Source organism: Raphanus sativus, chromosome 9 (assembly GCF_000801105.2).
Source record: "Raphanus sativus cultivar WK10039 chromosome 9, ASM80110v3, whole genome shotgun sequence".
Taxonomy (NCBI): Eukaryota; Viridiplantae; Streptophyta; class Magnoliopsida; order Brassicales; family Brassicaceae; genus Raphanus; species Raphanus sativus.
Genome location: NC_079519.1, coordinates 9,089,141 through 9,222,150, shown reverse-complemented (window position 1 = coordinate 9,222,150; position 133,010 = coordinate 9,089,141). Strand labels below are relative to the sequence as shown.

At 34.1% G+C, this 133,010-nt stretch overlaps 12 protein-coding genes, 1 long non-coding RNA gene and 3 pseudogenes across 18 annotated transcripts; 10 read left to right on the top strand and 6 right to left on the bottom strand.

The window, feature by feature from the left end:
• Positions 1-11,186: 11,186 nt before the first annotated feature.
• LOC108824698 (glutathione S-transferase T3-like) lies at positions 11,187-12,209 on the top strand. Its single transcript, XM_056994719.1, has 2 exons — positions 11,187-11,853; positions 12,112-12,209. The coding sequence occupies exons 1-2, from the start codon at positions 11,187-11,189 to the stop codon at positions 12,207-12,209; spliced, it is 765 nt and encodes a 254-aa protein (XP_056850699.1).
• Positions 12,210-12,692: 483 nt separating this feature from the next.
• LOC130500030 (uncharacterized) lies at positions 12,693-13,376 on the top strand. The gene has a single exon (XM_056994718.1). It carries the CDS (start codon positions 12,693-12,695, stop codon positions 13,374-13,376), a length of 684 nt encoding a protein of 227 aa, XP_056850698.1.
• A 16,779-nt stretch (positions 13,377-30,155) lies between these two features.
• LOC108824709 (glutathione S-transferase T3-like) lies at positions 30,156-31,178 on the top strand. Its single transcript, XM_018598107.2, has 2 exons — positions 30,156-30,822; positions 31,081-31,178. Exons 1-2 carry the CDS (start codon positions 30,156-30,158, stop codon positions 31,176-31,178), a joined length of 765 nt encoding a protein of 254 aa, XP_018453609.2.
• Positions 31,179-31,661: 483 nt separating this feature from the next.
• Positions 31,662-32,345, top strand: LOC108824707 (uncharacterized). Its single transcript, XM_018598106.1, has one exon. The coding sequence runs from the start codon at positions 31,662-31,664 to the stop codon at positions 32,343-32,345; it is 684 nt and encodes a 227-aa protein (XP_018453608.1).
• A 39,881-nt stretch (positions 32,346-72,226) lies between these two features.
• On the top strand, positions 72,227-72,805 carry LOC108824701 (uncharacterized). Its single transcript, XM_018598101.1, has one exon. The coding sequence runs from the start codon at positions 72,227-72,229 to the stop codon at positions 72,803-72,805; it is 579 nt and encodes a 192-aa protein (XP_018453603.1).
• Positions 72,806-74,212: 1,407 nt separating this feature from the next.
• Positions 74,213-75,097, top strand: LOC130500029 (cytoplasmic 60S subunit biogenesis factor REI1 homolog 2-like; annotated as a pseudogene).
• A 3,655-nt stretch (positions 75,098-78,752) lies between these two features.
• LOC108826872 (21.7 kDa class VI heat shock protein) lies at positions 78,753-79,851 on the bottom strand. The gene is made up of 2 exons (XM_018600219.2): positions 79,292-79,851; positions 78,753-79,154 (listed from the first exon to the last, which is right to left on the bottom strand). The coding sequence occupies exons 1-2, from the start codon at positions 79,605-79,607 to the stop codon at positions 78,892-78,894; spliced, it is 579 nt and encodes a 192-aa protein (XP_018455721.1). The 5' UTR covers positions 79,608-79,851; the 3' UTR covers positions 78,753-78,891.
• Positions 79,852-80,634: 783 nt separating this feature from the next.
• Positions 80,635-81,427, bottom strand: LOC130499659 (uncharacterized). The gene is made up of 2 exons (XR_008938542.1): positions 81,037-81,427; positions 80,635-80,943 (listed from the first exon to the last, which is right to left on the bottom strand). It is a non-coding gene; the product is annotated as an uncharacterized LOC130499659 (long non-coding RNA).
• A 7,640-nt stretch (positions 81,428-89,067) lies between these two features.
• LOC108833565 (formin-like protein 5) lies at positions 89,068-93,433 on the top strand. Its single transcript, XM_056994345.1, has 6 exons — positions 89,068-89,685; positions 90,183-90,792; positions 90,875-91,571; positions 91,654-91,850; positions 91,924-92,159; positions 92,236-93,433. The coding sequence occupies exons 1-6, from the start codon at positions 89,512-89,514 to the stop codon at positions 93,085-93,087; spliced, it is 2,766 nt and encodes a 921-aa protein (XP_056850325.1). The 5' UTR covers positions 89,068-89,511; the 3' UTR covers positions 93,088-93,433.
• Positions 93,434-93,484: 51 nt separating this feature from the next.
• On the bottom strand, positions 93,485-95,114 carry LOC130499880 (histone H2A.6). Of its 2 annotated transcripts, XM_056994346.1 has the most exons (3): positions 94,430-95,114; positions 94,085-94,266; positions 93,485-93,840 (listed from the first exon to the last, which is right to left on the bottom strand). In XM_056994346.1, exons 1-3 carry the CDS (start codon positions 94,692-94,694, stop codon positions 93,637-93,639), a joined length of 651 nt encoding a protein of 216 aa, XP_056850326.1. In that variant the 5' UTR covers positions 94,695-95,114; the 3' UTR covers positions 93,485-93,636. The 2 variants fall into 2 exon arrangements, with proteins under 2 accessions (XP_056850326.1, XP_056850327.1); XM_056994347.1 differs by lacking the exon at positions 94,430-95,114 and having other exon boundaries at positions 93,497-93,840; positions 94,085-94,341.
• Positions 95,115-95,222: 108 nt separating this feature from the next.
• On the bottom strand, positions 95,223-96,410 carry LOC108826672 (serpin-Z1-like; annotated as a pseudogene).
• Positions 96,411-98,804: 2,394 nt separating this feature from the next.
• LOC108834133 (dynamin-related protein 5A-like) lies at positions 98,805-108,672 on the top strand (annotated as a pseudogene).
• A 596-nt stretch (positions 108,673-109,268) lies between these two features.
• Positions 109,269-111,980, top strand: LOC108834134 (ankyrin repeat-containing protein BDA1). 3 transcript variants are annotated; one of them, XM_056994253.1, is made up of 4 exons: positions 109,269-109,421; positions 109,752-110,080; positions 110,389-110,676; positions 111,143-111,980. In XM_056994253.1, the coding sequence occupies exons 2-4, from the start codon at positions 109,768-109,770 to the stop codon at positions 111,844-111,846; spliced, it is 1,305 nt and encodes a 434-aa protein (XP_056850233.1). In that variant the 5' UTR covers positions 109,269-109,421; positions 109,752-109,767; the 3' UTR covers positions 111,847-111,980. The 3 variants fall into 3 exon arrangements, with proteins under 3 accessions (XP_056850233.1, XP_056850234.1, XP_056850232.1); XM_056994254.1 differs by having other exon boundaries at positions 109,269-109,438; positions 109,790-110,080; XM_056994252.1 differs by having other exon boundaries at positions 109,269-109,438.
• Positions 111,981-118,415: 6,435 nt separating this feature from the next.
• Positions 118,416-120,715, top strand: LOC108825796 (ankyrin repeat-containing protein BDA1-like). The gene is made up of 3 exons (XM_018599147.2): positions 118,416-118,784; positions 118,909-119,192; positions 119,879-120,715. Exons 1-3 carry the CDS (start codon positions 118,472-118,474, stop codon positions 120,560-120,562), a joined length of 1,281 nt encoding a protein of 426 aa, XP_018454649.2. The 5' UTR covers positions 118,416-118,471; the 3' UTR covers positions 120,563-120,715.
• A 3,632-nt stretch (positions 120,716-124,347) lies between these two features.
• On the bottom strand, positions 124,348-125,605 carry LOC108824017 (50S ribosomal protein L24, chloroplastic). The gene is made up of 4 exons (XM_018597346.2): positions 125,332-125,605; positions 125,100-125,138; positions 124,775-125,005; positions 124,348-124,672 (listed from the first exon to the last, which is right to left on the bottom strand). The coding sequence occupies exons 1-4, from the start codon at positions 125,443-125,445 to the stop codon at positions 124,460-124,462; spliced, it is 597 nt and encodes a 198-aa protein (XP_018452848.2). The 5' UTR covers positions 125,446-125,605; the 3' UTR covers positions 124,348-124,459.
• Positions 125,606-126,111: 506 nt separating this feature from the next.
• LOC108828633 (calcium/calmodulin-regulated receptor-like kinase 1) lies at positions 126,112-128,972 on the bottom strand. 3 transcript variants are annotated; one of them, XM_056995134.1, is made up of 9 exons: positions 128,759-128,972; positions 128,508-128,644; positions 127,961-128,348; positions 127,711-127,864; positions 127,425-127,551; positions 127,173-127,258; positions 127,002-127,073; positions 126,722-126,925; positions 126,112-126,623 (listed from the first exon to the last, which is right to left on the bottom strand). In XM_056995134.1, exons 3-9 carry the CDS (start codon positions 128,284-128,286, stop codon positions 126,288-126,290), a joined length of 1,305 nt encoding a protein of 434 aa, XP_056851114.1. In that variant the 5' UTR covers positions 128,287-128,348; positions 128,508-128,644; positions 128,759-128,972; the 3' UTR covers positions 126,112-126,287. The 3 variants fall into 3 exon arrangements, with proteins under 3 accessions (XP_056851114.1, XP_056851113.1, XP_056851115.1); XM_056995133.1 differs by lacking the exon at positions 128,508-128,644; XM_056995135.1 differs by lacking the exon at positions 128,508-128,644 and having other exon boundaries at positions 127,961-128,345.
• Positions 128,973-133,010: the final 4,038 nt, after the last annotated feature.

The following is a 133,010-nucleotide window of genomic DNA, read 5'->3' as shown; positions in this document are numbered from 1 at the left end:
GGTAGAATCATTTTGATCTGGAAAAACCCCCTCTCTGTTCAAGTGATCTCTCAGTCCCGCCAGTCTTTAACCTGTATCCTAACCATTCCCTCCCATGAGCCGATCTACTACACTGCAGTGTACGCCTCAAATCTCTGTGCTGAAAGAAATGATATGTGGGCTGAGCTGATGCATCTCCATGGTACGCTAGATCTTGATAATAAAAACTGGATGATAGGAGGAGACTTCAATCAGATTATGTACCCTTCGGAACACTCCTCTCCTGCAGTGGTTGTTCCTGACAACCAAATGTATCAGCTCCAAGACTGTTTCCTACAAATGGGCATGTTCGATCTACGTTATAATGGTCCTTCTCACTCATGGACAAATAAACAGCCTTCTGGTCCCATTGGAAAAAAACTAGATCGTTTCCTAACCAACTACAAAACCATCTCTGCCTACCCTCATGTCGATGCCATATTTTCGCCCAACCTTTTTTCTGACCACTGTCCCTGCCTAATAGACCTATCCTTTACCCTACCTACTGCTGGAACCCACCCTTATAAATTCCCAAATTACTTAACCAAGCACCCTAGCTTCCTGAGGACAGTTCATGACGCATGGGTTCAGGCCGGAAGCACTTGTTTGACTCTTTCACAGCTCTGTTGGAAACTAAAACTCATAAAGGGAGAACTAAAGAGACTAAACAAAGAAAATTTCTCAAATATTCAAGAGAGAGTGAGTGATACTTACCATTTGCTTCAATTTGCGCAGGTTCAGGCACTTAATGATCCAACAACTGCGACCTTCCAGGCAGAGAGAGATCTCCACGACAAGTGGACATTCCTGAGGCATATAGAGGAGAGCTATTACAGACAAAAATCTCGCATTAATTGGCTCGGTGAAGGGGACTTCAATACTACCTTCTTTCACCGTATGTGTCAAGTCCGAGCAAGCTATAATGCCATCAGATCCTTCCTCTCGGTTGCTGGAGTGATGGTCACTGACCCATTGGAGATGAGTGAACTAGCGGTGGGACATTTTAAATCAATACTTGGACCTGTCAACTACTCTCCACCAGTGTTGCTTTCCTCTCCATCCTGGTTTGATGAGTTAATAGGATTCGAATGTAACCTGCACCAAACCCAACAAATGCTCTCAGTACCGACGGCGGAAGAGATTCGGAGGATGTTTTTCAAGTTAAACCCTAACAAAGCCCCTGGCCCCGATGGCCTCACCTCTGGTTTCTTCAAAGAAGCTTGGAAAACAGTGGGTGAAGAAGTGGTATCCTCGATCACTCATTTCTTTACGGTGGCTTTCCTCCCTGCCTCAGCAAACTCAACGATTCTCACACTGGTTCCAAAGTTCCCGGGAGCGACGAAGATAACTGACTTTCGTCCAATTGCTTGCCTCAACACTGTGTACAAGGTAATCTCCAGACTCCTAGTGGCGCGGCTCAAGCCAATTCTTCAAGATGTAATCCTTTCATGTCAGACAGCTTTCGTGAAGGACCGCCTACTAGTGGAGAATATTGTGTTAGCAAGTGAGTTAGTACACGAGTATCACAAAAACAAGGGGGTGAAGAGGATTACCATCAAGGTCGACATCGCAAAGGCATTTGATACACTCTCTTGGGAGTTCCTCTTTGGTTGCTTGCAAAGCTTTCACATCCCTCACCACTTCATTTCCCTGCTAAAGGCCTGCGTGTGTACAACAAGATTCATGGTGGGTTACAATGGCACGGTTAATGGCTACTTTAAAGGGAAGAGAGGTCTAAGGCAGGGTGATCCACTATCACCCTACCAATTCGTTATAGCCATGAACTGCCTCTCGCACATGCTGAAAAGAGCTGCAGCTCAGGAAGGTCTACAATACCATCATAACTGTGAAAAAATAAAGCTTACTCACCTTTCTTTTGCAGATGACCTTCTCATATTTATAGATGGCTCCCTCGACTCTGTGCAACATGTCCTAAAAATACTTCACGAGTTTGAACTGAGGTCGGGGCTAAAGGTCAGCATGCAAAAGACAAGCTTCTATGCCTCGGGGCTATCTGATGCAGAAATAGATACAATTCAGGCATCGACAGGAATGGTGTGTGGAGTACTGCCTATTCGTTACCTTGGTGTTCCTCTCAACTCCAAGAAGTTGAATATAGTCAGCTGTGAGCCTCTCCTCCATCAGATTAAGAAGCACCTCTCCTCCTGGACAGTAAAAACCCTTTCATTTGCTGGCAGGTTGCTTCTTATAAAAACTGTCATCTCCGGCATCAATACTTTTTGGTGTTCTGCATTCATACTGCCTAAAGCCTGCATAAAAAGAATAAACTCGCTCTGTAGTGTGTTCTTATGGAAAGGAGAAGTGGAGAGTAACAACACAGCCAGAGTAGCATGGGAAAAATGTGTACTTACAAAGGAGCAGGGCGGGCTAGGTATCAAAGATCTCCAAACCTGGAACTTGGCGTGTTGTATAAGACTAATTTGGATGCTGTTCTTCAAGGCAGGCTCGGTGTGGGTTGCTTGGTTCCGAGACAAAGTTCTTAAAGGTTCAATCCACAACTACTGGACCACAAAACCAAGCTCTTCTTACTCTTGGTTAGCCAACAAGCTTCTTAAGCTTAAAACGCTGGTCTTCCCGTTGATCAAGTTACGCTTGGAGGATGGAAAGACAGCTAGGTTCTGGCATGATAATTGGTCACCCTTTGGAAGCTTGGCATCTGCGTTGAACAGCTCTGTATCGAGGCTAGGAATTGCAGATAAGGCGACGGTTGCATCACTGCAGCGGAGAGGGGCCTGGCGTCTCCCACCTGCTCGATCCGAACCCCAGTTACTTCTACAGGCTTTCCTGACAACTATAACCCTCTCAGATAAGCCGGACTACTATGAATGGGAAATTTCAGGTAAAGTAAGTTTGAAATACTCTACTGGTCAAACTTATGCTTACCTGCGGGGAAATATTGAAGAGGTATCGTGGGCTCCTGCGATCTGGTTCTCTTATGGAATCCCGAGACAGCAATTCCATGCTTGGCTCGTGGTGCTTGATAGATGTCCGACGAGGGATAGACTGTTATCGTGGGGGCTTCAAGTCTCTCCTCTATGCCTCTTATGCAACACTGATCATGAGTCAAGAGATCACATCTACTTCACCTGCTCCTTCACTTTTGATCTGTGGGAAATTACTGCCAGGAGATGCTCATTACTACCATTGAGAAGCTGGAGCCAAACGATGCAACAAATGCAAGCGCTCCCGTCCAGTAAATCTCACAGATCGCAACGACTCCTTTGTCTACTAGCTTGGCAATGCAACCTCTACTGGATTTGGAATGAGCGTAACTCAAGGCTCCACACTAATTCCTTCAGGTCAATTGATTCTCTCTTCACAATTATCGATCGCCAGATACGGAATCGAATCCAGAGCTTCAGACCTTCGAACCCGAAACTCGCCTCTCATGTTGCAATCTTGGTTCGGACATGCATAAGGTTCCTCAACAACTGATCGCTCTCTGTTCTTCTTCTCCGTCGACTGAGTTTCTTCTCTCACCAATCGCTTCTCTCTGTGATTGGAAATTAAGGAATTGGAACTGGACTGGGCTTTACTAAGAAAATTTCTAAATTATGAGTTTTTACTAATGGGTATTGTAAAACTAAGGCCTATGGACCTGTTAACATTTTGTTTTTCTCTTTTGCTCTTAAATTTGAAAGCCATTTTCAAAAAAAAAAAAAAAAAAACTCTAACCGCACGTGCGATGGATTCTAGTCTTTGAAATTTCAACTTTTTTTTGTTTTTAAACATTTTCGCGTTTGGATTAATTCGCCGTCTTTAATTTATATCAAAAATGTTCCAAAAAGAAATTTCAACTTTTTTTTTACTGTCTTTGAAATTTCAACTTGATCATTACCAATGGCATAGAATGGTGTGTAAAATGTTTGATCAGAAAAAAAAATTGAACAGAAAACAGATTATATACATTATCATATGAATCTACCTAGTATTTAAGAAAAAATGTTAAAAGAAAAAAATAGTATTTAATATTATTAAATATTTTTGCATGCTTACTTTTAATTTCTTAGTTATCGCTGTGTTCTTCGGACCAAAGTCCAAAAGTAATATCGTAAACCTTATATACTCTTGACCGTATTATGAATTGATGATATATGAACGAGTTGTGATTTTGTTTCGGTACAGTTGAGCTAACGCTTGAAAACGTTATTCACACTAGGGCTGGGCATTTTATCCGTTAAATTTGATTCGATTCGTTATCCGTTGCTATTCGATTCGAAAATTCCGAATATCCGTAAGCTTTCGAAGCAAAGCAAATACTAAAATTCAATATCCGTCAAAATCGAAGCAAATCACAAATATTAAAATTTTGGGAAGCGAATATCCGATCCGATCCGTCAATATATAAATACATGTATATTTTGATTATATTTAAAGTTTTAAATGTATAAAATTATATAATTATTATTCTAATATATTATTTGATAGATTCTATTCATATTATTACTTATATAAAAGTATTACATAAAAGGAAGAGAAAATATTTACGATAATTATAATTTTTTTTTAAGTTTTGTGTTATTATAATTTTAACTAAGTTTAAAAATTTACAAAATATGAAGATTCATTGCTTTTTTTAATTTTTATCTTTTATATCAGGCAAAAAATATATTTTACAAAACAAATTTGTATCAAATTTTTAAGATTATTTGTATTAATCAAAACAAATGAGAGATCCGTAAGTATCCGCGAATATCCGCAAATATCTATTTATTTTCCGGATATCCGTTTTTCCGAATATCCGTATTTTTCCGAAGCAAAGCAAATCGAAAAATCAGATATCCGTAACATTCGAAGCAAATCACAAATACCTTCAAAAACCCGAATATCCGATCCGTGCCCAGGCCTACACAAATGCTTGGATCGGGACAACTAATTGTTGACTTCAGTAAACGTGCAGTGTGGTCCAGACATATCCCAGGTGGAATCACGTGGCTGTAATTGAGAAACTGATTCTTCCACGTAAGACATGTTCGAATCTTGGTCTCATCTAGGGATGTTAACATGGGTGATTGCCCATGGGTTTACCCAAACCCACTAATATTAGGTTGGGTTTTTACCTATCTAAAATTAATTGGGTCAATCATGGGTATAAATTTTAAAACTCATATTCATAGTGAATAAAACAAAAGGATAATGGGTACCCATGAGTTTTTATATATATAAAACAAAAAGGATTATATTTTCCACTATTTTAATTAAATAAGAAAATTTGCAAAAACCTTTTTCTGTCAAAAACAAAAAAAAGTTTCCGACAAATTAAAACACATGTTTTTCAACCAAAATCGGAAAATCGAATTTTCTCACCAAAATTCGAAAATCGAGTTTTCCCGCCAAAAACGGAAAACCGAGTTTTCCCGCCAAAACTAAAAAATCAAGTTTTTCCGTCAAAATCGAAAATCTGGATTTTTCCGTCGAAATCCGAAAACCAAGTTTTCTGCCAAAACCGGAAACCGAATTTTCCTGCCAAAACCGGAAACGCCAAAATCCGAAAACCGGGCTTTCCTGCCAAAATCGGAAAACCGGGGTTTCACGCCAAAACCGGAAACCAGATTTTCCCGCCAAAATCGGAAATCTGGGGTTTCTCGCCAAAACCCGAAATCCGGGTTTTCCGGCCAAAACCGGAAAAACAAGTTCCCGCCAAAACCAGAAACCCGAGGTTTCCCGCCAAAATCAGAAATCCGGATTTTTCCGCAAAACTCGTTTTTCTGGCCAAAACTTTTTCTGGCCAAAACCGGAGAATCAAGTTTTCTCGCCAAAACCGGAAAACTAAGTTTTTCCGCCAAAATCCGAAAACTGAGTTTTCCCGCCAAAACCCGAAAACCGAATTTTTCTACCAAAACCAGAAAACCGAGTTTTCCGCCAAAACCCGAGTTTTCCGCCAAAACCGGAAAACCGAGTTTTCCCACCAAAACTGGAAAACCGAGTTTTCCCGCCAAAATCGAAAAAATATCTCACACTAATGATATTAATATTTTACATGATTTTTTAAAACAAATAAAGTAGTAATTTGAGTATCCATGGGTAAACCTATACACATTTGGATTATTTTTGTGGGCTAAATTTTAACTTTGATGTTTCTGGATTTTCAAGAGTTGAGTATAAATTGGGTTGGATTATTTGTGGGTTGGCTGGACTGGGTTATTTTACCCACATTAACATCCCTAGTCTCATCCTTGTGAGGCTCATATATCGCCAAATTCGCCATCTCGGCGACTAAAAAACTACCGCGAGTAAATATTTGAACTGACCCACATATCATAGCCTGTGTTCTAAAACGCGCCGCGTTAGGGCGTTTACTCGGTGATTAAACGTTGGGCGGCTCTGAACCGTGGCGTTTTGCCCAAATCGTTCACAAAATCGGATTTAAAAAAAAAGGATCAACTTTTCGTAATTTCTATATTGAAAATCGTATGCTAGCTTTAGGATCTGTTATATTTGAGTGAAAAACCCCAAAAAAACAAGTAAAAATGACCATAGTCACGAAAAAAAATCAAGGGAGAAAAAATGAGTTTATAATCTCGACAGATCTAATGAAGAAGATGAGGACTGTTTGGTCTTTTAACCTTTATTAAAGAAAAAAAAGAAAAAAATAATAGAAAGTACATGTTTTGAGCTTCGAACCCACAACCACTAAGCATTTCAAAGTATGAGATAGCCACTACACTAAGTTGAATCTTTGTATTGTTCATCCATATAACGGTACATATAATAAACACTATATAATTAATCCCCGAGTAATCTCCGGTTAATCTCCAATTTTCTTTTAACTTGCTAGGCCCGGACCAGCCGCACGCGTTACGCCTAGCGAGATTTCGAACATGGATCATAGCTATAAGAAAAGTTATATGAAGTGACAATAACTTCAGCAGTGGAAATAACACTAAATGTCGAAGAGAATAATCTAAAACAATAAAATAATTAATTTTAGTATATTTACACCACAGTTAATAGTACTATTTTAAATCTAATTAATAAATTTGTAATATATAATTTAATTGAAGATAAAAACTAATTAATAAATTTGTAATATATAATTTAATTTAAGATAAAAATGTGTTTTTATTAAACCACAAATATGGTGTTTTCAAGTTATCCCTAAACAAAAAAACTATAAGGTGTGATTAAATATGTGTAATTAATGTTTATCGCTTATGAATTTGAAAATCTTTAATCTGTTAACGGCTTGATTGAAACTCAAATTTTGCATGCTTTTGGTGCAGAGTACTGCACTTGGTGTGCATGCTTTCAGTTTTATTATTACTCAGCTTTCGTTTTTTATCCAACCAAACCTCTTCATCGTTGTATCCCTGTTCAAAAACGCGGGCGCGTAGACGCTTAATCGGACGAGTAGGCGGTGGTCGGAGCATGACCGCGGCAATATGGAGCAAATCGGAAGACCTAGGCGGGAAGCCGAGTTTTCGACGCAGAGTCCGTTTAATGGTGAAACGCGGTGCCAATTTTCAACTCGTAAATGGAAAACGAGTTATTTCTATCCTAAATCTATGAATTATTAAGCAAAACGAATACAAAAATAGAGAAAAGAGTGAAAGATCTGAGAAAAAAATGGGGACTGCCATTTCTGATCAAGAAACTCGTAGGTCAAAGGAGAAGAAGACAGAGGAAATTACAAACTTATCCTTCATTAAAGAAAATAGGAAAAAATGAACAAAACACGCTGTGCACACGATTCGAACCCGGGTTATCGAAGCTATGGAACTACAACTTACCACATGAGCTATCGATTTATATTGCATTTTTACTGCATAACTAATATATATACATATATGAGCATAAAACTAATCCCCGCGTATATCCCGAGTAATCTCCGCGTATTCAATAATTCGCTAGGCCCATGCCGACCGCCCGACTAACGCCTAACGCGTTTTTGAACAGGGGTTGTATAACTAATGCCATTGTCCATAATTTGTTCAACGTTTAGGTCAATATTGTGTTTTTTTCTTCACTTGCAAAACAATGAACGCATGAGTGAACCACAATCCTAAAATGAACCGTGTTCGTTGAAAGAAGAATGAATCTTTCTTGTTGTGGACTCAGTTTATTCATAAATTCCAGTTAATAATTTATTTTGACGAACAAGATCCATTGAGATCAAGTTTCAAATTAATTACTAACAAATGCTTGTATTATTTATCTATCAATAATTACGTTAATTTTATTTATTTATTTATTTAGCTATTATGGTATTTGTTTAGGCTATTGAGCTAAACAATTAATGGTGTGATAGGTAAAATAGAGGAAAATATTATAACCGTTAGAATGATTACCAACCAAAACCAAAAATGCAAGAACATGTCGTTTTTAACATAAAAAAAAAAAGAACATGTCGTTTTATATAAGCCATCAAATAAGTATGTATGATATTGATTGGTGAAAGAGTACACAATGCATCGAATGTTGTAACGGAAACAGACAAATCAATTAGTAAAAAAAGGGAATCCTTAGAAATTCCACTCTCTCGGTACAGTACAGCGGTACTTCACCCCTCTGCAGAGTACTGCACATGGTGTACATGCTTTTATTTTTATTACTCACCTTTTGATTATTTCAATCAGACCCCTTCCTCGTTGTATAACTATGTCACTATCCATAATTTATTCAACGTTTAGTTCAATAGTGTGTTACTTCTTCACTTACAAAATAAAGAACGCATCACACATGAGTGAACCACAATCCTAAAATGAACCGAGTTCGTAGAAAGAATAGTGAATCTTTCTTGTTATCGACTCAGTTTATTCATAATTTCCAGTTAATTAATTTATTTTGACGAACAAGATCCACAGAGATCAAGTTTCAAATCAACTAACAAATCCTTATTATTTACCTATCAAAAATTACGTTGATTTTTTTTTTTTAGCTATAATGGTATCTGTTTAAGCTATTAAGCTAAAACAATTCATGGTGTGATAAGTAAAATAGGAGAAAATATTATAACCATTAGAATGATTACCAACCAAAACCAAAATAAGAACATGATGTTTTAAATAGTCCATCAAATAAGTATGTGTAATATTACATAACGTATCGAAAGTTGTAACGAAAACAACTTGACGAAAAAAAAACTGTAACGAAAACATTTAATGTTCGTGGAGACAAGCAATTAGAAAAAAAAGAGAATAAATTCTTAGAATTTCCAGTCTATTGGCACAATGGTACTCTTTTTTGAACAAATGGCACACAATGGTATTCTGACTCCGGTTTAAATGCTCTACTCTGGTTTTTTTAAACGGTGAACAAAAGAAGATATTTCAGCGGCTGAATCTCTACTTAATTCTGATTGGACCAAGCCTTCTTTCTAACAATACCATTGTTTGATAAGTTAATTTATTTCTTTCATGCTTAGTTTGCTTTCATGTTTAGAACAACCACTGTATTCGTTCTGTTTTTTAGAATGTTTTGTGCTATTAGTCTATCTTTAATTATGTTGATTTTATTTGTTTTAGTTACTATCTTTAGTACATTTATTTATAATGGGAGCATCTCCATTAGAGTTTTTAATACGGTTCATGGCTCAGGTTCTTAGACCCGAAAATTAAAAAAAAAAGAAATGGGTTAAAATCGGCGAGCTAGTCTCTTATGAGTGAGCCCGTATGAATCCGTCTCACTCCATGTGTCTTGCTGCCATTGGAGACGCGATCTTGCGTACATACTGAAGAAACACGGGATTGAAGAGAGAGGTTTCATTTTCTTTGCTCTCTTGAAAAACTAGGGTTTCGTGTGTCTCCTCGGCGATTTTGGCGATTCCTCCTGCGAAGCTCAAAATCCGGTCATCTTCTCCGATAAATCGACGACGTAGTGTCCCTTCGACGAGCTCAGGTAATCCTCGCGTAGATTCACCGGTTAAAATCCTTTTTTTCACATTGAAAGGGATCTCGTAAAGTTCAAATCGATTTGGGGATTTCGTGTTAGGGTTCTAATTCGAGTTGTGGCTTTCATTTTAAGGTTGTTAATCATCTATAGGGTCCGATTTAGGATTTTATTTCCAATTCGATTTAGGTTTTGATTTCCAAATCGTTTTAGGGTTCGATTTCAATTTCGATTAAAGGGCTTTCTTGTTTGGGTTCTACAAATCGTTGCGGATTCGTTTCTTTCTTGTTTGGGTTCTAATAATTAACATATAATGTGCAGATGGAACCCGCAGAAAATATAAGAGACAGAAAGATTCTAAAGGAGCACATCAACATGCTACAATTCGTTGCGGCTTCAGAATATGGCATTCCGAGAAGGTGTGCTTGTGGTGGGAGGATCATTGACGAGGTTCGAGGTAAGGAGGAGTTCGACTCTCTTCCGGAGAAGTGGTTCTTCAGCTGCTCAAAGTACCAGGCAAGTTGTCTCTGTTAATGTTTTGTATTTTTTTGTGTTTTAAAGTACCAGGCAAACGGTGTTGATATTTTTTTGTGGTTTAAACAAGGCTGATGGGCTCCATTATCGTCAGCCTTGAGTGGCAGGTGTCCAGGAGGAGATCGAACGCCTGACTAGGCGTGTGGAGGAGGCGGAGCAGGTGATGAAGGTGGTTCCGGATCTCAATAAACAGATTGAGCGACTGAAGGTATTTTCTTGAACAATTTAATTACTTTCTTGGTTAGGATAAATACACTTGCAGTTAGTTCTAAAAACATATGCAGTTTATATACAATTTATTGGGTTCAGTCTTGATGCTTTCTTTTTGTTGCGATTGATGCAGGCAGAGGTTTATAACCTCACAGTGCAGGTAGATCACCTGGAGAAGCTCTGCTTCGAATGAGGACCTCGAAAAGCATCAGGTCAGACTCGAACTGAATTTTTATGTTTTTATGGTAACCGAATGACGAACTAGAAGTAGAACTCGAACTAGAAGTAGAACTCGAACTACAACCACAACTCGAACTAGAACTAGACATAGTTGTTACTTAGCTTTAGTTAATAACTCATTAACTATGTGGTTGGTTGCTGTGATTTGATGCGTATTCAATGCTTTCTGTGAACTAGCTGTTAGCTTAGAAAAATAATCAATGTTTGGTAGTTGTAGTGTTAGTAAAATAATTAATGTTTCTTATATACTTTCATTGCTAAAACTAGTATAAAAACATAGTAAATTCTTGTTAGAAAACAGAAACGAACTTAAAAAACACCAAATCCAAACCAAAATGCAACCTTCTTCCCTAACCCCAGGCGGGTTTGTTAACCTATTAACATCCCAAACCGGTAAAAACACCCACGTAGAGTGTTCCCAGGTTCCTAAACCCTCGGAAAGGAGGAAGTGGTCACCAAAAGAAGATATTGTGCTGATCAGTGCTTGGTTGAACACCAGCAAGGATCCGATTGTCAGCACCGACCAGAAGGCAGGGGCATTTTGGAAGAGAATAGAAGAGTATTACAATGGTAGCCCTCAACTCTGTGGCTTTGCGCCTAGAGAGTTAAATCAGTGTAAGCAGAGGTGGGGCATATTGAACGAGTATGTCTGCAGGTTTGTGGGAAGCTATGAGGCCGCGTTGAAGGAGCAAGCAAGTGGCCAAAAAGAGAATGATGTCATGAAGGCTGCTCCTGACATCTACTTAAATGACTACGGGTCCAAGTTCGGACTTGAGCATGCGTGGAGGGAACTTCGGTATGATCAGAAGTGGAAATCAAACTCCAAAGATAGTGCAAAGGACAAAAGGAAGGAAGCTGCGGAGGTGGAACCTGAGTTCAAAGAGGTTAGGCATCCTGGTGTTAAAGCAGCCAAACGCAAGAAGCGTGGCAATGAAGCTTATGATCAGTTACAGACCATGCTAGGGGTGAAAGATGCCATTTCGAAAAGGAGACTCCTTGAGCGTCTCCTTACCCGAAAAGATCCACTTTCTGATACAGAAATGTCTCTCAAGGACAAACTCGTTTCTGAATTGGTTTGACTGCTTGGTTGGTTGGTTTCTGAAATTGGTTTTTTATTAATCTGATTGATTGCTTTCAATGCTTGCTTGCTTGGTTTCTGAATTGGTTTTTTATTAACTTGATTGATTGCTTTCAATGCTTGCTTGCTTGGTTTCTGAAATGTAAACTGGTTTACTAACTTTGTTCTGTTTTCTTTTGCAGGTCACGGGTTCTACTGGCTTCACGGGTTGTACTGGTTTGCTTACTCTACTGCTTTACTGCTTCACGGGATCTGTTCTGTGTTTCACGGGATGTTGTAGTGTACTTGTTTCAGTGTACTTGACTAATGCAGTATTTTGTTTGTCTCTGCACTTGTCAAATTTATTATATTTTCGAACTCACGGGTTATGTAACATTTCTCTTGTACTTGTCTATTTTCTCTCACGGGTTAGGATAACAAACTCTATAAATTAAGTCATTTTGCACTTGTTTCATCAGTCACTTGCAACTTCTCTTGCATCAAATTGTCTCAAATTCTTTCAACACTCAACCATATTTCTCTGTTTCTCTATTCTCTTTTTCTTTTAAAAACACTCAACCATATTTCTCTATTTCTCAATTCTCTATTTCTTTTATAAACACTTAATCTATTTGTTTTCAACTTGTCTCTCTTTTTCTTTTGAAATATACTTAATCAACAAATATTACTCTATTTCTCAATTCTCTATTTCTCTATTTTTCTATTTCTCAACTCTTTTTTTTTTATATTTCTCTATTTCTTTTCTAAACACTCAACCAAAAAAATGTCTTCCCCATCGTCTTATGAAGATGATGTCATAGATGATCAAATAGACGACACTTTTGAAGATATGTTCGACCAAAAATTTGGTCAAATGTACGACGCAATCGTTCATGGTGCAGCCAACAAGCAGAACAAACAAGCTTATATCGAAAGAGAGCGGGAACAAGGACACAATCAACTATGGAACGACTATTTCAGTGAACATCCTACATACCCACCAGAAATATTTAGGCGGTGTTTTCGAATGAACAAGCCATTGTTCCTTTCCATTGTCGATCGCATAAGTAATGAAGTTCCATACTTTGAGCAAAGACGAAATGCTCACGGGAGGTACGGGCTATCTGCACTTCAAATGTGTACTGGAGTTATATGTATGCTCGCATATGGTCAAGCATCAGATACGTATGACGAATATCTCCGACTTGGTGAGAGTACTGCATTTTTATGTTTGGAAAAATTCAACGAAGGGATAATACAATTGTTTGGAGATGAGTATCTACGAAAACCTACATCAGAGGATCTTCATCGATTACTCGATATTGGAGAGGTTCGCGGATTTTCAGGAATGATAGGCAGCATCGACTGTATGCATTTGGAGTGGAAAAACTGCCTAAGGTCTTGGAGAGGACAGTACACACGAGGTCACGGAAAGCCGACAATTGTCTTAGAGGCTGTGGCATCATAGGATCTTTGGATATGGCACGCATTTTTCGGTTTACCAGATACCCTTAACGATATTAATGTTCTCCAGCGTTCACAAGTTTTTTCTGACATTTTAGAAGGTCGAGCTCCTAAAGTTAATTTTACGGTCAACGGCCAAAATTATCGTATGGCGTACTACCTTACAGACGAAATCAATCCGAAATGGTCAACATTTATACAATCCATCTCACTACCTCAAGGTAGTAAAGCCAAGCTTTTTGCTGAACAACAAGAATTCGCCAGAAAAGATGTCGAACGTGCTTTCAGAGTTTTGCAATCGAGGTTTGCAATAGTAAAAAACCCGGCTCTACTATGGGACAACGAAAAGATTAGAAAGATTATGAGCACTTGTGTCATACTTTACAATATGATAGTAGAGAACGAACGAAACTCATATAATCTGTATGATACATCTGAGTTCGAAACTGGAGAGTCAAGCAGAAGTTCACAGGTTGAAGTCTCGCAACCTACGGCCACCCCTTCCAACTTCGTTAATAGGCATGGCATTCACAATCAAATTCGGAATCAACATATACATGATCGTTTGAAAGCCGATTTAGTTGAAAATATATGGCAAAGATTTGGTAATTTAGATGAATAATCTTTGTATGAATTCTCATTGTATTAAATAGAAACTTCTATTAAATAAGAGCTTTAAAAAAAATTTAAAATATATTATTTTATTCTTAAAAACCTCATATTCAGGTTTACTAATAGAACCGCAAAATAAATATAGGTTCATCACTATTCACGGTCCCACCAAAAAAATATTAAAAAATTCATGTGAATTCCAAGGGGGTTCACTAATGGAAATGCTCTGAGAAAATACATGATAGTGTTCAGGGGCGGACCCACGCAGGGACCACCTGTGGCACGTGCCCCATACTCCTTGATAATAATTATTATGTAACTATAATACAGAAAGAGCTACTTGGCTGGTTTGGTCATGAGCGATATATGTGCTCCACCCAGTCTAAGTTCGAACCCACTAATTGCATTTTTTTACTTTCAATTTTTCTACAAACTTTTAATTATTATTCCATCAAATATTTTCTTTTGATTTCACTACTGTAACTATTTTTAATAACTGTTTTATTTTCTGTTTTCAATAGAAAAATTCTAGTTTTATCACAAATTTGATATCACTTTTCAAATTTATATATAAAATGATTATTTAAAAAAATATTTTAAATTTGTGATAAAAATGGATAACTAACTCTCTTAAAACTATTTATAAAAATTTATAAATCTAACTTTATCTTTTAAATATTAAACCCTAAACAATAATCTACAAAACTCAAATGTTAAGGTATTTTTATTTATTTTCAAAGAAAGTCGGTATCCAATTTACAGTATTTCAATCACTTTTTAATATTACTTTTTTCAAAATAAAAAATTATAATATATTAATATTTAACTTTAACAATAATTTTATTAGGTTTATTTTTCAATAGTTAGAACAACATAAAAATTAAAAATAATATTTTTATAATGAAATTACTATGTGCATTATATAATTTTATGATATTAGTTGTGATTAAAAAATTCCGATTTATATATTCTGCCCTATATTAAATGATTTTCTGGATTCGTCCCTGATAGTGTTGATATTATCATTTTAGGGAGGCCATGACAAGTGTCCATGAAACAAAAAATGAAGGATAATCACAAATATCTTTACCACTTGTTTTGATGTTACTATCATTACAGCAATTGAGCCTGTATGAGTTAATTTTTCATCTCCGCTAAAGGTCTTGAATATAACGTTCATAGTGGATAATTATTATAATTTGTTTTGGGTGCACTTATATTTATAATTTTATATATTACCGTGTAAGTAGTGTTATAAAAATAAAATAAATAAATGATATAGGTAGGTAGCCAGATAGATGTGTGATGATGATCGAGGAGGAGGAGACAAAACTGACAAAAGTATTGAATGATCATATTTCTTAAAACGGCATCGTGGTGAGCCAAAAGGATGGATTAAAAGTTTAAAACTTTCAGAGACAGCCACGTGTTGAAGCTAGGTTACTCCCTCAGTAACATGTCGGACTAACGAGGTGTGGAGGAGAGAGAGATACAGAGAACAGGATTTGTCTTTTTTGGAGGTGGAGGAGAGAGTTGACACACTGTTATTTTTGTCCATTTCCCTTTCTTCCCTTATCAAAGAGGCTCAAAGGGCCAAATGTAAAATAGAAAATTACTTCTTATTCTGTAAAGCTTTTGCTGGCTATCGAATTAGACCCTTCGTGAAACCTTTAGCAGAAGAAAGAAACGTTTTAATCAAAAAGAAAAAATCTCAGAGCTCTATTTCTATCTAAAGATTGCTATGATCCACCATTTTCGCCTCTCTCCAAACCGGTGACTTATGACCAATTTGGATTCCGTGAACCGAAACGGTTTAGGACAGGAATTGGAGGGGGACTTGTGCTCCGGCGAGCTTTTGACGGAGGAGGAAGTGACTAAACGGTATCTTCATAGTGATTGTTCACGCCATATGAACCTTCTTCATCTTGCTATCTTTGACTGTAGTTTCCTTCTGTAAAGACTCTGATTTTCGCAAAGTGTATGAAGCTTTACATTGAAGATGATGAACCGTTCAACTGTTCAGCTTCAGAATTTGTGTTCATCGTATCTTTCTGTAGAAAGTTGGTTGTGAAGACTCAAGAAAATCAGAACCGGAGTTGCTATGATTGGAAATTGTAATTGCATTCCGGTTTAGGAGATTTAATTTTAAATGTAAAACGCCGTCGTATCATGTTGTCTTCTTTGCATCATCGAGAGTTTGTTACAGAGTGGGGTCCACTGCTGGAGGCCGTTTCTACGGTTATTATCTAGTTAGTGTGACGAGTTATTTGACTGTGTGAGTCATTCTGGGAAATACGGTGATAGAGAAAGATTGGATTCTACGGAAGTGAGTGATTTCTCTTGGGGTTTTTCCGGTGAGAATTGCGGTGGTGATACGGCGGCGTTGTATTTCATTATTCAGTAAAACGTATATGACAGGTACAGTGCCGTGCGAAGCTAGCCGGGGACCTAAAGCCGAGAAAGTATTTCATTATTCAGTAAAATTATATAAAACCTTGAAAATATGTATTAAACTATTCAAAAACAGAAGGTATACATTTTGATTACAAATAACAATTAGATTACTTATGATTATTTTGTATATAGTTATCTAATGAAGTACTGTATGTTGATTTAGAAATTTTAAAGGAAAAGTTAATAATATTAAGATAATATTGTAGATATATAGTTATATGTTTTCTTTCAAAAAAAAAGATATATAGTTATATGAATGAACAAGATTAATGATGCAAATTTTTAAAAGAACAAAGACAAAAATGTGTATGAGTGTCCTGTGTCCGTTGATCGTGAATCGCATCCCTCCTTTTCTCCAGCAAGCCACTCTGTTTCACTGATAAAATCTCTGTCAATATTTTTTTGGACTGGCTTTTTGTCAAAATTTGATTAAACTTTCTTGTAAATTCATGCATATTCTCGAGAAAATGCATGAGAAAAAGGAACCAAACCGTATTTATTTTACCAAGATAAACCGGAATTTCAAACCATTGTTGTATTGATTGTTCTTTTGTGTTGAATTTTTTTCTCTCCGAAACAGATTAATGCTACGCTTTTGATCTTCAGTTTATTGAGAAAACCGGAAAAAATTGAACTGAATGGTCTTGGACTCCCGTAAACCGAACATAACCGGTTTAGTTGTATCCTTTGATTTCACCGAACCAAAATGTAAAAACGTACCTTCGGTATTGGACGGGGATGACACTGGCTTTATATGTAGCGATGCGGAGAAAGATGGGCTCAGCCAAATCGAAGTGATGTTGGGGAGGATTGCACCAACCTGCGGCGTCGCTGGCTTGAGTAAAGTTTGGAGGACAAAAGTTTGTTCCTGTGACGGTGAATGTTCCCCGGAGACACCATTTTGGGTCATTGATACATTTGATCTGGAAATAAGCGCCGTAGCTTTAGCCGCCGTTTGATAGAGCCGTGCTTAGCGCCGCCGTGTTTCGTGTTCTATCCTTGACTGTATAAGTTACCGTACCCACACGCACCACCTGAACTCGCCCAAAGATATGAAATAAGCTCAGGAGTTGAGACATTAACAAATTTGTGATTACCAACAAAAAAACTAAGAAGCTGAAATTTATGCGAAAGTATGTAAAGGTCACCAATTTTTAAAACCAACTTTTAAATGAGTGATGAGAATGTGACTAATAGTCAATGTGATCACTTAAAATATTAAATGGTTATTTTTAAACTTAGAGAAATTTATCCAATATGTTTTAAAGTCACTTAATTATTATTTACATTCTATTATATTGAGGCTACTTAGAAAAGAAAGGATTCTTAAAAGGTTTAAAGTTGGAACTTTGAAGTAAGTTGGAGAGAGGAGTAAGTAAAAGTACTACCCATGGTGCTAGAAGCATCAGCACCTCCATAGAATGTGGCTCGAGCATTGAATAAACCGCTACTATAACCATCCAACACTCTTGCACATCACCATGACCATGAGACTCATCAACGATGTTATCATTTTCCAAAAATCTCCATATCTTTGCCTTTTTCTGCACAAGAAAAATGTTGAATAATAAACAGAAACATATATAAATATGTGTCGTGTCACGTGTACGCCAAGATGGAAGATAAGATAAGAGTGTGGAAGATTGGAGCTTACAATGGGTTGGAGAAGAAAAATGGGGAACCACGTCAAAAACAGTTGTAATTATGTTGAAGGAGATGAAAGGGATTTACATGTAGTAGGTTGTGAGTTGAGAGGAGATGTGATAGTTATATATTAGACATTTCTTTTTTTTTTATAAGAAAAAGGGTTAAATCCGGGTCAATGATGACATAAGTCTAACTCCCGGGTGGAGGTATAGCCCACGGATAAACCCTCTCCTATGTATTCAAATGAGTTGAAAGTAATAACTCATATCCGCAATAGCTCTCCTGGGCATTTCTGCGAACAAAAGTGATTTTACTTTTTTTTTTTGAAAAATTGATTATATTTTACTAGTTATTACTTGTGGTTTTGATTATTCTCAGCTAACTATTTAAATCATATATTGTTGCTTGTTTTTATGGATCCAATAAACCCATTTTAGCGACGGATGATATATAAATTATGATCTAAGTCAATCGAGGCTTCTAGTTCTAGTAGTAAAGGGCTCACAACTGTGAGTTCCGTTACCTAGGTTCGAATCTCAGCTACTGTGGAATTAACATTTCAGCATCATTAGAGACAGAGAACCGACACGTGGCAACACGTGAATAGTCTAAACCATTTATGTGGAGCCAGAATACTTCTGTATAATTAAAAAAAAACAAGTCTAATAAAATGAGACAAATTGATACCACAAGTTGAATTAAAATATTATATTCGAGAGTAAGTGTTTTTAGTATATTTTTTTATGTTTACCACAATATACCTTTTTGTTGTTTTAAAAAAGGGTATCAACATAATGTACTTTCTATACTTGTTTACAGCAATTTAATATATAGTTTATGTATCAATAGATCATTTCTAAAATAACATCCTACTATTCACCTATCTTTTTTGCTAGAGTACAGTTAGTTAATACTCCCCTATTTCATACTAATAATATCTTACTTCAATAAATATATTAAAATTTACTTTTTATCAAAATAATCACTAAAATATAATTTAAAAAACTAATATATTTAATTATAAATAGATATAATGGTTACACAAATTTGTACTTTAGTATCATTTTCTAGATTCACCATAACGTACTTTCACATTTGCTTACACAATTTAAAATAGAGTTTATATTACTACATTGTTTCTAAAATAACAACCTATAATTTAGACATTCTATACAACATCATCAATTTTTTTTTTTCATTTCAAATAATGTCCTAACAAAAAGTTATGAAACAACATTTCAGAATACTAACTTCCTTGTTACTTTATAGACAAAGACCTCAGATGATGGGGCTAAATTGACCACTTGACCTTCTATTTTTTTCTAATTCCAAAGTCAACATGACGAGTACAATAAAAATACAAAACACTATTTGTTTGATCGGAGATCTTAAACGGAAATCAAATCTAATTTGTAGATTCACAACAGTTTAGTATATTTATGTAGTCATCAAACGAAGATCGATCTGTTGTCTAGAGCAATTCAGTGATGACCATCGTTTTTAGAAAATATTATGTTTTTATCCGATCCTTTATTTAATTTTAACATTTAATTGAATGTGAGAATGCATTATATGTTTATAAAACTGATATCCAATAACTTCGATATATTAGCCTTTACATTTTTCTCAAACCCACGCCAAATACTGCCAACATAAGAAACGGATCCATATTTTTAGCGATGGACATTGGATTCTGAAATTAGGTCTACTTTCCAGTGTCATCAGTATGAAAGACTAACATATTTCTCAAAAGAATTTTCTTTGATCTTGAGAAAGGAGACATTTTGAGATTGAAAATTAAAATTTGTAGGTCTTATTAATGACCTCATACTGTGGAGATAAGGATATAGTAACATTTTTAACTGTTGTTATCAATCATACAAATGAAAAAACTTACTAGTACTTAAAACAGTATCATTTTAAGTGATATATATTTAAAATTCTGCGTATTCATTCGTTTACCAGTTTTCTATCAATCATTGTTCTAATATATTAGAAAATGCTTAGTCTTGATACTTTTATTTTGTAGTTTTATAATTTAGTTTTTTCCCGTCCTGTTAAAAAATGTTTACATATTAACCACTGAAACCAGCTTAAACTCAAATATTGATATGATAATTAAAGTAATGGCAGACTATTAATTGCAAAGTCTTTCTCTATAAGTGATTTACTAGTATAATATTTTTATCAGAGAGTGAAATCCTAAAGCAGAACGGTCAAATTGATAATAACAATCTTTATTTTTTGACCTCCAACATTTAACGGCTATATCGGAAAAAATAATCAGATTTATATATATTATATTTGGTCATACTATTGCGAAATGTAACCCGATTTCAACAGTCACAGTTTTAACCAACAAAAAGTTATGTTTCAATTGACAGTTTAACTTCAAGATTAATGATTTTGACTCGTTATAGGTGATAGGAAAATATATTAATCTTGTAATATAATGAGTTGCATGGAGCTTTCATTCTTTTCTTAAATACTTCTTGGATAGGATATATAGTTAATTGGTGATGAAATACTTCCTGGTGCATTTTTTTTACAAACACTTAAATTCATGTTCTCTATCAATATCTACCCAAAAGTAGTGTTGCAGATAATATAACTACTAAACTAGTCATATATAGTGAAGCAAGCTAATCATTCGACGGTTCTTCCCTTTACAACTAAAACCATCGCAAGTTCAATACTTTCCAGCTTCAGTATCACAACTTGATGACAACATCCAACACACGATAATTTTTATTATTCAGAAACCAAACAAACCGAAAACAAATATTTAAAAATTACCACGATCGTATTGGTTGTAATGATATATTGTATAATATCTAAAATTTTACAAAATAACTTAAATTAAATTATGAATAATTAACATAAAACATTTTAAAACTCTAAATTTTACATTTTAAAACTTCAAATTGCTTAAAAATGTTATAAATTAATAATAAATATTGTTAACAAAATATATTTCAACTAAATCATAAAATAATATATATAAAACAGAACATAAAAATCATAATTTTGGATATACAAGTTTTTAAGTCGGGTATAAATTGGTTCTTATCAGGTCGGTTATTTTCGAGTACGAATCTATTCGGGTTGGTTAATTTTGGGTCCGGATCTATTCGGGTAAAAGAAATAAAAGTACTTGTAAATTTCCGGTTCATTCGAGTTGGGTATTTTCTATCGGTTCCGGATCGAGTTTTCAGATCCAGGTTAAAATGTCCAGACCTAATAAAATCATTAATAGAACATGTGTGCTGCTTGGGATGTAATTTGGTGAAGGTGAATATTATTTTTTAATTTTTTTTAAGGTTTATTCTTACTATAACACTAAATTTAACAATAAAGTAACACCAATGTTACTTTTTGGTATTTACTTCTATTTTTCATCTCCAACTACAACACCTAATTCTACACCAAATATAATATTGTAGAAGTTTATTAATTTAATATATTCTTTATATATTTAATTGAGTAATTATAATTTTATTACATTTAAATTTTATGCTTAGCTGTTAAAATTTTTATTTATATTTTGATTGTTTATTTTCAAAACTTTAGTTTTATAATTATTTTAATATCAATTTATTTAATTTATGTAAAATCTTAGTTAAAATATAAATTTATACATAAGATGCAGAATAAATGATTTTCAATCTGTTAATTTGATGTAAAAATAAAAATAAAAATAGCATGATAAATTTAATTTAAATATAAATTAAACTAATTAATCATACCATGTAATTATAGCTAAATAAATAATAAAATAAAATATTTTCATATTTGTTCTGATGAATAATATTTCTTTCTATTTTTGAAAGAAGGATTTGCTAAACTTATTTGTCAACGCTAGACTCTTTTTATTCTTTAAAGATATATTTTTTAGATATTTTCCTAATTAATATGAATTAGTTATATATTTAAAACTTTAATTAATAATCTCGAATTTAGTATTTTTGAAGTTTGATTGGTTTTAATAAGCTCGAATTTAGTAACGAGCAAGACACGTCGATGATACCAACTTCCTCGTTACTTTATAGAAAGAGACCTCGTATGATGGGGCTAAATTGACCACTTCACCATCTATTTTTTTTTCTAATTCCAAACAACATGATGAGTACAATAGAAATATAAAATACTATTCATTTGACCGGAGATCTTAGACGGAAATCAAATCTATTTTGTGGATTCACAACAGTTTAGTATATTTATGAAGTCATCAAACGAAGATCGGTCTATTGTCTAGAGCAACTCAGTGATGACTATCCCTTTTAGAGAATAGTATGTTTTTATCCAAACCTTTAATTAATTTAAATATTTAATTTGAATGTAAGAATACATGTTTATAAAACTTATATCCAATAACTTTGATATATAGCCTCTACATTTTTCTCAAACCCATGCCAACTACTGCCGACATAAGAAAAAAATTATAAGTTGAAAACGGATCCACATTTTTAGAGATGGACATTTGATTATGAAATTAGGTCTACTTTTCAGTGACATCAGTATGAAAGAGTAACATATCTCTCAAAAGAATTTGCTTTGATCTTAATAAGGGAGAAATTTTTGAGATTCAAAATTAAGATTTGTAGGTCTATTAACGACCTCGTACTGTGGAGATAAGGATATATATAGTAACATTTTTGACTCTTGTTATCAATCATACATATGGAAAAACTTACTATTATTTAAAACAGTATCATTTTTAAGTGATATATATTTTAAATTCTACGTATTCATTTGTTTACCAGTTTTATATCAATCATTGTTCTAATATGATAGAAAATACTTTGTCTTGATTTTTTTATTTTGTAGTTTTATAATTTAGTTTTTTTTATTTTCCCCGTCCTGTTAAAAAATGTTTACATCTTAACCACTAAAACTAGATTAAAGTCAAATATTGGTATGACAATTAAACTAATGGCAAACTATGATTTGAAAACTCTTTCTCTGTAAGTTATTTACTAGTACATTTTTTTATCAGGGAGTAAAATCCTAAGGCAGAACGATCAAATTGATGATAACGATCTTTATTTTTTGACGTCCAACATCTAACGGTTATATAAAAGATCACATTTAAATATATAATATTTGGCCACACTATTGCGAAATGCAACCCGATTTTTAACAGTCACAGTTTTAACCAACAATTTTTCCATTGACAGTTTAACTTCGAGATTAATGATTTTGACTCGTTATAGGTGATAAGAAAAATATATTAATCTTGTAATATAATGAGTTGCATGGGACTTTCATTATTTTCATAAATACTTCTAGTATAAGATATATCGTTAATTGGTGATGAAATACTTCCTCGTGCAATTTTTTACAAACACTTCAATTCAAGTTCTCTGTCAATATCTACCCAAAAGTAGTATCACATATAACTACTAAACTAGTCATATATATAGTGAAGCAAGCTAATCCTTCGATGGTTCTTCCCTTTACAACTAAAACCATCGCAAGTTCAATATTTTATAGCTTCAGTATCACAACTTGATGAAAATATCCAATACGCGATAATTTTTATTATTCAGCAACAAAACAAACCAAAACTTACTAGTACTTAAAACAGTATCATTTTTAAGTGATATATATTTAAAATTCTGCGGAATTCATTTGTTTACCAGTTTTTCTATCAATCATTGTTCTAATATATTAGAAAATACTTAGTCTTGATACTTCTATTTTATAGTTTTATAATTTAGTTTTTTTCCTGTCCTGTTAAAAAATGTTTACATATTAACCACTGAAACCAGATTAAACTCAAATATTGGTATGATAATTAAACTAATGGCAAACTATTAATTGCAAACTCTTTCTCTGTAAGTGATTTACTAGTACATTTTTTTATCAGAGAGTAAAATTCTAAGGCAGAACGGTCAAATTGATAATAACAATCTTTATTTTTTGACGTTCAACATTTAACGGTTATATCAGAAAAAATAATCAGATTTATATATATTATATTTGGTCATACTATTGGGAAATGTAACCCGATTTCAACAGTCACAGTTTATACCAACAAAAAGTTATGTTTCAATTGAAAGTTTAACTTCAAGATTAATGATTTTGACTCGTTATAGAAGTTAGGAAAATATATTAATCTTGTAATATAATGAGTTGCATGGAGCTTTCATTCTTTTTCTTAAATACTTCTAGGATAGGATATATAGTTAATTGGTGATGAAACACTTCCTCGTGCATTTTTTACAAACACTTCAATTCATGTTCTCTGTCAATATCTACCCAAAAGTAGTGTTGCAGATAATATAACTACTAAACTAGTCATATATATAGTAAAACAAGCTAATCATTCGACGGTTCTTCCCTTTACAACTAAAACCATCGCAAGTTCAATACTTTTCAGCTCCAGTATCACAACTTGATGACAACATCCAACACACAATAATTTTTATTATTCAGCAACCAAACAAACCGAAAAAGAATTATTTAAAAATTACCACGATCGTATTGGTTGTAATGATATACTGTATAATATCTAATTTTTTTCAAAATAACTTAAATTAAATTATTAATAATTAACATAAAATATTTTTAAACTCTAAATTTTACATTTTAAAACTTCAAATTGCTTAAAATGTTACAAAGTAATAATAAAATTGTTAACAAAATATATTTCAACTAAATCATAAAAAAAAATATAAAACAGAATATAAAATCATAATTTTGGATATATATGTTTTTAAGTCGGGTATAAATCGGTTCTTATCGGGTCGGTTATTTTCGGGTACGAGTCTATTCGGGTTGGTTCATTTTGGTTCCGGGTCTATTTGAGTAAAAGAAATAAAAGTACTTGTAAATTTCCGGTTCAGATTCGAATTGAGTATTTTCTGTTGGTTCCAGATCGAATTTTCGGATCCAGATTAAAATGTCCATGCCTAATATAAGCTTCGAAACATCTTTATTGTATGAGCATTTTGATTAAGGAAACGTTCAACTTCAGCGCATGAAAATATAAAATAAGTATAACCGACTGATGGAACTACAGCCCATGAAAAATAAAAATATGCTAGGTTTATTATGCCACGATAGGACCCAAATATAGAAAAAACAACTTTTTAAATCAACTAGCATGCAAGTCATTTGGTTTTATGGTAAATAAAGAACCTTCGGGAACGAAATATAGAAAAAACTTATGTAAAACCAAATCCTAGAGTAAGCAGTAAATGAGAGAATAAAAATATGTGTGTTTAGGCATGTGATAAAAATCATTCCGTCAGAAGATAAACTAGTAAAAAAAGATAACTGATACAATCAAAGTAGATAAACTAGTGTTGATTAGTTTTCTGCCGGTTTTATAAACTTGTTCGAATTATATTAATAAGCGAACCGGGCGGTGTTTTGTTTGGTTTAGAAATACGATGTGGAGAACCACGAGGGACCAAGTAGATTAAAGTTATGAATGAAGAAATGGGAAGGAGAACCAAGACTACACTTACGAGGCTGGTCAGCACTAAAGTCAATTATAATTGATCTTGTGTATGACTGATGAATTGTAGCCTTTAAAAAAAAAGAAAAACAGAAAAAAAAATCTTTTAACAACAACGATATATACTTAATCGATTTTTTCTTTTTGATCAATACTTAATCGATTAAACAGTGTAAGGCCAATACAAGAGAAAGGAACCAACCAAATAGGTGGTGAATCAAAATAAATTGAATATTTGTTGAATTGGTAACACCTGTCTTGAAAAGAATAACAGCCGCCTTTGTTTGCACGAGATAAAACCTTATTCATTTTGCATCTCTATATAACGGTTTGTTTGTTTTTTATAACCTTTTGCCTCTTATTATATGTATTTGTTGTTCATTTCTTTTTTCTGGAATAAAAAAATTAAAATGAATTTATTTCTTTTAATATTTAGTTTGTTTAACAGTTGCGGTTAACAAAAAGGGTTTTGGGTGTGTTTGTCATCGGGATTGATGAATGAAAACCCACAAAAATTAAAGATCGACGCCATTAAAGGCCAGACCAAAAAGCTTAAAACGACGTCATAAAAACATAAAGGTTTTGGTTGTGTTTTGTGTTTGTCATCGGGATTTGATGAATCAAAAGCAACAATAACGACGAAGCTAAAGCATAGTTTTGATAAAAAAAAATAAAAACCCACGGATAGATCAAGTCATAACAATAAGTCTGGAGAAAAAGATGAACAGATCAAATGTCACTTTCTGTCATCATTATTTAAGGTAAAAAAGAGAGAGAAGGGACGAGATGAAACTCAATCACCTTACGCGGCGATTCCCATACCGGCACCTCCTGTACCCGGATCGTTGTTACCTCCGTCGCCACCTGCACCGGGATGGTTGCCTCCGTGGCCACCACCACCACGACAATACTTCTTCATCATCAGGAACTTGTTACGTTTGTTCCTCCGCCCTCCTCTACCCCTACGATTCTTCTGTTTCTTCCACAGCTTCATCAACTTCGAGCGCTGCATCCACTTCCTCTGACGTCCGGTCATCCACTTCCTCTGACGTCCGGTCATCCTCTTCCTCTGACGTCCGGTCTTCCTTCGCGCGGCCAGGAACGCAAACGCCATAGCCGCCTTCTTGCTGGTTTCATGTACAGGAATAAAATAAAAATATATAAATCAATGCAATCACTTTTACGAAGAAAGAGATCAGAACAGACAAAATAAACCATCACCCCCTTACTTGTTTTTCTTGGACGCCATTGTTTCCGTTCGAGAGTGAGCTAGAGAGAGAGAGATCTTTTGCTTTTCCTTTTTTTTTTCCTTTTAGAGAAATAGCAGCAACAATTTATAGATAGACATAGGTGAGAGATAGTACTGCTATAGGTACCGTCGATTTAATATTCAACGGCCAAGATATATTTTTGGGACCCACTCCCACTGCCTTCTCCTCCAAGTTTTTACCCTGGTTCGGTAATTCAATAATTACCACATTTTTTAACCAACCGCCCTCTTCTTTTTCTTTTACGTTCCACACACACACTCACAAAAAGTAGCTCTTTTCTTAGTTAACATTTTAATTTTTTTGCCTTATTTAGATTATTCTTTCCTTATGCAATTGTATTGTTAATTCTTTTTTTTCTTAATTATGTTATGAATTCAAAAATGTTTTATTTAATTAATGAGCTACAAGTTAACAAACTACTAATGAACTTTTATGAGTATTTACTTGTTCTTCTGTTGATCTCAACAAAATATTTTTGTTCATTTTGTATTTATGAACCTTTTGTCATTAACTTTTACCTCTTATTAACTTGTTTTTGTGGATAGCTTTTGATAAATTCAGATTATGCATTAGTTTGAATAAATTTGGATTATATATACATTATCATCATATATGAACATATATGTTGTCTTCAATTCATGTGTAAGATGATGATAGGGATACATACTATATAAACAAACCATATCACACAAAATCTTAAACAAACGCATCACTTAGGGTTTGATTGACAGAGCATTAGCATTAGCATTATGCTCCTTATTATCCAATCAACATTGATCATAAAAGCATTTAGAAAAGCATTTAAAAGATGCTAATGCTCTCCAAATGCTCTTTGCTCAATGCTCTCATATGAAGCTTTTGAAAGAGCATTTGCATTTTAAAAGAGCATTTGCATTTTGAATTTATATATATTCAAAAATAATTATATGTAATTAAATTATGTGTGTTTAATAATATAAAAAATATGCTTATAATCAAAAATAAATTTATATTTAAAAAAACTAAAATTTGTGATTAATTTTTTTTTTAATAACAATATTTCACATTTAAAATACAATAAATTTATATAATTACACATATCATTCATTATTTTTAATAAAATACATAAAATAATATATATTTATATATTATAAAATAAACACATTTATATTATTTATAAATAAATAAATTATATGTCATAGATTATTTTTTATGATAATATTATATATGGATCATTTATTTCTCAACCAATAAATAAATAATGATAATTTTTATATAAATTACTTTTTAAAATTTATTTATTTTATTTAATATTATCAAAATTTTTTTTTCCAAAAATAAATTTTATTTTTAAATAGTTTTTTTATTTTTTTAAATAATACTATTTCACATTTAAAAATTAATTTAATTTATAAAATTAAATAAGATTCATTATTTTTTAATAACAAATATATTATTAATATATATTATAATTTAATATATATTATTTTAAAATAAATATATTATATACTAACTTTTATGATAATTTTAAAATTATATAATGCTACTGCTCTACTGCTCTTTCATGCTTAGTTTGCTTTCATGTTTAGAACAACCACTGTATTCGTTCTGTTTTTTAGAATGTTTTGTGCTATTAGTCTATCTTTAATTATGTTGATTTTATTTGTTTTAGTTACTATCTTTAGTACATTTATTTATAATGGGAGCATCTCCATTAGAGTTTTTAATACGGTTCATGGCTCAGGTTCTTAGACCCGAAAATTAAAAAAAAAAGAAATGGGTTAAAATCGGCGAGCTAGTCTCTTATGAGTGAGCCCGTATGAATCCGTCTCACTCCATGTGTCTTGCTGCCATTGGAGACGCGATCTTGCGTACATACTGAAGAAACACGGGATTGAAGAGAGAGGTTTCATTTTCTTTGCTCTCTTGAAAAACTAGGGTTTCGTGTGTCTCCTCGGCGATTTTGGCGATTCCTCCTGCGAAGCTCAAAATCCGGTCATCTTCTCCGATAAATCGACGACGTAGTGTCCCTTCGACAAGCTCAGGTAATCCTCGCGTAGATTCACCGGTTAAAATCCTTTTTTTCACATTGAAAGGGATCTCGTAAAGTTCAAATCGATTTGGGGATTTCGTGTTAGGGTTCTAATTCGAGTTGTGGCTTTCATTTTAAGGTTGTTAATCATCTATAGGGTCCGATTTAGGATTTTATTTCCAATTCGATTTAGGTTTTGATTTCCAAATCGTTTTAGGGTTCGATTTCAATTTCGATTAAGGGGCTTTCTTGTTTGGGTTCTACAAATCGTTGCGGATTCGTTTCTTTCTTGTTTGGGTTCTAATAATTAACATATAATGTGCAGATGGAACCCGCAGAAAATATAAGAGACAGAAAGATTCTAAAGGAGCACATCAACATGCTACAATTCGTTGCGGCTTCAGAATATGGCATTCCGAGAAGGTGTGCTTGTGGTGGGAGGATCATTGACGAGGTTCGAGGTAAGGAGGAGTTCGACTCTCTTCCGGAGAAGTGGTTCTTCAGCTGCTCAAAGTACCAGGCAAGTTGTCTCTGTTAATGTTTTGTATTTTTTTGTGTTTTAAAGTACCAGGCAAACGGTGTTGATATTTTTTTGTGGTTTAAACAAGGCTGATGGGCTCCATTATCGTCAGCCTTGAGTGGCAGGTGTCCAGGAGGAGATCGAACGCCTGACTAGGCGTGTGGAGGAGGCGGAGCAGGTGATGAAGGTGGTTCCGGATCTCAATAAACAGATTGAGCGACTGAAGGTATTTTCTTGAACAATTTAATTACTTTCTTGGTTAGGATAAATACACTTGCAGTTAGTTCTAAAAACATATGCAGTTTATATACAATTTATTGGGTTCAGTCTTGATGCTTTCTTTTTGTTGCGATTGATGCAGGCAGAGGTTTATAACCTCACAGTGCAGGTAGATCACCTGGAGAAGCTCTGCTTCGAATGAGGACCTCGAAAAGCATCAGGTCAGACTCGAACTGAATTTTTATGTTTTTATGGTAACCGAATGACGAACTAGAAGTAGAACTCGAACTAGAAGTAGAACTCGAACTACAACCACAACTCGAACTAGAACTAGACATAGTTGTTACTTAGCTTTAGTTAATAACTCATTAACTATGTGGTTGGTTGCTGTGATTTGATGCGTATTCAATGCTTTCTGTGAACTAGCTGTTAGCTTAGAAAAATAATCAATGTTTGGTAGTTGTAGTGTTAGTAAAATAATTAATGTTTCTTATATACTTTCATTGCTAAAACTAGTATAAAAACATAGTAAATTCTTGTTAGAAAACAGAAACGAACTTAAAAAACACCAAATCCAAACCAAAATGCAACCTTCTTCCCTAACCCCAGCCTGGTTTGTTAACCTATTAACATCCCAAACCGGTAAAAACACCCACGTAGAGTGTTCCCAGGTTCCTAAACCCTCGGAAAGGAGGAAGTGGTCACCAAAAGAAGATATTGTGCTGATCAGTGCTTGGTTGAACACCAGCAAGGATCCGATTGTCAGCACCGACCAGAAGGCAGGGGCATTTTGGAAGAGAATAGAAGAGTATTACAATGGTAGCCCTCAACTCTGTGGCTTTGCGCCTAGAGAGTTAAATCAGTGTAAGCAGAGGTGGGGCATATTGAACGAGTATGTCTGCAGGTTTGTGGGAAGCTATGAGGCCGCGTTGAAGGAGCAAGCAAGTGGCCAAAAAGAGAATGATGTCATGAAGGCTGCTCCTGACATCTACTTAAATGACTACGGGTCCAAGTTCGGACTTGAGCATGCGTGGAGGGAACTTCGGTATGATCAGAAGTGGAAATCAAACTCCAAAGATAGTGCAAAGGACAAAAGGAAGGAAGCTGCGGAGGTGGAACCTGAGTTCAAAGAGGTTAGGCATCCTGGTGTTAAAGCAGCCAAACGCAAGAAGCGTGGCAATGAAGCTTATGATCAGTTACAGACCATGCTAGGGGTGAAAGATGCCATTTCGAAAAGGAGACTCCTTGAGCGTCTCCTTACCCGAAAAGATCCACTTTCTGATACAGAAATGTCTCTCAAGGACAAACTCGTTTCTGAATTGGTTTGACTGCTTGGTTGGTTGGTTTCTGAAATTGGTTTTTTATTAATCTGATTGATTGCTTTCAATGCTTGCTTGCTTGGTTTCTGAATTGGTTTTTTATTAACTTGATTGATTGCTTTCAATGCTTGCTTGCTTGGTTTCTGAAATGTAAACTGGTTTACTAACTTTGTTTTGTTTTCTTTTGCAGGTCACGGGTTCTACTGGCTTCACGGGTTGTACTGGTTTGCTTACTCTACTGCTTTACTGCTTCACGGGATCTGTTCTGTGTTTCACGGGATGTTGTAGTGTACTTGTTTCAGTGTACTTGACTAATGCAGTATTTTGTTTGTCTCTGCACTTGTCAAATTTATTATATTTTCGAACTCACGGGTTATGTAACATTTCTCTTGTACTTGTCTATTTTCTCTCACGGGTTAGGATAACAAACTCTATAAATTAAGTCATTTTGCACTTGTTTCATCAGTCACTTGCAACTTCTCTTGCATCAAATTGTCTCAAATTCTTTCAACACTCAACCATATTTCTCTGTTTCTCTATTCTCTTTTTCTTTTAAAAACACTCAACCATATTTCTCTATTTCTCAATTCTCTATTTCTTTTATAAACACTTAATCTATTTGTTTTCAACTTGTCTCTCTTTTTCTTTTGAAATATACTTAATCAACAAATATTACTCTATTTCTCAATTCTCTATTTCTCTATTTTTCTATTTCTCAACTCTTTTTCTTTTATATTTCTCTATTTCTTTTCTAAACACTCAACCAAAAAAATGTCTTCCCCATCGTCTTATGAAGATGATGTCATAGATGATCAAATAGACGACACTTTTGAAGATATGTTCGACCAAAAATTTGGTCAAATGTACGACGCAATCGTTCATGGTGCAGCCAACAAGCAGAACAAACAAGCTTATATCGAAAGAGAGCGGGAACAAGGACACAATCAACTATGGAACGACTATTTCAGTGAACATCCTACATACCCACCAGAAATATTTAGGCGGTGTTTTCGAATGAACAAGCCATTGTTCCTTTCCATTGTCGATCGCATAAGTAATGAAGTTCCATACTTTGAGCAAAGACGAAATGCTCACGGGAGGTACGGGCTATCTGCACTTCAAATGTGTACTGGAGTTATATGTATGCTCGCATATGGTCAAGCATCAGATACGTATGACGAATATCTCCGACTTGGTGAGAGTACTGCATTTTTATGTTTGGAAAAATTCAACGAAGGGATAATACAATTGTTTGGAGATGAGTATCTACGAAAACCTACATCAGAGGATCTTCATCGATTACTCGATATTGGAGAGGTTCGCGGATTTTCAGGAATGATAGGCAGCATCGACTGTATGCATTTGGAGTGGAAAAACTGCCTAAGGTCTTGGAGAGGACAGTACACACGAGGTCACGGAAAGCCGACAATTGTCTTAGAGGCTGTGGCATCATAGGATCTTTGGATATGGCACGCATTTTTCGGTTTACCAGATACCCTTAACGATATTAATGTTCTCCAGCGTTCACAAGTTTTTTCTGACATTTTAGAAGGTCGAGCTCCTAAAGTTAATTTTACGGTCAACGGCCAAAATTATCGTATGGCGTACTACCTTACAGACGAAATCAATCCGAAATGGTCAACATTTATACAATCCATCTCACTACCTCAAGGTAGTAAAGCCAAGCTTTTTGCTGAACAACAAGAATTCGCCAGAAAAGATGTCGAACGTGCTTTCAGAGTTTTGCAATCGAGGTTTGCAATAGTAAAAAACCCGGCTCTACTATGGGACAACGAAAAGATTAGAAAGATTATGAGCACTTGTGTCATACTTTACAATATGATAGTAGAGAACGAACGAAACTCATATAATCTGTATGATACATCTGAGTTCGAAACTGGAGAGTCAAGCAGAAGTTCACAGGTTGAAGTCTCGCAACCTACGGCCACCCCTTCCAACTTCGTTAATAGGCATGGCATTCACAATCAAATTCGGAATCAACATATACATGATCGTTTGAAAGCCGATTTAGTTGAAAATATATGGCAAAGATTTGGTAATTTAGATGAATAATCTTTGTATGAATTCTCATTGTATTAAATAGAAACTTCTATTAAATAAGAGCTTTAAAAAAAATTTTAAATATATTATTTTATTCTTAAAAACCTCATATTCAGGTTTACTAATAGAACCGCAAAATAAATATAGGTTCATCACTATTCACGGTCCCACCAAAAAAATATTAAAAAATTCATGTGAATTCCAAGGGGGTTCACTAATGGAAATGCTCTGAGAAAATACATGATAGTGTTCAGGGGCGGACCCACGCAGGGACCACCTGTGGCACGTGCCCCATACTCCTTGATAATAATTATTATGTAACTATAATACAGAAAGAGCTACTTGGCTGGTTTGGTCATGAGCGATATATGTGCTCCACCCAGTCTAAGTTCGAACCCACTAATTGCATTTTTTTACTTTCAATTTTTCTACAAACTTTTAATTATTATTCCATCAAATATTTTCTTTTGATTTCACTACTGTAACTATTTTTAATAACTGTTTTATTTTCTGTTTTCAATAGAAAAATTCTAGTTTTATCACAAATTTGATATCACTTTTCAAATTTATATATAAAATGATTATTTAAAAAAATATTTTAAATTTGTGATAAAAATGGATAACTAACTCTCTTAAAACTATTTATAAAAATTTATAAATCTAAATTTATCTTTTAAATATTAAACCCTAAACAATAATCTACAAAACTCAAATGTTAAGGTATTTTTATTTATTTTCAAAGAAAGTCGGTATCCAATTTACAGTATTTCAATCACTTTTTAATATTACTTTTTTCAAAATAAAAAATTATAATATATTAATATTTAACTTTAACAATAATTTTATTAGGTTTATTTTTCAATAGTTAGAACAACATAAAAATTAAAAATAATATTTTTATAATGAAATTACTATGTGCATTATATAATTTTATGATATTAGTTGTGATTAAAAAATTCCGATTTATATATTCTGCCCTATATTAAATGATTTTCTGGATTCGTCCCTGATAGTGTTGATATTATCATTTTAGGGAGGCCATGACAAGTGTCCATGAAACAAAAAATGAAGGATAATCACAAATATCTTTACCACTTGTTTTGATGTTACTATCATTACAGCAATTGAGCCTGTATGAGTTAATTTTTCATCTCCGCTAAAGGTCTTGAATATAACGTTCATAGTGGATAATTATTATAATTTGTTTTGGGTGCACTTATATTTATAATTTTATATATTACCGTGTAAGTAGTGTTATAAAAATAAAATAAATAAATGATATAGGTAGGTAGCCAGATAGATGTGTGATGATGATCGAGGAGGAGGAGACAAAACTGACAAAAGTATTGAATGATCATATTTCTTAAAACGGCATCGTGGTGAGCCAAAAGGATGGATTAAAAGTTTAAAACTTTCAGAGACAGCCACGTGTTGAAGCTAGGTTACTCCCTCAGTAACATGTCGAACTAACGAGGTGTGGAGGAGAGAGAGATACAGAGAACAGGATTTGTCTTTTTTGGAGGTGGAGGAGAGAGTTGACACACTGTTATTTTTGTCCATTTCCCTTTCTTCCCTTATCAAAGAGGCTCAAAGGGCCAAATGTAAAATAGAAAATTACTTCTTATTCTGTAAAGCTTTTGCTGGCTATCGAATTAGACCCTTCGTGAAACCTTTAGCAGAAGAAAGAAACGTTTTAATCAAAAAGAAAAAGTCTCAGAGCTCTATTTCTATCTAAAGATTGCTATGATCCACCATTTTCGCCTCTCTCCAAACCGGTGACTTATGACCAATTTGGATTCCGTGAACCGAAACGGTTTAGGACAGGAATTGGAGGGGGACTTGTGCTCCGGCGAGCTTTTGACGGAGGAGGAAGTGACTAAACGGTATCTTCATAGTGATTGTTCACGCCATATGAACCTTCTTCATCTTGCTATCTTTGACTGTAGTTTCCTTCTGTAAAGACTCTGATTTTCGCGAAGTGTATGAAGCTTTACATTGAAGATGATGAACCGTTCAACTGTTCAGCTTCAGAATTTGTGTTCATCGTATCTTTCTGTAGGAAGTTGGTTGTGAAGACTCAAGAAAATCAGAACCGGAGTTGCTCTGATTGGTAATTGTAATTGCATTCCCGTTTAGGAGATTTAATTTTAAATGTAAAACGCCGTCGTATCATGTTGTCTTTTTTGCGTTATCGAGAGTGTTACAGAGTGGGGTCCACTGCTGGAGGCCGTTTCTACGGTTATTATCTAGTTAGTGTGACGAGTTATTTGACTGTGTGAGTCATTCTGGGAAACACGGTGATAGAGAAAGATTGGATTCTACGGAAGTGACTGATTTCTCTTGGGGTTTTTCCGGTGAGAATTGCGGTGGTGATACGGCAGCGTTGTATTTCATTATTCAGTAAAACGTATATGACAGGTACAGTGCCGTGCGAAGCTAGCCGGGGACCTAAAGCCGAGAAAGTATTTCATTATTCAGTAAAATTATATAAAACCTTGAAAATATGTATTAAACTATTCAAAAACAGAAGGTATACATTTTGTCAAGAACCTTAGAGGTTGTAAATGGGATTGTTAGATTGATATTGTGCAGCGGTAAATGCCTATATACAAGAGTTTCACGTATACAACGGTATAACCTAGAAGTTATATTTATGGGCCTAAGGTCGAGGCCCAATACCCCCCCCCCCCCCCCCCCCAAGTTGGAGTGTGGAGGTTACAAACACCCAACTTGGACAAGAAACCTTCAAACTCCTTCCTCCCTAGAGCTTTTGTGAGAATATCTGCAAGCTGAGTCTTGGTGAAGACATGTTTTATGGCTATAGTACGTCGCAGTATCTCGTCATGGATGAAGTGACAGTCCATTCCAACATGCTTTGTGCGAGTATGAGTAACAGGGTTTGCAGCCAGATTTATTGCCGACAAGCTGTCTGAGTGGAGAACAATCGGTGCATCACAGTTGATGCCAAGACTAGGAAGAAGCTCACGCAGAGACAGTAACTCACTGACTGTGTCAGCCATTGCACGATATTCCGCTTCGGTAGAGGAGCGAGAGACGACGTCCTGCTTCTGTGTTTTCCAGGAGATGGGAGAGCCGCCAAGTTGAATGAACCAACCAGTTAACGATCTCCTTGTTGCAGGACATCCTCCCCAGTCTGAGTCACACCAGGCAGTGAGAGATAAATCTGTGTTCGCTTGGAGCAATATTCTTTGGCCAGGACTGTTTTTCAGATATCTGACGACTCGCAGAGCTGCCTCCCAATGTGCTGCTCTGGGTTTTTGCATGAACTGAGATAAGACATGAATCGCGTAGCTCATCTCGGGCCTGGTATTACTCAAGTAAATAAGCCTACCGATGAGGCGACGGTATCTGAATGGTTCGTCCATAAGTTCACCATCGTCGTGTAGGAGCTTGTGATTCTGTTCGAGAGGAAATGTAGCAGGCTTCACCCCGAGCAGTCCTGTGTCGGAGATAATGTCCAGCGAGTATTTCCGTTGACATAGATACATACCGGTCGGACTACGAGCGACCTCGATGCCCAAGAAGTATCGTAGGACTCCGAGATCCTTCATCTTGAAGCATGAGCTCAAGTAATCTTTGAACTTGTCGATCTCTGTTTTGGAATTGCCAGTAATGATAAGATCGTCAACGTAGACCAGCACGTGTATCCTGATGCCATCGCGATTCAGTGTAAACAGAGAGTGGTCTTTGCCATTCTTTTCGAACCCATACTCAAGTAGAGAAGTAGCGAGTTTAGCGAACCAGCATCGAGGAGACTGTTTTAAGCCATATAATGACTTCTTGAGACGACAGACCTTGGTTTTGTCATTTGTGCGAAAACCCGGAGGAAATTGCATATACACCTCCTCTTCAAGATCTCCATGGAGAAAGGCGTTGTGGACGTCCATTTGGTAAACCTCCCAGTCATTTGCGACGGCTTGCTTCAAAAAGGATCGTACTGTTACCATTTTCGCGACCGGTGCGAAAGTCTCAGTATAGTCAATACCTTCTTCTTGATTGTTGCCAAGGACCACTAGTCGTGCTTTGTATCTGCCGAGTGTACCGTCGGCGTTGAATTTAAGGCGAAAGACCCATTTGCAGCCTAGAGCTTTCTTGCCTGCTGGTAAAGTCACGACTGTCCAAGTATCTCTTTCATCAAGTGCTACGATTTCATCTTCTACAGCAAATCGCCAATTCTCATCTTCCACAGCATCTTTGTAGTGAAGAGGTTCGATGGCTGAGGTGATTGCATGAACATAGGCTTGGTACTGATCAGAGAAGCTGGAGCTGGAGAGATAGTTTGATATCGGGTAGGGTGTATCAGTTGGGTAAGGCTGATGTAGTAGCGTAGAGACGTAATCAGCAAGTTTGGTTGGTGGCTTCCTCTGTCGAAGACCACAACCTAGAGCAATAGGCTCTGTCGTAGGCACCGTCTGTATCTGTTCCGCTGGAGTAGTGTGCGAAACCTCAGGTGGAGGAGCAGTGTCAGTGTGAACATGAGACGGAGTCTGTTCGTCGTCTGCAGCAGTATCTGTGTGAATAGGAGACTGAGCTGGTTCGTCGTTTGCAGTAGTATCAGTGTGAACAGGAAGCGGAACCGGTTCGTCGTCTGCAGCAGTTGCAGCTTGATCTGTATTTCGAGGGAGATCAGCTGAGATGACGTTGTCAGTAGTGTTGTCCTCTGCAGGTGTCTGAACAGTGTCGTCCTGCTCTGGAGCAGAGTCCGGCAGGTCAAAGAAATCATCTTCGATGAACCCCGATGAAGTAGGCTGGATTGAAGACGGATTCGTGAACTGTTCAATCACTGAAGGATCTGTAAACGGATACTCTTGTTCACAGAAAATGACGTCGCGAGAGACAGAGACGATACCAGTCTCAAGATTGTAAACTCGCCAACTCTTTTTCCCAAATGGGTAACCGAGAAAGACAGACTTGTTGGTGCGAGATTCAAACTTGTCACCACCACGTTTTTGGTTATGAACATAGCAGAGACAGCCCATGACTTTCAGGTGATTGAGTGGTGGCTGTTTCTTGTAAAGCATCTCAAATGGTGTTTTGCCTTCAAGAACTGCAGTAGGAGTCCTATTGATCAGATATCCTGCAGTCAATATGCAGTAACTCCAAAATTCAACCGGAAGTGAAGATTGGAAACGAAGAGCTCGTGCTACATTGAGGAGATGGCGATGTTTTCTCTCGACGCGCCCGTTTTGCTGTGGAGTGCCAACACAAGAGGTTTCGTGTATGATACCTTTCTGTTCAAAGAAACCAGTGAGGCAAGTGAACTCTGTGCCGTTATCGCTTCTCAAGCGTTTAACCGGAGTTGAGAACTGTCGTTCTACAAGAGCTACAAAGTTCCGCAGATGTTGAGGTGCAGCCTGTTTATTTGGTAAGAGATATATCCAGACTGTACGAGTGTAATCATCTAAAATGGTCAGGAAGTAGTTGGAACCACAAATAGATGTTGTCCGATAAGGACCCCACAAGTCACAATGAATCAACTCAAAAGCCATTGTTGTCTTATTGCTACTCGAAGGAAAAGAGTCTCGAGTTTGTTTTGAACGAATACAAACTTCGCTAGTCTTAAAATCAAAAACAGAATTGCTTAGATCAGGAACTCTCAGCTGCTCCAACGCCTTTGAGGAAAGATGACCTAGCCGACTGTGCCAAAGCTCCAGAGTAGAGTGATTTGCGCACCGAGCGACTGCTGCTACATCCATTCCTCTAAAGAAGTAGAGTCCATTCAACTGCTCACTCACTCCAATCAGGGCTCGTGTGGTGCGATCATGAACAAGACAAAGCCGATCAGATATCTGAAATATGCACTGCCTATCCCTAGTCAGATGAGATACGGAGATCAAGTGGCAATGTAGACCATCAACATAGAAAACATTTTTCAGACTGAGAGAGGAACCCATAGCAACTGTTCCTTGTCTATAAGAAGTTGTAAATCTCCCATCCGGGAGTTTTATTAACATCGGAGCCATGTCACAGACATCAGTCAAGTAGTCAAGACTTCCCGTCATATGATTTGAAGCTCCAGTATCTATGATCCAAGATTCAAGAAAAAAGTTACCTGATCTGTGGTCATGAGGAGTCGAGTTTCGCTCGTTCAACATATTCACTAGCGTTTTCCACTGTTGATCATTGAGGCCACTGAACCCAACTCGGTCTGCAGGAGTGATGACTGAGTTGAGAGAAGCATAGGGGCCAACACTGGAGGAGCCGACATGACTAGCAGAAACATGATTCGCACGAGCGGGCTCTTGGGTTTTTCCTTTTGACTGAGATCCTGCAGCAGAGTGATGTTGAGTTGTGGAACCTGATTTGTTCCTAGTGCGTTCACCCCACCATGCTGGATAACCAATCTTCTTGAAACAGTTTTCAGCCAAGTGACCATGACGACCACACAGTGTACATGTCAGAGGCTGCTGATTTCGAGTTTGAGTCTGCACTGCAAAACTCACACCGCCTGTTTTGTCCTCGTGAAGCTTTGAGAGAGACTTTGATTCCTCATCTTGTACCAGGGTGTTGTAAGCTTCGTCAAGCGAGGGCAACGGAGTGCGAGACAGAAGAGACGACTTAACTGTGCCGTACAAGGAGTCATCGATACCCATAAGAAACTGGTGAAGTTTGTCTTCTTCGTGTTGCTTCTCCAGTTCTTCAATCGTTTTCGCCTGTTGATAATCAGCCAGGCTTGTCCACAACTTCGTGAGTTTCCCGTAGTACGCTTCGATCGCCGTGCCTTGTTGACGACAATTAGAAAGCTCTGTTTTGAGTCGCTGCACTCGCTGTCCGTTTTTCATGGCAAAACGTCTCTGAATTTGCGTCCAGAGATTAGAGGCGTCTTCACTGTGGGACAACGTAGAGCAGAGAGATTCTTCGATCGTCAGTTTGATCCAAGAAACGACCAATGCATTGTTTGCACACCAGTCTTCAAAATCTTCTGATTCTTCACTTGGTTTAGCAATGGATCCATCGGCAAAACCGAACTTCTTACGTGCTTTCAACGCCAAACGTATACTAGCAGACCTTTCGTCGTAGTTGGGCCCGCGCAACGGAGGTTTTGAAATGATCGTACCCGGATTGTCTCCGGCTGTGAGATCGTACGGAGAGATCGTTCTTCTTTTCACCTCCACTCGTGATCTCGTTTGAGACGAAGTTTCATCATGAGTTTCAGTCGCCATTGTTGATTGCTTGAAACCGTGCGTGTGGAACGTAAACCAGAAAACCTAGTAGTGATGATTTTTAGGTTTAGTGCTCTGATACCATGTCAAGAACCTTAGAGGTTGTAAATGGGATTCTTAGATTAATATTGTGCAGCGGCAAATGCCTATATACAAGAGTTTCACGTATACAACGGTATAATCTAGAAGTTACATTTATGGGCCTAAGGCCGAGGCCCAATACATTTTGATTACAAATAACAATTAGATTACTTATGATTATTTTGTATATAATTATCTAATGAAGTACTGTATGTTGATTTAGAAATTTTAAAGGAAAAGTTAATAATATTAAGATAATATTGTAGATATATAGTTATATGAATGAACAAGATTAATGATGCAAATTTTTAAAAGAACAAAGACAAAAATGTGTATGAGTGTCCTGTGTCCGTTGATCGTGAATCGCATCCCTCCTTTTCTCCAGCAAGCCACTCTGTTTCACTGATAAAATCTCTGTCAATATTTTTTTTGGACTGGCTTTTTGTCAAAATTTGATTAAACTTTCTTGTAAATTCATGCATATTCTCGAGAAAATGCATGAGAAAAAGGAACCAAACCGTATTTATTTTACCAAGATAAACCGGAATTTCAAACCATTGTTGTATTGATTGTTCTTTTGTGTTGAATTTTTCTCTCTCCGAAACAGATAAATGCTACGCTTTTGATCTTCAGTTTATTGAAAAAACCGGAGAAAATTGAACTGAATGGTCTTGGACTCCCATAAACCGAACATAACCGGCTTAGTTGTATCCTTTGATTTCACCGAACCAAAATGTAAAAACGTACCTTCGGTATTGGACGGGGATGACACTGGCTTTATATGTAGCGATGCGGAGAAAGATGGGCTCAGCCAAATCGAAGTGATGTTGGGGAGGATTGCACCAACCTGCGGCGTCGCTGGCTTGAGTAAAGTTTGGAGGACAAAAGTTTGTTCCTGTGACAGTGAATGTTCCTCGGAGACACCATTTTGGGTCATTGACACATTTGATCTGGAAATAAGCGCCGTAGTTTTAGCCGCCGTTTGATAGAGCCGTGCTTAGCGCCACCGTGTTTCGTGTTCTATCCTTGACTGTATAAGTTACCGTACCCACACGCACCACCTGAACTCGCCCAAGGATATGAAGTAAGCTCAGGAGTTGAGACATTAACAAATTTGTGATTACCAACAAAAAAACTAAGAAGCTGAAATTTATGTGAAAGTATATAAAGGTCACCAATTTTTAAAACCAACTTTTAAATGAGTGATGAGAATGTGACTAATAGTCAATGTGATCACTTAAAATATTAAATGGTTATTTTTAAACTTAGAGAAATTTATCCAATATGTTTTAAAGTCACTTAATTATTATTTACATTCTATTATATTGAGGCTACTTAGAAAAGAAAAGATTCTTAAAAGGTTTAAAGTTGGAACTTTGAAGTAAGTTGGAGAGAGGAGTGTGGGAACCGAAATTCGCACTGTCGATTTTAGTTAAGTTAAAACGTAGAAAAACTAAGTTGACCTAGTTTTCTCCGAGGATCTCGGCTATCTGCTGGGCCACGCACGACAAAGTTAATACAAGTCTAGTTTGAGAATAAATGCGTAAAATAAAGAGAGCAAAAAGAAAGAATTTTATTTCCGAATCTGCAGAGAGCGTTGGACAACAGGTCGAGATCTCGGCCACAAGAACTGTCGATCATCGCTAGTCTCGAAACCTAGATCTAACCTAGTTGAGTCGCAGCTCGCTAAAAAGGAAATAAGCGCCTAAGTTCTAAGTTGCTCTGGGGTGGTTTCTTTCTTCTGATTTCGGATCCCCCTTCCTCTGCTCCTAGCTTTGCTTATATACTCCCATATGACGGTCTATTCTTGATGGGCTGAGTCCGCCGCAGGCTGGACTTTTTCCATTTTCGTCGGCTTTCGCGTTTATCGGGAAAGTTGACATTTATCTTTTCGGAAAGTTGAAATTTATCTTTTCGGAAGTTTAACATTTATCTTGTTATGCGAAGATAATCGTAAACCGTCGTATCTATCCTTTTAGAAAATCGTAGACGGACTGTTCGATCGGGTTTTGGTCCCTTTCGGGCCGTCTTCCGGTCTTCCGCTGTTTTCTACGATTTTCTTTAAAAGAATGCTCCTACTTGGATGTCGAGTCTTTCGGAAGATCTTCGATCCATTGCTGAGGCACATGGCGTTTTAAGATAACCATCACCGTTTTATACGAAGTCTTCCTGTCCGTTGACGTCTTACGGGTTCTTTGGAATCTTGGAGCAGGAAAAGGAGTTTTGTTTGCGGGATCTCGGAAAGTCGCAAAACACGGATTTCTGGCGACCCGGAGGCCTAGGTCTTATGCATGAAGACTAGCCGTCCGATGTCCCGAGCCAGCATGGGGCTAGCCGCCCGGCGACCACGGCCAGCACGGGCGCTAGCCGCCGGCGGCCACGGCCAGCACGGGGCTAGCCGCCCGGCGGCCACGGCCAGCACGGGCGCTAGCCGCCGGCGGCCACGGCCAGCACGGGGCTAGCCGCCCGGCGGCCACGGCCAGCACGGGCGCTAGCCGCCGGCGGCCACGGCCAGCACGGGGCTAGCCGCCCGGCGGCCACGGCTAGCACGGGCGCTAGCCGCCGGCGGCCACGGCCAGCACGGGGCTAGCCGCCCGGCGGCCACGGCCATCACGGGCGCTAGCCGCCGGCGGCCACGGCCAGCACAGGGCTAGCCGCCCGGCGGCCACAGCCAGCACGGGCGCTAGCCGCCGGCGGCCACGGCCAGCACGGGGCTAGCCGCCCGGCGGCCACGGCCACGTCCGGAGTTGGCTGCTCGGTTCCTTCGGTGTGTGCGTGTTTTTTGCGTTTTCAGTTTTCCGTAGGTTTTTTGTGTAGAAAATGTTTCTAGCAGTTGATTTCGAGACGATTAATCTTGAACTTAACTTTTTCCGAGGTTTCTCGATTAACAATTAGTCTCTCGAAGTTGCTCTAACATTTTTCATGTTTTTTTCGAGATTTTCGGACATCGATTTCGTCTTGACCGATTTTGACCCCAACAAGGAGTAAGTAAAAGTACTACCCATGGTGCTAGAAGCATCAGCACCTCCATAGAATGTGGCTCGAGCATTGAATAAACCGCTACTATAACCATCCAACACTCTTGCACATCACCATGACCATGAGACTCATCAACGATGTTATCACTTTTCCAAAAATCTCCATATCTTTGCCTTTTTCTGCACAAGAAAAATGTTGAATAATAAACAGAAACATATATAAATATGTGTCGTGTCACGTGTACGCCAAGATGGAAGATAAGATAAGAGTGTGGAAGATTGGAGCTTACAATGGGTTGGAGAAGAAAAATGGGGAACCACGTCAAAAACAGTTGTAATTATGTTGAAGGAGATGAAAGGGGTTTCAATGTAGTAGGTTGTGAGTTGAGAGGAGATGTGATAGTTATATATTAGACATTTCTTTTTTTTTTTTGATAAGAAAAATGGTTAAATCCGGGTCAATGATGACACAAGTCTAACTTCCGGGTAGAGGTATAGCCCATGGATAATCCTCTCCTGTGTATTTAAATGAGTCGAAAGTAATAACTCATATCCACAATAGCTCTCCTGGTCATTTCTGCGAACAAAATTGATTTTACTTTTTTTTTTCTGAAAAAATGATTATATTTTACTAGTTATTACTTGTGGTTTTGATTATTCTCAGCTAACTATTTAAATCATATATTGTTGCTTGTTTTTATGGATCCAATAAACCCATTTTAACGACGGATGATATATAAATTATGATCCAAGTCAATCGAGGCTTCTAGTTCTAGTAGTAAAGGGCTCACAGTTGTGAGTTTTGCTACCTAGGTTCGAATCTCAGCCACTGTGGAATTAACATTTCGGCATCATTAGGGACAGAGAACCGACACGTGGCAACACGTGAATAGTCTGAACCACTTATGTGGAGCCAGAATACTTCTGTATAATTAAAAAAAAACAAGTCGAATAAAATGAGACAAATTGATACCACAAGTAGAATTAAAATATTATATTCGAGAGTAAGTGTTTTTAGTATATTTTTTTTATGTTTACCACAATATACTTTTTTGTTGTTTTAAAAAAGGGTATCAACATAATGTACTTTCTATACTTGTTTACAGCAATTTAATATATAGTTTATGTATCGATAGATCATTTCTAAAATAACATCCTACTATTCAGCTATTTTTTTTGCTAGAGTACAGTTAGTTAATACTCCCCTATTTCATACTAATAATATCTTACTTCAATAAATATATTAAAATTTACTTTTTATCAAAATAATCACTAAAATATAATTTAAAAAACTAATATATTTAATTATAAATAGATATAATAAAAATATAATGGTTACACAAATTTGTACTTTAGTATCATTTTCTAGATTCACCATAACGTACTTTCACATTTGCTTACACAATTTAAAATAGAGTTTATATTACTACATTGTTTCTAAAATAACAACCTATAATTTAGACATTCTACACAACATCATCAATTTTTTTTTTTCATTTCAAATAATGTCCTAACAAAAAGTTATGAAACAACATTTCAGAATACTAACTTCCTTGTTACTTTATAGACAAGACCTCAGATGATGGGGCTAAATTGACCACTTGACCTTCTATTTTTTCTAATTCCAAAGTCAACATGATGAGTACAATAAAAATATAAAATACTATTTGTTTGATCGGAGATCTTAAACGGAAATCAAATCTAATTTGTAGATTCACAACAGTTTAGTATATTTATGTAGTCATCAAACGAAGATCGATCTGTTGTCTAGAGCAACTCAGTGATGACCATCGTTTTTAGAAAATATTATGTTTTTATCCGATTCTTTATTTAATTTTAACATTTAATTTGAATGTGAGAATGCATTATATGTTTATAAAACTGATATCCAATAACTTCGATATATTAGCCTTTACATTTTTCTCAAACCCACGCCAACTACTGCCGACATAAGAAACGGATCCATATTTTTAGCGATGGACATTGGATTCTGAAATTAGGTCTACTTTCCAGTGTCATCAGTATGAAAGACTAACATATTTCTCAAAAGAATTTGCTTTAATCTTGAGAAAGGAGACATTTTGAGATTGAAAATTAAAATTTGTAGGTCTTATTAATGACCTCATACTGTGGAGATAAGGATATAGTAACATTTTTAACTGTTGTTATCAATCATACAAATGGAAAAACTTACTAGTACTTAAAACAGTATCATTTTAAGTGATATATATTTAAAATTCTGCGTATTTATTCGTTTACCAGTTTTCTATCAATCATTGTTCTAATATATTAGAAAATACTTAGTCTTGATACTTCTATTTTATAGTTTTATAATTTAGTTTTTTTCCTGTCCTGTTAAAAAATGTTTACATATTAACCACTGAAACCAGATTAAACTCAAATATTGGTATGATAATTAAACTAATGGCAAACTATTAATTGCAAACTCTTTCTCTGTAAGTGATTTACTAGTACATTTTTTTTATCAGAGAGTAAAATTCTAAGGCAGAACGGTCAAATTGATAATAACAATCTTTATTTTTTGACGTTCAACATTTAACGGTTATATCAGAAAAAATAATCAGATTTATATATATTATATTTGGTCATACTATTGCGAAATGTAACCCGATTTCAACAGTCACAGTTTATACCAACAAAAAGTTATGTTTCAATTGAAAGTTTAACTTCAAGATTAATGATTTTGACTCGTTATAGAAGTTAGGAAAATATATTAATCTTGTAATATAATGAGTTGCATGGAGCTTTCATTCTTTTTCTTAAATACTTCTAGGATAGGATATATATTTAATTGGTGATAAAACACTTCCTCGTGCATTTTTTACAAACACTTCAATTCATTGTCTCTGTCAATATCTACCCAAAAGTAGTGTTGCAGATAATATAACTACTAAACTAGTCATATATATAGTGAAGCAAGCTAATCATTCGACGGTTCTTCCCTTTACAACTAAAACCATCGCAAGTTCAATACTTTTCAGCTTCAGTATCACAACTCGATGACAACATCCAACACACAATAATTTTTATTATTCAGCAACCAAACAAACCGAAAAAAAATTATTTAAAAATTACCACGATCGTATTGGTTGTAATGATATACTGTATAATATCTAATTTTTTTAAAATGACTTAAATTAAATTATTAATAATTAACATAAAATATTTTTAAACTCTAAATTTTACATTTTAAAACTTCAAATTGCTTAAAATGTTACAAAGTAATAATAAAATTGTTAACAAAATATATTTCAACTAAATCATAAAAAATATATAAAACAAAATATATAAAATCATAATTTTGGATATACATGTTTTTAAGTCGGGTATAAATCGGTTTTTATCGGGTCGGTTATTTTCGGGTACGAGTCTATTCGGATTGGTTCATTTTGGTTCCGGGTCTATTTGGGTAAAAGAAATAAAAGTACTTGTAAATTTCCGGTTCAGATTCGAATTGGGTATTTTCTGTTGATTCCAGATCGAGTTTTCGGATCAAGATTAAAATGTCCACGCCTAATATAAGCTTCGAAACGTTTCGATTAAGGAAACGTTCAACTTCAGCGCATGAAAATATAAAATAAGTATAACCAACTGATGGAACTACAGCCCATGAAAAATAAAAATATGCTAGGTTTATTATGCCACGATAGGACCCAAATATAGAAAAAACAACTTTTTAAATCAACTAGCATGCAAGTCATTTGGTTTTATGGTAAATAAAGAACCTTCGGGAACGAAATATAGAAAAAACGTATGTAAAACCAGATCCTAGAGTAAGCAGTAAATGAGAGAATAAAAATATGTGTGTTTAGGCATGTGATAAAAATCATTCCGTCAGAAGATAAACTAGTAAAAAAAGATAACTGATACAATCAAAGTAGATAAACTAGTGTTGATTAGTTTTCTGCCGGTTTTATAAACTTGATTCGAATTATATTAATAAGCGAACCGGGCGGTGTTTTGTTTGGTTTAGAAATACTATGTGGAGAACCACGAGGGACCAAGTAGATTAAAGTTATGAATGAAGAAATGGGAAGGAGAATCAAGACTACACTTACGAGGCTGGTCAGCACTAAAGTCAATTATAATTGATCTTGTGTATGACTGATGAATTGTAGCCTTTAAAAAAAAAAGAAAAACAGAAAAAAAAAATCTTTTAACTACAATGATATATACTTAAGGGAAATTGGAGCCCATATACATAAGAAAAGGAAAAAAAAGTTTATACCCATAGCACTACTTTGGCTATGATATGTTATATATTGTTGTGTAAAGTGCCAAAAATATCCTTTCTAAGCGCGTGTAAACACCAACGAGTGTTTGATTTCTTTATCCTAAAAATGAAAAAAATTGTTTCTACTTTACAATATATTACAGACAGCAAAAAAAGGGATTGTAAGAAGGTGTGTGGAAATCTGAGTTTGAGAACAGAGAAGTTAAATCAAATATAAATGGTTTGGCTGTGCGGCATACGTAGGATATCGTTTTTTGATTTGGAAACTGGAAATTGTTTTCACAGAAGATCTAGGTGAAAAGAACGATAGATTGAATTGGGGAAGAAGATGAATAGTATCATGTGTCATATGTTCCATACTATTTTAAATTACAGTATAGTATGATACATTTCTTTTTCTCTTCTTTTGCATTTGTATCTCCTTCTCTGCCTCCTGATTCTTCTTATTCACTACTTGATCAATTACACTATTTTGTTCTCCAACACCGTCGCCACTCATCATCTCTCTCTAAGAAAAATTTAAAGAATTTCATATATACAAAGTTTGTGGGTGTGTCGAGTATTCCATACTATAATATATGTATAGCATAGTCACATAATGGACAAAGGTTTGGGTTTGGGTTTGGGTTTAGTGTTTAGGGTTTAGGGTTTAGGATTAGAGTTTGGGTTTAGGGTATATGGTTTGGGTGTACGGTTTGGGTTTAGGGTATATGGTTTGGGTTTAGGGTATATGGTTTGGGTTTAGAGTTCAGAGTTTGGGTTTATGGTTTATGGTTTAGAGTTTGGGTTTAGGATATATGATTTGGGTTTATGGTTTGGGTTTAGGGTTTAGCGTATATGGTTTGGGTTTCGGGTTTAAGGTTTGGGTTTAGCGTATATGGTTTGGGTTTAGAGTTCTGGGTTAGATTGAATTGTGGAAAAAGATGAACAATATCATGCGTCATATATTCCATACTATTTTAAATTACAGTATAGTATGATACATTTCTTTTTCTCATCTTTTGTAATTTGTATCTCCTTCCCTGTCTTCTGATTCTTCTTATTCACTATTTGATCTGTTAAACTGTTTTGTTCTCCAATACCGTCGCCACTCATCATCTTTCTCTCTAAGGAAATTTTAAAAAATTTCATATATACAAAGTTTGTGGGCGTGTCGAGTATTCTATACCATAATATGTACAGTATAGTCACGTAATGGATAAAAGTTTGGGTTTAGGGTTTAGGATTAGGGTTTGAGTTTAGGGTATATTGTTTGGGTTTAGGGTTTGGATTCAGAGTTTGGGTTTATGGTTTAGGGTTTGGGTTTAGGGTCTAAGGTATATGGTTTGAGTATATGGTTTGGGTTTAGGATTTTGGGTTTAGGGTTTAGGATATATAGTTTGGGTATATGATATATTTTTTCAAGTGAATGTCTATTTTTCCTGTAGCTTTGTCCATACTATAATGCATATAATGTAGTCTAATTTTGCTTTGTTGACATCTGTTGTTTTGTTACAAATGTGTCGAGACTATAGTGAATATTGTATAGTACATATTTTGTTTATTTTCCCATCCACACGTTCACGCGCTTTCTGAAAGATAGTATTGGTATTTTTTGAAGAACCTGTCACATCAATAAGTTTATACTGTAGAATGGACATATTCTTTATTTTTGTGTCCTTTATGTATATTTCACAAATTGCCTCTATACTTAATCGATTTTTTCTTTTTGATCAATACTTAATCGATTAAACAGTGTAAGGCCAATACAAGAGAAATAAACCAACCAAATAGGTGGTGAATCAAAATAAATTGAATATTTCTTGAATTGGTAACACCTGTCTTGAAAAGAATAACAGCCGCCTTTGTTTGCACGAGGTAAAACCTTATTCATTTTGTATCTCTATATAACGGTTTGTTTGTTTTTATAACCTTTTGCCTCTTATTGTATGTATTTGTTGTTCATTTTTTTTTCTGGAATAAAAAAATTAAAATGAATTTATTTCTTTTAATATTTAGTTTGTTTAACAGTTGCGGTTAACAAAAAGGGTTTTTGGTGTGTTTGTCATCGGGATTGATGAATGAAAACCCACAAAAATTAAAGACGACGCCATTAAAGGAGAGACCAAAAAGCTTAAAACGACGTCATAAAAACATAAAGGTTTTGGTTGTGTTTTGTGTTTGTCATCGGGATTTGATGAATCAAAAGCAACAATAACGACGAAGCTAAAGCATAGTATTGATAAAAAAAAATAAAAACCCACGGATAGATCAAGTCATAACAATAAGTCTGTAGAAAAAGATGAACATATCAAATGTCACTTTCTGTCATCATTATATAAGGTAAAAAAGAGAGAGAAGGGACGAGATGAAACTCAATCACCTTACGCGGCGATTCCCATACCGGCACCTCCTGTACCCGGATCGTTGTTACCTCCGTCGCCACCTGCACCGGGATGGTTGCCTCCGTGCCCACCACCACCACGACAGTACTTCTTCATCATCATGAACTTGTTACGTTTGTTCCTCCGCCCTCCTCTACCCCTACGATTCTTCTGTTTCTTCCACAGCTTCATCAACTTCGAGCGCTGCATCCACTTCCTCTGACGTCCAGTCATTCACTTCCTCTGACGTCCGGTCATCCTCTTCCTCTGACGTCCGGTCTTCCTTCGCGCAGCCAGGAACGCAAACACCATAGCCGCCTTCTTGCTGGTTTCATGTACAGGAATAAAATAAAAATATATAAATATTGGAGAGAAGATCCCACATCGGATATATGATGGGGACATAAGTAATATATAAGGGACTTGGGTCACACCACTAATTGCCAATTGGTTTTAAGTGGAAGTCCAAGACACATATCATGGTATCAGAGCGGGCCCAATACCCTGACCCTTTAATCCGGCCCGGACAGTGGCCCGATCAACCCATTAGCTGATGGTCCAAAGAAGGCTCAGTTCTCCGAGATTGCTAGAGAATAAAAAGCATTATCTCGGAGGGGTATGATGGATTCTGCGAGATTAATGGTTATACGCACCATTATCTCGAGGGAGAGTGTTGGGATAAAGATCCCACATTGGAAATATGAATGGGACTTGATTAATATATAAGGGACTTGGGTCACACCACTAATTGCCAATTGGTTTTAAGTGGAAGCCCAAGAAACTTATCATGGTATCAGAGCGGGCCCAATACCCTGACCCTTTAATCCGGCCCGGACAGTGGCCCGATCAACCCATTAGCTGATGGTCCAGAGAAGGCTCAGTTCTCCGAGATTGCAAGAGAATAAAAAGCATTATCTCGTAGGGGTATGATGGATTCTGCGAGATTAATGGTTATACGCACCATTATCTCGAGGGAGGGTGTTGGGATAAAGATCCCACATTGGAAATATGAATGGGACTTGATTAATATATAAGGGACTTGGGTCACACCACTAATTGCCAATTGGTTTTAAGTGGAAGCCCAAGAAACTTATCTTGGTATCAGAGCCGGCCCAATACCCTGACCCTTTAATCCGGTCCAGACAGTGGCCCGATCAACCCATTAGCTGATGGCCCAGAGAGGGCTCAGTTCTTCGAGATAGCTAGAAAAAGAGCATTATCTCGGGGGTATGATGGATTCTGCGAGATTAATAGTTATACGCACCATTATCTCGAAGGAGGATATTGGAGAGAAGATCCCACATCGATATATGATGGGGACATAAGTAATATATAAGGGACTTGGGTCACACCACTAATTGCTAATTGGTTTTAAGTGGAAGCATTATCTCGGAGGGGCAATTAGTGGTGTGACCCAAGTCCCTTATATATTACTTATGTCCCCATCATATATCCGATGTGGGATCTTCTCTCCAATACCCTCCCTCGAGATAATGGTGCGTATAACCATTAATCTCGTAGAATCCATCATACCCCTCCGAGATAATGCTCTTTTTCTAGCTATCTCGAAGAACTGAGCCCTCTCTGGACCATCAGCTAATGGGTTGATCGGGCCACTGTCCGGACCGGATTAAAGGGTCAGGGTATTGGGCCGGCTCTGATATCATGATAAGTTTCTTGGGCTTCCACTTAAAACCAGTTGGCAATTAGTGGTGTGACCCAAGTCCCTTATATATTACTTATGTCCCCATCATATATCCGATGTGGGATCTTCTTTCCAATAATAAATCAATGCACACTTTTACGAAGAAAGAGATCAGAACAGAAAAAACAAACCATCACCCCCTTACTTGTTTTTCTTGGACGCCATTGTTTCCGTTCGAGAGTGAGCTAGAGAAAGAGAGAGATCTTTTGCTTTTCTTTTTTTTTTTCCTTTTAGAGAAATAGCAGCAACAATTTATAGATAGACATAGGTGCGCAGATAGTACTGGTATAGGTACCGTCGATTTAATATTCAACGGCCAAGATATATTTTTGGGACCCACTCCCACTGCCTTCTCCAAGTTTTTACCCTGGTTCGGTAATTCAATAATTACCACATTTTTTAGCCGCCCTCTTCTTTTTCTTTTACGTTCCACACACACTCACAAAAAGTAGCTCTTTTCTTAGTTAACATTTTAATTTTTTGCCTTATTTAGATTATTCTTTGCTTATGCAATTGTATTGTTAATTTTTTTTTTCTTAATTATGTTATGAATTCAAAAATGTTTTATTTAATTAATGAGCTACAAGTTAACAAACTACTAATGAACTTTTATAAGTATTTACTTGTTCTTCTGTTGATCTCAACAAAATTTTTTTGTTCATTTTGTATTTATGAACCTTTTTACCTCTTATTAACTTGTTTTTGTGGATAGCTTTTGATAAATTCAGATTATGCATTAGTTTGAATAAATTTGGATTATATATACATTATCATCATATACGAACATATATGTTGTCTTCAATTCATGTGTAAGATGATGATAGGGATACATACTATATAAACAAACCATATCAAACAAAATCTTAAACAAACGCATCACTTAGTGTGCCTTCTTTGAGCATCAAAATGTTCCAAATATTGTTACATCATATTATGTACACTAATATTTAAACACTAAGATTTCAATGTCTTAAATAACTAGCACAAACAAATTCATTGCAAACTATATTTCCCAATTTGAAACTAAGAAAAGTTTTTTATACTAGTTTAACCAACTGAAACCAAGATTTCAAATATAGACCCTAAGATATAATCGATGCCTAAGGCGGTAGCCTTTTTCATTATATAATGAACACGGCTTTGGACAGGCATCAGAAAAGAAAATCACGGAATAATCAAATACCTAAAATTCTGCTAAAAACAATTATTAGCACTAAAGATAAGACTAAAGACGTAATATAACTGTAAAGCAAAGATGCTACAAAGTATATGAGATGCTCGCGATTCAAACAAATAGGTAGTTATAAGAAACGTCGACGCATAGTGGCTTAGCATACGAACTAAGGGTATATGTAACTCAATGAAGAGTTTGAAAGCTCTTGAGACCTAATTGGATAAAAAAAATTCTTTGAGAGAAATTATTTGAGACCAATTTCCTGTTGGACGGACTGAATCAAATCGAACAAGATTGTCAAAAAGCAAAATCTTATTTATTAACTTCAAAAACTTAATATTATAAGTCTTAGCTCTGTTTATACAATGAAAGATTTGAAGCTAGAAACCAATTTGAATTAGGAAAGATAACTGATACTTAGAAAAGTAAAATTTATCTTAACCAAATACCTAAAATACTGTCCGAAGCTCCAGTTAGGAGGAGTAGCGTTGTTGGAAAGGACAGTACAGGCCATTACTGGTTGATACTTTGAAGGAGAGAGCTTGGCCGTTGAGTTTTGAGTTGCTTTGCCAGTTCTGTGCCCAGTTTCTCTACATGCTTTGCCAACATGTCCTTGTTCCTTCCACAGAGACCGAAACAACATATCCGATAAAATCTCCCTCAATATTTTCTTGGACTGCCTTTTTGTCAAAATTTGATTAAATTTTCTTGTAAATTCATGCATATTCTCGAGAAAATGCATGAGAAAAAAGAACCAAACAGTACTGATTTTACCAAGATAAACCGAAATTTCAAACCAGTGTTGAATTGATTGTTTTCTTTTGTGTCGAATTTATTTATTTTTTCTCTAAAACAGATAAAATGTTATATATGGTTTTGATCCACAGTTTATTGAGAAAACCGGAGAAAATTGAACCGGATGGTCTTGGACTCCCGTAAACCTAACATAACCGGTTTAGTTATATCCTTTGATTTCACCGAACCAAAATGTAAAAACGTACCTTCGGTATTGGACGGTGACGACACTGGTTTATATTTAGCGATGCGGAGAAAGATGGGCTCAGCCAAATCGAAGTGATGTTGGGGAGGATTGCACCAACCTGCGGCGTCGCTGGCTTGAGTAAAGTTCGGAGGACAAAAGTTTGTTCCTGTGACGGTGAATGTTCCCCGGAGACACCATTTTGGGTCATTGACACATTTGATCTGGAAATAAGCCCCGTAGCTTTTGCCGCCATTTGATAGAGCCGTGCTTAAAGCCGCCCTGTTTCGTGTTCTATCCTTGACTGTATAAGTTACCGTACCCACACGCACCGCCTGAACTCGCCCCAAGGATACGGAATTAGCTCCGGAGTTGAGACATTAACAAATTTGTGATTACCAACAAAAACACTAAGAAGCTGAAATTTATGTGAAATTATAAAAAGGTCACCATTTTTTAAAACCAACTTTTAAATGAGTGATGAGAATGTGACTAATAGTCAATGTGATCACTTCAAATATTAAATGGTTATTTTTAAACTTGAGAAATTTATCCAATATATTTTAAAAGTCACTTAATTATTATTTACATTCTATTATATTGAGGCTACTTAGAAAAGAAAAGATTCTTAAAAGGTTTAAGTTAAAGTTAGAACTTTGAAGTAAGTTGGAGAGAAGAGTAAGCAAAAGACTACCCATGGTGCTAGAAGCATCAGAACCTCCAAGAATGCGGCTCGAGCATTGACCCAACCGCTACTATAACCATCCACACTCTTGCAAATCACCATGACCATGAGACTCATCAAAGATGTTATCACTTTTCCAAAAATCTCCATATCTTTGCCTTTTTCTGCACAAGAAAAATGTTGAATAATAAACAGAAACATATATAAATATGTGTCGTGTCACGTGTGCACCAAGATGGAAGATAAGATAAGAATGTGGAAGATTGGAGCTTACAATGGGTTGGAGAAGAAAAATGAGGAACCACAAAAAAAACTGTAATGATGTTGAAGGAGATGAAAGGGGTTTCAATGTGGTAGGTTGTGAGTTGTGAGGAGATGTGATTAGTTATATATTAGACAATTCTGCGTATAAAAGTGGTTTTTTTTTATAAAAAGTGGCTATATTTTATATTTTACTAGGTATTACTTATGGTTTTGTTCTTGTAATATACTGACAGTAGCAATTGATTATTTTTATGGATCATATAAACCCATTTTAACGATGGATGGATATATAAATTATGAGCCAGGTCAACTAGAGTGAAACAAATTGGTACGACAAGTATAATTAAAATATTATGTTCGAGAGTAAGTGTTTTTAGTATAAGTTTTTATGTTCACCACAATATACTTTTTTGTTGTTTTAAAAAAGGGTATCACCATAATGTACTTTCTATATTTGTTTACGCAATTCAAAATATAGTTTATGTATCATTAGATCATTTCTAAACTATCATTCTACTATTCACCTATCTTTTTGCTAGAGTACAGTTAGTTAATACTCCCCCTATTTCATACTAATTTTATCTTACTTCAATGAATATATTAAAATTTACTTTTTATCAAAATAATCACTAAAATGTAATTTTAAAAATTAATATATTTAATTATAAATAGATATAATAAAAATATAATGGTTGCACAAATTTGTACTTTAGTATCATTTTCTAGATTCACCATAATGTACTTTCACATTTGCTTACACAATCTAAAATAAAGTTTATATATTACTTCATTGTTTCTAAAATAACAACCTATAATTTAGACATTCTACATAACATCATCAATTTTTTTTGCATTTCAAATAATGTCCTAACAGAACGTCATGAAACAACATTTCAGAATACTAAAACAATACTTACATAGTTCAGCTGTGTGAAAAGTTGTGTTTACAATTGTCATTTGTGAAATAATCCATGATTTTATGTATTATTTATTATATACCCTATCAAATGCTTTTTAAAGTTTTTGATTAATTGTAAAACGCAGAATTGAAATAAAATCATTAATAGAACATGTGTGCTGCTCGGGATGTAATTTGTTGAAGGTGAATATTTTTTTTAAGGTTTATTATTACTATAACAATAAATTTAACAATAAAGTAACACCAATGTTACTTTTTGGTATTTACTTCTATTTTTCATCTCCAACTACAACACCTAATTCTACACCAAATATAATATTGTATAAGTTTATTAGTTTAATATATTCTTTATATATTTAATTGAGTAATTATCATTTTATTACATTTAAATTTTACGCTTAGTTGTTAAAATTATAATTGATATTTTGATTTTTTATTTTTAAAAATTTAGTTTTATAATTATTTTAATATTAATTTATTTAATTTATGTAAAATCTTAGTTAAAATATAAATTTATACATAAGATGCAGAATAAATGATTTTCAATCTGTTAATTTGATGTAAAAATAAAAATAAAAATAGCATGATAAATTTAATTTAAATATAAATTAAACTAATTAATCATACCATGTAATTATAGCTAAATAAATAATAAAATAAACTATTTTCATATTTGTTCTGATGAATAATATTTTCTTTCTATTTTTGGAAGAAGGATTTGCTATACATTTTTTTTGTCAACGCTAGACTCTTTTTATTCCTTAAAGATATTTTTTAGATATTTTCCTAATTAATATGAATTAGTTGTATATTTAAAAAACTTTAATTAAAAATAAGCTCGAATTTAGTATTTTTGAAGTTTGATTGGTTTTAATAAACTCGAATTTAGTAACGAGCAAGACACGTCGATGATACCAACTTCCTCGTTACTTTATAGATAGAGACCTCGGATGATGGGGCTAAATTGACCACTTCACCTTCTATTTTTTCTAATTCCAAACAACATGATGAGTACAATAGAAATATAAAATACTATTCATTAATTTGACCGGAGATCTTAAACGGAAATCAAATCTTTTTTGTGGATTCGCAACAGTTTAATATATTTATGAAGTCATCAAACGAAGATCGGTCTGTTGGCTAGAGCAACTCAGTGATGACTATCGTTTTTAGAGAATAGTATGTTTTTATCCAACCTTTTAATTAATTTAAACATTTAATTTGAATGTAAGAATACATGTTTATAAAACTTATATCCAATAACTTTGATATATAGCCTCTACATTTTTCTCAAACCCATGCGAACTACTGCCGAAATAAGGAAAAAATTATAAGTTGAAAACGGATCCACATTTTTAGCGATGGACATTTGATTATGAAATTAGGTCTACTTTTCAGTGACATCAGTATGAAAGACTAACTTATCTCTCAAAAGAATTTGCTTTGATCTTAATAAGGGAGAAATTTTTGAGATTGAAAATTAAGATTTGTAGGTCTATTAATGACCTCATACTGTAGAGATAAGAATATATATAGTAACACTTTTAACTCTTGTTATCAATCATACATATGGAAAAACTTACTATTATTTAAAACAGTATCATTTTTAAGTGATATATATTTAAAATTCTACGTATTCATTCGTTTACCAGTTTGTATATCAATCATTGTTCTAATATGTTAGAAAATACGTTGTCTTGATTTTTTTATTTTGTAGTTTTATAATTTAGTTTTTTTATTTTCCCCGTCCTGTTAAAAAATGTTTACATCTTAACCACTAAAACTAGATTAAAGTCAAATATTGATATGATAATTAAACTAATGGCAAACTATGATTTGCAAACTCTTTCTCTGTAAGTTATTTACTAGTACATTTTTTTATCAGGGAGTAAAATCCTAAGGCAGAACGATCAAATTGATGATAACGATCTTTATTTTTTGACGTCCAACATCTAACGGTTATATAAAAAAAAATCACATTTAAATATATAATATTTGGCCACACTATTGCGAAATGCAACCCGATTTTCAACAGTCACAGTTTTAACCAACAACAAATTATTTTTCCATTGACAGTTTAACTTTGAAATTAATGATTTTGACTCGTTATAGGTGATAAGAAAAATATATTAATCTTGTAATATAATGAGTTGCATGGAACTTTCATTATTTTCTTAAATACTTCTAGTATAATATATATAGTTAATTGGTGATGAAATACTTCCTCATGCAATTTTTTACAAACACTTCAATTCAAGTTCTCTGTCAATATCTACCCAAAACTAGTGTCACATATAACTACTAAACTAGTCATATATATAGTGAAGCAAGCTAATCCTTCGATGGTTCTTCCCTTTACAACTAAAACCAACGTAAGTTCAATACTTTATAGCTTCAGTATCACAACTTGATGAAAATATCCAATACGCGATAATTTTTATTATTCAGCAACCAAACAAACCTAAACTTACTAGTACTTAAAACAGTATCATTTTTAAGTGATATATATTTAAAATTCTGCGTATTCATTCGTTTACCTTTTTTTCTATCAATCATTGTTCTAATATATTAGAAAATACTTAGTCTTGATACTTTTATTTTGTATTTTTATAATTTAGTTTTTTTCCCGTCCTGTTAAAACATGTTTACATATTAACCACTGAAACCAGATTAAACTCAAATATTGGTATGATAATTAAACTAATGGCAAACTATTAATTGCAAACTCTTTCTCTGTAAGTGATTTACTAGTACAATTTTTTTATCAGAGAGTAAAATCCTAAGGCAGAACGGTCAAATTGATAATAACAATCTTTATTTTTTGACGTCCAACATTTAACGGTTATATCAGAAAAAATAATCAGATGTATATATATTATATTTGGTCATACTATTGCGAAATGTAACCCGATTTCAACAGTCACAGTTTTAACCAACAAAAAGTTATGTTTCAATTGAAAGTTTAACTTCAAGATTAATGATTTTGACTCGTTATAGGTGATAGGAAAATATATTAATCTTGCAATATAATGAGTTGCATGGAGCTTTCATTCTTTTCTTAAATACTTCTAGGATAGGATATATAGTTAATTGGTAATGAAACACTTCCTGGTGCATTTTTTACAAACACTTCAATTCATGTTCTCTGTCAATATCTACCCAAAAGTAATGTTGCAGATAATATCTATTCTATTAATTCTTCGGCATGACCAATTGATATATGTTGTGTCCAACAACTATTTTTTCATGTAACCTACTTAAAAAAAACTAACTCTTTTATAACTGCATCTACATGTATTTCTACCTGTTACGTGTAGTATATCGTTACTTTTTATTTCTTTCATATATTCTAGGAACCACTAACTCTCATCCATAAAACTTATATCTTATTTATTTCATTTTAAAGTTGTTTTGTTTGATTAACCAATGCAGATTCTGTTAAAATTTTATTTTATTCTTAGTGTAGAGATCACGAGTGTGGTTCATCATAACTTCTTTATACTCAGTCAAAAATGCAGAATGTTGAAAAAATTCTGTATAATGTTAATTTGTGTAAAATCCTATTTATTCTTAATTGTTTGTGGTTTTTCATATCTTATTTATTCTTAATTGTTTGTGAATTTTAATATAAATTAGATTTCAACCCGTCCTTTCAAGAGCGATATATTTTTGTTTTAAGTTTTTGTGAGAAATTTTAATTTTTATATTTTCATTTTTGTAATCATATTTGTATTTAATATTAGTTTAATTTAATATAAGTTTTAGTAACTATATTGAATATGTCAAGTTGCATAACTATATATTTTTGCTATATGCATTTCAAAAACTATTTTTAAACTTATTCATAGATATTACGATATATTATATTTTCTTAATAGTTACCTAATATATTTAGTCAAGAATATTTGTATTCAAAAAATCCGATTTGGAACTGACCCGAAAATCAAAATCTCATACTATGTTAGACATGCTTATATATTCGAAACGATTATTAAAATGTTAAACTCGAAAACCAATCATACTCAATCCGCACCGAAAACCGAACAAGTTTTTTGAAAAATATTTGAATATTTAATTTTTAATATTATGTTAATTATATATATATGGGTTAATATGATCTTTTAATAACTTTAAGTAAAATCATATTTAAAAATACTTTATAATCAAAAGAAAATAATATCAATACTATTAAATTTAGAACATGTCCAATTGATGTTAGTTGAGTCCAACTAAAAAAAAGATATATATAACTGCTTATATGCTCATATAAATATAACTATTTAACCTTTAACTTTATTTAGAAAAAAACACGCCAACAACTAATTGATCGAAAAGAATATTTTTTATTATAAATATATATTTTTATAATAATTAAATTAAATAATGATTATTAAAATATATATAATCCGTGGATGACCATAAAATTAAGCGGAGCGGATGCAAATACCAAATTATTTGTTTGCGGGTTGTGTAGGTCATATTTTTAACCAAAACAAAATTGCAAACCCGCGGGTTGGCGGGTCAGCGGGCGAGTTCGACCCGCAACCCAGTCTTAGCCGTGCGTATACCGGATCAATTTTTAAACTGTTATTATTTAATAAAATATATTTTGATTAAAATTTATACACAAAATATGATTATAAAAAAGATAAAAGTATAATCAGAAATAAAAAAATAAATATCAAAAAATAAATTTCAAACAAAAAATATATCCGCCCTTTTAAGGGCGGGTCAAAATCTAGTAACTACTAAACTAGTCATATATAGTGAAGCAAGCTAATCCTTCGACGGTTCTTCCCTTTACAACTAAAACCATCGCAAGTTCACTACTTTCCATCTTCAGTATCACAACTTGATGACAACATCCAACAAACGATAATTTTTATTATTCAGCAATCAAACAAACCGAAAAAAATTATTTAAAAATTACCACGATCGTATAGGTTGTAATGATATACTGTATAATATCTAATTTTTTCAAAAATAACTTAAATTAAATTATTAATAATTAACATAAAACATCTTTAAATTCTAAATTTTACATTTTAAAACTTCAAATTGCTTAAAAATGTTACAAATTAATAATACATATTGTTAACAAAATATATTTCAACTAAATCATAAAATAATATATATAAAACAGAACATAAAAATCATAATTTTGGATATACATGTTTTTAAGTCGGGTATAAATCGGTTTTATCGGGTCAGTTATTTTCGGGTACGAGTCTATTGGGTTGGTTCGTTTTGGGTCCGGGTCTTTTCGGGTAAAATAAATAAAAGTACTTGTAAATTTCCGGTTCAGATTCGAGTTGCGTATTTTCTGTCGGTTCCGGATCTAGTTTTCGGATCCATGTTAAAATGTCCAGACCTAATATAAGCTTAGAAACGTCTCTATTGTATGGACATCTATATTATTAAAACAGAAGTACAAATATAAAATATCCCTGAGTTTTCTAAATTATTTACAATGACATGCCACTGAAGTAATTAAATGAATCTATCTTTAAGGAATCATTGTCTTTTCCTATATATTAAACTATTTCCTAAATCAAACTTAACTTAATTTTCGTATTTAATATATTTCCATAAACAAATTAACTAATTTTTAGGGATATTCAAATTTAATATCGATTTTAACATATAAAATTTGGATAATGTTACCATTAATTATTTTGAACAAAAATCAAATTTAAATTAGATATTAAACAATATTATGAATATTCCTAAAATATATGTTTAACTTACCATTAATTATTTTGAACAATAAAATTTATATATTCTAAGATTTAAATATCTTTAAACAACTTATAGAACAATATGAAATATTTGTAAGTGAATATTATTTTTTATATAATATAATCTCACCTAAGATTATATATATTTAAAAAAATTCTAACATATATGTTTAATCATTTAAGTTACTATAAATTATTTTCAACAAGAAAAATTAAATATCTTTGTATAACAATGTTTAATGTTTATAACCAGATATTTTTTTCTAACGTATCTAAATCTCACCGTATTATACATATCTGATCAAAATATTTAAAAGTTTTATTACATTTGAAAAATAATTTCATGTTAAAAAATATTATTCAAACATATCAATAGGTCAATATTTTATCAAAAGTTTAGTAGCGGGCACGGCTCATTATTTTCTTTGTTGTATTTATAAAATATTTAAAATATGATAAATATTTAAAATATAAACCAATAAACATTTAAATAATATTCATTTATATAAAAATGAAAATAACAACCCGTGCGGATGCACGGATCAAGCTCTAGTTTTGATTAAGAAAACGTTCAACTTCAGCGCATGAAAATATAAAATAAGTATATAGAAAAACAACTTTTCAAAACAACCAGCATGCAAGTCATTTGGTTTTATGGTAAATAAAGAACCTTCGGGAACCAAATATAGAAAACACGTATGTAAAACCCGATGCTAGAGTAAGCAGTAAATGAGAGAATAAAAATATGTGTGTTTAGGCATGTGATAAAAATCATTCCGTCAGAAGACAAACTAGTAAAAAAAGATAACTGATACAATCAAAGTAGATAAACGAGTGTTGATTAGTTTTCTGCCGGTTTTATAAACTTGATTCGAATTATATTAATAAGCGAACCGGGCGGTGTTTTGTTTGGTTTAGAAATACGATGTGGAGAACCACGAGGGACCAAGTAGATTAAAGTTATGAATGAAGAAATGGGAAGGAGAACCAAGACTACACTTACGAGGCTGGTCAGCACTAAAGTCAATTATAATTGATCTTGTGTATGACTGATGAATTGTAGCCTTTAAAAAAAAAGAAAAACAGAAAAAAAAATCTTTTAACAACAATGATATATACTTAATCGATTTTTTCTTTTTGATCAATACTTAATCGATTAAACAGTGTAAGGCCAATACAAGAGAAATGAACCAACCAAATAGGTGGTGAATCAAAATAAATTGAATATTTCTTGAATTGGTAACACCTGTCTTGAAAAGAATAACAGCCGCCTTTGTTTGCACGAGGTAAAACCTTATTCATTTTGTATCTCTATATAACGGTTTATTTGTTTTTTATAACCTTTTGCCTCTAATTGTATGTATTTGTTGTTCATTTTTTTTTCTGGAATAAAAAATTAAAATGAATTTATTTCTTTTAATATTTAGTTTGTTTAACAGTTGCGGTTAACAAAAAGGGTTTTGGGTGTGTTTGTCATCGGGATTGATGAATAAAAACCCACAAAAATTAAAGACGACGCCATTAAAGGAGAGACCAAAAAGCTTAAAACGACGTCATAAAAACATAAAGGTTTTGGTTGTTTTTTGTGTTTGTCATCGGGATTTGATGAGTCAAAAGCAACAATAACGACGAAGCTAAAGCATAATATTGATAAAAAAAAATAAAAACCCACGGATAGATCAAGTCATAATAATAAGTCTGGAGAAAAAGATGAACAGATCAAATGTCACTTTCTGTCATCATTATTTAAGGTAAAAAAGAGAGAGAAGAGACGAGATAAAACTCAATCACCTTACGCGGCGATTCCCATACCGACACCTCCTGTACCCGGATCGTTGTTACCTCTGTTGCCACCTGCACCGGGATGGTTGCCTCCGTGCCCACCACCACCACGACAGTACTTCTTCATCATCAGGAACTTGTTACGTTTGTTCCTCCGCCCTCCTCTACCCCTACGATTCTTCTGTTTCTTCTACAGCTTCATCAACTTCGAGCGCTGCATCCACTTCCTCTGACGTCCGGTCATCCACTTCCTCTGACGTCCGGTCATCCTTTTCCTCTGACGTCCGGTCTTCCTTCGCGCGGCCAGGAATGCAAACACCATAGCCGACTTCTTGCTGGTTTCATGTACAGGAATAAAATAAAAATATATAAATCAATGCATTCACTTTTACGAAGAAAGATATCAGAACAGACAAAATAAACCATCACCCCCTTACTTGTTTTTCTTGGACGCCATTGCTTCCGTTCGAGAGTGAGCTAGAGAGAGAGAGAGAGATCTTTTGCTTTTCCTTTTTTTTTTCCTTTTAGAGAAATAGCAGCAACAATTTATAGATAGACATAGGTGCGTAGATAGTACTGGTATAGGTACCGTCGATTTAATATTCAACGGCCAAGATATATTTTTGGGACCCACTCCCACTGCCTTCTCCTCCAAGTTTTTACCCTGGTTCGGTAATTCAATAATTACCACATTTTTTAACCATCCTCTTCTTTTTCTTTTACGTTCAACACACACTCATAAAAAGTAGCTCTTTTCTTAGTTAACATTTTAATTTTTTGCCTTATTTAGATTATTCTTTCCTTATGCAATTGTATTGTTAATTCTTTTTTTCTTAATTATGTTATGAATTCAAAAATGTTTTATTTAATTAATGAGTTACAAGTTAACAAACTACTAATGAACTTTTATGAGTATTTACTTGTTCTTCTGTTGATCTCAACAAAATATTTTTGTTCATTTTGTATTTATGAACCTTTTTACCTCTTATTAACTTGTTTTTGTGGATAGCTTTTGATAAATTCAGATTATGCATTAGTTTGAATAAATTTGGATTATATATACATTATCATCATATACGAACATATATGTTGTCTTGAATTCATGTGTAAGATGATGATAGGGATACATACTATATAAACAAACCATATCACACAAAATCTTAAACAAACGCATCACTTAGTGTGCCTTCTTTGAGCATCAAAAATGTTCCAAATATTGTTACATCATATTATGTACACTAATATTTACATCTTTTTTATTCATTATATTCCAAATATTATTACATATTTTTTTAGGACCATAGAAGCTGCTCAGTATAGGGGCGCATTGTGAAAACAGTTGCTTTCACTGTCTTATTCATATATTATTCTCAATGACACAAAACCCATCACAATGGTCGTCACTTCTCAAGTACTCCAAAGAAGGAGCATCTATCTTTAGATGAAGCATACTAAAGCTAAAAACCCATGTGCCTCCCCCTTCACTTATGTCTCTTGATGTTTCCAAGACTAGACTCTTTAGATGAAGCATACTAAAGCTAAAAACGGACACATTGTCACTTGGACATAGCTGCACAACCAAGTCTTCAAGAAGAGGACAGCTGGATAGTAGCTTGGCAACAAATACATCACCAGGGTACTTCATCGATTCAAGACTCAGTTTCTTTAGGGATGGGAAAGAAACCGAAGAAGCTTCATCATCTACAAGAACAGCGTTTCTTAATTTCAAGGTCACAAGCGTTTTGAAGCATCTAGACAAGCTTCTAGCTAGGAAGCTCCACTACTGGAGTTTTAGTTCTATTAGAAGCATCAATCTTTATAACTAGCTCACGCAAACTGCGTTTTTCTACTAATTTAATCCACACTTGTATATCTCCACTAACCCAAGATTCACCAAGTTTGAAACGCAAGGCATCTATTGTTGGAGCCTTGTGCAGAAGCAAATACCTCTCTACACAACGCAGAAATTCTCGGTAGGATAAGTATTCGTCAAGGCTATAATCGAAGTGAGTGCTGGCACCATCAGCCAGAGAAATTGCCACCGTTTTGACAAAAGCATCGTTGGTACCTCGGAAAAAGAATAGCTCACCCAACTCCGCAACATGTATCAGTGGCAGAAACGACAATATCCTCAAAAGAATCTCATCAGGCAACTGACTTATCCTGTCCATAGTTAAGAGCTAACACCTTTTTTCCAAAAGGTTTCAGCTTCCGACCAAAGCCTAAAAACATAAATAAGGTAAACCAGACAGATATCAGATTCTCAGGAAACAAATGAAACAAATAGTCATAAGCAACAACGTCAAAGAAAAATCCTAGCGAGATACACAAAACAAACCGATACTAGTAAGATGCATTTAAATTTTACATGAGCATATAGAATAGAAAATGTGACAAATAATATAGTAAAAATTCTTTTCCATTTACGTTCAACATATTGTTCCTCTGTACAAAATCATATACACACTAATATAAACACATATATATACTGATACAAAACTCATATCAATAGAACATGAAACAACAACAAATAAGATTGAACTTTCTTTTTAAGAATCAAACTAAAATAATAAAATAGCCAAATTTGAAACAAAGACATTCTTTTCCATTTCATAAGATAGTATAGAAACACATTCACTGTTCATCTTCTGCCTCGTCTTCGGATCCAAAATTAGAAACTTACAGGTTTTCACGTTTTGTCTTCACTCAATGAAAAAACTTGGATTGAGAAGATGGATGCATGGAACGGGGTGATGCTCCTCACTCGTGTGATATATATGGAGGCGAATCGGCTCGCCTGATGATCTCCACCGCCTTGACGGTAACTACAGCGGCTGTTTCAAAAGCAGAAAGGTTTGGATTATTGGAAAAAATTTCAGATCACAAAATATTCTCAGAACTCAGATGATAGTGACGATGTTGATTTAATCTGTAAAGAGTTACAAAGAAGTGATATGTGGATGTTGAATTGCCACAAATTATATCACACTGTAATAATAATAATTTTTTATTTTCAGGTTTCACCGGTCAATAGAAAAGGTAATACAATATTAATATGTATATGTAACAGAGTGTATAGATTTGTTAGGTAAAATGGTTAGTCTGCAAATTATGGTTTTTTCATGGTTATAGGCCCCAATTTCCCTATATTTTACTAGGTATTACTTATGGTTTTGCTCTTGTAATATACTGACAGTAGCAATTGATTATTTTTATGGGTCATATAAACCCATTTAACGATGGATGGATATATAAATTATGAGCCATGTCAACTAGAGTGGAACAAATTGGTACGACAAGTATAATTAAAATATTATGTTCGAGAGTAAGTATTTTTAGTATAAGTTTTTATGTTCACCACAAAATACTTTTTTGTTGTTTTAAAAAAGGGTATCACCATAATGTATTTTCTATATTTGTTTACGCAATTCAAAATATAGTTTATGTATCATTAGATCATTTCTAAAATATCATTCTACTATTCACCTATCTTTTTGCTAGAGTACAGTTAGTTAATAATCCCCTATTTCATACTAGTTTTATCTTACTTCAATGAATATATTAAAATTTACTTTTTATCAAAATAATCACTAAAATGTAATTTAAAAAATTAATATATTTAATTATAAATAGATATAATAAAAATATAATGGTTGCACAAATTTGTACTTTAGTATTATTTTCTAGATTCACCATAATGTACTTTCACATTTGCTTACACAATCTAAAATAAAGTTTATATATTACTACATTGTTTCTAAAATAACAACCTATAATTTAGACATTCTACATAACATCATCAATTTTTTTTGCATTTCAAATAATGTCCTAACAGAACGTCATGAAACAACATTTCAGAATACTAAAACAATACTTACATAGTTCAGCTGTGTGAAAAGTTGTGTTTACAATTGTCATTTGTGAAATAATCCATGATTTTATTATATACCCTATCAAATGCTTTTTTAAAGTTTTTGATTAATTGTAAAACGCAGAATTGAAATAAAATCATGAATAGAACATGCGTGCTGCTTGGGATGTAATTTGTTGAAGGTAAATATTTTTTTTAAGGTTTATTCTTACTATAACACTAAATTTAACAATAAAGTAACACCAATGTTACTTTATGGTATTTACTTCTATTTTTCATCTCCAACTACAACACCTAATTCTACACCAAATATAATATTGTATAAGTTTATTAATTTAATATATTCTTTATATATTTAATTGAGTAATTATCATTTTATTACATTTAAATTTTATGCTTAGTTGTTAAAATTTTAATTTATATTTTGATTTTTTATTTTTAAAAATTTAGTTTTTATAATTATTTTAATATCAATTTATTTAATTTATGTAAAATCTTAGTTAAAATATAAATTTATACATAAGATGCAGAATAAATGATTTTCAATCTGTTAATTTGATGTAAAAATAAAAATAAAAATAGCATGATAAATTTAATTTAAATATAAATTAAACTAATTAATCATACCATGTAATTATAGCTAAATAAATAATAAAATAAACTATTTTCATATTTGTTCTGATGAATAATATTTTCTTTCTATTTTTGAAAGAAGGATTTGCTATACATTTTTTTGTCAACGCTAGACTCTTTTTATTCCTTAAAGATATATTTTTTAGATATTTTCCTAATTTATATGAATTAGTTGTATATTTAAAAAACTTTAATTAAAAATAAGCTCAAATTTAGTATTTTTGAAGTTTGATTGGTTTTAATAAGCTCGAATTTAGTAACGAGCAAGACACGTCGATGATACCAACTTCCTCGTTACTTTATAGATAGAGACCTCAGATGATGGGGCTAAATTGACCACTTCTCCTTCTATGTTTTCTAATTCCAAACAACATGATGAGTACAATAGAAATATAAAATACTATTCATTAATTTGACCGGAGATCTTAGACGGATATCAAATCTATTTTGTGGATTCACAACAGTTTAATATATTTATGAAGTCATCAAATGAAGATCGGTCTGTTGTCTAGAGCAACTCAGTGATGACTATCGTTTTTAGAGAATAATATGTTTTTATCCAACCTTTTAATTAATTTAAACATTTAATTTGAATGTAAGAATACATGTTTATAAAACTTATATCCAATAACTTTGATATATAGCCTCTACATTTTTCTCAAACTCATGCGAACTACTGCCGACATAAGAAAAAAAATTATAAGTTGAAAACGGATCCACATTTTTAGCGATGGACATTTGATTATGAAATTAGGTCTACTTTTCAGTGACATCAGTATGAAAGATTAACATATCTCTCAAAAGAATTTGCTTTGATCTTAATAAGGGAGAAATTTTTGAGATTGAAAATTAAGATTTGTAGGTCTATTAATGACCTCATACTGTAGAGATAAGGATATATATAGTAACACTTTTAACTCTTGTTATCAATCATACATATGGAAAAACTTACTATTTTTTAAAACAGTATCATTTTAAGTGATATATATTTAAAATTCTACGTATTCATTTGTTTACCAGTTTGTATATCAATCATTGTTCTAATATGTTAAAAAATACTTTGTCTTGATTTTTTATTTTGTAGTTTTATAATTTAGTTTTTTTTATTTTCCCCGTCCTGTTAAAAAATGTTTACATCTCAACCACTAAAACTAGATTAAAGTAAAATATTGATATGATAATTAAACTAATGGCAAACTATGATTTTCAAACTCTTTCTCTGTAAGTTATTTACTAATACATTTTTTTATCAGGGAGTAAAATCCTAAGGCAGAACGATCAAATTGATGATAACGATCTTTATTTTTTGATGTCCAACATCTAACGGTTATATAAAAAAAATCACACTTAAATATATAATATTTGGCCACACTATTGCGAAATGCAACCCGATTTTCAACAGTCACAGTTTTAACCAACAACAAATTATTTTTCCATTGACAGTTTAACTTTGAGATTAATGATTTTGACTCGTTATAGGTGATAAGAAAAATATATTAATCTTGTAATATAATGAGTTGCATGGAACTTTCATCATTTTCTTAAATACTTATAGTATAAGATATATAGTTAATTGGTGATGAAATACTTCCTCATGCAATTTTTTACAAACACTTCAATTCAAGTTCTCTGTCAATATCTACCCAAAACTAGTGTCACATATAACTACTAAACTAGTCATATATATAGTGAAGCAAGCTAATCCTTCGATGGTTCTTCCCTTTACAACTAAAACCATCGTAAGTTCAATACTTTATAGCTTCAGTATCACAACTTGATGAAAATATCCAATACGCGATAATTTTTATTATTCAGCAACCAAACAAACCAAAACTTACTAGTACTTAAAACAGTATCATTTTAAGTGATATATATTTAAAATTCTGCGTATTCATTCGTTTACCTTTTTTTCTATCAATCATTGTTCTAATATATTAGAAAATACTTAGTCTTGATACTTTTATTTCGTAGTTTAATAATTTAGTTTTTTCCCGTCCTGTTAAAAAATGTTTACATATTAACCACTGAAACACTCAAATATTGGTATGATAATTAAACTAATGGCAAACTATTAATTGCAAACTCTTTCTCTGTAAGTGATTTACTAGTACAATGTTTTTATCAGAGAGTAAAATCCTAAGGCAGAACGGTCAAATTGATAATAACAATCTTTATTTTTTGACGTCCAACATTTAACGGTTATATCAGAAAACATAATCACATTTATATATATTACATTTGGTCATACTATTGCGAAATGTAACCCGATTTCAACAGTAACAGTTTTAACCAACAAAAATTTATGTTTCAATTGAAAGTTTAACTTCAAGGTTAATGATTTTGACTCGTTATAGGTGATAGGAAAATATATTAATCTTGTAATATAATGAGTTGCATGGAGCTTTCATTCTTTTCTTAAATACTTCTAGGATAGGATATATAGTTAATTGGTAGGGGTGGGCACTTTACCCGATATCCGAAGTGGCACCCGAACCCGATCCGAAAAACCCGAACCGAAATCCGAACCGAAGTAGCAAAATACCCTAATGGATATTAAGTTAGGAGAGATTGGATATCCGAACCCGAACGGGTAATACCCGAACCCGAATGGATATCCGAAGATAACCGAACATATGTATATTTACCTTTATTTTTCTAGTTTACATCTCTCATTTTATTTAAAATATTTAAATTGATGCTACACATACTTTAAGATCATATAGTATATATATAATTATGAAGAAAATAATTTGATATTCATTTAAAATGCATGTCAAATTTTTTATTTCATGTATTAACAAAAGTTACATCCAAAGTTTAAAAACAATAGCCAAATTAATATTTTTATTTTTGAAATGTTATATCCAAATCTATTAATCACTCAATCTATAAAAAAATAGAAAAATCAGTTAAGCGAAATCTATATTTTTAAATACAAGAAACTTTAAAAAATTGAAAATTTTATTTTTATTTCTTTTAAAATTTAAATATCCGAACCCGATCCAAAATAACCGAACCCGAACTAAAAATACCCGAACCCGACCCGAAGTACAGAAATTCCCGAACGGGTTTTATATCCGTATACCGAAATACCCGAAAATTCGAAATACCCGATCCGAACCCGAACGGGTACCCAAACGCCCACCCCTATTAATTGGTAATGAAACACTTCCTGGTGCATTTTTTACAAACACTTCAATTCATGTTCTCTGTCAATATCTACCCAAAAGTAGTGTTGCAGATAATATAACTACTAAACTAGTCATATATAGTGAAGCAAGCTAATCCTTCGACGGTTCTTCCCTTTACAACTAAAACCATCGCAAGGTCAATACTTTCCATCTTCAGTATCACAACTTGATGACAACATCCAACAAACGATAATTTTTATTATTCAGCAATCAAACAAACCGAAAAAAAATTATTTAAAAATTACCACGATCGTATAGGTTGTAATGATATACTGTATAATATCTAAAAATTTTCAAAATAACTTAAATTAAATTATTAATAATTAACATAAAACATTTTAAAACTCTAAATTTTACATTTTAAAACTTCAAATTGCTTAAAAATGTTACAAATTAGTAATAAATATTGTTAACAAAATATATTTCAACCAAATCATAAAATAATATATATAAAACAGAACATACAAAGCATAATTTTGGATATACAAGTTTTTAAATCCGGGAATAAATCGGTTCGTATCAGGTCAGTTATTTTCGGGTACGAATCTACTCGGGTTGGTTCATTTTGGGTCCGGATCTATTCGGGTAAAAAAAATAAAAGTACTTGTAACTTTTCGGATCAGATTCGAGTTGGGTATTTTCTGTCGGTTCTGGATCGAGTTTTCGGATCCAGGTTAAAATATCCAGACCTAATATAAGCTTAGAAACGCCTTTATTGTATGAGCATTTTGATTAAGGAAACGTTCAACTTCAGCGCATGAAAATATAAAATAAGTATAACCGACCGATGGAACTACAGCCCATGAAAAGTAAAAATATGCTAGGTTTATTATGCCACGAAGGACCCAAATATAGAAAAACAACTTTTTAAATCAACCAGCATGCAAGTCATTTGGTTTTATGGTAAATAAAGAACCTTCGGGAACGAAATATAGAAAAAACGTATGTAAAACCCGATCCTAGAGTAAGCAGTAAATGAGAGAATAAAAATATGTTTGTTTAGGCATGTGATAAAAATCATTCCGTCAGAAGACAAACTAGTAAAAAAAGATAACTGATACAATCAAAGTAGATAAACGAGTGTTGATTAGTTTTCTGCCGGTTTTATAAACTTGATTCGAATTATATTAATAAGCGAACCGGGCGGTGTTTTGTTTGGTTTAGAAATAGGAAAAAAGTTTCCTAGCTACACAACGTTTACACTAATATGGTGGAAACTATCTGATGTATTAGAATGTGTCAATAACTACACGAAGGTTATGTTAATACATGCCACATGTATGAAGTTTATATTAATATGGTGCCAACATCACACTTCGAGACTAGGCATTCCTAAAAAATGCGACGGTGGCGTCGCTCTTCGCTACAGATCACTGGAATCTCCCATCGGCAAGAACAGATGCTCAGCTTGCTCTGCAAATTCACTTAACGACGGTTACTCTAACTGATACAGAGGACCAATATGAATGGGAAATGGAGGGAAGACTGTCAACAAGATACAAGACAGGAGAGATGTATGATTACCTCAAAGGCGCTCTGTCTCAAGTTCCTTGGGCTAGAGTAATCTGGTTTTCTTATGGAGTCCCAAGGCATAGCTTCCTCTCCTGGCTTGTCTTGCTCGATCGATGCCCTACACGAGATAGGTTGAACAGATGGGGATTAAATGTCGATCCTTTATGCTTACTTTGCAATACTGTCGCAGAGACAAGAAACCACCTTTTCTTTGAGTGTAGCTTCAGCGCATCTGTCTGGTCTACCATCGCTCACCGTTGTCAACTTCAGGCGCTCACTTCATGGGAAGACACCCTTTGTCAGCTTCAAGCTCTGCCAAGGAACCGTGACTCGTTGCGACTCACGCTGTTAGGGTTTCAGGCGACTGTCTACTGGCTCTGGAATGAGCGCAACACTCGGCTTCATCAACAACTCTTCAAATCTCCGGAAACCATCATCTCGACGATCGATAAGCAGCTTAGGAACAAGCTCCAGAGTTTTCGACATGCAAACCCAAGAGCTTCTTCGGCGATGATGCAACTCTGGTTTCTCCACTCCTGAATCCAGAAAGAAACTGATCGCGATTCTTCCCTTCTCAAACTTCACCGCCACTCCAACCGTTCCTCTTCTAATCACTGGGCCTCTCTCTTACTGGGCTGTAGTTCTATTGATATGTGTTTATTTCTTCTAATTGGTTTATTTCTTTCACTGGGCTTACTGGGCTTCGCCTTTAACAAACTGAAGCCTTATGGGTTTGTATCATTTTCTTTTTTTTTTCTGTTTTTTAATATGAATGCCATCCTTCAAAAAAAAAAAAAAAATCTCACCGTCGGGTTAAATTGATCTAAATTTAAGTTAATGGGGTCAATCCGTAATTTATTAAGTTTAATAAATTTAATGATTTTTTCAAAAAACTGATTTATTAAGATTAATAAACCTATGGGGAAATTTCATAAATACACTTTGTATAGTACCACAATTCATATTTACACTTAAAAGGAAGACATTTTTATAAATACCCTTCTCATTAATAGCCAAATGACCAAATCACCCTTTGGCCTATCTCTTCAATCTTCATTCTTATCCTCGCACTCCTCTCGGGACTATGTATTTCTGTTGATTTTTCCCACCGGAGATCAGCCGTAGGTCCGCCGTCTCTCTCTCACACGCCGGAGATCAGATGTTGAATCGTTCTCCTGTTCAACTTTCTCAGGGATGATTCGGTCATCGATGCGAGGACCGTTGACGAGGCGCTAGCAAAGATGAGCGTTGGGGATAGCCTCCCCGTCGATCGCCACCCATAGAAGAGGCTCAAGGCTTCCTTTAAGGTTTATACTTACTAGTGTTTGATGTTTAATTGTAGGAGAATTGATTGGATTGATGTGTATTGATATAGGCTTATGAAGAAGCTGAGATGCCAAGGCTGAAAGAGGAGAAGCCAGGTCTTACGCACACTCAGTACAAGGACTTGATTTGGAAGATGTGGAAGAAGTCTCCTGATAATCCTCTTAACCAGGTTTAACTAATATAACATTCAGCTCTGTATGCATCATATGTCTACTACATAGTTGATATTTTAGAGAAAGATAGAATAGGGATTGTTTGAAAACAATGGGGGGGGGGGGGAAGCTGAATGATATGCGTTGAACAGGCTGCTGCTGCTGAGTGAAATGCAACTCGTAACCAGAACAAAGAGAATGTCTCATGAGGGGAGAAGAGAGGATATGTCAAGTGTGAGACTTTTGTGTGAGGTGGTGCTTATGGCATATTTTGCCTGACATTGTTGCTTTTGTGTAAAAACTCTATATGATACTAACTTATAAGTAGTAGGTTAATGGATAATAGATACATCTTGAATACTGTCTTGTTACCTTCCTTTCCAGTGTACAAGAGAGATCAAAGCAAGGTCTCTAGAGTCTTGTTCACTGTTTGCATTTTATTGAGATGGAATTTTGCGTCTAGAGAAATATGCGTTGTCTTCAGTTTGAGTTGGATCCGAGTTGCTGTTTGATGTGTGATAAGAAGCATAAGACGATTGAGAAGTGTATGGTTCATATGCATAAGTTCCATGGGTTCTTCATTCCTGACATCGAGTACTTGAAATATCCTAAAGGTTTTCTAACCTATGTTGGTTTAAAGGTAACACTTTAGTCATCATGTTCAGACAGTTAAAGATTTTTTGTCTCTCTTACAGGTCAAGAGGGACTTCATTTGTCTGTACTGCAATGAACTGTGCCATCCTTTCAGCAGTTTGGAAGCTGTTCGAAACCATATGGAAGCCAAGAGTCACTGCAAAGTGCATTACGGTGATGGTGGTGACGAAGAAGATGCAGAGCTAGAAGAGTTCTATGACTACAGCAGCAGGTCTCTCTCTCTCTGTTCTTCTTCCTCTGTTTTAGTATCTTGTTTATCATAGAAACTGTTTGTTTATATTGAATGTGTGTGTTTTTGTATAGTTACACCAATGAAGGCGAAAACCAGATGTTGTAGCTGGTGAATCAGCTAATACGGTAGAGCTATTTGGTGGGTCTGAGCTTGTGATCACCAAGAGAGGGGAGAACAAAGTAACGTCCAGGACTCTTGGTCTCGAGAGTTCATGCGTTACTACAAACAGAAGCCACCACCGTCTTCTCAGAAACGCATTGTCAACTCTTTAGCCATGAGGTTTGTTTTTGAGACCCATCAGAGATGATACTCTCTTTCTACTCTCTTTTCTTTAGAATCTGATTTGTTGAATGGATGGTGAGGATGAAGGTGATGAGATAGATGAACAAAAGAGGAGCTAGGATGCATGTTAAGCTGGGAATGAAGAGCAACGTCATCAGAAATCTGCCCAACAACGTTACGTATTAATATATCTCCAAACTAGTCTGCTGTTTTTTTTTTTTTTTTTTGCTAAAAACTAGTCTGCTGTTTGGTTTCTGTAACGCTGGTTTATGGATAAGCTTTGTATACGCTCGAAGCTCTCTTAAGCTTATGTATCCGACGTATCTGTCCTAATAGATCCACACAATCTTCTCCTCCCGGATTTCATCTCAGCTCTAAACCACGCTCACGAGCTTGATCGTGACTGGCTTCTCGTTTCTTAATATATTATTAAAGTATAGTTTATTTATAAGAGTTTATAAAATCAGTTTATAAGACTTTATAAGGATTATAAATAATTTATAAATGTTTATAAACCATTTATGAAGATTTAGAATCATTTATAAACCTTTATCAATAGTTTATATATATATATATATATATATATATATATATATATATATATATATATATATATATTATATATATATATATATATATATATATAAATATTTATATAACTATTTATAAAGGCATATAAAACCATTTATAAAATATTTATAAATTTATAAGAGCTTATAAAACCTTGTATCAACCTTGTATAAATCTATAAAGTTTATAAAACGCATATAAATATTTATATTACTATTTATAAAGGTTTGTAAAACTATTACAAGAACATATAAGCTATTTATAAGAGTTTATACATTTATTTATAAGAGTTTATACATTTATTTATAAGTGTTTATAAATTAATTTATAAATTATTTATAAGTGAGAAGATGAACTCTTATAAATGATTTAAATATCTGTAGTGTTCTTTTTTAATATCTTCTCTTGTTTTAATGTCAGTTGTAAACATTTTCGTTTTAAATAATGAAGATGATTATAATAAGGCCTCACCAGAAGAATGTTTCAGGTGGATTAGCACAACTTTTTCCCAGGTCACTTTCTTCTGCCTTTCTCCACTTAATACTCGAGAAAACTCACAAACATGTAAACACTAGTTATTAGAAACTGATAGTGACTAAACAAACACAAAAGAAGCTTAATATATGAAAAAGTAGTACATTATCACCATTTATATGTTAATAAACAATTTATAAATGCTTATGAAAACGTTAAAGTTAATAAACAATTTATAAGGTTTATATACGTTTACAAATCAATTTGAAAATCCCTAAATCATTCATAAGAATCTATAACCATTTATAAAGGCTTATAAAATAATTTATAAGAGTTTGTAAAATAATTTATAAGGGTTTACAAGAATATATAAATAATCAATAAGAGTTAATAACAGTCTATGAATCTTTTGTAAAGTTTATAAAAAATAGTTTATAAAGTTTGTAAATCATTTTTAAATGTTTATAAATTATTTGTAAGAGTATATAAACAATTTATAAAGGCTTATAAAGAAGTTTATAAAGTCTATAAACAGTTTCTAAATGTTTTATAAAAGAAATCAGTTAGAAGGTCTTTAAATCATTTATAAGAGTTCATAACCATTGAGAAATGCTTATAAGACAATTTATAAGGTTTGTAAAATATTTTATAAAGTTATATAAATAATTTATAAGAGTTTATAAAACATTTATAAAGTTCATAAAAGTTTTTAGAAAGTTTAGAAACTATTTACAACGGCTTATTAATCATTTATAAAGGGTCTATAAACCTTTTATAAAAGGTATGTAAACAATTTGTTTCTTCATGCCTCTATAAAGTCCATAAATCATTCATAAAAATACATCATTTGGTATGATCTGTCTTTCAATCTATTTATGTATTCTTGGATGGATTAATTGTGTTTGCAAGAAGGAAGTATCTATAATGATTAATAAAATTATTTATGTGTGTTTATACAGATTTATAAAACCAATCATATGAATATACAAAAACAGTTTTGTATATAAACCATTTATTATAGTTTATAAAAAATTATGAACCATTATTTATAAATTTTATAAAGTCATCTGTAAAGTTTATAAAAACACTTCAAAATATTTATAAAACTATTTATAAGGGTTTATAAAGTTTATAAAGGGTTTAAATGAATTTATAAAAAATAATATGAGATATTTAAGGGTTAATAAAAGGTTTTAATGGGTTTTGAAGAGTTTATATAGAGTTTATAAAAAATTACAAAGGTCTATAAAACCATATAAATATTTACATAACTATTTATAAAGGTTTGTAAACCTATTTAAAAGGGTTCATAAAACTATTTACAAAACTTTAAGCTATTTATAAAAGTTTATACATTTATTTATAAATATTTGAGACTGACATCCTGATTCTCTTCGGACATCCTGATTCTCCTTTCTCGGATTTGAGACTGTACACGAGAGAGTGTCTGCATACATTTCAAAGTGTTTGCTGCTTGACGTTTAACAACAGATCCTTCCATCAATGACTTAAGCCTGACCAAACCCCTCATCGCCCGTATTGCTCTTTTTGCATGTACCAAGCAAGACAAAGTTACACACCACAAAAAAAAACAGAACAGTAAAACAACTGAAAGATCCAGGAACCAAAGAACATACCAAATAGGCTCTGAATATAGTCTGAATCAAGATAGCAGCCGCTTCTTCGTTTGACTTTCCAGCAAACCGAGTAGGTGCAGCACGAGGACGAACCACCTCAGGAGGAGCAGAAGATGATGAAGATGGGACTAGAGGAACACCAGTGGTCGTAGCATTCACAGCATCTGTAGAAGGAGGGGAAAGATTGATGTTTCGTTCAACAACCACTTCAGCTACTCTCACCTCAAGTGGAGGTGGAGGAGGAGAATGTCTGGCGTTATCCAACAGGGGAGGAAGGATAAAGATCACACCATTTGGGCTCTCGGGATCTGTGCTTCGACTTCTGAAAAAAACATCAAACAACAGAAATGTCAAGAAACACAATAATATAAAATATGAATTAGCACAAAGTTTTCATTACCTTTGAATCTGGGCTGAATGCTTTCTTGACGCTAAAAAACCATTTTGCTTTCTTGTCCGTCTCTCCACCGTCCTTTGTGTGATCCCTTCACATAGATTAAATAAAACAAAAGGTTATTTCAAAAGAAAACTTAAATCTAGTAGTAGTGATCTCTAACACATTCCTCCTGAGTCCTGAGCCAACACAGGAAAGACACTAAGCTTAAGTCAGTAAGAAGATTACTGCAACAGACAGTAGTCTTTCCCAATGCTGCGCCTCCAGCAACACCTAACCAATCAAAAATCAAGCCACAGAATATCAGATCAACACTATTCAGCCAAGTAAAAAAGCTGAACTGACCTATTACAAAAGGCTGTCTCTGGATCTCTCCTGATGCTTGGTGGAAGGTAAGGCCCCTCCACTTTGAGCTTCTCCAAAAGCGAATCAAGGCTCGTCACCACCGTCAATGGAGGAGAAAGTGAGAGATCGTCTTTTTCCTCCCGAGCTTCTTCGTCGGAGAACTCGCCAGCACCGTAAAATCCGCCGGAGCACTCAGCCAGAGCCGTTAAATCCGCCGGACAATTCGTCCGCTCCGATCACCGTCGAATTCAAAATCAACCCGGAGAACTCTCGGATCTGGAATTGGGGAAGAAAGAGAGTAATTTAGATTTAGTTATTCAGGGGTATAGTGGTATTTTGTCTACTAAAATTTTAAAGGTAAAGTTGGTTAAGGTAAAAATGAAAAGTGGTAGTAGGAATGTGGTAGTTTAGACAATTTCCCTTAAATATATTATGTACGCATGTTTATATCATTCATTGTCCACAACAGAAAAGTATTACATATCATTCTATATTAAGAAGAAAAAAAAACTAAAACTTCATGCTCATAAAACGCCAATAATGATTAATGACACATCAAATTAGAATTTGTTCTTAGAATTAATCTTGGGGATTATGATCTCTAAGAAAGAGTACTCGTCTTTGTTGGAAAGGAAAGCATCGGAGTTTTGGGGGTCGGCATCGCCGGGTAGCTCGAGACGGCGAACATAACCGTATTCCCACCACTGGCCGCTTCTCCAGTCGCCGTTGGCCGCCGTTTTCTTATTAATGCTCCATTGGCCACTAATCTCCATCACTTTTCCTTTAACGTCCACGTACACATGCACGTTATTTTTCCCCACCACTAGTACCAAAAATATAATCAGTTTTCCTTGAACCTCGAGGAAAAGGATTGCATGTATAAAACATTTTACATATAATTTTTCTTTGATGAAGCTTAAAAAAAAGAAAAATAAATAAGAGAATGTAGGAAGTATATACCGGCGAGGTCAGATTTAAGGACATAAGCTTGGTCGGTTTGCAACCAATCGACTCTACACTGTCCTATGCTCCTGAGGCTTGCTAGCAAAACATCTGCCTCGAATTCCCACAATGGAAACGCATCAGACGGATCAAAGTACTTCCCGAACAAGAACGGGCTGAAAATAGACCCCTCGCTGAACACAGCTTTCTCCGAGCCTCCTCCGCAGCTTAAGAGCCTCCAGAAAACTTCCTCGCTGAGCGGTACGCTCCACTTTCCTGGCGTCTTGTCGTCGGTGTGGATCTCTAGTTTGAGGCTTCCACTACTACTCGTCATGAGAAAGAGAGAGAATGAGACGAATAAGAAAAGGAAAGTGTGTAAGTGAGAGAGTTCTGGAATCAAGGTTTTGTTCTTATAGTATGAGTTTTGATGTAGCTGATACAAAGGTGATGCAAAAAAAATCTTAGTAAAAAGAATTTTCAGTAAGAGACGGATCTAGAAGTAAATTTAACGCACATGAGAAAAATAAGAATTAAAAGAGAATGACAGATATTGCTATTTCATAACAAAACAAAATTTTAAAGAATATAACTGAAGCAAACACATTATTGGAGGCAGCAAGAGAGTTTCCTTCTAACTTGAAAATCTACTTCTCATGTCGGTATTACCAAACAAATTAGTTTCAAATGTTATTGAGTGCATCCATTCCCCTTCTTTAATTGCATCCGCTCATCTTTGCAATAATATAGTGTAACGCGTTAGCCATATAATTCGTATGAGTTACTTTATTCGTTGCATGATCTTAATTATTGGAAAACCATTACACGACAATATCAGGATTAAATTTACACGTCTACTATAAGCAAAAAAAAAAGAGAGATTAATCTACACGTCTACTAGCTAGATGTGGAGTCGTTTACGTAATGGGCTACTTTTTGTCTTTCGTTTACGTCGCGGGCCACTTTACACTTGTTACATACTTTCTCCTCTTCTGCGTCATGTGTTTTGTCTTAAAAACCCTTTTGTTAAATGAAGCTTGGTTTGATGGGGTTTGGTATATAGCGGGAAGGGAAGAGAAACCGGTACCGTCCCGGTTTAGTGTTTCATTTATTAAATGTCCTTTCTTAAATTGGTTCACTGCGGTTTGATCCTAAATTGTGGTCGGATCTGTGCATTTATTCCATCCACAAATATTTCTTACTTCTACTATGTCCATTAAATTGTGGCCAGACCTATAAATTTATTCCATGCAAAAATCTTTTTTATTTCTATTCTATTATATCTACAAAACCTTCTTACCGTCCACAAAACTCTTTTACGTCTATTACATCCACAAAACGTGTTTGTATCTATTCCAGCTGTATACACTTTTCCAATTCTATTGCATCCACATAATACAAATTACCTAGAGTTAGGTTTAACATATTATATAGGTTGGGGTATCAATCACAAAAATACACAAAAGGCAGATTGTGAAAACGCACATAGGGGATAGAAAGTAAATATTTTGTGGATGAGAGCTTGAGAATTATGTCAGTTTGCTAAGGACGTCCATAAATCTTTCTTACTTCTACTCTGTCCAAAAATTGTTGAGGCGTCCACGTAACCCCATTCACACGCTATCCGTCCACATCTTTTCAGATCTGGATTTTGAAATCGAAATTTTGCAGATCTAAATTTTGAAATCCACAAAACACTAAGAAACTAACAGAATGAAACGAGAATCAATTAAAGGATCTAGAAGAACAGAGATGGCTATGCTCACCGTCGCGTAGATCATCACGAAGAGAGGGATCGTTCCTGTCGAAACTGATTTCGCCAACCCTCGACCAATTATTCTTTCAATTTTCCAATCTCTTTCTTCTTCTTTAATCTCAGTTACATAAAGCTTTGTTTTTTTCATAAGATTTTTTGGTGTTTTGTCTTCTTCTTCTTTTTCAATCTGAACGTTAAGTGATATGCCAACAAAATGGAAAATAGGTGTTTTGGAGAGAAGCCTGAGAATGATAAAAATGGAGCAAAGAGGAGAGAATAAGGTTGATGCTATTGACAATGAATTTGTTTCGATTGAAAATGGTCTTCTGTAGTATGGACCGGTGAGAGTGTGGTTTGGTTTATTTAAATTGAACCAAAATCGTTACTTCTCTAAACTGAGGACTTTGAGGTCTTTTAAGCAAGCAGAAGTATGTAACAAGTGGTAAGTGACTTATTGTGAAATAAGAAAGATGAAAAATGGCTCAGAAAGTAAAAAATTCCTAGGTGTGGTACATATTTAAATATTAGCAGGGAAATATTAACGAAAGCCTGACGTGTCACAGTATTTGAAAATAGAAGTAAATAAAAGATTAAAAATATTTAAAGATGAAGGCTTTAGGCAAACTGAATAACACATTAAAAACTAGGTCCCACGCAAGAAATCAATGTTTAAATGACCTATAAAATATCATTGCTTTGTAGTCTACTGGCTACAAAACAGAAATCGCTTTATATTTGACGTATATTGTCCATTTTTGTTGCTGAAGTATGCTTTACTTGTTATGTATTTAGTTAGAATACTGATCAAAAGATTAGTTAGTTAATAGTCGAAGATCATGCATGTTATAACACACAAAGGAAGCGCATCTTGTTGATGAAAGGAAAGTTTATGTGAAGGTATATATGCGGCATACTTAATTATCATCTTTTACTTAGACTGAGATGATAGGTCCACAGTCAGATTAAAGAAGAAAATTATACGATGATAATGGAAAAAATTGAGGGCTCAAAATTATTTGGGAATGATAATGATAAGGGAAAAAGTTGGGAAATATTCTCCTGCTGTTGTGACAATACTTTAGCGTGGTTAAAGTAAAGAAACGAATATGTTCTCTTGACGTAGAAATTGCTCGAAGGGTCACAAAGAAGTCTGTCCTTTACTTTGAGCCATACCATTTTGATTCTCCATCTTACACTAAAAGATGATATTTTATATAAGAAATCATCTATCTTATTAAAACATAAACATTCTGTTGGACCTAACATTTATTTTATAAATTTTTAAATTAAATACACCTTTATACATTATAGTTAAACATACATTAAATCACTAATGTTCCTTTCTTTATACTATTATCCATGTTTCCAAACAATATACTTATTTCTTTATAATACTATCAATGTTTCCAAACAATATACTTATTTCTTTATACTACTATCAATGTTTCCAAACAATATATTTTTTATACTACTATCAATGTTTCCAAATAATACAATAATTAATCTTAGTTATTTTATATCTATCATTTTCTCTTTAAAATTTTGTAAAAACGTCATAATTTCATAAATTGCAAAATAGTGAACTTTAAAATTTCGATTATAAGATTACAAATTATGAAACTATTACAATTTAAATCCAATTAGATTACATATCGGTCATCCATCAGCTCAATCGGTTAGTCTCGGGTTTTAGTGATTTTTAATATGAATATTTTAAAAACATAAATTGAATTGTCAGATCTCCGGATTAACCGGTATAATCACAATCGGGTTGAATTTAAAAATACTGATTTAAATACAAAAATATTTTAAATACACACTCTTTAAAAATTACCAAAATATTTGTTAAATTATTAGTAAAAAATTTCATCGTAAAATATCCCGCGCTTCAAAAGCGCGGGTCAAAATCTAGTCTATCTTATTAAAACAGAAACATTCTGTTGGACCTGACATTTATTTTGTAAGTTTTTAAATTAAATACACCTTTATATTTTATAGTTAAACATACATTAAATCACTAATGTTCATTTCTTTATACTACTATCCATGTTTCCAAACAATATACTTATTTCTTTATACTACTATCAATGTTTCCAAACAATATACTTATTTCTTTATACTACTATCAATGTTTCCAAACAATATATTTTTTATACTACTATCAATATTTCCAAATAATACAATAATTAATCTTAGTTATTTTATATCTATCATTTTCTCTTTAAAATTTTGTTGAAACGTCATAATTTCATAAATTGCAAATAGTGAACTTTAAAATTTCGATTATAAGATTACAAACTATGAAACTATTACAATTTAAATCCAATTAGATTACATATCGGTCATCCATCAGTATAATCTGTTAGTCTCGGATTTTAGTGATTTTTTAATATAAATATTTTAAAAACATAAATTGAATTGTCAGATCTCCGGATTAACCGGTATAATCACAATCGGGTTGAATTTAAAAATACTGATTTAAAAACAAAAATATTTTAAATACACACTCTTTAAAAATTACCAAAATATTTGTTAAATTATTAGTGAAATTTTTCATCGTAAAATATCCCGCGCTTCAAAAGCGCGGATCAAAATCTAGTATATTTTATATAGGGCACCCTTTTATATATATGTATATATATAATATTGTTTTCCTAGTATAGTATATAATTTTGTTTAAAGTTCAGATGAAAGAACGATAATCTTTGAGAGTTTTTTTTGAGTCGTTAAAAATATGTAATTTTATATTAGTGCCACTAGAATCTTAAGTAAAGTTCAAGAATATCTTATAAATACCTCGATGGTAATTTAAGAATTACCAGAAAACTGAAGCATATCAGTGGGGAAAGGCTTTACTAAAGCTTTACCCTGAGAGTAAAACAATAGGATGGTTGCCTGCCTTCTTTCCGTGGGAAAGGAGAGTGAGTGTGTGACTATTGTTTGAACAATAAATCTTTGAGTTTGGCACATATAACCTAAAATTTCAAGCCAATACAAATATAATATTTTTTGTCTACTATATCTTTCCTATATAATTCTTAAAATTTTCAAATATTTACAAAATGTCATTATTTTTTTTTTTTTTTTGAAAATTGGTAAAAACCATTAACACCCTAGCTAAATTTTTATCTAACCACCGTGGATAATAATTTTGGAGCTCAAATAATAAAACTCAAATAATGATTTTTCATCTCTTTTCGTCTCACTTTACACCAACAAAACTTCCTTTCATCTCATTTACTCTCTATTTTTATCTAAATTTTTTCATCTTTTATTTTTAAAAGAAAACTTTCATATTTTGGTGATTCTTTATTGAAAATTGTCAACTCATCTTTTATTTTATTATATTTACAGTCTGGACAGTAGAAAAATCTAAAACAAACTTACACTATGAAATATAACTATTTACATGATTTTTCGTCACTATACAATTTTGTGCTGTGACCATAGATAGATTTGTCTATATGTCCATGGTTATTCGTAAATGTATTATGCATTTTACTTATCAACGCAAAGATTAGTTTTACCGTTAACCAAATTATGTTTTGCACCACAGAATTTTCTAGAAATTTACATCTTCACCTTTTAAAAACAAAAAAAACTGGTAGATAACCACAAGGTGGTGGGCTAGTGGTCTTGAGGCAGTTCCAACGCCGATACGGACCCGGGTTCGAATACCCCTTGTGGCCACGAAATGCTTTACGCTCTCCCCAAGTTTAAATTTAAGCGCGGTGTTGGTGCTGGGCCCTTGGGTAATGGGTATTAGTAACGGCTGGTTTCGGGCCAGGGGTGACTACGGGCCTAAGGATTGCGGAAAGCTACGGAAGTGACTACGGGCCTATGGGTTGCGGAAAACTACGGAAGTGTCTACGGGTCTATGGGTTGCGGAACATCCCTGTTAAAAAAAAAAAAAAAAAAAAAAAAAAAAAAAAAAAAACTGGTAGATTTATGGGTAGTCTAAGTATAAGAAGTTAGTTTTAAATTTGACAAGATATTTGACTTTTCATAACAGACTTCATCAAGTAGACTTCACTTCTGTAAGAGATCATTTTTGCATTTGTAAAAAACTTCAACTTTTTTAGCAGACATCGCATGAAGTCTACTCTACAAAGTTATGTTACTTTTCATTTAACTAAAATTTTAAGAGATTGATACGAATTTTTTTAAGTGTATACTTCAACTTCATGTGTCTACTAATCTTAAAAAGTGTAGATTTCAAAAATGTCTACTATTTAATTAATTGAAATTTTGTTCAAAACTAATATGTCAGGTTTGAGGCTAAACTTCCGATAAAGTCTACTTATGGAAAGTAAAAATTGGTAAATTAAAAAATTGATCTCTTTTAAAAAATTTAAAAGTGTAGACTAAATATAAATTATGCACTTGAAAGTCAAATACTAGGTGAATTATGATCAACTGCAAACTAACCTTTTCCATGTAGATTTATTTCAAAGTTTACTCGTCTAAAACACACAACTTTTTTTAAATACAAAATATAACTTACGATTATGTAATTTCAGAAGATAACCTAAATAATAGATTTTCCTCGCTGTCTACTTTCTGCAGATGGAGTAGACTTTAGTTAAATTTTATGTCAAAATTATATTAAAAGTTTATTTGTGTATTATTCATCATGTTTTCACGATTTTTTTTTTGTTTTACAATCCGTACTAATAAATCCTAATGGTCTTGAATGAATTTCAAAAGTTAATGTGTTATAATTATGGAACTATGAAATTTCTTGTTCGATTAGGTTTTTAACGAATGAAAGTAGAATTTCTTGACAATATAAAAATGTAGAGTACAAATGAAGTCTACTTTGTGCATATGGAGTAGACTTCAGTTCTATTAAAAATACATTTGTGTATTATTTATCAGGTTTTCAGAATTTAATTGTTTTACAGTGTGTTAATGAACTCTAATTAGGAATGTTAATATGGACACAACATAACAAGGTTTTGTGTTTCAAAAAAAACACAACATAACATAACAAGGTTAGACTTAACCCTGTATCAAAATGTTTAGCTCTAACCCTTACTTTTGAAACAAGGCTCAAAAATAGTGCTGGGTTTGCGGGTCGACCCGCCCCGACCCGCCCCGCCCCGCTGCGGATCGACTCATTTTTTCGATTCAAAAATTCGACCCGTTTGACCCGCATCTAAAAAATGTAAGACCCGCCCCGCCCCGCATAAATTAGCGGGTAACCCGCGGGACCCGCGGATAATATAAAAAATAATAAAAATAATTATTTTAATTAATATTTTTTTAAAAAATAATATAAATAATATATTTTAATTAAATTTTTAAAAATATTCGTATTTTTTATTATTTTTATTATAAAAAACATAATTTTTACTAAAAAAAATCATATTTTAAAAAAAAAAAATTTTTTTTTTTAATTTTGCGGGTTGGCGGGTACCCGCAGTTTAAATTCGGTCGACCCGCACCCGCCCCGCGTTAAAATCACTCGACCCGCACCCGCACCCGCGAACAATTTCTTTCAAATCACTCGACCCGCACCCGCCCCGCGGCGGGTCAAACGGGGCGGGGCCCGCGGATAATGAATCAAATTCCCAGCTCTACTCAAAAAGGGTTAGCCCTAAATTTTACAGGACTTAAGTTTTATCTCATTTATTTTGATTCGCACAATTATTATACAATACTTAAATTTATATTAAAATTTTTAATTTTTTTCGATTATGTAAAATTGAGTTTTTCCGTCAATAAAATGAGTTTTCCTTTTGCCAATACCGCAAAATTTAATATTTTTTGGCCAAACTGGAAAATTAGTTTTCCAGCGAAAATCATGTTTTCTGTCGTTTTATAATATTTTAATAAAATGTTATATTTATCTAAATCATAAGATAATGTTGTTTACTTGTGTGATGAAAGATATTATGAATGGGCTTACCCTGGCTCAGTCCATTGATAAAATATGGTTGGGTTTATATCTTTCAGGGTACGGTTGGGCTAAAAAAAACTTTTAAACATCCTTAATCCTAGTGATCTTAAATGAATTTCAAATATTAATGTGTTATAATTATGAAACTACCAAATTTCTTATTTTATTAGGGTGTTAACTAATAATTGTAGACTTACTTAGAAATATGCTTTTGTAATTTGAACAAACATGAAATATTTATTTGCAAATTTTGTATAATATATTTTTTAATAAAGAATGGTTCGGCTACTTGTTGTGTACAGAGAATGAGTGGTTAAAAACTTGCATATTAGCTTTCCCACCTATCAATAGCTTTTGGGAATAGAGTAAGCACAAGACATACCAGGAATCCCCCACCTCCAGTCAGGGCTAGATCTCCTATAGAGGCTGAAGGATATAGTAGAGGAAACACTCAACGGGAGAACCAGTCTGTTTACGCCTCTCCTCCTTACGTTAAGACAATAGACGTCCCAGGTAGAAGAGAACGGTCAACTTACTCTACTAACCCTAGAAGAGAAATAAGCCAATGGAGAATCAAAACTACTTATAATCCTGAGAGACAGTCAAAGGAATCCATTAATCAGGAATTTACCTCTCCTTCAACTACCAATATGAGCCTGCGTCCACCCCAAAAATCCATCATACAAATCTCATCAAATGATTAAGTTATGGAAGAACTCCACCAAGTAACTCTCCAATATTTGAGTTGTGCTGATCCGATAGAAGCAGCAGCTAGAAGACAGCAGATTATGCATGCGGATGCCCAGGGACAAACGGAAGAAGTAGCTGGAACTGTTGTGGGTTAGGAAATTTCATAGCAGTCCAGCGATTAAAGGAGATCCATAGGGTTAACTCTCCTGATATCTTCTTCCTGATGGAAACAAAAAATCCCAATGAATTTGTGACAAAAGAACTGGAATGGCTACTAATGGAAAACTGCATAGTACCACCTCATAGCCTTGGTGGAGGAGCCGAGGAGGGCTCTTTCTGGCTTGGAAGAAAGAAGTGGAAATGACCATCATCTCGTCCACAAACAACTACATTAATACAAGTATAACCTACAAAGGGACCTCCTTCCAAGCTACCTTTGTGTACGGCGAACCTGACAAAAAAAAAACAGGTAGTGTGGTTAGAAATCTCAAGTTTGAAGAACCCAAATGAAGGAACATGGTTCTTAACGTAAGACTTTAACGAAATAACAGACAATAGTGAGAAGTAAGGAGGACTTGCTAGTTATAAAACTTATTTATACAAATCTTAAACTTAATTAATAAGTTATTTACATCTTGTTAAGTTTCCTAAATAATTTACAGTGAATTATAATTAAGATGTTTTTTATATATCCCTTAGATTTCTTAATATACTTGTTCATGTCCTTCCACAATCTCCATAAAAACCAAAAGATTAGTTTTTTCTTGCCACTTCTCTAGAATGATCTTTTGGTAGTCTCATAACTTGATCCATGTTGGCGTTTCAAAATTGATGTAACTTGCGACTGCTTTCTGTTCTGTGACATACGAATGACAACCAAACGAATAATATTTTTAGTTGTATGTTGCAAGGCACATGTTGGAACTACATGATGACGGAAATGGCTGTTGGTGCCCAAGTCAAGCGGGCATAACATCATCTGAAAAGGATGTGGTGAAATGTTTTACATCTAGAAACAATTAACTCACACGCTTCCAGGTAAACTGCGTAACATTTCCATACCAACTGCGGAACAAAGTATCAATTTTGTTGTCATTCAATACTTCAATAGCCCGATTACTTGGAAAGACACTGATCTCATACATCTCATGAATCATGTCACAGCTATTTATTTTAGTTACCATCTATTATTTTACCTTACATTGAGGACACCGACCCTGAGCCAAGCCTGATGAAACATTCGCCTCAAACCTCCGAAATTTTTTGAAAATTTTTATATTGAAATAAGCTCCCAAATTTGTAAAAAAAAAAAAATTCCGACCTCCAAATTATTGAATTCCTCCTTGATTCGTCTACAGCCCCCAAAATCTGAGGGCCCGGCCGGATATTAAATAAATCACAAAAGACAATATATTAATAACTCTGCGTAGCCATCGCGTTATATGAAGAAGTTTGAGAGCTAATCTCTCCGTGAATTTTTCTCGAGAAGAAAAAAGAAAAAGGTTGAAACTTTGGTGGTCTGTGTGGTCAACATTTTGGTTTGGTTGAGTGCACGCACCGACGTCAATTGCATTAAAGCTTCTTTTTGTCAAAAAAATGGATCTGGCCGTAATCATTATCACCAACTCTTCTCTCCTTTAGTGCTGCCTCCTCTTTTCTCAAAACGTGTAAACATCTGAAGTCTTAATTGAATTGGTCTTTGTTCTTCTGGGAAATTGCATCAAAGTCAGCTCCAAAGTTCTAGACTTTCGATCAGGGTTGTTGATTTTTCTGGTCAAAGTTTCGATCTTGATCGAACTGAAAGAGCTATATAAAGTCGTGTTACTACTACTATTGCATTTGGGCAATTTGATCTCTTTTTGGGAGTATCTGATGAAATGAGAAGCAGTAGATATGCTTGGAGGAGGAGGAGGAATGGGTAATTGGCATTATTGGGCTCGTTTAGTTTTATGGTTGATTCTGATCTCTGGGTTCTTGGTGTTAACCTTGGAAGATTATTCAGAAAAAGATGAGGCTTTTCTTACTCAAATAGTGCCTCCTTCAGCAAGGAAGGTCAATGAACATATGGTAAGCTTTTTTTCCAAGCTTGTTTGCTTCTTTTAACTGTCTGTGCGATGGGATTTATCTGTATAAGTTATGAGATTCTGTAGCTCTATAGTCCTACTTTAAGGCTAAGAGTTGAAGGGTATTGCCTTCTTGCTTCAATTTCGGATTTAGAGACTAAGTTTGCTCCCTGGAGGAATCTGGATTGTCTGAGAAGAGAATTAAGATCTTTACTAAACGTTTAAACAAAAATTTAATCATAATTCAGTGAGCATTTGGTTTTATAGAGACTAAGTTTGCATTTTTGGTTTTTATGCTCCTTATAAGAAGATGAATATCATCTCAGAACGCTGAGATTGTTGTGTGCATCTTACAGAATAGTCTGGATTTGCCACTTGCAAATAATGCATGTATTATATAGCTTGGCCATCTCTACGTTAATTGCTATATGCTTTTCATTTCATATTGTTGTAGCTTATAAAGTTAGTTTGTCTCTTGTCTGTCGTGCAAATGTTTGACAGGTAGAATCATCATGGACGCAGCGTTGTTGGCAAGATTCAGATTGTGTGAAGGAAGCTGTTGCGGTATTCAATTTATGTTTACCATCATCATCAAAGGATAACTGGGACCTATTCGGTTTCAAGCATTCTCACCTGAAGCAGACTCTTCTTGGTTGTATCCAAGAACATGCTAAGTTGAATGGCCATAACCTCCAGTATCTCAAGCTCTTACCATCTCTGCTTGATACTCCAAGGAGAAATCTAGCTTCTAGACCTCTCTCCCTTTCTCCTTCCCCTTCCCCTTCCCTTGCTCCTAAGCGCAGTCGAGGCCCACCTACTCGATCAAGATCCCCATCTCCCCGTAATTCCTTTTTTCCACCATCAAGTTCTCCACCTCCTGCTAAGAAAAGCGGTTCTATAAATTCAACTTCTGGACCAGCTTCATCTCCTAAAACAAAACAGGAACATGAGAAAACAATCATCATAGCGGTTGTTGCCACTGCGGTTTCAACGTTTCTGCTTGCTGCATTGCTCTTCTTGTGTTGCACCAGGGTTTGTGGAAAGGGTTCAGGAGGCCGGAAAAATGATGAACGGCCTCTTCTCAGTTTAAGCAGTAGCGATCACTCCGTTGGTAAAATTATATATTATCCACTTTCTTATCTTAACAGAAAATCTCCTAACTATTAAAAATATATATTTTTTAATGTTTTCAGGTTCTTCCATAAACTATGGTGGTTCTATAAAAGGCAATCAATCCTATAACATTTACTCAAACCAAGGAAAGATTTCATCTTTCGATGGAAGCAACTCCGACACTTCTGATTCCTTAGAGGAAAGGCTATCACACGAAGGAGTGCGTAATAATAATAGTATTAACGGCAGTCACGGGGGGCTTCCTCCTTTGAAGCCTCCACCTGGAAGAACATCTTATGCACATTTAGGGAAGCCTCCTTCTGGAAAAGTTGAGCCTCTTCCACATGAACCACCCAAGTTTCTCAAAGTAACCTCACACAAGGGTCCTGCTCATCCTCAGCCGCTAGTTCCACCACCGCCCATGCCATCTTCTGCTGGTCCTCCACGACCACCTCCTCTAGCTCCTCCACCTGGTGGTTCTGGTGGCCCTAAGCCACCTCCTCCTCCTGGTGGTTCTAGTGGGCCTAAGCCACCTCCTCCTCCTGGTGGTTCTGGTGGTCCTAAGCCACCTCCTCCTCCTGGACCAAAAGGACCTCGTCCACCTCCACCGATGAGTCTTGGTCCAAAAGCTCCTCGACCGTCTTCTGGACCAGCAAAATCATCAGATGATGATAATGGTGCTCCCAAAACAAAGCTGAAGCCATTTTTCTGGGATAAAGTACAAGCAAACCCTGAACATTCAATGGTTTGGAATGATATAAGATCAGGGTCCTTCCAGTAAGTCATAGCTTTGGAGTTGTTAGCTTTTGAAGTTTATTACTTTGGCCGTTGTTACTAAGTAGAACTTATCTTTTCTCAGGTTCAATGAAGAGATGATAGAGTCGTTATTTGGATATGCAGCTGCAGACAAGAATAAAAACGACAAGAAGGGAGCCTCTGGACAAACTGCACCACAGTTCGTTCAGATTCTTGAACCAAAGAAAGGACAAAACCTATCGATTCTCTTGCGTGCTTTGAATGTGACTACTGAAGAAGTGTGTGATGCACTTCGTGAAGGTAAAACCTTTTTCTTTCTCTCTCTCTTCCTTCTTCGATGTGTTGATTTTGACTTAATCCTCTGTTGAATCAGGGAATGAGCTTCCTGCAGAATTCATTCAGACTCTGCTAAAGATGGCGCCAACACCTGAAGAAGAGCTAAAGCTTAGATTGTACTGTGGTGAAATAGCTCAGCTGGGAACAGCTGAACGATTCCTGAAAGCAGTAGTTGATATTCCTTTCGCTTTCAAGCGTCTAGAGGCACTTCTGTTTATGTGTACACTTTATGAAGAAATTGCCTTTGTAAAAGAATCGTTTCAGACATTGGAGGTGCGTTTCTTTCTTCTTTAGCTTCTTCTTACTTCTTCTCTGTTCTAAATACATCTTATTTGGTGTATATTGGAAGGTTGCTTGTCAAGAACTTAGAGGAAGTAGGCTGTTCCTGAAGCTCCTAGAGGCGGTTCTCAAGACCGGAAATCGAATGAACGATGGTACATTTAGGGGTGGGGCTCAAGCATTTAAGCTGGACACTCTTTTGAAATTAGCAGATGTGAAAGGAACCGATGGGAAAACAACGCTGCTCCAATTCGTTATTCAAGAGATAATCAGAACAGAAGGAAGGAGAGCCGCGCGTGCCATCAGAGAGAGCCAAAGCTTCTCTAGTGTCAAAACAGAGGATCTAATGGCAGAGGAAGCCTCTGAAGAGATGGAGGAAGAGAACTACCGCAGTCTTGGACTTCAGAAAGTCTCAGGCCTTAGCGGTGAGCTACAACATGTGAAGAAATCAGCAAACATCGATGCTGATGGTTTGACAGGGACCGTTCTGAAAATGGGTCATGCCTTGTCGAAAGCCAAAGACTTTGTCAACTCAGAGATGAAGAGCTCAGGTGAGGAGAGTGGGTTTCGTGAAGCGCTTGAAGATTTCATTCAAAACGCCGAAGGAAGGATTGTGTCGATTCTAGAGGAAGAGAAGAGGATAATGGCTCTGGTGAAGAGCACAGGGGACTACTTCCATGGGAAAGCAGGGAAAGACGAAGGGTTGCGTTTGTTTGTGATTGTACGCGATTTCTTGATAATCTTGGATAAGATCTGCAAAGAGGTAAAAGGAAGACCGGTGAAGATTGCGAGGAAACAGGGTTCGACAGCCTCAGCTTCTTCTGAAACTCCAAGACAACCACCGTCGTTAGATCCTAAACAGAAGCTGTTTCCAGCTATTACAGAGAGACGAATGGATCAGTCTAGTTCAGATTCAGACTAAAAAAACACAATCTTGGGTTTTGTTACTTGTTAGGACGTAAAAAATCCTCTGCGGTTTTGCTGATTAGCTTCTGGTCGTTTGGTCACAGTTGCAGAGACGTCTGGTTAACTGATGATGAGATGAACAAATCACAAAAGAGCGTTTGAGGTGAAAAGCTGGTACTGACATTCTCGGCCTTAGTTTTAGAACAGAGAGTCACACTTCTTGATTCTTGTTGGCTTGTAGAATAGTACTCCTTGTGTGTTTGCTTTTGTAACATTATTATCAGTTACACATTATTATTCATTTTGACTTGAAACTAAAGCAACCAAACTTTTAAATTAATGATAAATTGCAGAAAGCTTCATTGATATAAAGAAAGTAGTTTATATGCTTATTCTGGTAAAACACTTTCATATATATAATATATGCACACAAACTAAAAACAAGTGAGAAAAAAAAAACATATCCACTACATGTGATCTATGACTAATACACGTTTATTTTGTCTTAAAACCAAAAAAGAGAAAACAGAGTCAGAGATCTAAATATACTGTGTTAAAGAAAGAACTAATCTTCCTGAGTCTTTGAAGGACCAGACTTCTTGGGGAGAAGTAGATTGTGGATATTGGGCATCACTCCTCCATTGGCAATAGTCACATCTCCAAGAAGCTTGCTTAGCTCCTCATCGTTCCTCACAGCGAGCTGGATGTGACGAGGGACAATACGTGTCTTCTTGTTGTCTCTTGCTGCGTTCCCAGCGAGTTCAAGTACCTAAATAAAGAGAGAGATCAAATCAAACACAAACATGTTTCAATCCTCAACAACGAAACTACATGCTTTCCAAATTCAGTAACATACTCTGTTTGGTAATAAGATCAAAACTACCAAAAAAAACGAACCAAAGGTTACCAATCAGGGTAAATTACTGAAGTACCCCCAAATTTTGCATGGCGTATTCGTAAAATGAGAGAGGACGTAACAGATACGAGTATGTGACAGGAAAGAGAATATTCACCTCGGCGGCTAGATACTCGAGGACGGCGGCGAGATAAACCGGAGCACCAGCTCCGACACGTTCGGCGTATTTACCGGCTTTGAGGAATCGAGCGATACGACCGACAGGGAATTGGAGCCCAGCCTTGCTGCTACGAGACGTGGCTTTCTTCGCTGCACCGGATCCGAGAGCTTTTCCACGACCTGCCATTTTTCTTTCGACAGAAAAAAAAAAAAAAAAGAGAAACGAAATTGGAGGATTGGGGTAACGATATGTTTGATCGTAGGATATAACGAACCTTTTTCGGTTTTTTATATACCGTAACTGGCCAATCATAATAAAGTACGCAGATCAGTGATGTTGTACCGTCGATGATTGCTAAATGAAAGGCCACGATTTGAATGTTTTTCTCCCCACCGCTTGGTTTTTTTTTTCTGTTTTGAACTCCTGTGAATAATATATGACGAGGGAATGTCCAAAATACTCCATGAAAATGAAATAAAATTCCTACGAGGTAAGCAAGCAAGTTGCAACTTGCAAGTCTAGTGCAAAGTATTATGGGTAATGTGGTGGCTGAGACTTTGTTTCTATGACATTCATCACCACTGTGATTTTTTTTTTTGAAAATCATTGAATATTCTATATGTTCTAATGTATATATTACGTTATGAATTTACTAATAATCATTTCAATAGCTTTTAGAAAAGACTGTAAAAATGTAACTTTTGAATAAAGAACAAGTTAAAGACCATTCTGAACTTTACTTAAAGAAACCAACTTAATACATTCATCCGACAAGTATCACAAGTGGAGAGATATTAAGAAGCGGAGGTAACTGCAAGTTAAGTATTTTCATTATCCTTTGTCTCAATGGTGTCCATAAGTTGCTTTCACTTCTCAATGGTGTCCATAAGTTCCCCAGTTTTGATCAGATATCTAAAAACTAAAGTTATAAAATAATATTTTTACAATTAGTATATTTTCTATTCGTAAGTTGAAAAAGAAAGATAAATATTTCAGATAGTATAAACGATCATCTAATCATATTTTCAGAAAATTGAGTTTTATGTTATGGCTAACTTAAAATCAAGTAAACAACTTGAATACAGTGAGACTGAAAATTAAAATTGTGACTATCACTTGATTCTAACCAAACAAGAGCAAACTGAGGAATCAAACTCCTCTGCATTTTTCATAATTAAATCTTAAATCTTAGATCCACATGTTGCCATATAACCAAACCAAAAGCCTAAAAAGATTTGTCGGAAGGATCAAAAATCTGACCAACGAACAAAACAGTACCAGTTGTGTCTTCTCTAATTAAGAAGACAAAGGGATGATCTGCCACAAAATCTATACGCTTAGGAGGCTCCATATATCCCAAACATCCGGGTTTAGGGGCTGCAAAAGTTGCAGCAGCAGCTTCAGCGCCTTCTTCATCAATCTCCACACATGCTTTATGATACAAAGCCATTGAACTTAATCCCAAGTCTTTGCCGTCTAAGCCATAAGCGATCTTAAACTTTGGGATTCTGAATTCTTTAACTAAAACTTTGAATCTTGGAACGTGATAATCCAAGAATCTAGAACTAGATGCCATTGCTTTCACAAGATCATCCAATCCATCATTCTTGTCTGGGAGATAAAAGTACATTGAGAAGCTGACATTGGTACTATAACCACCTTGTCCAAAAGGGAAGCTGGGACTGGTAGCATCACCGACAAGGCCTTGTCGATAAGAGAAGCTGTTATTGGCAGCATCAACTTCTTGTAGATAAGGGAAGCTGCGACTGGTATTAACACGGCCTTGTCGATAAGGAAAGGTGGGATTGTTATCAACACCGCCTTGTCGATAAGGTATCCTGAGGACCTTGAAACCATCATAAGCCTCTATGTATTTGGCGCTCGTAGCTTCTCATGAATGGCACGGACACTGAGGTTCCACTGATACGGTGAAACTCCCTGTCCATCGTGTTAGACTTGGCGAATGGAACTTCCCAAGCTCCTTTGAAGTACAGTGGGTTTCCATAAACAGAGTCGGTTAGACTCGAGACGGATCCAGGAGGAAGAAGATCTTTGATGAGACCATTGGTATGATCTTCGGCCCATTTATTAAGCTCTTTACGCACTTGTTCAGCCTATTGTATCAAAGTCAAGTTATAAATTATGAATACATAACATAGAAACAGAGTTAAATCAAGAAACAGAGCATAGAAACAGAGTTTACTTAAAGAAACAGAGCATAGAAACAGAGTATTAAAAAGTTTACCTTTGATCGGAAGTCTACGCGATTAAAAACAGCTTTGAAGATATTCTCAAAGAGATCCTTGAACGATGAATCAATGTGTAGCGGAGTTTATAGACGCCGGAGAGAAAACGGTGTTAAGAGTGTTTGGCTTTGGTAGAGAAGAGCTGCTTTGAAACTATCAGCGCTATGTCGTTTTGGTTCTTAATGGCTTTTTCTACGTCAGTGGTTGACTTGGGCGGGAAGCTAGAGGGATTCATTGTGATCTAGCTATCCCCTAGACTATATTTGAGAAGTGATTTTGCCACATGTCTTCTCTACAATCATTCTCACAAAAATAATATGACATGGCTACTAAAATTGATGACATGTCATATAGATTAATATGACATGGACAATTTTTGCCACATGTCTTCTCTACTATCATTCTCACAAAAATAATATGACATGGCTAATAAAATTGATAACATGTATTATAGGTTAATATGACATGAAAAATTATATTTAATGTTAATTTATATTTTTGGTAAACTTTTTAAAATATGGTAATAACTCATATATTACATATATTTTCGATTTATATTTTTGGACTTTTTTAAAATATGATAATAACTCATAAATTATCATTAAAATAAATATATTTAATTATGACATTTCAAATTTCGAAATATCATTTAAATTAAAAATATTTCAAAAATATATACATATTTTTAGAAAATTACAAAAATTAAATCATAAAATCAAATTAAATCGTAAAATCATTAGTTTCTTATATATATCTACAGGTTTTATAAATATTTTTTAATTTTAATTTTTGACAATTATGAAATTTTCATCCCCTAAATTATATTTGAGAAGTGATTTTACCACATGTCTTCTACAATCATTTTCACAAAAGTAATATGGCATGTATACTAAAATTGATATGTCTTATAGATTAATATGACATGGAAAATTATATTTAATGTTAATTTATATTTTTGGTAAACTTTTTAAATATGGTAATAACTCATGTATTACATTTATTGTCGATTTATATTTTTGGACTTTTTAAAAATATGGTAATAACTCATAAATCATCATTAAAATAAATATATTCAATTATGACATTTCAAATTTTGAAATTTCATTTAAATTAAAAATATTTCAAAAATATATACATATTTTTAGAAAATTATAAAAATTAAATCGTAAAATCATTAGTTTCTTATATATATCTACAGATTTTATAAATATTGTTTAATTTTAATTTTTGACAATTATGAAATTTTACATATTTATGTAATATATTTAATTAAAATAAATAGATAGAAAAATCTACCTAAGATTATAATTTTAAATATATACATGCACATTCTTAAATATATTTCAAAATAAACAAAATTGTTTTTATCTTAATTTTAATGTTCAGTTAAATCAAATTTATATTAAAATATTAATAAGAAAAAGAAAATTTATAATATTAATAAAAAAATAAATATAATTTATGTTTATCTGTTAGAAAATATTTTAAAATTTTTTTACTGCACATGGTGCAGAAAAACACCTAGTGATTCTGTGATTGAGAAAACTTCGTGGGGGTTAAACAATATTTATAGGTTTAGATAAATCGTCTTTAGGATTCGATTAGTAGGAGTCGGTTATATAGTGTTTTTTTTTCTGTTTTTGAAAATAGTCGGTTATGTAATGTTTTTACCTTTTTAATCTTTTTTCCCTTTTTCTTCGATTATCCTTTTTTGTTAAATTTACTTTTTCATAAATTTATCATTTAATATAATTCATTTTGATAAAAAAAGTTAAATTCAAATCTATTAAAAAAACAGATTTAGATTCATTTTAATAACTAATCTTTAGAAATTTTGGAAATTCTTCTTGCTTATGAGCCTGAAGTTTTTAGTTACTTAGATTCAATCAAAAGTTGTAATCTTGATGTAACCCACCAAAGAAAAATTGCAGTTTTGGGAAGATGTCACGTTGCAGAAGCAATGTAGGAGATGTAAGAGCTTCTCCTCAAAGGAGTTGGAGACCAAGCTATTGCTGGAAGTCAAACACATCCTTGAAATGGTATTGGCCGGTATTTGTATACCCTTTTGAACTCTCTCTCTCTCTGTTTCAATTTCATTCTCTTGTGGGGGTTGGTTGTAGGCAAGACGTGCAACATCAAGAAGAGAAGTTCTTCACACTGATTTTGTTACACATCCTGTTGTTAAGAAATCAGTTTCAGTCTTGGGAAAACTTGCTGATGTTGCAGGGAGGTTACCCTTAGGTCAGTTTTCACCTTTAAAGTATAATATTTCCTCTGAGATTGTAAGCGTAACGCTGTGGAATTGTGTTTTTTTTTGTCTTAGGCTGAGCGGTGGAGGACATCCTGATGTCTTATAACCAATGACCCCGATATAGTTCATGATTTCTTGAGCTTTTGTTCATTATCTGAGTCTGAATATGTTTTTTCAACTTCTAGTATCAGAGGGAATTTTGGGTTTCAAGCTTGTTCCCATGGCGACTTCCTTGGAGCGATTCTTCAGCTCCATTAACATTGTTTCTTTTGGCTACTTGACTTTGATGGTACTGAAGGAAGAAAAAGGAGCTCAAGTCCTGATAGTTCCTGACCTAGTTGACTTTACAGCTCTTGGCAATGTTAAACCTTTCTTGTTTGTGTATATAACCCATTAACCAAGATCTCGCTTAGCAGTACTCTGACCTTGTGAATGAATCTTTCATAGGTTGGGACCTTTGCTTGCTCTTGAATACGAATCTCCTAGGTATGAGCATTGATTCCTTAAGAACATGTAGCTTCCTCTTGCATGTGTATGCATTGGCTTGATTCTTCTGTTTTGTTAGGACTAATACATTCAAAACCATTGAAGCCTCGTTGAGAATTGATGCGGTACCTAGTGCTGGTTTCAAGGTTTCGCGGTTAAAGCTAGTTGATCTGATTAGGTAACTTAGCTTTATTTTCTTTTCAATCTTTCATTGCATTCTCATATTTGCTGAGAGAAGAGATCATTCATCTTTGATGCCTCGCAGTAGTGTGAACGTTCGGGTTAACTGGACAACTGTTACCAAGAATGGAACCACGGTAAAGACTGGTGATGTTGTCTCTGTTTGTGGGAAAGAAAGACTAAAGGTAAGACTGTTAGAAGTGAGTTTACTTAGTTTTTGGTTTAAAAAAACGTTAATTGTGGGTGTTAATGCACAGATTGGAGAGATCAACGAAACAAAGGGAAATTTGCAGTTGAGATCATCTATCTGTAAGCATTAAAACTGTAACAAGTTATCAAAGGATATTTTTTTTCTTATTATAAACTCATACTTACTTTTATCCCTTTTCTTTTATTTGTTGACATTTTGTAGAATTGTAGCAAAGTTCATACGAATATAGTTAAATCTTGAATTTCTTTTGTTCTTTTTTTGTAATGTACAAAGCTATAGTAGATTCTCTTTTATACTGTAAAAGAACCGACCAAAGTGCTACCGAATAAGGTAGACATTTCCTATTAAAGGTACTTCGTCAGGCCAAAGGAACGTGGTTTTCTGACATCTCCAGAATTAACATGCCATGTTTGAAGTTCTAAATCTATAACTTCATTAGCTAAAACCAAATGAGGATTATAGGTTGCAGTTATTAGAACGTATAGGATTAAGAAGAGAAGTTAAGTGGATCTAATGAAAGTACAGTGGATCTTAATGACCATTTTGTTTTAGAGTAATAATTAGCCAAATACAGAGTTTGGCCTTTAGAGCAGAAAAGAGTGGCACTCGAGGGAAGATATGTGTTCTTGCGAATGAAGACACATGATTGTAAATTCTGATTTTAATATTTTAAAAAGAATTTTATTTGTGTTAGGCAATTGCTTAAAATGAATTGATTATTCCTCGGATCTAGGCCAAAGATGGAGTATCATGTAATGCAGGACTCCACGTTTGATTACTATTAAGTTCAATGGGTAAAATCTAGTGAAGAAAAGATGTAAACATATAATTAACATATCATAAAACGAATGGACGTAGATATGTCCTAAAAAAGATGCATGTAGTCTCTTCCGAATAAGGTTGAGAAATGATATAAAAAGAGTCGAGATATCACTTTATCCAATAGCTAATGATATTCTAAATAGCAACTAAATTGGAATAGTATAAGCAATAATTCATCACCTAGTATAAACCAACCAAAACGCAAGAAAATTCTAACACACACCTAAAAAAAGTACATAAACATTATTGTTTGTGTACATAACATTAAAATTCAAATGATCTAGTAGACTAGTACAGTATTAAACAACAACTAAGAGCCATCATCTAAAGCATGGACTCTCAAAATAAATTTGGTTTAGCAATCAAATATGCCGTTTCTTAGATGATCATAACATATCCGACTCTTACAATTTTATGTAATAGTAATTCAATGTGATGTTTTGCCTAACAACAAACAGAAAATTGGATGATTTTGTACATAAACTAGAGTCAATACTATCCAGAAAAGAGTATGTGACATCTCACAATTAGTCGACATAAAGAGGAGAAAAGAAGATCAGAACACATATTCAACATGCTTACCACTAGACTTTAAAGACATGATCTACTTTCTTGAGTTTGACATCAGTCATATAAACTCAAGAAATGTCAATTGCAAATTCTACTAACTCCAGTTACTGATGATTCAACAGATTTTCAAGCTTCCGACTCTGTAAAACTAGGAGACCAAGAGATAACACACTTACGTAACAAACAAAAATCTCAATCAATGTTACTGTAAAAAATCAATTTCAACAGGTCATCATCATATGATGCAGGATTCCAGAAATTGTAAACATGTCTTTCACTTGTTTAGAATGCTCACTGAAGGTTTAGGGGCATAGAATAAAACATAAACATTCAAGATTCAGAAGATAAAAACAGACAAGAAACATTAAAGAGGGAAACACAAAATACAAACAATCAATATTCAAAGAAAATAATACTACAATCTACAGTCTTTGACATATGTTGATCTACAAAAGTCTAAGATACAGTTTCATAAAAGATTACTAACGCTGTTTAAAATAATCACTGAAGTTTGAGAGTATAACACAAAACAGAAACACTCAAAATTTAAGGAAACTACACCACAATATATATGCAGGAGTCTCTCACATACTTTGATCTAAAAGAGACTCCAAGACACATTCATTTCACAAACTTAGAGACCTTAATACATGCAATAGAGATTACAAACACTGTAAACGTACAAAGTAATGTTCCAATATATCAAAGTAAAATATCTACCAGTTCATAGCAATCAATTTCTAGACTCTCACGGATGCTATACCAATGAAAGAAATGTTGACAAGTCATGTTAAAATAAAATTCCAGGTTCTTTAGTTTACGTATATATCACTTAACATACTTTGTAGATTTTTTTCATATGTACAAACAACAATCTATACGAGAGAAAAAGCCAAGAAAGACATATACCTGCATGAACAAAGCCTCGGAGTCAATGAACAACTTTTGAAGCACAACCCTAAACAATTGAAACTAGTCATTACTTAATGTATATATCTCCTTCTTGTGATTTTCATCAATTAAATTACAAACAAGTTTGAAAAAGCACACTCATACCTGAGAAAATTCAGAATGTGTAGTAACAAAGAAATCTGCTACACATCAAATGAGCACCTTCTGAAGCACATGCATACCTGAGAAAACCAGAATTAATTAGTCTAAGCTTTGGGTAATAAAGTATGGAATCTATTTACGGTTCATAGTCTCTGTCTCAAAACATCTGTCTCAAAACTTGGTTTAAGTCGTTGGTGAGTCAACAAAACAACTCAATGTTTGGTTCGTACTCTGTCTTTAAAGACTTGGTTTAAGCCGTTTTCCATCCAACATGCTAAAAACCAACATGTACCTGTTGTCTAAATATTTGTCAAGGCTTATTGTGAAGTAAAGGAGTCTGTTTTTGATCCATATTACTTGTCTTAAACTCTTCTCAAGCCTTGTGGATATCGTTAATTGTAAAGATTTGGTTTTTGATTCATAGTCTCTTCCATCCACCCTTAGTCGTTTTCACATGCAATAAGTCCATTAAGAGCTTTTATTAGCCGTGGGTTCCATAAACAGAGTTGTTGGTCGTTGTTCCATCCAACAACTCCAAAATCAATTGATAGGATTCATCTAGAAAAGCCGTGGGTACTGGTAAAGCAATGAACCTGTTTTCAGTTTATAGTCTTTGTCTAATTTTTTTATAAGCCGTGGGTAACTCACATTCTTTTTCTTAAAGACTTCATAAGCCGTGGGTTGAAAGTCACAATCTTTGTCTTAAACTTCATAAGCTGTGGGTTCAAAGTCATTGTCTAAGACTTCATAAGCGTGGGTAACTCTGAATCTTTGTCTTAAATACTTCATAAGCCGTGGGTAGTTAGTCTTAAAGACCATAAGCCCTGGGTTCAATCAAAGTCATTGTCTAAGACTTCATAAGCCGTGGGTAACTCTGAATATTTGTCTTAAAGACTTCATAAGCCGTGGGTAGTTAGTCTTAAAGATCATAAGCCGTGGGTTCAATCAAAGTCTTTGTCTAAGACTTTATAAGCTGTGGTTAACTTTGAATCTTTGTCTTAAAGACTTCATAAGCTGTGGGTAGTTAGTTAGTCTTAAAGACCATAAGCCGTGGGTTCAATCAAGTCTTTGTCTAAGACTTTACAAGCTGTAGTTAACTTTAAATCTTTGTCTTAAAGACTTTATAAGCCGTGGGTTCAATCAAAGTCTTTGTCTTAAAGACTTCATAAGCCGTGGGTTCAATCAAAGTCTTTGTCTAAGACTTTATAAGCCGTGGGTAGTTAATTAGTCTTAAAGAACATAAGCCGTGGGTTCAATCAAAGTCTTTGTCTAAGACTTTATAAGCTGTGGTAAACTTTGAATCTTTGTCTTAAAGACTTCATAAGCCGTGGGTATTTAGTTAGTCTTAAAGACCATAAGCCATGGGTTCAATCAAAGTCTTTGTCTAAGACTTTATAAGCTGTGGTTTACTTTGAATCTTTGTCTTAAAGACTTCATAAGCCGTGGGAAGTAAGTCTTTGTCTTAATAATTTATAAGCCGTGGATAACTCACGTTCTTTGTATTAAAGACTTCATAAGCCGTGGGGTACTCACATTCTTTTTCTTGAAGATTTTGTAAGCCGTGGGTAACTCAAGCCATTGTCTAAAGACTTTACAGTGTACCGTTTGTCATTTTATCCATCCAATATACATCTTCTTTGTCTTTATAAGCCGTGGGTAAGTCACATTCTTTGTCTTACAGACTTCATAAGCCGTGGGTACTCACATTCTTTGTCTTGAAAATTTTGTAAGCCGTGGGTAATTCAAGCCATTGTCTAAAGACTTTACAGTGTACCTTTTGTCATTTTATCCATCCAATATACACCTTCATTGTCTTTGACTCTCTAGACTTTTTTGGTAAGCCGTGGGTCGTTATGATCCATCCAACGTTTCTTAGCCTCTGTCTAAAGACATTTGTGTTGTAAGCCGAGGGTCATTTGATCCATCCAACGGTTCATAGTCTCTGTCTAAAGACCTTTGTTTTGTAAGCAGGAGGTCATTTGATCCATCCAACGTTTGATAGTCACTGTCTAAAGACTTTATAGTAAGTCGTGGGTCATTTTGTTTCATAGTCTCTGTCTAAAGACCTTTGTGTTGTAAGCCGAGGGTCATTTGATCCATCCAACATTTGATAGTCTCTGTCTAAAGACCTTTGTTTTGTAAGCCGAGGGTCATTTGATCCATCCAACGTTTGATAGTCTCTGTCTAAAGACTTTATAGTAAGCCGTGGGTCATTTCGTTTCATAGTCTCTGTCTAAAGACCTTTGTTTTGTAAGCCGAGGGTCATTTTTTATTGCAAGCCGTGGGTACACAACACAATCAAAGTCTTTGTCTAAAGACTTTTCTTAAACCATTTGTTGTTTTTTACAAGCCGTGGGTACACAACACAATCAAAGTCTCTGTCTAAATACTTTTCTTAAACCGTTTGTTGTTTATTGTAAGCCGTGGGTACACAATCACAGTCTCTGTCTAAAAGACTTTTCTTAAGCCGCTTGTTGTTTATGTAAGCCAAGGGTAAACTAAAGTATGTCATACTTTCTAACATTTGCTTAGACATGCACTACCACCAACCAATCATTATTGGGGGATCTGGTTTAAATTTTCTCAGGGTAGAGTTCACGCAACGGGAGGGACAATGTCCCCAAACTGAGAATCTTACAGAACACTATTAGATTAGTGTGTCTGCCTATGATCTTTTTGGGATTTGATAAAACTAAAGCCAAATATAAACGAGGAAACAAATCAGTAAAACAGAGGAAAAGCGCTTATCTGTTTTTGCTGATTCAGACGTATCTTCAGTTGTCTCAGAGATCTTTTCCAGAGATGATGCACTATGGTATCTGGCAGTACTGGCTTCTCCACACAAACATTCTGTATAAAGAAAAAAAAAGAAACAAAAACAGAGCGACATTATCATTTGTATTGGGTGAGAAAACAGCTGACAGAAGAAACTTGGAACTCAAAACAAATCTCTGTCTCAATATAAGGATCGCTATGTCTATCCGCATCAAACTGTTAACTAAAAGCAATCGTCCCATATGTTATCCTTCAAAAGTAATATATACAGAGCAATCAGCAATAGTGATAAATAAACGGTAGCACAAGAAAGAAATCAATTAGATTCGAACGTATGTATATAAGCATCTACTCTGTTCACTTTACACAATCGATCATAAGTTCCGATCTAGATAATATCCATACCTAGAAGCACAATCAAAACTTTACAAGAAATCACATACCTCAACGACGGTCTCACGCGGACTCAAGCGCTTCCCATGTAGATTCAAACATCGCTACAAAGATTAAATAAACGAATGATTAAGGATAATTCAAACCCTAATAATACATCATCGCAAAGAGGATGGCGAAACCCAACCGATCGAATCAGTTTCACGCAAACCCTAAACAAGATAAGAACAAAACAGAAATAAATTCATGATCTACATATTACTTAAATCGAAAAAAAAAAAGAAACGTACTCCTCAGAATCTCACCAGTAGAGAGAGAGAGCGAGAGACAGAAAGAGAGACTTTGTCAATGAAATTGAAATAGAGAGAGAGCGAGAGATTCTGATTTTATTTATTTATTGTAGCATTTTTATTACCAATAATTTTCTAACGGATATATTTACGGTTTACCAACTTATTATGATCAAACACCAAAACCAAACCGGTTTGGGATCCGTTAGATACTTTAATCGGACGGTCCTGCATTTTCCGGTTATAGCGCATGATTTAACTTTGTCCCCAACGTTCCCATATAGATGGGGTTCCAATATGGGCCTAACTTAGTTTGTAACCAAGGCCCACTAATTCATTTCAAAAGTTTAAACTCCCGTCGGCGTCAACGACGTTTCATCTTTACGAATCTAACACTCTTCCCTTCGTCAATGGCGAATTCAAACTCATACCTAACCACACCCACTAAACCCCCATTTTCACGTAGTTTCTACCGTCTCCAGGCACGGCCGTCTTTTTCGGGGAGAAAATTCCGATACCGGAGAGCGTAGCCATCGGTGGTCAATCAGACGGCAAAAGCTCTTTTCTCGAAGCGCTTCTAAGGTTACGATTCAACGTCCGTGAGGTCGAAATGGAAACGCACCATCCTCTGAAATAGATGAGATTTTGATTTTCGGTTAGAGGTTAAGATTCAATTTTGGTTAAGAGTTTAGTTGAATTTCAATTTGGTAAATTAAAATACAAATTTTGATTATCAGGTTTGGCGATTGGTTAGTTACATTTTCTATTGTAAAAAAATAAAAATAAAACAAATCATTCTATTCCTAACCAAAATTCTGAACTTATTTAACCGAATATCAAAACTAAAATAACCGAAGCTAATCAAAAACACTGTATTTTTAATTTTTGCAAAATTGTCATTTGAATATTTCTAACGCTTGTGTTGTGTGTGCAGGCGAAGAAAGGAGAGCCTGAAACGACACGGGATGAAAATCTATCGATGATCAAGTCACTGGCTTCTCCTCCACATCGCATTCTCTTGTTCCTTCAGCAGAGCAGTGTGGTGTGGAGCGGTGCTCTTCTTTGTGGCTGGAGTGGATGCAGTTCGTGAGATTGATTCAAGCTTCCGGAGGACAATTGTTGTTGTCTCCAAGTTATGATAAATCGTCTTAAGATACCAAAATGTTTGAACATACAATCGCTTAAGAAGATTCGTTGTCCTAATTTGAGTTTCCAATCACTTGCAGAAGTTTAATGATCATGGTGAAGTTGATCGTTACCTCAGTGGTGCTAGTGGGTACCTTGGGGAAGAACACTCGTCCTTACTTTGTGGCATTGCCAAAAGACAGGACCACTGTCTCAAATGATGAGTTTCGTTGATAGATATCTCAGGTGGACACAGAAGTTATAAGGCACTTATGAGAGGGAGTTAAGGGAAGATTTGATGAAGAAAAGTTCCGTTCTCATATTGGTTTTGGGTCGTTAAGATATTTCTTAGAGTCTGAGCTTCAGGAGAGGTACAAGGACGCTGCTCCAGCAACATTAGCTTTGCTTGAACAGCTGCTCTGAGGTAACTGATGATATGCTGAGAATAGATAAGAAGATTCAAGCTACTTCTGTTGTTGCTTATCTTAGAAATGTTATATACGGCTTCTATTTGCAATCATGTGGTAAGCAATTTGTAAAAGTATATATTTTTATTGCACCATTTGATGAGGGCCTGATGTGGATATACATTGAGAATTGATTCAATGACTTTTTTTTTTTGCTTTTTTTTGTTAAGGGAGCTTTGATTGATGGAGCTGAAAATCCAGCACCTGAGCAGTTGGGGAAAACAACTGAAGAGGAACGTAGCGAGAGTGGCATTGGAAGCTGGCCAGGCGTGTGTCTGGATATTAAGCTGCCTAATATCTGTCCTTTAGACTCTATGGAGGAGCTGGCTTTTGAGAGAGTAATTCACGAGTTCCGCTGTGCTGCCTACTCAATCGAGTGCCCTCCAGTGTCATGACAGAAGGTACACTTCATCTGTGTTACTCAGCAAACAACATTTTTTCATACTTTCCCTATAAACTCAAAAGTTAGCCTCATTTGTCAGGTAGCAAACATTCTGCTCGCTCATGCTGGGCGTGGAGGTGGTAGAGGAGTAACAGAAGCTTCAGCAGAGATTGCGCGAACCACCGCACGCACGGTCGTGGCTTGCTCCTCTTCTAGACACAGCCTGCGACAGGCTTTCCTTTGTGTTAGGAAGTCTTTTTTGAAGTTGCTCTCGAAAGAAACCTGAACCAAAACTCAGAATGTAAGAATATTTTAAAATCTCAAGCCCTGCATCTCTCATGAAGTCTGTCTGACAGCAGATGAGAAGAAAGCTGAAAATATGGATGGATACGTTGGTTTTCATGCTCTGCTCTACGGAACTGTTACAGTCTTTTTGTCAAGAATCTTGCGAAGCAGTGTAAGCAACTAGTAAGACACCATCTTGATTCCGTGACCCCAGCCCATACTCCATGGACTACCACCAAGGAGGAGCTTTTGGCTCTTATTACAAACCTAACCGAGCCTCAGGTAGTGGTTCGTTTTGCTTCGAGCTCTCTGATACAGGGCGTGATGAGCCAATGAAAAATCAAGTAAGGCCCAGGAGACAACACCAGGAAAAGGAGGAGAAACACACATAACAGTCCCTAAGACGCCATCACCAGACCAGCAATGTGAGATAGGGTATGGTTTGGTAAAGAAAGAGATTGGCAATGGTCATCATGATGGGGGTGGAGCCAGAAAAAGAGTGGCGAGAATGGGAGGAAACAGGAACATAGAGCCACTTAGGATTTCAAAATGGAGGAGGTGGGCTTCTGTTTGGTAACACGGATAACGGAATGAAATCAAGCTCTGCTTACAGTGAGATATGTTCATCAGCTGCACAACATTTTGCTAGAATACGTGACGTTCTTGTGGAAAGAAGCGTAACGTCGACTCTAAACTCAGGATTTTTAACATTTTGGTAAGTTCTACTTTTTTCATTACAGAAAAAGGATTTGATTTGATTATTTTGTTAATGCAGTCGAGACAGGCTGGTGGTTGCACTTGGAGTGGATCTGTTTGCAGTGAATGATGAGAAGTTCATGGACATGTTCGTTGCTCCTGGAGCTATTGATGTGCTGCAAAACGAACTTCAACAGCTTCAGAAACGTCAGAAGATTCTTCAGTCTTGCTTAGAATTCAAAACCGTGTCTCGTTCTTTGTAGTGGAAAATGAGAAATGATCATTGTCCCTAGTGATGTTTCTATTCTCTGTAACTTATTTTTAGTTTGACCCAAATTCATAATATACTAATAATACATTTCAATGTGCAATTAAATATAAAAAAAATCTCAAAATAAATTGATGCAACATAAATATATATGTGTATATCCAATTTTTTTGTATAGTTATGTAAGTATTCCAACACACATCTAATAAAAATATATAACACGATACAATAATAAAATATATAATATACATAAATCGTTAAATAAATAAATGTGTGGTTCCACGGGTCAATTTCTAGTAACCATTTATTTTGGGCAATTTTTTAACATAGCACACTTATTTTTTTGTTCCAACCACTATTTTTAATTTTAAGTAATAGCGTAAATTTAATATCAAAATGACTAAAAGTGGAAAGCATTGGACCGAACTTATATCCTATTCCAGTATGAACAAAACGAAACTATACAAATATGGAAAACGTTTCGAATCCAATTGAATTATATTTATAGAAAGGTATCGAATGTAAATTAAGTTATATTTTAAAGAAAAGGTATAGAATCCAATTAAGTTATGTTTTATAGAAAAGTATCGAGTCCAAATTAAGCTAATGCGCGGGAACTATCTACTTCCTTATAAAAGGAGAAGCTGGTATGATATCACCAGGTATCAGTAGAGATACAAAACCCTATAAAAGAAGCAGAGGCTCATACCTTGTGAACCGAGGAAGAAGTTTCCCAAAATACACACGTACAGAGCAGTTGTAGTCGGTGGCACTATATCAGTAGAAGCACGACACTTGTAGTGATAAACAATCAAGATTCTCGGTTCTGTTCCGGTACAAAATATTTCCAGGTTTATTCAAAATATCAGATTAACTTTTTTATTTGCATGAATCTTATGCCCTGAATGATGACTAAAATAATGAATGGGAATAGTGGATTCTTCTTAATTCATTAATTTTACATTATTGTAAGGAAAAGGTTTTTATCCATTGTTCATTCTCATTCTTCCAGTTTTAAGGAATTATAGAACAAAAATGTTAGGAGAGAAACAATAACAAATACTCTTATGCGCTCTTAATATCTTGTTTTTCTTCGTTATTTTCCCTTTAATGACACCAGTTAACAAATCATAATTTTATAATATTCAAATGATTATACTCTAGAACCAATTCCAACAATATGGATCCAAGGTTGCTTTCAGCTCAAAGCGTTGATAGCGTTGATGCTTTATATTCTTTTATTCAAGCGGATCCATGTATTCTTCAAAGATTCGACGTTTTACCTTTCATCCACACACCTCTCCACGAAGCTTCATTCACTGGGAACATAGATTTGGCAATGGAACTTATGATTCTACAGCCATCTTTTGCCAAGAAATTGAACGAGGATGGGCTTAGTCCCTTGCATCTTGCTGTCGAGAACCACAAGGTTGAGTTAGCACAAGAGTTAATCAAGTTTGATCCTAATCTTGTTCGTATTCGTGGAAGAGGAGGTATGTGTTCTCTAGATTCTTTTTCTAAACAAATATATTTTGAATCAAATAGTATTAAAGTAACCACATACAGGGACAGACCCACTTAAGGTCATGTGAGGTCAATTGACACCAGTAAAATTATATAAATTAGATTTACAAGCAATGTTCATTATTTAGTAACAGCAAAGTTGGTGTGAATCTGCACCACTGAACGCACAAACTCGGGATTTAATTTCCCACAATGACCCCTATATTTACTTTTTCCATTTATATTATATATTTTGGCCCAGTAAATTCTTTACGCTGACTCCGCCCATTGACCACAGGTACAACACCTTTGCATCTTGTGGCGGAAAAAGGTGACGCGGATCTTCTTACAAAGTTTCTCTTTGTATGTCCTGAAAGCATTAGAGATGCAAATGTTAATGGAGAGACTGCTTTACATATCATGGTTAAAAACGATAGACACGAAGAGCTCGAAGTTCTGAGAGGCTGGATGCAAAGAATGCTTATAAGTGATGCTTTATCCACTGAGAAACACATTCTGAACACACGCGATCGTGACGGCAACACAGCCTTGCACCTAGCGGCGTACAAGAATGATAGTAAGGCATGTTCTTACCCATCTTTTGTATAGAGAAATGGTCAAAAATTCACACACTCGATTTCTTAAACTCTCTGCGCTTAAATTGTTGGCATGTTCTTACATAGATAGTAGTATATTTAGAATCTGACCCAAGATGAACATATACAATTAGTACACTTTGTCTGTTAAATGCCATTTATTATCATGTTAGCATGCTTCTATTAAAAATAATATGAACATATAATCTAGTATTTAAGAAGACTTAAGAGCGATTTTATATAAATGAGTACTTAAGATAATTTTAGATGAATGAATTAGAGAATTTCAACTGAAACTATGATATTCAACATTTTATTTTATAATTTTCTTTCAATCAAAACAACTCAAAATCACTAGAAATCTCATAGTATCTACTACTTAAACAATTTTAAAATACATTCTAAATAACAAGTTCAATGACACTCGGTTCTAAAATACTTGCTATATCCAGGCAGTGAAAGAGCTGTTGGAGTGCATGTCACTGAACCGCAACATCCAGAACAAAAGTGGCATGACAGCCCTTGATTTATTACGAGCCAAGGGATCTCACATGAACATTAAAGAAACAGAGAAAATCATAAAAGATTCAGGGGGTAAGACTAGGGACTCTGTAACCACCGTTAGCACAATGTCTGAGTTCCTAAAGACACCAGTCTCTTTTCGGGAACATTGTTCGACGGGATTGGCACGATATAAAAGTAATATGGCAGATGGAACACGGAACGCTCTTCTCGTGATAACAGCTTTGATAATAACAGCTATTTATCAGACGGCGGTTCAACCGGAGGATGATCAAGATTTCATCAAAGATAACGATGTTGTAACCAAGATTGTGCTACTATGGGGATTCAATACAATAGCCTATTTCTTAGCTATGGCCTTGACTTTTTTACTCATACCGTTTGGTGGAACATACACTTGGTGGTTTATATGCATTACGCTTCCTCTCGATTGTTCTTACGTAGTTTCGACTTACATGAAGTATAAACTCGGGCGGCATGTGATCCCCATAACGCTCATCTATATGTACGTGATCGTTATACTCGGATTTTTCCTTGGTCTGCTTGTATTCTACGTGAGGTGGAGGCGGACCACGAGGAAGAATGGACCGGAACCCAAAAGTGAGCTGATTTCCGAAGGCTTCAAGACAGTGGTTTAAACCTTTGAAGCATTTGTATAATACGATTGTGTCGTTGTACTTTGTCAGAAAGTCGTGAGAATGCAATAAATAAATATCACTTGTGTAATAAAGTGTGAAAATGAATTAAAGGATTCACTAGATTTTGACCCGCACTTTAAAGGGTGGATATATTTTTTGTTTTAATTTAATTCTCATATTTGTGTTTTTTGTGACTATATTTGTATTTTTCTTTGTAATCATATTTGTGTATAAATCTTAATCAAAATATATTTTATTAAATAATAGCAATTTAAAAATTGATCCATTGCCGGTCGAATCCACCAACTCGCGGGTATATTGTCGGTCGAACCCTCCAACCCGAGGGTTTCAATTTTGTTTTGGTCAAAATATGACCCGTATAACCCGTAAACAAATAATTTGTACCGGATCCGTCCTATTTAATTTTTCGGTTATTCGCAGGTTATAAACTTTTTAAAGCTAATTATTTAATTTAATTATTAGAAAATATAAAACAATATATTTATAATAAATATATATATATATATATTAAAATCTTAAAATTGTTTTTTAAATTACCATATTTAAAAAAGTGTTTACTTTTTTTATTTTTATTTTTAAATACTTTTCGGGTCGGCGGGTATCCGCAATCCAAAATCTACCAACCCCGCACCCACCCTGATTTTTAAATGAACTTTTATCGTAAGTTTCCTTAAAGTCTAGATTCTGACCCGCCTTTTTAAAGGCGGGTACATTTTTGTTTTAGTTATTTTTAGAAATTTAATTCTATATTTATATTTTCTGTAATTATATTTGTAATTAATATTAATTTAATTTAATATAATTTTGGTAACTATATTAAATATGTCAAGTTACATAACTATATACTTGTGTCATATGAACTTTTGTAGTAGTTACCTAACATTATTAGTCAAGAATATTCGTACCTAAAAACCCGATTCAGAATCAACCAGGAAATCAAAGTCTCATACTCAGTGTTTTGAAACTCGATTCGGACCCGCAGTTGAACCGGTAAATCTGGTGACCCAAGATAAATTCGGTTTAGGTTTTGTGAAAAACCTAATATTTAAAAACCCAGTGAACCCGCAAAAAAACACTAAAATCCGGTTGCCAGTTGAACTAAAAGATAACTTTTACTTCCTTTTTGGGTTTTAATTATGTTTTGAAAATCTATTTTATATAATTTTAATAAAGAAATTAGGTTTTTTATTTTTGATATCGACAATTTATTAATAATGTTTTACTTCTGGTTTACTTTGGATTTGAAATTTAATTTTATTATTCACATTACACATATAAATATTTATGAATTTTTAAGTTTTGATATTATTTGTTAGATGTCATATATTAACTTGTTACAAGAAAAAAATCTAAACTATTTTTGATATTTTTTCTATCATGAATATAAATGCTATTACTTGTTATTGATAATATATACAGAATGATATTAGAGCATCCTTAATGGGATAAGTGGGAGAATATAGGTTATGTGTGAAAAATTAATAAAATAATATAAGAGATGAAGTTTAGAAATAATTAGTTGTGGGATAAGTGGGAGGATATAGAACTTGTATCTTAATAATTATATAATTTAATAATGTTAAAACATATAATAATTTTTAAAACATTAAAAATAATTTTAGATGGAAAACATAAAAAAGTAATACTAAATTTTATTTGAAAATAAAAAGATACCCAATATACAATTTCAAATTATTATGAAAAAAATGAAAGATAGAAATGAAAAACATAAAAAGAAACAAATATTTTATTAAAGTACACAAACATTTAGTATTATATTTAGAAACAAACATATTAATTAAAGTACACAAACATTTTCCAGAAAATAGAACCAATGAAACTAAGCCACATCACTCTAATAACTTAGGTGAAACACTTCTTGCATAACAACCAAGAAACACTTCTTGCATAACAACCAAAAAACACATCTTGATCAGTTTTTCATTTTTTCCTTTTATTATATTGCCATAAGATGTATGGAAATATACCATTAAATATGCTCTTAGGCATGGAGAAATCAAAACATCTAATGTATGAATTGTTTGCTGTCAATGATTGTAGTTGAATATTCTTGCTTTATATATATATATATAGTTAATGTATACGTGATTTTTTTTCACAACAAAACAAAGGCATTCGAAACTGTAGGAAGTAAAGGGGAGGGAGGTAGGAAGTATAGGCGTCATGGATCAGTTACATTATTTGATCGCTATATAACCATACAATTATATAGGCGTGTGTAGCAATTGTATTTCTTTTTAAATTGGACCTAACTCATATCAACTGGTCATGTTCCAAAATTAATAGTATTGATATCACTTGTATATTTATATTTTCTGTGTTTTCAAATCACTCGTGTGCAGAGGCGGATCTAGGATCAAAATCAATTGGGGGCACACACAAAAATTTTCATTATACATATTTTTCACTGGAGGCTTTTGGACAAATATCAAGCTAATTATCAAAGAAATTGAAAAGGTAGACGGGGGCATGTGACCCCATAGCCTTCTACGTCCATCCGCCCCTGCTCGTGTGTTATATTATTAATAGGTTCCACCCCTATATACTATATGAACGAGAGAAACTAACGGTTAAAGGTGTCAAAGATTTCTTCTACGTAACATATGAAACAACCTGATGTTAATTCAATCAAGGGATCCAATGAAGACTAATTATCATGATAAAACTATACAGAAGAGTCTGATTGTAAACTGACAAACAACAAATGGCCTACAAATGCCAAGATTATCATCTTAGAAAAACACTTGTTCAATTAAGGTTGGTTTATTGTAAAACTAATTATTTTATTTCTTACCGTATAAGTTGGTGAAATTTCTGGTTCTTGTCAGTTTTGAGAAACTATATCCCTTAAAAATTAAACATTGGTACCATAATTAGAGTAGGTGACGGTGGATGAAGTATTAAGTTCTATAGTCTAGTCCGCCATCTAAGCTTAATCATTTACAAACATTTGGAGACACCTAGACCAAGTCTTAATCGTTTTCTCAAAATCAAGATTAAAATTTCCCAAATCTTAAATTTTATAATCCGAAACGCCTGTTATTTATGATTAGAAAAGCACAGTATTGTTAGGGAACTTAGCACTGTCGTCACGAAAACATACCTTTTGTAAAATTCCAAGTCAATTATTTCTTTTCCTGTATATGGCCTTGGCTCACTGATTCATAATAAAACTTAGAAGTCGTTCTTGTTGTTTCTGCTTAAGCAACTTCAAGAGCGACCAGTTTGATTGGGGATGTATTGCCCAATAAATTTAAATAAGGACAATGCTTCGACTCCTTTCTTGTTGAACTGTTTCTTAAAAATTTTAATGGGTCTTTATAATTTAACAATTCAAAAAAGAAAAGAAAATAGGTTTTCCATTGAGAGAACCTTTTTTAAACAACAAACTTTGATTAAAACTCGGTTCGACCAAAAAAAGCGGCCGGCTCATTACAAAATGCAGATTTCGAGAACGAATCAGGTAAGGAGTTTTTATTTTTGGAACAAAAGTAGGAAAAACATAAAGCTAGAATACAGAAACTCGACATCCATTAAAACTCCATAGATTTCTATTGGATATTGACTGCTCAAACGAACACTTGAGAGTCTAAAGGCATCCAGAGGTTGAAGAGGTTAGCAGACTGTGCTGCTCGAAGTGCCTCTCGAAGGTCCAAAGCCTCAGCGAGAAGGGGTGATGAGACGAAGTGGTAGATAGATGATCCCAGGATCGGTGCAGTCGTTCTGCCAAGAGTTCACCCTAGGCCTGCCCTCTTCGTCTGTGTAGCCCAAGCTGCATCAGAGATTTTCCGGTGGTATGTGCAGAGTTTGTAGTTGAGTGGTAGGCTTTGAAGGTGAGCAGAGCTTCGATACCTGTGCTAGTTTCCATTCCCTCGTACTATGGCATTAGTGACAATAGAGCCAGTGCCGGCTCTAAGGGGGGGGGGGGGGCAATGGGTGCGATCACCCCGGCTCAATATATTCCACCTTCTATTCTCGAAGATGAGATGATTTCTACTAGTCCATATATTCCATCATAACCATTGAGAGATCCAAAAAAATCAATTAGAGCATCTGTATTTATAGTTTTTAAAGGATTTTTTCACCAAAATTTTATTATTTTCAAATGTGAATATAAAATTTTAGTTATATTTAATTGGGAGACAAATTATAGCATCATAATGTGATGATAACCATGACGGTCATTTAACACAAATTTTGAATATGTGTATACTACTAAAGATAGGAGTAAAATCAATTTAGGGGATTTGCTGAAACCAACCTAAATATTGATTGTAACCTTAAAAATAGCATTTATATTCAATCAAATGCAAAACTAATCTAACGGGATTTTGAAAATATTATTTAATTTTTATGACCAAATGTGTTAAAACTACTATTTAGCCCTTATGACCAAACAAAAACTAGAATGTTATATTACGATTATGTCTTTCGTAAGTTTACACGTAACAAAGAAAAAATCTATGTATCTGTAGATCTCCTAAGACGTCTACTTTGTTGACTTACTCTGTAGTGTACATCGTACTTTCATCTAATATTTTAATTTTAAAAATAGAAAAAAAAAATTTGTGAAATTTTTATTTAGTCATCAATATAATGGTTAATATGAATTTTATAAATTAAACTTTTTTATGATTGAACAATTTTAACAAAAAATATTGATTTGATAACTATGTGTTGGATAATGTTTATTGTTTCATGTTATATTTTTAAGGGTTAAATTCTTAGGGTTAGATTTTAGATTGAGATTTTTTGTTTCATTGATTTAAATTTGCATACTAATGTTGAGTAGTTTATACTTTATATATATGGATATTTGATACAATAATTGAGATTTTTATTATCAAATAAACATTTAGGGTTTGTGTTTTCTGGTTTAGGGTTTGGTATACAATTCACTCTAAACTAGTGTTTACAAAAAAACATTATTTAAATCAAATTAATTTATTTATAAATAAAAATACGAAATCGTGTATTATAACTATTAAAATAAATAAAGAAATTTAGTAATTCACATTTTAAAATTACTAAAAATAAAGGAAATAGGAAAAAGAAACTGTGTAGACTAACAAAGAAGTCTATTTTCATCGAATTTAACCTAACCGGATTTATCCAATTTAATTTTAACATAATCCAGTTTAAACCAAACCTTATCAAGTCAACTTCATTTAGACTTTTTCGCAGTCTACTTAAACTTAAGACTAAAAATCAATGTTTTTAAATTGAACTTAATTTTTATAAATAAAATTATGAAATTATTTATCAAAACTATAAAATAACAAAGAAAAAAATTTGTAAAATCATATATTAAAATTACCAAAAAAAATAAACAACAACAGAAAATAGCAGTACACTTGTTTAGCATCCTGCTAAACCGGAAATAATTCAACTCGACCGGATTTAATCACATTAATTTAACCGGACCGAATTTAAACCAAAAAATTTATAATTGAAAGATAATTTTATATGATTGAAAAAATAACATTGAGTGATTTTTAAGATTTATTTATTAATAATTAAAAATTAATTAATAATTTTAAAAAACAAAATCACAATCCATATGAATTTTTAATGAAAACATAAATATTAGTTTATCATTATAGTTTTTCAATTGATAATAGGCGTATTTATAAGTAATTATAAAATATTTATGACCGCAAGTGCGGGTAGAACATCTAGTTGATAGTTAGTTTCGAAAGAAAATTGAGAAGTTATGGTTACTTTAAATCCGAAACTATATGTACCCATTAAATTAGAGAATAATTAGAGCAATCCATTTTTTGTTCAAATTAATACTCAGTGAAAAAAAATTCTTTTTTTTTTGTAACATGAAAAAAAAAATTCTAAAACGTATTTTTTCTTCCAATATCTTATCTCGTTAGGAAAAAAGAGTATATATTTTTTTTTTCGTGTTACAAAACACGAAAAAAAAAAATTCTAAAACAGTATTTTTTCTTCCAATATCTTATCTCGTTAGGAAAAAAGAGTATATTGCCGACACACATGACTGGTATATAATATGCACATATATATTATCCACCGCGACCCACGAAGTAAGAAATTCCAGGGAAAATGGAATATGTTATTTTAAGATTAAAAATGGAATATGTTAGGTAGCTTTATAGCATTTTGCTTTTTTCTTGTTTCTGTAATATCACATGTTGCACTTAGAGGTGAACGAGACGTTCGTCCAATTACCTTCTGCAGTGATCAATGATTCAATTCAAGAGAATGGCAACTCAGGAGAAGTTTACATGTATTTTTTACTTGTAACTTAATTTGTTGATTGATTGTGTAACACATTTTCCATGTTTTTATTGACTTGCCTCCTCCACAACTTTTCTAGTCCTATTTTATATTACTCGCACCATTCATCTTGGGTCCCTTTTTATCCTTTTATTTTATTAATGATATATAAAGCTGTCTGATTTCTGGTTTAACCTGTCTGATTGGTAGGGACATTATCTATGGTCCATGTCTAATAGTCTTGCTATATCCTCTATAAATTTAACCAAGCAAAACGCTTCGACTCATATCCTCTTGAATTGGTCCTTAAAATTATTTTTATTTGCTTGTTATTAGTATGGATTCAGAGTTGCTTTTGGTTGCTCAATCGGGTAGCGTTGATGCTTTATATTCTCTGATTCAAAATGATCCATATATTCTTAACAACCTCGACGTTTTACCTTTTATCCACACGCCTCTCCATGAAGCTTCATCTATCGGGAAGATAGATATGGCAATGGAACTAATGACTCTAAAACCATCTTTTGCTACAAAACTAAACGTGGATGGGTTTAGTCCCTTGCATCTGGCTGTCGAGAACCACCATGTTGAGTTAGCACTAGAGCTAGTCAAGTTTGATCCCAGTCTTGTTCGTGTTCGTGGAAGAGGAGGTACTTCAAAATCTTAAATCTTTATTTGTGCTCCTAAATTTTTTGTAAGGTTACTAAAACATATATGTGACATATAACATGATGTTAACTGTGAGAGATTATTTATATTCTTTCATAACGACAGGTATGACTCCGTTGCATCGTGTGGTACAAATAGGTGACGTCGATCTTCTTACAGAGTTTCTCATGGTATGTCCTGAGAGTCTTAGAGATGCGAATGCAAATGGAGAAACTGCTATACACCTCTCGGTAATGAACGAAAAATACGAAGAGCTCAAAGTTCTAGGAGGGTGGATGCAAAGAATGCGCAAAAGAGATGCTTCATCTACTGAGGTTCACGTAATGAATAGACGCGATCGAGAGGGAAACACGGCCTTGCATGTAGCGGCACACAAGAATAATCACCAGGTATGCTCTTACCCTTCTTAGAACTTTTAATAATACACTAGATAAATCTAATTACAGTTATACAATTATTTTATATTTATATATAGGTTTAATGGCAAAAAAATAAACAGTTAATTTGACACAACATACATTAGTCTTTAAATTGCTAATACTGAAATCATTGTTAAACTGTTTAGTGACTTATTTACCACGACTGTTAAGCCTAATAAACCACTTCATTATCCCTAATGTATTATTTGAGAAATATTACAACTTTTGAATTATGACACATGTATTTCCTAAAAAGATTCTTAGAATTCTTTAAAATTAGGTTGGTTCATCTTTATATATCTATACATATAATTAGATTACTAGTTCTTTAGCTTTCTATTTTTTAGGTAGACATGTCAGTGACAAAAAAAAGGAAGGTAGACATGTAACGTCGTCGTTGGTTTCCACTTCATCATTAATCAACATATTGAATTCTTTCAACAAGAAATATCGTCAATTTCCCTTTTTCAAGATGCTCAGTGTATTGATATTTTAATTAATATTTATACCTGTCACTTATAGCACTTCTAAAGTAATTCCCTAAAATATTTATAGAGTGATACTCCTTTAAATTCACAAACTTTCATCTTCTCAAACCATTTGTGTTAGAGACTTGTTTAATAAAAGGGTGCCGTGAAACATGTGTATACGTATAGGCAGTAAAACAGCTGTTGAAATGCATGTCACTGAACCGGAACATCCAGAACAAAAAGGGCATGACAGCCCTTGATGTCTTACGAGCCAATGGAGCTGACATGAACATAGAGACGGTGAAAGCTATACAAAAAGCTGGTGGTAAGAGTGCGAATTCTCTATCCAAAGTTAAGCCAACGTCTGTCTTCTTGAGAAAACCGGTCACTTTCTGGGAATATTGCTCCACGAGAATGGCTCGTTACCGGAGCCGCATGTCAGACGGAACTAGAAACGCTCTTCTAGTGATTACAACTTTGATAATCACAGCTACTTATCAGACCGTGGCCCAACCGCAAGATAAACACAACTTAGAACACCTAGATTATGTGGAAGAAATCATATTAGAGATGGTGCTTATATGGGGATTCAATACTATAGCCTTCTTCTCAGCTATTGCCTTGACGTTTATACTCTTACCAGTTGGTAGAGCATATACTTGGTGGTATATTCTCATTTCGGGACCTCTCGTATGTTCTTACGCAATTTCGCTGTACGTGAAGTATAATCTCTCAACCGTAATCATCGACGTGTATTCAATGGTTTTGCTTGGATTTTTCGTTTACATACTTGTATTCTACGTGAAGTGGAAGAGGGATACGCAAAAGAAAGTTCCAGAACCCAAAATCGAGCTGATTTCCGAAGTTTGAAGACCATGGTTTAGCAGCGTTTGTAGAATATTCGTTTCCCGTAAACCGTGTATTGTTTATAAACATATTACGCTGTGATCTGTACGTCTACTCATTTTGTAAAATACTTTCAACTGTTTGTATTCCTGAATAAATTACCTGTTTAAGGTTCAATATGAAAAAATCTGAGAAAAAAAATAAGAGTGGAAAACAAAAAGTTTTTCAGATAAAGGGCTATAAGAAATAGGGTTATTTGTGAATTACTCATATTTCAACAACAAATTAAGTAAATGTCATTGATTTTGACATAAAAATGTAGTTTTTAACATTTGTGTCTCAAAACATTAGATTTTATCTTTATTCATTACATATACCAGGTAAATGTGGTTAATAGAATACAACGTCAAAAACACCTGAAATTACTCCAAATAAAAGAAGTAAAAGTCATCCACGTATAACTTTATTAATCACATATATATGCGCCGAGTATGCACCGAGTGTTCTATTCCATATCATCGAGAAGGATTATAATCTCATCTACAACTACTAAATACTAAACATTACCTAACTTTAATCCATACATATTAAACCTTATCCAGTCGCAGCCCAATCCCTAAATACTAAACTCTAAACCTAATCAGTAAACCGTAAACCCAAATATAAACTATAAACTCAAATAAAATGTGACAAAATAAATAACATAGTATATATTGGTGAAATTATGAAATGTGTATGATTGCATGGAAAAAGTTAATGTTGACCCCAACCATACTCTCTCACCTTCTAAATACTGAATCCTAAAATCTAATCACTAAACCCTTATCCAAATATAAATCATAAACCGAAATATAAACCCTAAACCTAAAAATAATGTAAGAAAATAAATAACATAGTACATATTGGTGAAATTATAAAATGTATATGATTACATGGAAGAAGTTAATATTGACCCCAACCATATCCCTTCATCTTCTAAGTACTAAACCCTAAAATCTAATTACTAGACCCTTATCCAAATATAACCCCTAAACCGAAATATAAACCCTAAACCGGAAATAATGGAACAAAATAAATAATATAGTGCATATTAGTGAAATTATGAAATGTATATGATTGCATGGAAGAAGTTAATGTTGACTCCAATGAAACCCCCCTCACCTTCTAAGTACTAAACCATAACTCTAATCACTAAACAATAATTCAAATATGAACTCTAACCCAAATTTGAAAATCTAAAAAATATATAATATTATGTAATATTAAATTATATTATGTAATATTAAATTATATTATGTAATATTAAACTATACAATATAGATTATAGTATGATTTTTACAGGTTCAAGAACACGTAACAATAGTTAGAATTTAAGAAAATTATAAACTATATTTGAAAATAAAATAGAACACTTTTAGTAATCGTAAAATAGAATTGAATATGATAACAAAATAGTAACAGATTTATCGTATAACAAAACATGAAAATACATATTATTTTATATTTCTATTCTATATGCATATAATATAATAGAATACAATACCAAAAACTTTTCTATCTTCTCTCACATGCGACATAGATTTACTTCAAACCAGATACGTACATGTTCTGGCGTCATCGCGGCTGTCGTTTTTGAAATCCGAGAAGCCTCTCCTTTCAGTCACCGACAAAGCCTTATGACTGATCTTCTCCTCCATAAAACTTCTCCCGAAATACAGTAGTAGCGTTTTCTTCACTTTATGAAGATGGTGTGGCATGCTCTTTCCGTCACCAATAATTTTAGACGAGAAAAGGAGAACGCGCTTACAGAGAACGAAGAAGAAGTCAAAAATTCGAGGTAAATTTGGTGGAAGTGATGATGTGGAGCCACGATTTACTTTTAGATAATAATAATTAAGAATTTTTTTTTTTCAGGTTTCCCCGGTTGCAATAAAAGGCAATGCAATATTAATTTATAAAGTTAACGGTTTCTATAGAAACGCTAGGGAAAATGGCTATGAAGTGAATTAGGTGTTTTTGTCTTGTCATACGGCCCAATTTTTCATAAGAAAAGAGGTTTCGAAGTGAGCAATTAAGATACTTAAAAATTAGGCTCATTTAGGTGAATATACATAAAAACTTTTTAAATTAGGTAAATGGACATATTTTTAATTAATTTGCGAACCATGTACATGAGAGGTAAGAAATGACAATGAAGTCCTTACTGCAAACTGACCACACAGAAAAAAAAAACAAAAGAAAAATCAACAGAGAGGATTCTTCGATCGAGGTTGGGGATTCACCGGCGGAGAGTTTCGAAAAGGTGACTCTTTTGACATCGGCTTCGGTGGGTGACATCACCGCGTTGTTCTCATATGTCGAGGTCGTCTCGAGGTCACGGCGAGAACGTCGTTGCCTCTAAAGAGATGCGGCCGTTGTGAATTTCAGGTGGGGGGTTAGGGTTCCGACGGAGATCAGACGGAAATTTGATTTGAAGGTTGTGGTTTCTCTGAGGAGGTTTCTGTTTGTGGTGATAGATAGGATTGGGAACGATGTAGATGGTAGAGAGGCTAATAAACCCACGGGGGATACTACTACGGGTGGTGGTGATGTTGATTTGGAGAAAAGATGCATTTGTTTATGGAGAAACTTTGGGGAACAGAGAATTGCAGAAAGCTGTCGAAGATGTTAGGGGAGTAGGAGAAAAGAAGAACAATTAACAAAAGCTTGTAACAGTTTTTATATCTTGTGACGTCTACATAAATAGGGTTAGTCTAGGTATTATGAGAAAATGCACAGTGCCATAGCTATTTACCTAATAAAAAAAGTAAACGTAGTTATCTAGTGCAAAAACCCTAAAAATTATGACGCTTGGTTCAAATATTTTTATGAAATTTAAACAAAATTCTATAACCATTTTACATTAAATAGTATTTAATTTGTTTGGGATACTTTTATAAAATTTCATAAAATCTCAAAAACTAATTAAAAATAATTATTGTGTAAGAAAAAAAAACAAAAAAAAGTTAATGATAAATTAATTTACTAAAAATATTTATATAATTAATGTTTACAAAATTTAATGTGAAGATGATTTATAGAAAAACTCCTTAAATAATACTATAGATATATGAATATGATCGCATAATAAACTCATAGTATATGTCATTGTTACATTGTGAGATTAATTTACCTTGCATTAAGTACGAAAAAATGATCTAGCTCGTTCGTAACATCTTTCATTGAAAAAGTTTCACACGGCATCATTTTTATTTGAACTATACATGTTAGAGTAGTCTAATATATGGTTGTCGACTTGTCGTGAAACATATGTATAATGTATACACATGATTTGAACCAAAACATCAAGAACAAAGTGGTATATATGACAGAAAAAAAAAGTCAGGGGATAAGACAGACCGGGGACACTCTCAAAGTTAAGACAATGTATACCTTTCTAAAGAACACAAGTCACTTTCTTGGTACATTGCTCTACGGGAATGGCACGTTACAGGACAAGAGTCGTATGTCAGAGGAACACGCAACTCTCCAGTTACTTGACAGAAGATCCAAATCCGGAATCCTCTCATATTAAAGCCCATGCTATACAAGATATTGCCTTGACATTCATACTCTTACCAGTTGGTACCGGATATACTTCGTATACATGTTGATGTATTTGATGGTTATATCCTGACTGCCTATTAAATTACCTACTTGTATTCTACGTGAAGTGGACGTGGACTACACATGGTTTAGCCATTTGAATTGTTTTTTTTAATGTAAAATGTTGGTCGATATAAACATACGTTCCACAGCTTTGCAAAAACTTTGTAAAAAATGTATGTTTAGAATAAAACACAAGTTTAAGTACCATTCTAAGCATAACTTAAGGAAGCAACTTAATACATTCATCAGACAAATATATCAAAAGTGGAGACGTTAAGATGAAGAGGCAACTGCAACTTGAGTAGTTTCTTTATCTTTAGCCTCCTTAAGTTGCTTCCACTTCTCGATGGTGTCGATAAGTTCCCCAGTTTTGATCAGATACCTTACCTTCTGTCCATCTTCAAGGACCTTGTGACCCACCCGGCTTACAACCTCCTTTTCTTTCGAATACAGCATCACATTTGAGCTGTGGATCGGTGCTTCGATCTGTAGCACAACATAACACAATTTTTATGAAAAAAAAGAAAGCAAAAAAAATTGTGGTTTCTGTTATTGCAAATGAAAGGAAAGAGCATGATGATGACTGACCTTGACAATTTGGCCAGGCTCACCCTCTTCACGGCTCTTCATGTGTTTGGTCTTGAGGTTGACATCATTGATGACAACGGTGCTGTTGTGGGTAAAGATCTTAGTGACTTCTCCAATCTTACCCTTGTCGCGGCCAGAGATAACTTTGACCGTATCTCCGAACTTGACATGCATCTTGTGAAGAATGGGAAGACTGTTTGGTTTGCATTTCTTCCGTTCCCAACGCTTTAGCTGAAAAACAGAACAAGACAATCCTGATGATACATATAGGAATAAAGGAATGAGAGATTCTTAGGTTGACAGATGGGTTCTTGTGGTTACTAACCTTTGCAAAGACAAGACATGGGTTCTTAACGAGTTTGACCTGCAATGAGATAAGCAGAGTAAGTAAGGAGATACCAAAATTCAGAACATTTGTATGTTGGAGCAAAACCATTAATCAAACCAAAAACCATGTCAGTAGAGCATAAAACGGTGTCGTTTCCAGAGTCTAAAACCATTTAAAGGGATAATGGCGAGAGATTAATGAGAGTAGAATTCGAAAGAATCGGAGTTACCGGAGAAGCTACGGAGAGGGGAATCGGGGAAAGGAGACGCTGGCCGAAGAAGGAGGAGTTGGAGGTTATTGAAAGAGATGTAAATGAGCTCTGAAGAGCAGACATGGTCGCCATTTTTTCAACTTTGTTCTCGCCTCTCCAAGTGGAGCGCTAACACTTGTTTCTTCTTCTTCTTCTTCTTCGTCCTATCCGTTCGACTGAGACGATAAAACGTGGATAACGATTATCGCTGGACTCTAAATACGACGGCGTTTTGGAATCACGACCGTGATTAACTTCATTTCTGGTTTTTTATGGGCTTGGGCTGGAATGGGCTAATATGGTCTAAACACATTGTTTTGTATTTAACTTCAACGATTCATTTCTTTAAACACTGGTTCTGTTATTTTATTATAATCGAAAATTCTACACTCTGTAATTCTACTCTTTTGTAAAATTCACATTTGAGAGTTTTATCTACAGTAAATTAAATCATGTTATAAAGATCCACGCATGAATGATTTATTTATACCAGGCAGACGATTAAGGGGGTATTATTCAAACCGTGGCAATTGATGTTTTATGGATTATGGTTAATCAGCATAAATTATTAAACTATACCAATATGGACATAGTATGTTCATAAAGTTGTGCAACTGTCTGTTATAAAAATCATCTAAACACATTTCCTATGTATAATTAACCGACGTGAAAATAAATAAAAGATAAGCTTCCTAACACTCAAATATTTTTTGTAGTTTGAAATGTCTTTAGCGGTATAAAAGACTTTACATGCACAAGAGACGGACATAGACAACCCTTATAAACCAAATGTAATAAACATCAACATCAGTGTATTCCTGCTAACAAAATCTACAAATCATCCTAAAACACTCCTAAAAGACAACAAAAATTCAATTAAAAAATATGGCAATACTTATAAACTTCCATCACGTTTTGTTTCAACAAGTAAATCACTAGTCTTCAACTATACTCTCCGCGGAATTATCTCTCCTATGCTTTTCCGATCGAACAGATCTATTCCCGGTCTGCTCACCACTTGACTCCACCGTAGGAAGACACGGAGAAGGCAAGGGAGACATCTTCTGACGTAATCTGGAATGTCTCACCTTGACAACACGTGCCAAAACCTGAACAACATCCCTCATGTTGGGACGTTTCCTGGGTGCACGAGAGATGCATTTATACGCAAAAGCCGCAACTTCATTCACTTCTTGTACATCAAACCTCCCATCTAACCTCGAATCCACAATCTCTTCCCACCCAACTTTCTCCTCTGCATTCATCGCCGCCTGTTTTTTTCACCAAAACAAGATTAACTGTAACTCTCCGAAAGAAACAAATGTGAAAATAAGAGCCAGGTTTTGTCTTTGTTAGTTCTTGTTTTTACCAGTTCAACATATTCCATAAGACCTTGTTGAGGGTTTCTTGCAGCTATAAGCTCGAAAAGCAAAACCCCGAAACCATAAACATCGCTTTTCTTGGTGAATGTTCTTGTGGAGATGTACTCTGGATCGAGATAACCAAACGTTCCTCTGACGTTGGCAGCATGTTTGTTTACCATTTCTTCTCTAGACAGGCCAAAGTCAGCAACCTGAAGTTTTAGCAAGAGATACATACTGAGAAAACTTGAGGAAACGAGATCTCAAGTGGGACAAAGAGATTTTTACCCGAGCTCGCATGGATTGATCTAACAAAATGTTGGAAGATTTAATATCTCTGTGGATTACAGGAGGAACAGCCTGGGAAAAGAAAATTTGAGTATAACTGACATAGCGTTTCAAGTTGTGTGTTCTTAAGAAATGCAATAGAATGGTTTCAGGCATAAATAATAAGCTTACCCCATCATGAAGATACTCTAGACCGCGTGCCACGTCTAAAGCAATATGTACTCTCAAATCCCAGCTCAGGGGTTCATGTTTCTCGCCTGTATCAGGAAAGAATTTTAGTGTGTCTCAAACTTGTATGAAAGCTCATAGAATTGGTGAGTTCCAAACCATAGAGGTGACTGACTTTGCTGAAAGGATTTGATATTGCATTGGAATTCATTTACTGACAAGCTGATTAATATAGAGTGTAAAGTAGTAGTTTACTGTACAAGTGAGAAGCTAAGCTTCCTTTACTCATATAGACATATATAAGTATGTGTTGGCCTTTCTCAGCACAATAGCCGACCAAGTTCACTAGGTTACGGTGATGCAACCTTCCCAATAACATAACCTGAAAAAGAATAGACAAGTGAGACATTTTAGAATAACTTCTGGATGAAGCAATAGCAGTTTCACATAACTAAGGATTCCTAATCTGATTCTTTAGAATTTGAATGTCAAACAGAATCATCAAGCACCATTTTCATAGATATATTATGTATATTTATACCTCTGTGTGAAACTCTTTCTCGCCCTGTTTAGAATCAGTAGCGAGAACTTTGACAGCAACAGTCTCACCGGTGGACATTTGAGCTTTGTAGACAGGTCCAAAAGCGCCTTGGCCTATCAAAGTCGTGAAATTACACGTTGCCTTCTGCAAATCCCTGAGAGTCAAACCACCAAACCAAAACATCATACCAATGAAACACTACTAAAAGAGCATTATTTGCAAGGAAGGATATACTGAGACCAAGAACCACCTGTAAGAATATTCCAAAATGCCAGAGGCAGAGACCACATTGGTCTTCTTAATAAACCCATCAAGCCAAAGAGACCTCGCATTGGTGGAAGAGGATTTAACAGGAGAGTCAGGAGCGAGAGTGGAATCAGACAAAATGGTGCAAGAATCAGCACCGTTCTCTCTGATGGGAAGGGATGAGGTTCGTCTGGAGGCACTACTGTTGTTGGCAATCTGAGATCTCTGCCTATGGAACATAAAGCAGCAGAGCGCTGAAAGAGCTAAGACCACACCTATTACTAAACCAAGTGAGATCCCAACTATCAAACCAAAGGACTCTCCTTTCATTTTTTCTTTCTTTTTAATTAATTTCCAAGTAAGCCCACCTAGTGACTCAAGCAAGCTATCTTCTGCAAGGAAAAGAAATAATAATAATAATTGATCAGAGATAGTAAGTTAGTAACATCGCATGTTGAATAAAAAAAGAAAAAAAAAAAGCTTTGGCGATGAAGATTCAGAGAGATCAATTCGTATAAACAAATTGAGTAAGAAATATATGTTTTTAATACCCAAAGGAGAAAGCAGAAAAGGAAGAGGAGGAAAGGAAGATGGATTTTGAGAAATGAATCTCGAGAGTCGCGCTACTTTTCCGTTTTTCTTCCACTAAATTTTCGTCCTCTTTCCTATGCGTCAAACTCAGAGAAGACTTTTTTCAAAAAAAACAAAAAAAACCCCAGAAAAATAAAATCAAGACCTACCACACATACCTACACAACATAGGATCCCTGTAAAAGGGATAAAAGAGAAGGATGATTTTTACCTGTGGAGATATTGAGAATTGATGGTGCATTGTTTTGCAGAAGAGACGGTTACATTGTCTATTCTATTTAAGAAGACTTGGAAGAGAGACAGTTTTCGGAGAAAGTGAGAGAGTGAAAGCTTTGCTTTGATTGCAGAGAAAAGACTCCTAGAGAGAGAGAGACTGTGTGCGAGTGAGAAAATGACAGAGAGAGGTTTCTAGTTCAAGCGAACGATGAATAACAAAACGCAACCGAAATAAATATATTAAGTTATGGGCAATTGCACTTGATATACACGGTAGAAACATTATTTAGGTGATCGGTTACGTACTGTTTGACTTTTCTCATATCCCAAAAGTAACCTTATACAAATCTGACTCGTTCTCTACGTTAATCCTATGCTGCCTAGCTGTCCCACTATCTCTCCCTCTCTGTATATTTCCTCCATCTCCCTCTCTCGTGTCTTATTGGTTTTTTCTTTAAATTGATTTTTGTTTTTATCAAACTCACATCCTATTAACAAAAAGATTTTTCTATTGTTCACTTTTTTAATGTGAATATGTGTGTCACCACTAAATAATAATTAATAAAAAATTAAATTCTATTTATAAAAAAAATCAAAAGTAAAACTAAATAAATTGATGTGGTTGACACCGTTAATTAAACCATAAATCCTAAATTCTAAACTCTAAATTCAAGAGACCACCATTAATATAATAATTAATAAAAAATATTAAATTCTATTTGTGGAGAAAAAATAAGCAAAAGATAAAATAAAAAATTGACTTTGTTAACATCATTAACTAAACCATAAATCCCAAGCTCTAAATCCTAAACCATAGGGTTCATCCTCTATAATTTAAAATTTATAATTTAGAATTTAGGGTTTACCGCTAGGATTTTAAGGTTTACAATGTAATAATAACGTGAATCTGTGTGTAGCCACTAAAATAATAATTAATAAAAATTTGTTAAATTCAATTTATGAAAAAAAATCAAACAAAAAGTCAAAAAATTTCTGTTAACTAAGCCGTAAACCTTAGCTTAAAACTCTAGGGTTCACCGTCTAGAGTTTAGCATTTAAGGTTTAGAATTTAAAATTGAGGATCCACTCGCTAGGGTTTAGGATGTACAATTTAAAGTTTAGTATTTATGTTATTTATTTATTATAGGGTTATAATAAGTATTCATAAATATTCATTATTGTGATAACACAAGATTAATCTAAAATATACATGTGGTTTATGAATTAAAAGACCAACCCATTATGGTTTAGTAGCCAAAATAAATAGTTTAATATTCTGCAAATTTATGGTTAATGATAAAAATATATGGCATTCCACATGCTGAATGGTTAATATTTATTTATATTTTGTGACGTTCTTTTGACACAATTTTTTTCCTTATAATACATGTATGTATAGCCTACCTACAAACAACAGTGTATCTACGCTAATTGCAAATGGATTTGGGACAAGAGAGTAATTCTGCTCATCTTCCTCTATCCAACTAGCTAATTAATTTATTTTTTGCATAAATGCCTAATAATATTTTCTTTCATGGTTTTCTAGCCAAATTGGCCTTAAGTTATTAACTAACGACTACAGTTTTTTTATTTTATTTTTTTCAGAAAAGCTATCAACGTCTGCTTTAAACTTTTAAGAAAAAAAAATATGTTATAAAAAAAGAAAAAAAGTAAAAAAAGAAAAAAACGAAAAGCTTCATTTTATTTGTTCTTTATTGGACTCCTCCTACAATAATTATGCATATGGAGAATGAATCTATTAAACAACACTCTTATGGTAAAAAATCTATTAAACAACACTATATAAATATTTATTTAGTAATTATGGCTATTTACATTATTGTGAAATAAATGTAAAGGATGTTTGAAATATTTTTTTCAACACTGAATTATTATTAAACCTTTAAATTTTTAATAAAAGTAGTCAATTAACTAAATCATCCGTACATAAAAAAATCAAGATATTTTTGGATAACATATTTATGACCTTTTCTTGTTTTTTATTGATATGGTTTAATGAGTAATTTGAAAGTAGGATCAGTTACCCGCCATTCAAACGATTGTTTAGGACATATAATTTAAAGAGTATATTTTTTTAAAAAAATCATACTAAAAATCATATAGTTTTAGAGAGTATATTTTTAGAAAAAAATATATTAAAAATCATATAGTTTTAGAGAGTATATTTTTAAAAAGAAATCATATTTTAAAAAAATTGTTGTCAAAAGAATTTTTTTTTGTTAATATTTATATGTAAATATAATTTATATTTATTTTGTTAATAATAATATCTGTAATAAATGTCTCTGTTATATTTTTTTCCTGATAAATATATTGAATATTATATTGTTAAATAATAATAATTTTAAATTTTTTGATGTTAACAAATTATTTTACTAAAATTATAATTAACTACGGTGAAATATTTGTGATAGCATTAATTATTATTGCTACACAGTTAACTTGATAAAATTATTTTCACTAATCACTAACAAGACTGAATTAGTTTATAAAATATAATGTGATTTAAATTATAATTAGTATATAATATTATATAAAACATAAAATTATATGTTGCCGATATTACAATAATCAGTTTTTGGTTTAAGCCTGCTCAATTTTGGCGAGTCCAATTGTAGTTTTGGTTTAATTTTCTTTTATTGTCTATTTTATTTTTTGCATTTCTTTTTTTTCTTCTCCATGTTTCTTTACTTTAAAACCAAAACAAAACAAAGTTTTATTTACAAAGATTGATTAGGACATCCAAAATTTTTGGACCAACACTGCTGTATGCCTGTATCCAATGCTTAATATCGAGATATTAATAATCCTTGAGAATTCACTAGTACCACACCACACTGGATCAAATATTTGAAATATTTTATGCGAAAAAAAAAATTTGTATATAAAATTAAAATATTGATAGGAAAATGAAAATTGTGTTTATGTCGTTACGTTATGGGTCCCACGAATATGGTAATGCGTATCATGATTGGATGAACTATCTTTTGGGATCGTACATTCCTTTGTTCTGGACTTTTTGTTATCCGCAATGAATATCCATAGTTCATGTTACCTGCACAGCGGTCTATTGTACGTTTCTTGTATACCCTCTCTATTTCTTTTTTTTTTCCGTCAAGTTTTTCTTAATTCATGAAACAGGCCAAACCTACCCGGCCGAAGTCCACGAACTACAACAAAAAGCAAAAACCCAAAAACCCAGCAGACAAAACCAGAAATAATATTGGTCCAACGGTCCAACCCACATAAACCGGACGGACTTTGGTCGGTCCACGCGTCAAGGAAGCTAGCCACGCTCGGTTCGTCGGGGCCCAGAAATCTAAGAGCCTCTACCGAACCCAACTCTGTTCCTCAATTCACTGTCTTTACGTCAGAGGTATTCCTCGATCCATCGCGATTTCCTCTGACTCTGAACTAATCAAACCCTAGACAAGCGAGATGTGAACCATAACTTTTTTCCTCGAAAATCACCACCGTCACCGGCACTCTTTCTCCTCTACGGAGAGGTGATACGCCGTGACCCAAACTCCCATCTTTACGGCAAAAAACCGATATGAAACAAACTGACATCGTAACCTTAACCCAACAGATTCCGGATTCCTAAACGGCAGCGTAGAATTTTATGAGCTTCTACTTTCTGTGACCAAGAGTCGGCGAAGGCGAAGTCGGAAGAAATTCCCCTTCCCGGAAACTAAAGACGGCGACGATGGATCTGAGTAAGCCTCCACCTCCCGCAAAAACCCGAAGACGACATAACTAGATTAGCTTCCATCTTCCGGACCACACCAACTGCGCATGCAAGCCACTCCCTCTTCACCGGAGACCCTCTCTATTTCTTTTATTACGTTTTTGCAACTATATTAAGAGTATAACTTCATAGAGCAAAGAAACGAACGCTAATGATAAAATAATAGAAATTTAACTGGTATGATTAATTGAATACAACCTCCATATAGCTGTCTAGATTTGAGTTTTTCTTATGCTAAGTCAGTCTACTTGTAAATTTATTCAATCATATTATTCATATATAACCAAAAAATGAGGTAGATTTATTTTATCAAAAAATGTGGTAGCTTTCAAAACTTTACACTCCTCGCTATGAACAAGACTATTCAAGATCATGATGATCTTGATAATTTAATCTCACCAACTCACCTGAATATCATATACATGAAGTTTATCATTTTATAGATTGATGACAGATATTGTAGTTAACCGAATTTTTA

Excerpts from the sequence above, each read along its gene's own strand:
- LOC108824698 (XM_056994719.1), top strand. The coding sequence starts at position 11,187 with ATGCAACCTTCTTCCCTAACCCCAGGCGGGTTTGTTAACCTATTAACA. Across the intron at positions 11,854-12,111 it reads GAAAAGGAGACTCCTTGAGC|GTCACGGGTTCTACTGGCTT; the intron begins GTCTCCTTACCC and ends TTTCTTTTGCAG.
- LOC130500030 (XM_056994718.1), top strand. The coding sequence starts at position 12,693 with ATGTCTTCCCCATCGTCTTATGAAGATGATGTCATAGATGATCAAATA.
- LOC108824709 (XM_018598107.2), top strand. The coding sequence starts at position 30,156 with ATGCAACCTTCTTCCCTAACCCCAGCCTGGTTTGTTAACCTATTAACA. Across the intron at positions 30,823-31,080 it reads GAAAAGGAGACTCCTTGAGC|GTCACGGGTTCTACTGGCTT; the intron begins GTCTCCTTACCC and ends TTTCTTTTGCAG.
- LOC108824707 (XM_018598106.1), top strand. The coding sequence starts at position 31,662 with ATGTCTTCCCCATCGTCTTATGAAGATGATGTCATAGATGATCAAATA.
- LOC108824701 (XM_018598101.1), top strand. The coding sequence starts at position 72,227 with ATGGAGGGAAGACTGTCAACAAGATACAAGACAGGAGAGATGTATGAT.
- LOC108826872 (XM_018600219.2), bottom strand. The coding sequence starts at position 79,607 with ATGACGAGTAGTAGTGGAAGCCTCAAACTAGAGATCCACACCGACGAC. Across the intron at positions 79,155-79,291 it reads CCTTAAATCTGACCTCGCCG|TGGTGGGGAAAAATAACGTG; the intron begins GTATATACTTCC and ends TTTTGGTACTAG.
- LOC108833565 (XM_056994345.1), top strand. The coding sequence starts at position 89,512 with ATGCTTGGAGGAGGAGGAGGAATGGGTAATTGGCATTATTGGGCTCGT. Across the intron at positions 89,686-90,182 it reads GGAAGGTCAATGAACATATG|GTAGAATCATCATGGACGCA; the intron begins GTAAGCTTTTTT and ends AATGTTTGACAG. Across the intron at positions 91,851-91,923 it reads GTGTGATGCACTTCGTGAAG|GGAATGAGCTTCCTGCAGAA; the intron begins GTAAAACCTTTT and ends CTGTTGAATCAG.
- LOC130499880 (XM_056994346.1), bottom strand. The coding sequence starts at position 94,694 with ATGATTTTCAAAAAAAAAAATCACAGTGGTGATGAATGTCATAGAAAC. Across the intron at positions 94,267-94,429 it reads TCATTTAGCAATCATCGACG|GTCGTGGAAAAGCTCTCGGA; the intron begins GTACAACATCAC and ends GAAAAATGGCAG. Across the intron at positions 93,841-94,084 it reads TCGAGTATCTAGCCGCCGAG|GTACTTGAACTCGCTGGGAA; the intron begins GTGAATATTCTC and ends CTCTTTATTTAG.
- LOC108834134 (XM_056994253.1), top strand. The coding sequence starts at position 109,768 with ATGGATCCAAGGTTGCTTTCAGCTCAAAGCGTTGATAGCGTTGATGCT. Across the intron at positions 110,081-110,388 it reads TCGTATTCGTGGAAGAGGAG|GTACAACACCTTTGCATCTT; the intron begins GTATGTGTTCTC and ends CATTGACCACAG. Across the intron at positions 110,677-111,142 it reads CAAGAATGATAGTAAGGCAT|TGAAAGAGCTGTTGGAGTGC; the intron begins GTTCTTACCCAT and ends ATATCCAGGCAG.
- LOC108825796 (XM_018599147.2), top strand. The coding sequence starts at position 118,472 with ATGGATTCAGAGTTGCTTTTGGTTGCTCAATCGGGTAGCGTTGATGCT. Across the intron at positions 118,785-118,908 it reads TCGTGTTCGTGGAAGAGGAG|GTATGACTCCGTTGCATCGT; the intron begins GTACTTCAAAAT and ends TCATAACGACAG. Across the intron at positions 119,193-119,878 it reads CACACAAGAATAATCACCAG|GCAGTAAAACAGCTGTTGAA; the intron begins GTATGCTCTTAC and ends GTATACGTATAG.
- LOC108824017 (XM_018597346.2), bottom strand. The coding sequence starts at position 125,445 with ATGGCGACCATGTCTGCTCTTCAGAGCTCATTTACATCTCTTTCAATA. Across the intron at positions 125,139-125,331 it reads CCCTCTCCGTAGCTTCTCCG|GTCAAACTCGTTAAGAACCC; the intron begins GTAACTCCGATT and ends ATCTCATTGCAG. Across the intron at positions 124,673-124,774 it reads AGCCTGGCCAAATTGTCAAG|ATCGAAGCACCGATCCACAG; the intron begins GTCAGTCATCAT and ends GTTGTGCTACAG.
- LOC108828633 (XM_056995134.1), bottom strand. The coding sequence starts at position 128,286 with ATGAAAGGAGAGTCCTTTGGTTTGATAGTTGGGATCTCACTTGGTTTA. Across the intron at positions 127,552-127,710 it reads AGAAAGAGTTTCACACAGAG|GTTATGTTATTGGGAAGGTT; the intron begins GTATAAATATAC and ends ATTCTTTTTCAG. Across the intron at positions 127,074-127,172 it reads TAGAGTATCTTCATGATGGG|GCTGTTCCTCCTGTAATCCA; the intron begins GTAAGCTTATTA and ends TTCTTTTCCCAG.